Raw genomic sequence first — 128,895 nt, forward strand, 5'->3', positions numbered from 1 at the left:
CGCTAAAACGCATAAAAGAAGTGATACGTGCTTGGTAACTTTGATTTGAACGAGCACATGTAAAATTCAAGGTGTCGGCGTAAAAAGTTGACTTGGTTTTCAGTTTTGGAACTTCCATAGTACATTAGATAAGATAGCAATGACTTAAAACATGTGCCGGCGTTGCACGAGTTCTTTAGTGCTAATTACCGACCATAATTTGTTATTCAGCATGTGCATGGAATTCGCATGTTTGTAAGATTGACATTACGTGACATGCTGTAATGTTGACCATGACGAAAGTATGTCAACCACAACACATTCTCGTTCCGTACTTTTATTGTGCATGGAAGTTGTAGTTGCATTAGCGAAACATGCCAGTTTATTATTGAAAGTTCTTATGAAGATTAACAGCTACAAATTTGGAAATTACTATGCAATTTTGCATGTCAAATGATTGATTAACATATTGTGACGTGTCTCGATTTGAAGTAGTGAAAAGTCAAGAACGCAATTAAAGTGGACGTAATGGAAAGCAAATAAGATAAGTCTTGGCATTGAATTATACGTAAATTGCAAGTTGTAAAATTGTTAGAAGGCTTGTAAAATTGTGCAATATTTAAAAAAACTAGAGTTTGATTATCGCAGGACGGTACTGAATTATTTATAAATTGTCTAAATGGACTTAAATGCAAACAGCGAAGCAGGTTTTTCGCTTTATTGTTATTATATCTGGTTGAATATGAATGATATGGAATTGATGCAATGTTTGTTTTAAACATTTTTCTACGTTGACGTCATCGTTAATGTTATCTGTGCACAAAAAGGTTAGTCACTAGTCAAAGAATATATGAAGTTATTGTTAAAGTTGAATGGTAATATTATAATGCTTGCTTACAATTATGCTAGGTGTGAAATGAATGTAAGGCTGCCTCATTACTTACAGACGTTGTTGAATCTATGAACAAAATAGAAATAAAATAATTGTTGATAGCTGGTTACGCTAAATCCATATCTTATTATTTATCGAAGTACAATTAGGATGTGATGAAATTGAACATAACATGCAATAATTTGAGCAATCGTGGTAGATTGGTAACCTGTGTATTAACTTGTTAATGCAATGATATTTATTTTGCAGGTATTTCATGCTTCGTGGTACAATGAAAACACCAATTGATTTCTTGAGATCTGCATAAAAATGTATTTTGCTTGTTGTGGCCCAGCAACATGAGGTTCCCGCAGGAACTTTGAGGCATCCTGAAAAATAGGGCAAATACGTCACACCCCTTGTGCTTGTACGTTCTACTTGAATCAAGGAAATTAAATCCCTCGGCCTCCGTAAATTAATATTCTCGCTTCACCCCATGTTGAATAATTGAAAATATATAGTACAACGTTACAAGCCTACACCTGCTCATGAAAATGTATGATGAACATGGCTACTTCCTTGACACAGTTATAGTACCTGCGAAAGGAGAGATTTATTTACCTCCCTCGTTTAGCTAAAAGTAAGAATAAATGACATTAAATACATCAACAGAGCATCAAGTGGTGGGTTAATTTATTTATCTCATTACATAAATAGCTATGTAATGGCAATATAATATGTATCAATAATTATATGATTATAGCCTATATATACATAAATTTGTGTATGTAATAATTTAATTATGCAAATATGTAATACACATATTTATGTATGCATACATATGTACTATGTACAATTTCCCCCATATATATATATATATATATATATATATATACAGGGTCTGTAAAAGCCCGTTTTGCCGCCTGAATGCTGGCAACCACACACAACATTTGATTGCATTTGTGACGTAATATCCCGTCGTGAAGCGATGCGTTCCAGGGTTACCAGCAACACTCATATTCTGTGAAAAATGACATAGCTACAATCAGCCACATTATGTACCGTAAAACAAAATGAGAAAACACATTCTGCAACCTAACAGAAAGTAGACAAACGATACGAAAAATGGTAGAAAGAAAATATAATTCAAGTGGAAGTGGTCATATCGAATTTTGTCTCAGCTTACATGTCAAATATTTGCAAATCTAGTTACCAAGTTGGCATCTACAATTTATTCTATCCACTTCGTCCTTCTGATACTAGTTGTCTGTGACACTGAACAAATGACAAAATCGAAATGAAAGAATTCAAAATTCCAAAGGTAAGCAACACATAATATAATGTCTATTCAGGGCATTATGAGGCAAGTGACAAAAAATGGTTGAAAATACAGGGATATATGTAGTATTAATACAAGCTCTCCCACGACTGTGTTTATGCATGAACCGGATACACATGTAATAGTTTGCAACTGTGAACAGGGCAGTATATCCGTTACTGATTCATCATTACGTTGCTACTGTGGTTGTACATGTTTTAGTCGAAATGTAACAACGTGAACCTCGGATGCTTCCGTTATCAGCACAAAAGTACCACAAGGCATCTGGACACAAACCTGTAGATATCAAATTTGCAACTACATTTGCAAATATTTGACATGTAGCTGGGCATAAACAGCCACATGTAAGCTGCAAGGCCAATAAAATTTATTATTGTTGATATTTGACATGTAGGCTGAGATAAAATCCGATATTGACACTTCATTTTGAATACTTTTTAATCATTTCTCATATCGTTGGTTCACTTCCCCCTTCCCCTGAGATGACTGCTCATCATCTAGCTGGTACGCTATGATGTTCGGTCTACTGGACGCGTTTCTCGCTTCGTTTTACAGCTAATAATATGGTTCGTAGTTTGTCATTTTTCACAAAATCTGTGTGTTCCTTGCAACCCTGCCGTGCACCGTTTTGCCGCAGGAAATGACGTCACAGATACGATCAAATGTTGTGTTGGGTTGCCAGCATCCAGGCGGCAAAACGGTCTTTTTTGAACGGCAGTAACGTCGAATCGACGCACCAATGAGAAAAATGTTACTGAGAAAAGTTGTTTGTTATGATGTCCTTCTATATGAATCTGTGGTCCGTGGTCGCCATTAAAATGGCACCCTATATTATATATTATATAAAGTAGTGTAATCAGGTACGTTCAAAGTAATACTTGGTATTGTTCTCCTCAATTATTCAAAGTACCTCACTTTCATATTCAAATACACACAAGTAAAAAAAGTTCATATTACATTTGTAATTTTAAATTGTATTCTTGGGGGTCATGCACACACTTTCTAACATTGTTGTCTGATATTAAAATACGTGAAAAACACACTGCTATGCTTAATAAAAAGAAACATCCATTCATTGCCAGATTGTACAACAGTATAGGTCGAGGTTCATAAGCCTCGTCCATCTCATTCCAGGGACTGCATATTTTGTATACAGTTTATAGTGGTATCACAACACTGGTTATAACTCATTATTAAGTCTGTTAAAAAAATCGTCAGTCCATATGAGAATTCTTGCTGTGAAATTTTTATGCTGTTTAACCTAACAGGATTAGAATGTCCGAGAGATTTGAGGTCCGCCTATGGTACCTGATAGACGACACCTTTGGGTTTCATAGTGATAGTATTTTATTTATATATCATGCGACGTTAGAAAACAAGTTCGCGCCTCAGTAAATGCGATGAGTTGTTTGATAATGATGTCTGTTTCCGCGTTTGACTCATACCAATATATCGTCTCCTTCCTTCCCTTACCTCATGAAGCTGGTCCATCCTATCGGCCAACTTTTTGCCTCCAACCCGAAAAAGAGAATCAGGATTCTGCAAGTTTTTCATGCCGCTTATTTTGCGAAGATTGTCCATAAAAATCATCTCGCACGGTGGACGAAATTCAGGCGCTATTTTGCTTAACTCAACGAGCCTTGCGACATCCTCCCCTCCATCGAATGTGTACGCAAAAATCTTGTGCAGCAGTTCAAGTGGTAAGACGGTTATACAAGTTGTCATTTTCACAAGGTGTTATTTAAATATAAGTTTCTCGGTATTTATATATAAATTTTCTCAGGGAAAAATACAAAACGCACAATCAAGTCAAAATTCAATAAGATTCTATTTACTAAAAAAAAACACTTTTAAACTTACGATAATTGATAGAATGTAACTTAAAAAAAAACAATAGTTATAATTATAATATTTTTTCAGCTCTGGTATTTATATATAAATTTTCTCGGGAAAAAATACAAATTCAATACAAATACAAATTCAATCTGCGTAAAAAAAGACTTGAACCACCTTCAAAATAAAATAATTCTAGCTATTACGATAAAATTTTCAACTATGTTATTTATACAGAATTTCCGGAGACAACACGTAACATCTGATCACATCAAAACTCAATCTGATCGAAATTACTATGAAAAAAAATCACTTGATACACTTTTTTTAAACTTAAAAATAATAAATAGTACGTAGCTTTAAAATAAATTAAATGCTTAACTTTTAACACTGCAACAACACATCCGTACTCTTCAAAACACTCTCACGATACTGACTGATCTGTAATGCGAAAACCCTTTAAGTAACCTAGCACGGATGAAAACATTCGAAACAGTAAGTCAATCAGAAGACACCCATTACATCATAACCAACAACATGCTAGATACGAGTCTGCGTAATAACTTGTTGCGTAAACATTGCACAATAGTTTACCTTACGAGCTATCGCAATGTTGCGTAATTTAACTCAAAAGAAATTATGACACTCGTACCAAGTATGAGGTGAAAAAACACAGATTTGCAATAGTATAAAATCGACAAAAACATCGTCAAAATAGGTTTACCATTGTGCTTAAATTAATAAAAATAATAGGCCTCGTACCAAATATTAATTTGAAGCCCTAAAAATACACTACTTGTACTTATAAAAAACTAGAAAAACCCACAGGAGTCTGTCAAGTAAACCGGAAGTAAATTTGTGTAGGTGTGCGTGGCTGTGGGTGAGTGTAGGTGGGGGTGGGTGTAGGCGTTACGTACTTTAACTCGAAAGAAATTATGACACTCGTACGAAGTATGAGATGAAAAATCACAAATTTGCAATAGTATAAAATCGACAAAAACATCGTCAAAATAGGTTTTCCATTGTGCTTAAATTAATAAAAATAATAGACCTCGTACCAAGTATTACTTTGAACGTACCTGATTACACTACTTTTATATATATATATACATATATACATATATACAGGGTGGCTCAATAAGTCACTTAACACCCTCAGTACAAGGCCACTGCGGCATGGAATTTGAAATTGGCAATGACCAATCATTATCTGGCCAAGGGGGAACCACATTGACACGGTCGGCGGCCATCTTGAATTCAACTTCAGAATTTTAAATGGGAAGGGGGTCGTGCGACATATCAAAATGGGCTAGAATTTCACGAGAAATGCAATGGTGAAGATTTTTTCGACGTATCTTTAACCAGTAAAAAGTTATGACTGAATTCTTGTACCAATTTGCTCCTTTTCAAGGTGTTAGAAAAATGCATCAAATTTTGTTTAGCTCTTCGGTAATGCATCGAGATCAAAGTGACGTCTATGGAGAGACGTTCGCATGCAATTGCACATTATTTTAATCGGATACATCCATGAAGAGTTGTGCATTATGAATGGTTGTCGCGAACAATTTACAGTGTGACGCTTCCATTGAATTAAAAGTCCTTCACAGTGACAAGGCTAATGTTTATGTTCATAAGGAAGTTCATAAACAGAATATTCGATGATTTTTATCTGATAACCCATTTTCGACAGATCAAAGCTGAATGGTTAGTGTTAGTAAGTTAATGGTGTGGCATGCTGTGTGGAACACGATTGGTTAGTCAATTTTCCATCAACGGAACCTTAAATGCTTAGGGCTACTTGGATTTGTTAAATAAACAGTTTTTTTCATCCTTGCTTATGGAAGAAGGTACTTTTTACAGAGTTTTTTCAATAGGGAAGAACACCAGAACACTTATGGGAACGTTATGAACCAGTTTTTGTCCAAAGTTAGTTATCAGATGACAAGGGTCACATACTCTGTTTATAAACTTCCTTATGAACATAAACATTAGCCTTGTCACTGTGAAGGACTTTTAATTCAATGGAAGCGTCACACTGTAAATTGTTCGCGACAACCATTCATAATGCACAGCTCTTCATGGATGTATCCGATTAAAATAATGTGCAATGGCATGCGAACGTCTCTCCATAGACGTCACTTTGATCTCGATGCATTACCGAAGTGCTAAACAAATTTTAAGGCATTTTTCTAACACCTCGAAAAGGAGCAAATTGGTACAAGAATTCAGTCATAACTTTTTACTGGTTAAAGATACGTTGAAAAAACCTTCACCATTGCATTTCTCGTGAAATTCTAGCCCATTTTGATATGTCGCACGACCACCTTCCCATTTAAAATTCTGAAGTTGAATTCAAGATGGCGGACATCAAGATGGCCGCCGACCATGCGGGTGGCGTCAATGTGGTTCCCCCTTGGCCTGATAACGATTGGTCATCACCATTTCCATGTTGCGCGCTGCAGTGGCCTTGTACTGGGGGTGTTAAGTGACTTATATAGGGGGAAGAGAGATTTCTAAAATTGGTTGGTTAATTGGAAAACCTCCCCCCCCATCCCACTCTTGAATAAGTTCTGACGTCCCTACAGATCTGCATCTGTCAACTCGATAAGTTTCATTGTATACTGTTCTTGAAAAGATAGTAAATCAAACTGCATTGGAAGAAAGTTCCATAACCTTTCATTTTTAACTCAAGAAAGGTATAAATCTGACACCAGTGACCAGTCAGGGCCTGTAATCTGTTTACCCTATTAGCTAACTGAAAAACCTGATTTGGGTAATTTAGTTGTGACCAATCCAGGGTCCTAGAGGACCAGTGTAGGTGTGTGTCAGATATCCATTCTATGAGGTGCATGACAACAATTCAAAAGGTTTTTTTCCATGTAATATGAAAATATATTGGAAATAACACTTGGTAAAATGTTGCCCAGAGAAAGTTCATTGACCTGTTGGTAGACAGTGAAAATGAAACACACATCACACCAAATAACTTGGTATAATGTTATATTCAGTACCCACCTATGTAAGCATCATTGATAGAAATTCTTGACTACCATTCGCAAATATCAAAGCTGACAACATGACATGTTTAGGGTGACCAGACACATACATTTAAAAAAGAGGACAGAGCATGGCAAAAAAGGAGGACAAAGTCATAAAAAAGAGGACATCGCAAAAAATGGCTGTACATTTGCCATTACTCATAATTTAATAAATATATAAAAATGAACATTTTGATCACACATACTTTTCAGAAGATCTCTCACCTTTTAGCCAAGAAAGCAATCTCCTAATCTGTTATTTAACAAATGACAAATAATATCTATAATTTGAAGCACAGAATTTTAATTCTTTTCTAATTATTGGACATTAGACTGAAATATCTCCGGCCTGGGCATGAGTGTTCTTTGTGAGTGTCCTTCATCAAAATCATCTGGCAGAAGAGCGAAGTAAGATAAACCAAATCAATCAACCGAAAAGGAACTGCACAGACCACATGTGTTCCAGCAGTCTCAGCGCTTAATACTAATAACTGGGGTCCGGAAATTTGCCTATGTGCCTTTTTTATTCCTTTGTAGTAAAACATAGGCTTTCATGTTTAAACATTAAAGTTCGTTTCATGGAGTTTCTATTCTGAAAACACATTTTTATAGTGCCTATAAATTCCTATTTTGATGGTTAGTGCCTATTTTGCTTAATCGTGGCAAAAAATGTACATTCTGCAATTTTTGCATACTTAAGCTTTTTTATATGCCTTTGGCTTTCCCTTTATTGAAAGATGTAAGGCTTTGTTGATGTTGAACTGACTGAAATCTGGAATTTGCAAGATTTAATGGTCTGAATTGGAACATTGTTTCAAATATATTTTTGTTACAATGGTGCAAATTGTTTTAAATATTTTTTGTGTTACAATGGTGCAAATTGTTTTTTAATCATTTGTTCAAATTCGCACAGTTGTTAGCACAAGCTAATTGTAATTGTGAGAATTACTTTTACTGACGATTTTCCGCAAATGTGAATTTCAATGAAAAGAGTACTATAGTATGTTAATTGTTACGCACTTTTATTTATAAACTAAAGTGTTAATACACCATAACTATGCATTGTAAGAAGAAAATTTAAATAAGTTCACACCCATTGCCTATATTAATGTCTTTTTTTTTAAATTTAGGGTGGCTTTTCTTAGTTTATGGTGCCTTTGTAAGTGCCTATTTTCATCATTTTGGAGCCTATTTCAGGGGGTTTTAGTGCCTTAAATATGCATCCTACTAATGACTCAGTCGGGAAAATGATCGCGTTGATCTCCCAGATGCTTGGTGAGCATTGGTCGAATACTTAACATGTCCCGAGTGAAGCATTCTCTATGCAGCACATTTGCTATGGTCAATGCTATACTCTTTCCGAAAAAGGAGGACATTTACCGATTACTAAAAGATCCGGCTGGACCCCGGACAGACACCTAAAAAGGAGGACATGTCCGGATAAAAGAGGACGTCTGGTCACCCTAGACATGTTGGATCAAAGGATATGATAAGAATGTCTTCCTTTACACTGAACGAATTAAAGATGTTTTATTTAATACAATGCTATACCAGGGGAAACCCAACATACACAGAATGTCCCAGAAAAGTGTTTACAATCTTTGAGCATTAATAATTGGAACATAACAGCAAGTATGAACTTTCTTGCATGTCACATACCTTAAAGTTATGGATGTTCATTGGCAGCAATACCTTGTCTGCAATGCTGTAGAACAGATTGACAAATCAACAAACAACAGGTATGGCAACCGCATGAAGGAAAGTACAGGTGGCGTCAATAGCATGTTTCATGTCATCCAGTGACCATCGATTTGTGGGGTACACATCGTTCTTCAGTCAGACGTAGAAATCTAACGGTGTTAAATTGGGAGATCTGGGTGTTTATGTGACACTTTTTACATTGCTCAAGAGAAAAAATGCTCACCTCTACCACTTTGGGTACACAAATGCCTACTGCCTGGTGGGCTGTGATGGAACTAAAAACAACAGAATGCCTGCACATGCTCACACACACACATCAATGTAGTTAGTGCAGCTTCAAATACAAAAAGTACAGTGAAGTTATCTTTAATAGTTTCTCTGTTGTTAACATTCAAAAAGAGTAAACACTATTTTGGGACACACTGTATATGAGGATCATAAGAGTAGCTACGGGGTGTGCCTAGGCACACCCTAATGGGCTGCTTTATCAAAGAGAATTAAATACAGATATTTCAATAAGAGAAAATAAGTGGCAGTTTGTAAGAAGTTAAAAATGTCATTACTTGGTACAAATGTGTGCACTATAGCTGATGAAACGAGTGTCTATAGTTTTTCGATTTTTTGATGTCATTGGAGAAAGAAGATATTTACTGCATTCTACTCTGTACTGCAGCGCTTTTCTTCTATACCTGTCACAAACTGCACGTGTGAGAGAGAGCTTTCTCCAATCTTACCCAAGTTAAAACTAAATTAAGAGCAACTCAGAAGCAGGATAGATTGGAAGCCCTGCTCTTGCTATTTGTGGAACAGGAAAAAGCTTAGTCTATTGACGTAAATGAAGTTATTGATGAGTTTAAGAACATTGTACCTTTTGACAGAGGTCTCTTGTTATAGATGACGTGTATTTTGATGTATTTTTTGTAACATTTATGAACATTTTGTGTGTGTGTAATTTCTATACAATTTGATTTTTTCTACCACATATATTCAGAAATTTTCAACACTGTCATTTAGTGAATTTATATTCCTTTACAAACATCAATGCAGCTAAAGAGCCAAGTGATTGTGTTGCAAAATATGCTATTAAAAAGGTACAAGACCTCATTTTTTTTCTTTGCGCACACCCAAATATAAAGTTCTAGCTACGCCTATGATGAGGATCAAGTGGGGAAGCATGGCAATATTATTAGAAACAATGAAAAAAAAAAAACAGCTTTTCTGAGCATGTTATCTCCCTTAAACATCACATCACATCATTCAGGATCTCCATGCATTTAATGTCTGGGAGGCATCTTGCATTGCCAAGGATTAAGAAGTTGAATAGAGATGGCAACCTTGACCTCTTATGGCTTACTTTACTATCCATGTTGGAAATTTAACAGCAGACTAGATTACCCCCACCTCCTTGCTGAAATTGGTAAGCAGCAAGAGCTTCCCGGAACTTCTGGTGGAAAAATGGAGGGAATGTTAAGTGTGAAATATCGTTATGCTTTTTATGAAATATGGAGGTGTTCATTATGGAAGTTGTAAGCTGAGATGTTTGATAGTAAATCTATTATTATATGTTAATCGGTGGTCTGTTCATGTTTCAAGTAATGGTATGTGAAAAATGCATGCACATTGGTCTGTGTGCATACAGGATGCTTGCTTGGTCAATTTGAGCTCCAATTATGAATTTAACCTACTCAGTATATTTATGCCTAGACTTCAGTATATTTATGCCTAGACTTTGCATTTAGCTTTGAGAGGATTTTTTCTTCAATCAGCTCTCAGCTGACACTGCAGTCGTTCAAAAATGCTCGTATTGCTCGCTGAATGATGGTCACCCAAAACAACCCTTTATTGCATTGGTGACGTCATTTCCTGTGTAACAAAACAGTGCACAGCAGTGTTGCACGGATCACACATATCTTGTGAAAAATTCCAGAATAATAACCACATTATGAGCTGTAAAACGAAGATAGGAACACGTCCAGTAGACCGAACATCAAGATTAACATGACCTACCAGCCAGGAGACCAGCAGTCATCCCAGGGGAAGGGAAGTTGAACCACCAATACGAAAAATGGTAGATAAAAAACGTCTTCAAAATGAAGTGGTAATATCGGATTTTGTCTCTTAGCCTACAAGTCAATTGTAATCACATACAACAACAAATATTATTGGACTTATCTGGCTTTTTATGCCCAGCTGCATTCCAAATCTCGTTGCAAGGTTGATATCTACAGGTTTGTATATCCACTTGTCCCGATACATGCTTTGTGGTATTGTGGTGCTGATAACGGAAATTCCTAGGTTCATATACATTATGGCTAAAACACGTACAACCTCAGTAACAACATAACCATGAATCAGCAATGAATATACTGCCATATTTGCAGTTGCAAACTATTACATGTGTATCTGGTCCGTGGATAAACATAATACTTATATCACTGTATTTTTAACCATTTTGTTCCTTGTCACATAATGCCGTGAACATACAAATGTACATTACATTATGTGTTTCTTCCTTTGGAATTTTGAGTTCTTTCATTTCTATTTTGTCAATTGTTCAGTGTGTCACAGACAACCACTATCAGAAGGACGAAGTGAATAGACTAAACTGTAGATGTCAACTTAGCAACAAGATTTGCAAATATTTGATAAGTAGGCAGACAAAATTCGAAATTAGCACTTCCTTTTAAATACGTTGTTTTCCCACGGTTTCTTGTATAGCTGGTTTACTTCCAATAGGATTACTGAAAGCATTCCCTCCCTTTGTTTTACAGCACGTAATGTTGCTGGTTGTAGCTATGTTATATTCACTAAGTGTGTGTGATCCTGGCACATATTGCTTCATGACAGGAAATGACGTCTCAAATGCAATCAAATATTGTGTTGGGTTGCCAGCATCCAGGTGGCAAAATGGGCTTTTTTGAAATGACGCACCTACGAGAAAAGAAGTTGCTGAGATAAGTAGTTTGTTTTTATGTCCTTTATTTGTTTCTGTGGTCACCATTAAAATGACACCCTGTGTGTGTGTATATATATATATATTTATATATATATATATATATATATAATTAAATATGCCTAGATAGCATTACTCTTGACTTTCACCTCTTGTAATATCACCCATATTCACTTCATTAAATTATTCAATGTAAATAATGGTATGCTACTGTCACAGAATGAATTGATTTATTATCTACTTGCTAATTTGAGTATTAAGCATTATACATGTAACACAACAGGTCTAATACAGGGTGATCGAAAAGTCCTTGAATCCAAACTTCAATTTTTTTTCGCCAGTCGCTATTATGATAATGTCAAAATTTCTGTGGAAGCTGGTTTGCGAGGGTCTTGGCTGTACACAACACAAGAGATGGTGCTGGGGAGTGGCGGTAGCAGTCGTGGCGAGGAAATGAACTACGAGCAGTGCTGGTAACAAAATAATCAGGTAAACCAAACCAACAGTTAACCTAAACTGTGAAAGCAAGGAACAAGTGGACCTTACCTGCGTGATCGTGTAGATCTTTCTCATTGGATATCTGGGTGGATGTAGGCACATCACAAGAGATGCTGAAAGTGTCCCCCATGCTGCAGCATGCATAAACGTATGCGATGGCACATGTTTCGTGCTACGTGATGCAGAATAGGCACATTAATTGCAGCGGTGGCTCAGTCGGTAACGCGTCTGACTACCATGCTCAAGGTCCCGGGTTCGATCCCCGGCCGGTTCAAATCCGGGAACTTTTCTAACGGTCGAAGCGGCCCCGGCGCCCACCCAGCGTCGAATAACATGGGTACCTGGGGGAAACCCTGGGGGGTAAAGGCGGCCAGGGGCGTGATGCTGATCACATCACCCCCACTCACGACCGGATCAAGAAAGTGTGGGGCGTTACCCCCACACCCCCTATACGCCTTCATGGCGTGGTGCTAAGCACAGGGGAGCACTTTACCTTTTTTTTAATGCACTGGGCAATGTTGGTTTTCAGGGTATCTAAATCATGGGGATTATTTTCGTACACTTTCCCCTTCAAAATAACCCCACAAGAAAAAATCGGGTGAGGTTAATTCAGGTGATCTTGCCGCCCAAAGCCCTGATGAAATCAGGCGGTCATCAAAAAATTCACGCAGAAATGCCATGGTGGCAATGGATGTATGGCATGTTGCCCCGTCTTGTTGTAACCACACATCTCGTTCATCGGCGTCCAAAAGTGCGATAAACTGCTGTATAATGTCCTGGTACACAATAGAGTACACAGTTTTCGAAAAAACCGACAAACTCATCCTTGCAACTGGCGTGATTATTTTGTTACCAGCACTGCTCGTAGTTCATTTCCTCGCCACGACTGCTAGCGTCACTCCCCAGTGCCATCTCTTGTGTCGTGTACAGCCAAGACCCTCACAAACCAGCTTCCACAGAAATTATTACATATCATCATAACGACCGGCGATTTTTTTTTTTTTTTTTTTTTTTTTTTTGAAGTTTGGGTTCGGGGACTTTTCGATTGCACTGTATTACTGTACTAAACTATAGTCAACTACAAATATCGACACTTTGAAAACAAGGGACAAAAGCATTTGTCCCATCTTGTTAAACTTTCTCAACATTAAAAATATATACTGTATATCAATAACAGAGTATAATTGTCTGCACAATTGTTTATAATTTGCATTGAAAAATTTTCAAATAATAATATGTGACACCAAGAAAACCAATCCCATATCATGATATGTATCTCTGACAACATAAATTGTCTGCAAGGTAGAAACATCTCTGATTTTCTTTGTAGCAACAGGCTACACCTGAGAAAATGATCATTACATTTTTGAGTTAAACATTCTAGTATTATTCAGTCCCTTTCCTCAGTACATCACAGAAAAATAAATTCAACATGAGTTCTTTCTGCTCAGATAAACATCTTTTGTGTGAGTGTTTTACGAACATAAATCATACCATGTTGGTGTAATGCAATCTGCTGTGTGAAAGTTTGTCACATAATGAACATCACAGACAATGTTTACATGTGAGATATCAAACTGCCAGATCGTTGGTAGAAGATATGTACAATTCACACATAACATGGATAACCACAATGACTCGTCTGTATAGGCAGGAGATACTGGTGTCGAAGATTCCTTATTTCTTGGTACTTTGGACCAGGAAAATGCATAATAAAAAATGGCTTGCTCTGATGAGAAGCCTGCATCATGTAATGAACGGTTTCTATTGCACAATTATCACCAACAATTTCGCAGAATGTCATTTGATTGCATAGATGAAATCTGTGTCAGATAATAAGACGTCTGCACCAGAGTTGTAGACACCAACAAATGATATGTATAAAGCTGAGACTCGAGCCTATCACAAGTGAGATGTGGACTGATTGAATAGAATTCCAAGTGATTCTATTGGGTCGGTGCATAAGTTCGTAGCGTTTTATAACCTACGTTAACAGGAATACAATAATTAATTAACACAAGTACACAGGTGGCAAGATGAAAAATTGTTATTGTAGTTTAACAATACACAGTCACAACAACACTCACCCAGTCAGTAATGTCACCTCTATTGTCAATGACCATCTGCCAACATTGGGGAGGAGTTCAATTCCTCGCCTGTAAAACTGCTGTGTTTTCAGTATATGGCATTAGCCCCATACACAGCACAAATTGTTTTTGAATTGAAGAAATCAGTTAGCCAAGTTTCAAGACCAGCTTCATCAGGAAACACTTCCTACTGCTGCACTTCAATCCTGGTTAAACTCGAAAGAGCAGAATGTGCCGGAAATGTTCAACTATGTCACTCCATTTTGTTTTGTATGCAAAATAGACAAAATGTACTGAGAATTAGAATACTCTGTGTTTTCACGGAACACAAGACTACAAACTAAGCAATAACGCAAAGCAGTGCTGCCAACACATAACAAAATGCTACGAACTTATGCACCTGCCCTAATATTTAGAGGCAATGACCATGGAAAACTACTATTCCCTATGTACACATAGATCTAACAGTTTCTATTTGGTGTGTACCCTCTTTACATGTTTAGTACGTTCACATTTACAGGTAAAATCTTTGAACCAAATTGTATAATGGTTTTTTCTTTGTATTTACCTTGTATGAATACTGAGGTGATCTTTAGGGAAAAAAATCTTTGTTGCAAATTATACACTTAAATAGTTTATTTTGTATTTACGTTCATATGTTTTTATATTTTTATAAGCTGGATTTTCACTGCAATTTGAGTAATTAAAAGGTTTCTCTTTTGTGTGTACTCTCATGTGCATATTAAGTTTATTATTTTGAGCAAAATCTTTGTCGCAAATTGAACAAGTAAAAGGTTTTGTGTGTACTCTCATATGCTTATTAAGAGAAACTTTATTAGCAAAATTTTTGTTGCAAATTGAACAATTGAAAGGTTTCTCTTTTGTGTGTACTCTCATGTGCATATTAAGTTTATATTTTTGAACAAAATATTTCTCGCAAATTGAACAAGTAAAAGATTTCTCTTCTGTGTGTACTCTCATATGCTTATTAAGGGAACATTTATGAGCAAAATTTTTGTTGCAAATTGAACAATTGAAAGGTTTCTCTTTTGTGTGTACTCTCATGTGCTTATTAAGTTCATATTTTTGAGCAAAATCTTTGTTGCAAATTGAACAAGTAAAAGGTTTCTCTTTTGTGTGTACTCTCATGTGCATATTAAGTTTATATTTTTGAGCAAAATCTTTGTCGCAAATTGAACAAGTAAAAGGTTTCTCTTTTGTGTGTAATCTCATATGCTCATTAAGGCAACATTTATGAGCAAAACCTTTGCTGCAAACTGAACACATATAAGGTTTTTCCCCAGTGTGTACTCTCATATGTGCAACGACATATTTTTTAAATGCAAATTTTTTGTTGCAAATTGAACAATTGAAAGGTTTCTTTTTTGTGTGCACTCTCATCTGTATATTAAGGTAACTTTTAATGGCAAAATCTTTGTTGCCTCCCTTGGTTTTGGAGGGTTTTGGTGAACATTTAACCTCTACTATTCCCTCTCCCCTGAGACATTCTGTATTATATTTTGGCTGCTCTTGTTCACTTGACTTTTCTGCAGATACTATCAAATGTGTAACTGATGTTGGAACATCTTGGACCTGTCCTTCCATGTAGCTCTTGTTAAGGTATCTGAAAAATAGATAACATACAAATGTAAGTGTGGTTCTATAGTAATGACTATTGTGTGCATATCATTGACAAAGGAAAATTATTAGAATACACTGTTAATCATGGCATAATCTTACAGCTTAAACCACACAGTAGCACAACCACAGTGGCCATTGCCCCCCCCCCCCCTTGCAACCTTCAACGGAAGCCAATTCTAAAGGGCATGAGTTTGGCAAATGTTTTTGGCCAAGGACACCTAGAAGGGGGCACAGAGGAGTGATTGCCACAATCGATTTAAAATTTTATTAAAATAAAAAAACATTTCGTAAAATTTTCTTACTCACTTCACTCGCATGACTGCTTTTCTCAGTATTGTCAAGTTCAGAGATGTAGCTGGGGGTGGTGGGACTCGGCCATGGGCACTGAATGATATAAATAAATAAAAAGTTGTGAAAGGGAGAATTCCTTGGCACCCGATGATATTATTTGCACCCTATTAGAGGCAAATAGGGTGGACAGTGGGGCAAACATTGATGCCCAAGGGCACCTACAGGGAAGTCACAGAGGAGCAATTGCCCCCATCGATTTCAAATTGTATGCAAATAAAAATAAATTTCTTAAATTGTTTTGCTTGCTTCGCTTGCAATACCTGCATTTCTCAGTCTCGTAAAGATCAAAGCCATAGATAGGCACCGGTGGGAATCAGCCATGGATCATTCTTAATGAGAAAAAATTGTAAAAGAGAAAATGCTATGGCACCCTGGAAATTAATTTCGCTCTATTAAATAAATATTGTTTTCAGTTGCAAAAATTGGAACTAAAAATTTTCTTCCTCGCTTCGCTCGCAATGTAATTGTTTTCTTTAATGTATTTAAGTAATATGTGTTGTGTGTTGTATATATGTATTGAATAAACTTTGAATATACACAATTCAGTGATAGCATGTTGTATATGTATTTCCTTATCTTATGTTGCTCCTTGTTGCATATGTGTAAAACATATCTTCTGCATGAAAGTTATACATGTTATACGTACAAAAATAATTATCTTCAGAATGTATTTATCATTCATTTTCTGCCATTCAAAAATACAATTTGTGTGCTTGTTTTCCATTTCTTACACTTTTAGAAAGAACATGAGTTCAGCCAATACGCAGCCAGTGGTGTTTCGCTGTTGCCAAAACAAATGATAGCGGAAAGGAAACACATGTTACATATATCAGGCATGGACAGATTAACCCTCGAGTACTCACACGGCATCCCATAACACGGATACTCGCGCGGGTGACAGTTGTCACCCATAAGGTATTTTATTTATTTTGAAAAGACTAATTATAGTATGGTGGATTTTATTGTTTTGTTACATTTACAATCTATTCTAGTGAGACTTAAAGTATTTTATTTTTGTATCAAACAGGTGTTGTAAAGAAAAAAATACCAAATCGTTCTTTAACAAAATTTTGCATGGAAAAAATATCCTAAACTTTAGGCTACCATAACTTTTTTTTAATGCAGGGTAACATTGTAAAACTCCTTGCTCATCTAAAAGACAGCTTTATTGAGAATCCATAAACATATATATTAACATATTTTGGCTTTTATTACAAGGCAAAGAAATCGCTAAAGCGTACCCTGCATTTTACATATGGAAAGAGTATAGTCACAACAATGGTTGTTACTCGTAATATTTTTTTATATATAGAATACTAAGAAGTCAGTAATATTTTACAGTTGCAATGGTTGTATTACCTTAGTCCCATTCCAGGCATTCAGTACAAACAATTGATGAAGGATCACTATGTCCACATTTTTCACAATGTTTTCTGGTTGTATTGTCTCTCGCCCTTCCACACAGATAGCAGCGACCTCTACTGTTACCTTGTCTGCGCTCAGGCTGAAGAGTTTCTTCGATTACAAGAAGGGCCTTTCATCTTGTCTTCAGATGTACAGGGATGAAAGAAAGCTGGATTAGATTCTCAATCAGAGGTTTTATGAGTTCCAACGCCAAACTTTTTAGGAATTGTTGTCTTGCAGGTGGTTTAGCTGCAGCATTGTTGAACTTGTAAATGATTAAGGCATTGACCACAAGTTTTGCCCCACAAGTTCTAGGACTTCTCTGACAGGCGCAAGCCGATCAATTTCTCTTCGCTGCTGACGATCTCTGATGTCATCAAAACGAAGACATCGCATGAGAAAATGAAATTATTCTCACTCATGGCAAGATAACAGACTTCAACATCAGTCCCTGCACCTGCTTAGTTTTTTCCTGTTACTGCCCAAACAGCCGGTTAGTAGCAAAATGCCTATGAAAGCACGAATTTCAACAACATTCATGTGTTTGGTGTCCCTGTCTAGGCTAAAATGCTCCTTTATATGGTCAATATAAATGTTGGTTGATGTAACTATAGTTCCAATAATGTTAAAAAGTACAAAGCAATCAAGTGCACTGCGTGCTTCCCTACCCTGTCAAGTTGGTCCTGGGAGCCGCAAAATAATGTTGTCAGATCTGGTTCATATATTTCTGGCCTGAGGGGATAGTTTTTCCACTTCATTACATTTTTAAACTGGTCTCTTACAATGCATAAATTTGCAAATGGGATGTTCTCTTCATCACTGGATTCTTTTTCCTCATTTGGCGCCAGGTCATTTTCGGCATTTTTCACTTGGTACTTATGTGGCTCATCTGCTTCTTCGGTGTAAAAGAGATCGTCCTGGACATCTAAATGGTCATCTCCACCATCGTCACTATCATTCTCCACAACATCGTCCTCATCGGAACTCTCACCAAGCAATACGTCCAAAATAAGAGAGTTATTACAGAGTCGTGGATGCTTCGGTGCATTCATAACGCCGTAAATCGGGCAGGGGACAAGTGTCACCCAACTGACTTTCAAGCGCAATAAGAAGGCCTGTGTTACTGCAGCCATGAAGCTTCAGGTTTAAGAAGGCTAGAAAGTTAGTTAGTTAGAAAGAGCCCTTCAAGACCTTTCCAACACCTTCTCAATACCTTCTATAGATGCATTCATTGTCAAAATATAGCAATTTAAAGTTAACATGTCAGTAAAAATGGTGAAAATCGCAGTTTGCAACCCTGTAATTTCAGAAATACAAAACATGTGGATCTACAACTTTGCATATTTTTCTACCTCAGGTGACCCTTCTAGTAATATGTCAAATTTCAAATGTATCAAAAATTGTAAAGTTGAAGACCTTGTTGATTTGACATAGAATGACCATTTAGAATGTACTACACATACCTATTTAAGACAGTGTTATGTGTGTTTAAAAAAAATATTTTCTCAAATTGTGTGATAGGGTCACTTCCATTTCCTAGTATCTCATCATCCGTTGCAGTTTCCTGCCTCTGGGTGGGTCGGCATAGAAATAAAGCCTCTTTTTTTCCTGATCTTCCACCACTCCTCTCTTTCCACAGTGTTTCAATCTTGTCCTCTTCTCCTAACACTCTCCGTTATCTGTTCTTTCCACTGACATCTTGGTCTCCTCCCTTGGTCTTGTTTACACTTCTTGTGCATTGTTAAGCTCTTCCAGAGTGAACCAATAGGAAGACAAGAGTCCAAACCCAGCCATGTCATAGTCACATATAAATACACACTGTTCTCCAATTTTACACATTCACCTGAAGATGAGAGCAATGTATGCTCTCGAAACATTGGAAGCCAACTCCAATTTAACCTGGCTGGTAGCCCGAGAACACCTGTTCGATTCACATTGCCAGGAAAGCTACAATTCTTATTTTCGATTCCTTTATGGTGAGGAGAAACTTTGCAGGATTCACCATCTTCAAGACCTTGGGCAGAAGAAGGCTCGCCTACTTACCACTTTAGCCTTCCTACTGAAATACAGAGACCAAGACACAACACCGAACATCACAAAACTCTGCTACCATCTTTATTCTCCAGCCATAAGCAAGATTCTTCAACGTACCAGCCTCTCCTTGGTGAAGGAAAGGATACACTACACCCGGCAGCAGTTGGATCTCATCGATCGTGCTCTACTCTCATTACACCTCGAAATTTCTTTGCAGATTTCACCTTCTAATTGGGAATGGGTTGATCTCAACAGAGACTTGGGACTCCAGCTCAGTCACGCCTGGAACCCACTCCTCCGTAAAAACAAGACACCAGCCAATGAGAACACCAGGATCCAGAGCGAACCAATAGGAAGACAGAGTCCAAACTCTGCCACATCATAGTCATATATATAAACCCACACTGGTCTCCATTTTACACATTCCCTAAAGATGAGAGAAATATATAATATATAATGTTGAAACCTAACTCCAATTTAAACTGGCTGGTAACCTGAGGACACCTGTTCGAATGAACCTTCAGGTTTAAGAAGGTTAGAGAGTTAGTTGTTAGTTTAGTCTTAAAAACCTATTTAAATTACTAAGGTATGTTATTTTGACAATTTAAATTCAACCCATGTTGTACGTAGTCTAAACTCTACATTTATGTTATTCACACTCTACCATTGCTTTTTATCTGCATCTCTGTTATGTTAACTCAAGAGAATCAGATATTTGTCGTTTCCATTTCGACATTCCAGAAAAAAAAATCAGTTTGTGGTCAGGTATGTAAAAAATGGTAACTTTTCTGCCTTCCAGAACTTAGATCAGAACCACACTCTGGCTGCCTTTACCCCCCCCCCCCCCATACCCATTGATTTGAGGCTGGGTTTGAGCTGCAGAGCTGCTTTATGTAGGGACAAGACTGGAGAAATTCTGACATTAGATCATCCACCCTGAGAATCTAACCCGGTTCTCCTGCGGGGTATTCAGGTGTTCTACCGACTAGACCACTGCAGCTTTCAAATATAGTATAGTATTGCAATGCAACCCCGGAAACTAATCACAAATCTATTAACTATTAGACCATCCAGGTGGAGAAGAATCAAATTGTTTGTCAAATATTTTAGATTATGAGGGGAGTTCAAAAAGTTTCCATATTCACCTAGTTCAAAATGTCGGAGAAAGTTGAAACTGGGCAGAAAGATTATGTCCTTTCTACATAGTCACCACCCAATGTTACACATCTTTCCCACCATTGCAAATACTTGCGAATACCATCTGTAAAATGCTGGTGATTGGGCATTTAGCCATGCCTCTGTCGCAGATATGACATCATCGTCATCTTGAAAATGCCTGCCCCGCAAAAACTACTTCATATTAGGGCAGAGGAAGAAATCCGAAGGTGCAATATTCGCAGAATATAGAGGAGAAGGCAAAATATCATAGCCACACTCACGTGTTTTGACAAGAACATGATGATATGCATGGGCAGGTGCATTATCATGCAGGATGAGCACACCTTTATACAGCATTCCTCGCCTGCAAATTTTAATGTTCTCACGGAATTTGGCCAGAAGGTCTGCGTAATAGTTCGCAGTAATTGTGTGGTCTTTCCGAAGGTAATCCGTGAGGATAACACCACGCTCATCCCAAAAAACAGATAACATCACCTTCTTGGCAGACACTGACCTTTGCTTTTTTAGGAGGCATGAATCACAATTCTTCCACTGTTTTGAACTTTCTTTGCTTTCAGCAACAACACTATAGTATGGACAGCAAACATTTCCTCATGGATTTGTTTGGGAGCTTCGCCTTGCACAAAGAGGAATCGGATCATGGCTCTGTATTCCAAGTTGTCCATTGTTGCATCTTCCTTCATTCAAACACCTGGCACGGAAACAGTAATTATTCAACTGCAGTCATATTTGGCACATAACATACAGAAGGCTGTACCTATTCAACTTAAACAAGTTTGTGTTCCTACGTGAATTATTTCTATATGGATATGGAAACATTTTGAACCCCCCCTTCCCTCATATTTAGTTTCATCATTTGTCCTGCAGCATGGCCGTGCGGTCTAATGTCTCATACTTTGGGTTCCGGTTATGGGATGCAAGCAGGTTTGAGTCTTATGGGGAAAGCGTAACAACTTTTCTCCTCAGATTTCAGCCAGCATATGGGACTGGTGGCCACCCACCATGGTGAGAAAATTGGGGATCTACGAATGAGTAGAGTAACCAAGTCATGAAAACCTACAATGACAACTGGGGGTTCGTCGTGCTGACCATACATCACCTGTAACTTGTTGGATGATCTCCCACCTCAGAGTAGAATCAGGTGGATGTGTAGTAGGGTGTATCGAAAAGGTCCCAATTTTTTCTTCTTCAGAAACTCAAAAACATATAGTGTACAAAAGTTGCATAATGGTAGCAAAATATCTCACAATTTTTTTTTAGCCAAATTGAAGAATTTCTAGCCGTGCCTCCCGAGGGGTGTAGTTATTGTGCCCAATGGAAGAAAGTGCAGCTCTTCACTCGATGCAAACTGCAACTTTTATAACGAAATGTAACTATTTAGATTAGTTACAACAAAAACAAATATAGCAATGAAACCAAAATATATTCATGTTCGCACAAGTGTGTGCATGTCTGGTCTAGTGTAGTATAATGCTGCAGGTTGCACCAACCCAGAACTTCCCGTGTGGAGGTGGCTGCCAGCGAGTTTCATCCCACCCTCCCTCCATCAACTTTTCCCTCTCCTAAGCTGTTATTTTAATTTCAGTTTTACTTCTTTGCTCAAAATAATCAGATTTCTTCTCATATGTTGGTAATTGCTTTCTTGCATCAAGTTTGGATCTGATATAAGCATCTCTTTCTCTTTCACCACAAACAGATGCTGAAGCTTCACTCACTATTTTAACCAGTCTCTCAACAGCTTGAGTGTGACACGGGAAGGATGCAATTGTTGTTTCTGCAATATTCTGGTCATCCACCATCTTCTCAATGTCCTCGGAATTCAAATGGGCAATTAAGGAAGGCTCTGTTACAAGGCACACATCCCAGTCTATCATGTTGATGTAGTCCTCTGCCATGAAATTTATTTCTGGCACTTTGAACTTACGTATTGACCCTTCACTGGATGTTTCGTTGCCCGAGCATCTAAAATCCTTCTCACAGATATTTCTCTGACTTCACGCTTATCATCTGTCAGCATACTGCGCAACACATTCTCTGGATGAGCAAAATATGAATTCCTGGTGATCACCTTATTCACTACAGTTTTCAAAGGTTCCTCAAGGTATCTTGATAGCTTTATTGCCAGATACAAGTGCCTAGCACCATCTTTGCATGTCGGGTTTGATTTCACAGAGAACCAAACAGGGGCATAAACATACACAACGAACTTAGGAAGAATCTTCAGTTCTTCTGTTCGGTTTTCTGTGGAAATGTAAAGGCGAAGCAGGTGACAGGCAGTAGTAAGCCATCTAGCATGTAGTGGCGATGCGTGACATTTTTACATAGTCATCGCAAGATTTGTCAAACGTAAGGGTTGATCTTTCAATGAAGGGGGGGGGGGGGCACAATATTCCTCTGCGATAAACGCCAAGGTCAATGCCAATTCAAAGTAAAAGCTCATACCACAGACCTTACGACTACAAAAGACACATATCCATTATCCACTATCCCATACGACGAGAATTATTACGAGGGTGAATCAAATATGAACGAGCATTGTGCGGAAAAACAAAATTTATTGAAGGAAACAGAGACATTGCCACATCCTATTTTTCTACATAGTCTCCGCCCTTAGTGATACATTTTCCACAACGTTGTGGTAAGTTCTTGATGCCGTTCTCGTATAATGAAGCTGGGCAGGTAGCCAACCAGTTGCGCACAAAGGTTTCCACCTGATCGTTGGTCGCAAATCGCTCACCCCCAAGTGCTTCTTTGAGGGGTCTGAACAGGTGAAAATCACATGGTGAAAGGTCTGGGCTGTACAGTGGATGCGGAAGTGGTTCCCAGTGCATTTCCACCAGTTTCTGCCACGTAACACCTCCTGCATGGGGTCTGGCGTTGTCCTGAAGGAACAAGACCTGGTGGATGGGACAGCCTCATCGTTTGCGTCAATACTGCACCTTAACTTGATCCAGGAGGCCGCAGTAGTAGGGTGCGTTGATGGTCCGATGTTCATGTAAGAAATCCACCAGTAGGATCCCCCTCCAGTCCCAAAACAGCATGGTCAACACCTTCCCCGCAGACAACAGAACTTTGGCCTTCACGGGGTTTCCTTCGCCTTTCCTCCTCCACTCCATGCTGGCACGCTTGGATGCTGGGGTGTAATAATGCACCCATGTCTCGTCACAGGTAACGATGCGATGCAAAAATGCTTCCCCTTCCATGTAAAAATGAGTGTGAAGCTGGCAAGCAATGCGAACTCGGTCATCTTTTTGAGCAACATTCAGCAGCTTGGGAACCCACCGAGCTGTGATTTTGCAGAAGCCCAAGCGCTTTGTGATGATTGATTGACACTTCCATAGCTCACACCAAGTTCTGCCGCAATTTGCTTCACAGTGACTTGGCGATCCTGTTCGACAAGCTCACGAACACGAGCCATGTTGTCATTCGTCACACTGGTGCGAGGACGATGGGGCTGCACTTCATTTGCAACACGTTCACGGCCTTGCTTGAATTCCTTACACCACACCTTCACTCTTGCCCACGAGAGGGTACCATTCCCAAACTGGACCTGCAGTCTCCGGTAAATTTCGGCCAGTTTGACTTTTTCCTGGGTGAGGAACTTGATGATTATGCGTTGCGCAACAGACACTGGCACACTCTGCTCACTCATCGTGAGAGCTACTAAACGAAGCATGCGACACGCCGGCTGTTCTGGTTCCTGACTCACGACAGCCTCACCTACCGGCTGCCCATGCCCAATCACACCCTGCTACCCATTCCGACGCTTAGCCAATCAAGGCTCGTTCATATTTGATTCACCCTCGTAAATATGATGGAAACTGAAATGCAAACACCTCAATTGTCACGTTTAAAGGTAAGAAGAACCTTTATGGTTCGCCGTCAATTGTTTTGATAATGAAAATCATATTCATATCGTTCAATGTGTATTTTTCCTCTTAACAAGTGGAAATAGCAGACATTCGAGTGGTGTGCCCAGGATTTTCAAAGCGGGGGGGGGGGGGGGGGGGGGGAAATTATGTGTACTTTTTAGTAATCATTCCTGAAGTCCTTGTTTTGCCATCTTTCCTGCCTTTTCTGTCTTTTTTTTTTTCAAAGAATATTGAGCCTAAGCAGAATTATGATCCTCACCAACCCTCCTTGAGCATGCCATGCCACTGGACACTCGGAAGAATCTTGATGACTCCAGACAAACCCTGAAGTGGCTGTAAACATGGGGATGGGGGCTCAAAAAAGGGCCTGTTATGACCCAGAGCTTTAAGAGTGGGGAAAAATACAGGTCATTGGACCTATCTGCCTGTTCGGAACAGTTTGGCTGTTCTTGGCACCGGCAGAGACCAGAGAGATTCGCACCATTCTGCGATGAGCTGGGCTGACGAACACCATTGCCTTCAATAGGAAACTTGGCAGGAGAGATCGGCGTGAGGGGTAGTACTGGGGCCTCATTTCAATGCGCCAATATTAGTGAATCTCTTACATATTTCAAGCTGTTTCATGCTGTCGCTTGGCTTATTTCGCACATGCGAGTATTCTGACATATTATTTTTACTGCTTCTCTAAAATATATAAATTGCAATATTTTTATTATTTTGCTTGGTCATCACCACATCTCCCGATGACTGGACACCTCGCCTCTGCTAGCATGAGATAATTTTCTAGGCTTCTTGTTTATTGTCTATCACTTTCTGTTGATCTTTGTGTGAAATTATGTTCAAATCTTCTAAAACTGCAGAAGCGATAACAGCGTCTTTTCTTAAAGTTATCCTTTACTTTAGCTAAAGTTGGAAGTGGTGCCCTCATCTGTGTTGAAGATTGTCTTTTTTGCCTCTTTGGTTGGGACACTAGGGGGTAAGACCACTTAAAGTCACTATCACTTACGGTATCCACTTCTGACGAACTGTCAGAATCACATGCTGTCGCTTGCATCCCACTGGTCGATGGTTCTTGCAAATCATCTTCTACAGCAGCACGTTTACTTACTCTCCTTTTAGTTTGCAGTACATCGACGGTACCTATTGCCATTTTTCTGTCTGTTCTCTGATCTATAATAAACTGTCTCTCCTTTACAGGTATTTTCTTAGATTTTTCACATATGCATGAACTGAAATCCACAAATTTGCAATTAGCAATATCAAAAAGTTTTTGGGAATCTTCTTTAAATTTCTCTAGTTTTTTCTGGTTGCTTATTTTTTTCACATTTTTCAAAATAGCCTTGACACTTTTGTGATATTCATCTATCATACTAGTAATCCTATAAAAGGAAACTGTGGGAACTGAGGATCGCAACCACACTTCTCCCAACTTATTTGCCACTTCTTCACAAATGGAACGAATCGCTGGTTCTTTACTCCCCTCCCCTTTCAATTCTATACGAGTAAGTCTATAGCATCTCATCACCTCACTGTATGACTGTAACGTCCTGGAACTGAAAGCACAACGAGTTCCGAATAGAGATTCATAACTCTTACTTATGTTGCTTCTTGTATGAACAGATGATTTAGCGGTAGCCATGGTCACCACAAACACACACACATCCAAATCTTGTTCTCAGCACAAACACTACTGAATTCTGAAACTTCGGTGTCAAAACCACAATGCAGGGCTGAAATTAAGTGTACGTGAAAACGTTTAGCACAACCGTGTGAACCACTTTGCCAGCAACCATTCGCCCCATGCAGTAGCATGTGGTGACCACGGTCTCTGGCCTCTGCTACACCTTCCCCTTCCCATCCCCAACCCTATAGACCCAAATCTATTCACGCTGGTTCATTGTACTGTGTACATAAACACAAAGCTATTTTATTCACATTTTTCCCGTGAATTTAATTACACAATACATTGTAAATCCACCAACTGCAATCAATCTTAATGATATCATTGACGAAGTAAAATTTGAAGCCTGAAGAGGCGCGGCTAGAAATCTTTCAATTTGGCTAATTTTCTTTTTTGTGTGATGTATTGGTACAATAATGCAACTTTTGCGCACTATATGTTTTTGAATTTTGAAAAAAAAATAATTTGATACACCCTAGTGTGGAACGAACAGTCTGTAGGTAGGCCTGGGCCCTCAATGGACTGTTGCACCACGGGTTATGTATGTTTTTTGTTTAATCACTTGAAAGGTGCAAGACCTTCATTAACAATATTCTTAATTATGTTGACAGAAAACATTAAAGAGTTTTCATTCAGCAAACTAAAACAACACATACTGAATGATCCAATACATTACTACCAGAAAAAAAAAAAAGAATTTCATTTTTAAAATATATATACTATTTATAAACATAACCTTAAAAAAACCAATAAACCCAGTTTTGCATGGTTTTTTTCAGGTTTTATCTGAAAATACCCAGAAAAAAGGTGGGTCTTTCTTTTAAAAACCTGGGCAAAATGCCAACCATGGTGCAGAGAGTGGTAAAGGAGTCTCTTCAAACTTTGGGATGGGGTATAGTACCCTCTAAAATCATCAGTCCAGTTTGCACCCTTCCATGCACCATGAATTTATCTGAAAAAATGCAACAATCTGCAGATTAAGGGATTTTTTTTGAGCTACATAGATTTTTTTTTATTTTTTATCAGATGACCTGTCAGGAAAAGTGGCATGGGCACATATTTTATAATTGTCTTTTTTTTTTTTATCATATCTTTAAATTTAAACAGGGTGGCTAATCTAGGACCATGATAAAATTCAAGTATAATTCCCGGTTTTCAAGGTGAACTTTCTAACAATTCAAGGCTACAAGCAGATGATTTTTTTTCTATTTCAACCTTACGTATTACCGTCTCTCAACATCCACACACAAATATCTTAATGATGTAAAGGGTCTATGTGATTCCAACATTCAAAAATTCTGATTCAATTAATCTGATTTCAGATTTAAATTGGGGAATTCCATTTTAAAAAATCACTTATTGAAATCACTTTAAAAAAAATACAGTATAATGTACACAAGAAATGTGTAGATATCAGAATCACTTTTTGTGAAAGTATATTAATCTTGTAATGGTGGTTATTATGATCTAAGAAAGGAAATAAAGGAAACAAAATATATGTATGATGGGGTGAAGCTCATACGAAAGGAAATGTAATATGTCATCTGAAAAAAACAATTAAATTTCTCTTGATTTAAAATTCAATAATTTTCAGAAGCAAAAATAGCAAGCACATTTTTAAAGTAGAATAATATAAAAAATACTAATCATGTTAAACCATAAATAGTGTCATTATCATTAAACTGTAATTAAATATGGCAGTTGGTATTTGGCTATCATTAAAAACACTAAAATTCAGCTACAAAGACTGTAAAAAATATTTTAAATTAAAATTATAAAGTACATCCAGAATATTTTATTTTCACTGTACGAAAAGTTACTGAAATTATAATAGTTTCATTAACACACTCAACAAACATTTTCATATTAGGTTCATTATGTTCCAGAAACAGAGAAATGCATATTTACATGTAATTTGTTATTTGCTTTAATCAAACTGATCGAATATTTTATAGGGGCTTTTACGAGAAAAAAGCCTTTCTATCTATATATATATATATATATATATATATATGTCTATGTGTACGGTGCCAACAAGCATGTTTTAAATGTGTTTTTTTAAAAAATAAAAAAAAACATCGATTTAACACATTGGGGTCTCACGACGGGCTATGTTCGTACTTTGTCTCATGTGCGTGTTCATTCAAGCCGATCTGTTGAAATTCCGACCACTAGGTGACTCATGTGCTATTTTTATCTCGCACCTACGACTGTTTGTTGTTGGGTTGATGTACCTTGAATTGTTTAGAATGGCATCGTTAGATCCAGACTGCACAGCAGAAATTCTGCATGAGGATTCCGCCTCAGAGTTTGAAGTTAGCGATGATTTTGATAATGCAGATGAATTTGAAGATTTGGAAGGTAGGTTATATTCATAATAATTAATTGTTGACAATATAAACAATGTTGCAAACTCTAGTATTTTATAAATGAAATGAGAAGAGGTAATTTTTTTGGGTTTATTCATCTTGTCTCTTGCTTGATTCTCCTACATGCACTGATGTATTTTTAGTTTTTCCATTTATTATTTTGTATAGTGTATGTCAAATAAAAATTTATTTAATTTATTTATTTATTTGTTTAATTTTTACAGATGACGCAGAACCAACTGATACATCGTCTGGTCGTGTCCTGCAGCCACTTTTTCATACAAAAGCTAATAATTTGTAATTATTTTTGTTATTATTTTTTTGTTATGTGCACATAAGAAGTATTCTTATGCAAGATTCAAAAGATGTATTGATAGTTTATGTAGTTAATTATTGAAATTTCCAGATTACAAACTTAAAATATCTCTATATTAACATTTGTTACAATGTTGTACTTTTTTTTTTCACAAAACTTTGCTGAAAAAAATATTCAAAAATGTCTGAAAATGAAAAGAAAATTTAACAAATTTTTGTTCATTGAAAAGAGGAAGTTTTGTAGATTCAAGAAATGTGTGGTAAATAAAAACAAATTAAAAATATCTTTTCTATGATTTTTTGAAAAACAACCAAAGATCGCAGTCCAGAGGTAAAAATGCTGTATTATGAGGCCAGTCCTGAATGTGTTAAAAAATATCAAAAATTATAAATAAAATCATTATTTTTATCCACCCAGCTGTTAAGAGGGGATAGGTAAGTATTTGTACTTTCTTCTCTTAAATACATAAATGTCAAAGAAAGATATGTTGTAATATGTAAAAATTCACAGGTAGAGCATCGATTTGAATAATTAATATAAGTGTAGCCACAACCTGCCATTCTAAGTAATTACATAAATTTCCTGGAAGAATCTGACTGTACTTGAAGAACCAAATTTGTTTCTTGCAAACGCGTAATTTACGATTTTGTTACGCCACTGCGTCAACTATTTAATATTACAAGAACATTATGACGTAACAACAAAACGAGATTCACAATTATTATTATCACCTATAAGTCCCAAAATTCAAAATTAACTGGTACAATTAATGTGCAACGAAGTCAAAATTGCTAATTAAAAAGTTAAATTATGATAGCTGTATCAAATCAATTGATTACACCAAAGATTTCACACTTATGGGGCATATGACTATAGTTTTAAGATTCGTTGATGTTGAAACCGATTGTGTAGAGCTTGTAGGTAGATATTTTGGGCCCCTAGACAGGATTGTGGTTTAGCGCACCCCCTTCCCCTCGCTCTATCAAATACCGACATATTATGTGCGTCCTTCGATATTTCCTCCTTAAGCCACGTTTTGTGACATTTACATCCTACAAATTTTGAAATGAGGAGACAAAGAACGACTCACTAAATAATACATAGGTTATTTTTGTATTTTTGAAGATTCTTAGTTTGTATTTCTGATTTCTTTTAAAAAGTTGAGCATATTTAAGGATATTTTACTTGTGTCTTACTGCCCAAAGAATATCTTAAAAAACGTACTATTACTACTACTTTGGTTAATGAAAATTCCAGCAGCATGTTACTGTAGCTGTGCCAAGTGTAAAATTTCTTTGTCACATACTATGTATTAAATATAATTTGTCAGAAATTTATTATTATTGGGCTATTATATAAATATAATTTGCTGACGTTTTCTTGATGACTGTGTATCGATTTACATTGATATTTCAAACTTAAAGAACGGACGGGACCTTGCATTCTAATCTCGCCCAGGGCCTCACGATATGTTGCTATGCCAAGATTTTGTAACCTCTCAATTAGTTTCATTATTATGTCAAACCAACTACCACATATTTTCCAAATTTGTTTCAAAGGTCTTGAAATAGGCTTGTGTGTCTTGTTCATTTTATGCCACTTTTCTGGTCTTGAAATCGTAAATCTTCTCTGTTTCATTTTTACGTCATTTGTTTGTTGAAATGTGTAAATAGCATTGCCTGCTATTTGAACCCGTATGAAGATACAAGCTAACAATTATATTTTGCATCGTATTACTATCAATGCAGTCTGTACAACTAGATAACTAGCAACAACATGAGAGAACGACAATTTGCTGAAAGAGATGACAATATTCAAAAACATTTTATAATGCAAATTCTGATTTCATGTTCCATTTTATGGACCATCGTGCCTTAGTGTTCGGGGGGATATCTTGAGCAACTAATTCGGATATTGAATTGGCAAAATTAGACCAGAGAGAAAATCTGTTTAATTGATTGATTAATTTATTTGGTCAATTTATGAACAATAAGGCTAATTGGGACTGGACCTACAGTTTAAAGTGAGATCCGAACCACCATGTGCCTCCCCCGGGTATCGAACCTGGAACCCCTTGATTACAAGGCGACAGCAATACCACTGCGCAATAGGGGAGCACCCCCCAAAAAATATTTAATGTAGAACAACCAGCAGTCACACAAAATTCCAAAATATTTATGATGGCACTTTCTGTGAATCTTGGTTCATACTCCTTACAGGTGTCAGGAGTGGTGGCAATTAGGGGCGGGGCCAAGTTTTTGCTTCTTTTGTACCACGCTAACCTTATGTACCAAGGGAAATTAAATTGTGCTTGCCCCCACTTTTGTACCTTGGCCCCCTAGTATGGGAACTCAATCGCCGCCACTGGGTGTAAGTGATACAGATGCTCTCTACCAAGGAATAAATGTCTGCAATTTAAAATTGATAAAAGCGATGAACATTTTAAGTGCTCCTTGACCAGTTTAAAATCTAAAAGTTGGCAACGGTGACTGTTGACTCATGTATCTGGAGACAGTGCAAAACCAGAATGAGCGTTCGCTGAAGATAAGCGAGCTTTGTCATACAAGGCCTTCCAGTTACCCGCTGGAGAGATCGAAGGTGGCGACAAGAGTCGGCAGGCAAATTTGGCAACTTGATTCTATAGAGTGCAGATTCTCTGGCTGGCTTTGGTTAATGTTCCTCCGTAGTCCAGACTGCTTCCCTCGCTTCGTTCCACAATTAGCAGCAAATTGATCAACGAAATGACGACAGCCAGTTGAGAGGTAGCGACTTTACGAGGTGGCAACAAGCGAGAAACCCAAGAAGCAGTCCGGACTGCGGAGGAACATTAGCCAAAGCCAGCCGGAGAATCTGCACTCCATAGAATGAAGTTGCCGAATTTGCCTGCTGCCTCTTATCGCCACCTTGATCTCTCCAGCGGGCACCTGTCACCATACAACCGTCCCTGATGCCAGAAGCAGAGGGCCAGACCTACAGCAAGGGGTGAGTAAAATTCAACATCACAGGCTCCCAACGATCCTTCATCAGCTTCCTTAAGGGTAGAGGTGGTTAGCTAAATCAAACTTAAAGACTTATCTCATTTATCTGAGCTACGCCCTGGTGTGACTCGATCCTGTGCCATACCCGACGTCACGCTACATGCCAGGTGGGCCTAGTAAGCGAATCTGGCCGATGTGCAGCACTCTGATCTACATCGTCCTTGCTTTAACTACATGCATAGGGGTATAATAACACGTCCATGGAAACGCACGTTCCTAGGGAACTTAAAGAAAGTTTATTTTCCCCTCGAAAACTACTGTAAGGGAATTATGCTAGACTTTTCGAATTTCAAAATATGAGCATCAGAATTTATTACAGAGGAGCGGTAGGAATTTGAGGGGAATGTCGGAAAACAATTATTTTTCAATTACGTTTAAAAATGTAAATTTGACAAGAGACGTAAAATATTGCTTTGTGATTTAGTGTCGCTATTGAATTACTTTATATATAACATCCAACTACTTGAAACGGTTATTACTTACCTAGTTTATTATTTAGAAAATATACAATATATGTGGCTGCGGTGGCTCAGTCGGTAACGCGTCTGACTACCATGCTAAAGGTCCCGGGTTCGATCCCCAGCCGGCTCAAATCCGGGAACTTTTCTAACGTTGGAAGCAGCCCCGGCACCCACCCAGCGTCGAATAACATGGGTACCTGGGGGAAGCCTTGGGGGATAAAGGCGGTCAGGGGCATGGTGTTGATCACATCACCCCCACTCACGACCGGATCAAGAAAGTGTGGGGCGTTATCCCCCCACCCCCTATACACCTTCATGGTGTGGTGCTTAAGCACAGGGAAACACTTTACCTTTTATTTTTTTTACAATATATGTACCATATGTACCGTATGAGGATGATGTACTTATATTGGTGGATGCCAACAACAGATTAGATCTGGAAAGGAAAGCTACTCAGGCACTGAGCATTGTGAGAAATTGGGCTCAAGAGTCGAAAATGGAGATTGCTAGGAATAACGTCCATATACTACTGAAGGGTAAACTTCTAAGGAACCCAATTGTGAAATCCAACAACTCAAATATTAGAACCTCAATGAAGATTAAGTATCTAGGTGTAGAAATAGATACAGGAATGAAGTTCAGAACACATATTATGGGTGTGGCAGCAAAGGCTAAAACCGCATTACATAACGTGCTCAGCATGGGAAACGATGCTATGAAGATCCCATTCAAGGTTTCAATCTTATACTATCAAGCTATTTTCATCTCAAAAATATGTTATGCAGCGTCCGTATGGGCTGATATCGTGTGACAAGTCCAGATCAGGAACCAGCTGAGAACTGCACAAAGGAACGTATCATTACGAATGCTAGGTGCATTTAAAATAACCTCGACTAATGCACTGATAGTACTTGCAGGAGTACTACCTTTGGACTTAGAAGTAATCCAATCCTCAGCCAGATACTGGCTGAAGAAAAGGAGACTTGATCGAGTACAAGAAGTGCTGGGACTAATGGTAAACACTAAAGAGGGAATTGATAAATACGTATGGAACAGGTGGCAGGAACCACAGCTCGTGCTAAGGAATACTTACCAAATGTTAATTGGAGAGTCAAATGGAAATGCTTTCAGCCTACGAGTGGACTTGTGCATTACATTACTGGACATGATCCGTATGGAATGCATCTTAAGAGGTTTAATCTGTGAAGACGTGGACACGTGTGAGATGTGTGGAATAAGTGATACACCGGAACACACACTCATTGAATTGTAAGCAGCACACGAGTGAGAATATTGTCAAACTTCGGAAAATACTACAAAACGCCGTGTGGCAGGAAAACATGGGAGATTTAAGAGTCTTTGAAACCGTCAATAGACTTGCTGAATTAATCTCCAAGAGTGAGTATGAACTCTATAGTTCCAACCCGAGGACTCTTACTCCACCAGAGGCCTCAACACCAGACTTGGAGGATACCTGTGTTAGGCGAAGCTCGAGACCAAAACCAACAAGATGTAGTGAAGTGATTGGTGGTGGGAGTGATGTAAAAGAGAAAGAAGAGGAACTGAAGTTTTATGAAGAAGGTCCAACGTCCATAAACAGAAGATGGTATTATATTACATTACTAAGGGATCGTGGGAGACCCTCATGATCCTATCTCCCTGGCTTTGGAGGACAAATAAAACTTGTCAGAAACCTGTGATAGTGCAAAATGAGATGTAATCCTATCTGAACTTAAAAGGATACATCACACAAAGGATACAGTGTTGAGTGAGTTTATTTGGTGAAAGAAGAAGAAGCCATAAGAAGATATTGAGTAGGACTGAATACCCATTGAATGTCGAGAGTGACCAAGGATCTTACCCAAGATGAGAAGAAAGTAAATGGGATCACCTCATCTCTGATACAAAACAAGGAAGAGGATGCCAGGTTGCAGCTCCAGTTCCAATTCTGCGGTAAGAAGAAGGAACTAAGGAACATCCATTTTTCGGATGTCCTGCTCTTAAAAAGATTCCACTTTTATTTTGGGAACAACTGGTCTAAGGACAGTTTCACTAAAATAATCTCGCTTCATCTAAAAGCGATTCTCACATAAATACTTCTTACTCAATGTACATTGTGAAATTCATATCTCCATCCATAATTGTATTGTACACAAGTTAACCTGCTGGTTTCAGAAAATTCATGGTCTAAGGACCTTAAAACATATAAGTATATTCTCTCCTTCTTTCTTCTTTTACTCTATTATATTATATCTTATTCTTACTTTTATGATTTTTCTTTTATGTTATTCTTGTATTTTATAATTTTAAATTCTATGTCATGTATATCATTTATTATTATCAAGGATATCTCCTCAAGTTCTCATGTCTGAATAGAAACACACCTTGGGTTTAATATTAGGAACCAAGATTACTGAACCTCTCATCAATCCTCAGTACACCCTTTTCTTCTCGAGGGGCACAACAATCAAGGGGTCCTGGGTTCGATACCCGGTGGAGGCACATAGTGGTTCGGATCCCACTTTAAACTGTAGGTCCAGTCCTGATTAGCCTTACTGTGCATAAAGTGGACTTAAAACATCAAATCAATCAATCAATCGAGGGACACGACTGCTCCCAGCTAAAACTCCAAACAAGAACTGCAGGCTACGGGAACTACGCTGGGAGAGAAGGTGTATTTGAGTGCGAGGTGAGAGGTGGTTGGAGGACCTCGTCCCCTGTGCCCCCCCTTATCCAATATATACACTATATTAGAGCCAATGCACACGTAACATTACGTTGAAAACTTTCCAAATAAGCGAACCACGTTGGCGAGAGCACAAGATGCTCACTTAGCCTTTTTCAAGTGGTCAAAATGTCCTTTTCATGCTCCCTAGCAACGTCTGTTTCCGTCCATGATCTAGAAATCCACCATTTTTCTCTCATAGCTTTTACAACTTCTACATACAATAATTACATTTGAAATTGACTTATATTCTTCAAATATTTTTCTAATTGCAAACGAAATTCGAAAATAGTTAATCTTGATATCCAAAATGAAAACAAATCTCCTCCATATGTTTCGATCTTTGTGAATTGCAATGATTAATGTACGTACAGATTTTGCAATGCTACATTAAAAATGTACACGGTCATATTCGACTGAGGCGACACATGGTGCCCAAGAAAATAATAACAATTAAAATAAATTGCGCTTTGTATCTTTCGGTGCTTAGTTGAGAGATTTTAGTGCCTTCGAACATTTTTATTATCCTCGAAATAATCACCATCGCATATGATTAAATTCCTAGTTAGAAAACATGCATCAGTCAAGAGTGACATCTACATAAGAAGATTTAGGTCAGAGATAACATAAACAATCATGTATAACTTACTTAAATAGCTAAATCATGGCTATTTTAATTAAATGTTTTAGACTGTCGTGTTAGCCATGCCTGTAATTGAACTTGGAAACAGACATTGAAAATGGTACCTTAATGTCATATTTTTCAAGTAGTGACGTCATGTAAAATATGACTCATATCAACTGTCCATATCTTATGGAAAATACATTTTGTGAGGGGAGTTGACTACCAGAAGAAAACTAAGAGTGTGGCTCATGTTGTTTAAAAATGATTGGCTGAATCTGTCAAGTGAACATAAAAAAAAAAAAGTAAAGTGCTCCCCTGTGCTTTTGCACCTAGGGGGTGTGGAGTTAGGGCCCCACACTTTCTTGATCTCGGCCGAACTGGGATGATGTGATCAGCACCATGCCCCCAGCTGCCTTTCCCCCCAAGAGTTTCCTCCAGGTATCCACTTTATATGATGCTGGGTGGGCACCGGATCCATTTGAACAGGTTGAAAAGTCCCGGACCTCCCCAGCCAGGGATCGAATCAGGGTCTCTCGCATGGTACTCGGATGCCCTAACGACTGAGCTACCGCAGCTGTAACATGTACTTCCTTAATTTTCTTGTTGAAAAAAAAATGAACATTGATGGATAGTGTGCTAGATATAACTAGAATTACCTTCACCGTAAGTTAGGTTTCAAGCTTTGTGCAGCATATATTTAATGTGTTATCTTAAAAATGGATACTAGGGAACTTAAAGAAAGTTTATTTTCACTCCGGAAACTACTGTAAGTGAATTATGCTACACCTTTCGAATTTCAAAATATGAGCATCAGAATTTATTACAGAGGAGAGGTAGGAATTTGAGGGGAATGACGGGAAACAATTATTTTTCAATTTCCTTTAAAAATGTGAAAATGACAAGATGTAAATATTGCATTTCCATTTTAGTGTTGCCTTTGAATTCGTTTGTACATAACATCCAAGTAGCTATCTTGAAATGGTTATTGCTTACTCACTTTATTAAGACAATAGACAATAACATTTTGAATATTTGAACAATACTGAGCGTGTTTTGAGAGAAACGCTAGCCTCACAACTTTGAAAGTCTCATTTTGGCTTTAAACTGAACGCAGAAAAATGCGAGAAGTTGTAGGGGTCATTTTTCCAGGGTGTAGTGTTTAAAATTGCTGTAAAAAAAATTGAGTGGAAATGTTCAATGGATCTGCAGTCACGCTGAACTCTGATTTTGTGTTGTATAAAAGTTGAACTGAGATTAAGTCCCAGCGATTTGTGGTCAAAGTTAACCCATGAATTTTCTCCAATCAGCGGACATGGATTGTAGTTCAGCAGTTGTAACATGGCTGTGCTAACGAATATTTGCTTGTAAAATGTGTTGCAATGCAAGTGAAAGTATGCGGCAAGACGGGAGAATCAATTCATAAATCCTGTTTCCATAATAATAATAATAAAGAAGCATGCACAACGAGGTGAACAATGATAAATATTTTTTCATTTTTCCTTCTTTCCATATATCGTGTCATTGTTATTTACTGTTTAAAATAACGTATATTTTTCCTTGAAATTTGTCTGAAATGACTGCAAAAGCATATTGTTTAATTTCACGATCAGAGTAAAGTAACTTGAGAGCAATCAAGTGTTGATACAAACAGAAAATATGGCCCGCTTACGTTTTCTTTTCTTGATATAATTGCGAAACTTGCGTTGGGATGAAGAGGAACTTTAAAAATTTTACCATTTTGCTTTACTGCATCCAGCCAAGTCCCATTGCAATTCAATTTTGTCTGCAGAATGGTACAGAGCATGCATACAAGTGCAACAAACCCAAGTGCAAGACCTGCCTCATACTCATCACCTCCTCCACCCTCCAGATCCCGACCCCAGATGGTGAATTCACCCTTCACCCTTCACTCCAACCTAATATACACCCTCATCTGTGTCATGATGTGGTTACTTCTACTTGAGTGAAACCTCTACCCCCCTGAAATAACCACAGTGCCTCCACCCAAAACTCCGACTTCACCATCGCCACCCACACCAACAGCCACAACACCACCTTCAACAACTGTTTCCATGTAGCCATAATACATTTATTAAACCAGCACACTGACACCTCCACCCGCAGGCGATGGGAAAGGGCCTACATTTCAGGAATGCACGCCACCATACCCCCTGGACTCAACCTATCCACCCAATAAGTATTTTCCCATTCCCTCCCTAACCACAATCCACCCACCAGTAAACACTGGTGAAAGGATCTTCTTGTATAACCCATTCTATCACTGGTTTCTGGAACCACTGTGCAGACAGACGCTGTCATCAGTATTCTGTGCCTCTACACTTTTGTTTAACTCCTTACTTTCTACCTACATGTGACAATGAGGCCATAACTTCGAAATACCAAACTTTTCTTCAATCATGGAACGTGCTTACTGTCTCATGTGCAGGGTGTTTCAGAGCGACCCAGACACTACCTTTTTCTCGAGAACGGGAGATCGTATCAAGTTGAAACAAAAAAATACACCACTAAGTTGGGCCCAAAGAATCCGTAGAAAGTATTTGCAACAGCCCAAAGGCCACCCTTTGTGGTTTTAGTGCGGGCACATGCCCCGTTCGTGCAATTTTCAAATGGGAAGGGCATGATTGGAATGAAGATTCGGAAAGGCGGGGAAAAAATATGATTGCCATGTGAAACATTTGTCTGTACCACCTACCGTTTTCCGTGTAGAAAATGGTTTTGCAAAAAAAGAAAGGTGAGCCAAATTGAGTATACCGAGCTTAACAATTAAGATAAGTGCAGCACCATAACAGTTTCGGAAAGTGCAGGACACAAGCTTATAACAATATGCCACATGATGACTGCGGGACTAAAAAAGGATGAAACTTCGTGACCCAAAAAAGGGGGTCTAAAGTTAGGGAAGAACTCGAAAATTTCAAATGACAAGGGGGGTCGAGTAATACCTCGTTTTAAAGGTCACAGAAAACGTGAAAAGGATGCAAATATGATTTTGTAATCCATTGACTGATTTCAAAATGGCGACCAAAACAATTCCGACCCCTGAAGTTGGTGTTCCAAAGTGAGGAATTACGTACATAATTAGCAAAAACACAAACACTGGACAGAGTACATAAGATCCTGTACAAAGAATGCCAGCGGAACAGCTGTTTATTCGTGACAAGGTTTCTAAATGGTTACTGGTTCACTACCATTGTCAGATCATGCCACCCCATGGTGGAATGACATACAGGTGGATGCACGCGCATGGCTCTCAGCCATACCTCAGAGCTCTGAAGTCAACATAGTGGCCACAGCCAGATGAGGGGGGTGCTTTTCAGAGGGTGAAATGTGGAGTTTCCGGTTTTGTTCTTTTCTGTAGGGGTCATTCCATGTCAAATCATCCAGAATTTTGTGAAAATGTCACCCACCATCTCCGATTTTGATAAAATTCAGTATACTAATAAAACTTTTCATGCTGATTACAAAAATGACAACTTTTTTTTAGATTGGTCAAGGGGTTCAGAAATTACGCGATTTTAAAAATCTCCCTGTACGCCACATGCGGCTCCACTTTGAATGACACGCATTAGGTTATAAATTATAGTATCTTCTCTCAGGTTTGCCGTAGAAACTTCAAGTTTGATTTCTTTTGCTCAGGATAGTGTAAACTTTCATTTAAATAAAATTTCTGATCAGTGTATCAATAATCATGTATTTTATGTATAGTTTCATGTATTTTTTTAGAAAAATAAATGACTAACTTCAAGAGCGAATTTCGTGCAATGCCCCCCCTTCAATTTCACCCAAATTTTATATACAGGTAGCTGAGAGTGGGTACTAATGCTTGATGGAAAAATTGGGATGGGCGGTTCAGAGACAGGGTGATAAAAAAATCATTTGCATTAAAAGATAATCTTATTAAAAATACTTATGTATTTAGCACAAAGTCTGAAGTACAATATGTTTTGAGGTTTAATATTCAAAATTTCTGTTCACTATGTGTGAAGGTAAGCGTAGGCGTAACCTGGGGGGGGAAAGGGAAAACGGTAGGTGGTACAGACAAATGTTTCATATGACAATCGTATTTTTCCCCTGCATTTCCGAATCTGCATTCCAATCATGCCCTTCCCATTTGAAAATTGCACGAACGGGGCATGTGCCCGCACTAAAACCACAAAGGGTGGCTTTCGGGCTGTTGCAAATACTTTCTACGGATTCTTTGGCCCCAACTTAGTGGTGTATTTTTTTTGTTTCAACTTGATACGATCTCCCATTCTCGAGAAAAAGGTAGTGTCTGGGTCACTCTGAAACACCCTGTATATATATATATATATATAAGCAAGGAGGGTTCAAAGGGCTAAATAAAAAGAAAAGAAGGAGAAAGGAAACACCTGTACCAGACACTCACCCCACGGAGTCAGAAGTTCTGTCTTTCTCCTAAGACTGATGATGCAGCGATAGAGTCTGCAAAAATTCGATTTTTTTCACTGTCTGGTGAGTATTTCCTTTCTCCTTCTTTGCTCTTTATACACACACACACACACACACACACACACACATCACACAAATGATGAAGGAGACAGTATACACTTAACACACGAAAATAAATCGTTGATATTTTGCGGTACTTACAGCATTATCATCATAGAAGAAAAAGTATCAATTTGTCATGTAGTACAGGGGCACAGAATATATGGAAAATTTAACAACTATAGGGTTTCTCTTTTGCGTGTGTCCTCATATCTTAACAGGCAAAATCTCTTGTCACCAATGGAAATGCCTCTCTTTGCTGTGAAGACTCACATGTTTATTAAGGTTACTTTTAAGGGTAAACACTTGGTAACAATTTGAACAATGAAAAGGTTTCTCTTTGCTGTATTCGGAATGCAGTTCTGTTTAAAAATCTCTGCTCAAATCGAACTCTTAAAGGCTTCTCTTCAGAGTGAATTCTCAAATGAACACTAAGATCTCATTTAAGAGGAAAATCATTGTTGTGAATTGAACACTTAAAAAGGTTTCCCTTTGCAGTGAAGCCTCACATGCTCAGTAAGATGTCCACTTTGAGTAAAATCTTTGTTGCAAATTGCACACTTAAAAGGTTTCTCTTTGGTGTGAATCCTCACATGCACATGAAGAGATCCTTTCTGGGCAAAATCTTTATTGCAAATTGAACACTTAAAAGGCCTCTCTTTGGTGTGAACTCTCATGTGTATATTAAGGTAATATTTACGAGGAAAAGGTTTTTCACAAATTGAACAATTGAAAGGTTTCTCTTTGGTGTGAACTTTCAAATGATTATTAAAATTATCTTTCCGGGCAAAATCTTTGTTGCAAATCAAACACTCAAAAGGCCTCTCTTTGGTGTGAAGTCTCATATGTATATTAAGGTGATATTTACGAGAAAATTGCTTGTCACAAATTGAACACTTAAAAGGCTTCTCTCTGGTGTGAGCCCTCACATGAACAATAAGATCTTGTTTTTGAGCAAAATGTTTGTCACATATTGCACACTTAAAAGGTTTCTCTTCAGTGTGAATCCTCACATGCACATGAAGAGCTTTTTTCTGGGCAAAATCTTTATTGCAAATTGAACATTTGAAAGGCCTCTCTTTGGTGTGAACTCTCATGTGCATGTTAAGGTGATATTTACGAGGAAAATGTTTTTTACAAATTGAACAATTGAAAGGTTTCTCTTTGGTGTGAACCTTCATATGAATATTAAAGTTATCTTTTCGGACAAAATCTTTGCTGCAAATCGAACACTTAAAAGGCCTCTCCTTGGTGTGAACTCTCGTGTGCATATTAAGGTGATACTTATTAGTAAAATGTTTGCCACAAATTGAACAACTGAAGGGTTTCTCTTTGGTGTGAGTCCTCATGTGAATATTCAACTTATCTTTCCGGGTAAAATCTTTGTAACAAATTGAACACTGGAAAGGTTTCTCTTTGGTGTGAGTCCTCATGTGAATATTAAAGTTATCTTTCCGGGCGAAATCTTTGTTGCAAATTGAACACTTGAAAGGTTTCTCTTTAGTGTGAAACCTTTTATGCATATTAACGTTATCTTCATTAATCAATTTTTTCTTGGAAACTGAGCGATTACAAAGTTTCTTTGTGTGGAGAATTCCTTTATCAGAAATAACTTTCTTGCACATGGAACAAAAACATTGACTTCTGCTGTTATCACACTTTGAATCCTCAATATCCAACTTGGTTTTGGAATATTTTGGTGAAGGTTCAGATTCAAAATTGCTTTCTCTATTGACACATTCTGTATTATCTTGTGGCTGCTCATCTTCACTTAATTTTTGTGAGGGTACTAGGAAATTGGGAACTGACCTTGGGACATCTTGGCTCTGTCTATCCACATAATTCTTCTTCTGATATCTGAAAAAAGAAGAATAGTATAAAAACGTAGTTTTGCTTCCTAATTACAGAGATGTGGAGATCATTGAAAAGAAAGGATAGTAGCCTAGAATGTCAGTGAATACATATTTTAAAAAATGTAAATATGTAATCGGTTGAACAAAATTTTCTTTCAACTTCGGCAAACATATTCGGGTCGACATTTTGAGAAAGAAGTGTGGATGTCTTCAAATCAATAGGTGTTTCTGGAAGTATTTTGAATGCTGTTCTCAAAAATAACGTTATTTTTTTTTCCATCACGTCCGAGTTTTTCACAATCAAAATTCTCATATTCAGAATTACATTATATTTATTACATAACACATCAAAAGGGAAATGTAAGTTGTTTTCAAATCAATAAGTGATTGTGAAATTATTTTTGAAGTTGATCACAAAAATTACATCCATTTTTTTCTTGCATCAGGACAAGATTTTTCACAATTTCACAATTAAAATTCTCAAATCTCCATTACATAACATTTATTACATAATGCAACAAAATAAATTCATACTACGGAAATTTCAGATGTTTGCAAACTAATAGGTGATTCTAGTAGTATTTTGAATGCTGATCACACAAATGACATCCATTTTATCCCATCACGTCAGGACTTTTCACAATTTCACAATCAAAATTCTGGTATTTGACATTCGATTACACCTATTACAGAAAGCACCAAAAGAAATTTCTACAAGGGAAATTTTGGTTGCTTAAAAACCAATAACTGATTATGGAAGTATTTTGAATGGTGATCATGCACATGACATTCATTTCTCTTCCTGTGATGTCAAGACAAATTCACAACTTTGCCATTCCATTACACCTATTACAGAAAGCACCAAAAGAAATTTACACAAGGGAAATTTCAGTTGTTTACAAACCAATAGGTGCTTCTAGTAGTATTTTGAATGCTGATCACACAAACGGCATCCATTTTATCCCATCACGTCAGGACATTTCACATTTCACAATCAAAATTCTCATTTTTGCCATTCGATAACACCTATTACAGAAAGCACCAAAATAAATTTCTACAAGGGAAATTGTGGTTGCTTACAAACAAATAACTGATTATGGAAATATTTTGAATGGTGATCACGCACATAACATTCAATTCTTCTCCCATCATGTAAGGACAAATTCTCATATTCAACGTTCCATTACACCTATTACAGAATGCAACAAAATACATTTATACAATGGAAATTTTGGTTGGTTGCAAATCATTAACTGATTATGGAAGGAATATGAATGATGATGATGATGGAAATTACATAAATTTATTCCCATCATGTCAGGTTTTCAGGATTTTTCTCCACATGACCGAGTTCAATCAACCCACCATATCATAACATTGTATATTGGACATTTTGTGAAGGAAATTTTCATGAGGGATTAAAAAAAATAAAACTATGTAATCAAAGTCCATACAATTTTCATGCCTCTGTGTCATGTGAAAGTGGAAGATAGATTAAATACATACAATTCTATGTACATTTATAGTTCAAAATTGGATTTGTATTGTAGAAAATCAGTATTTTACCACAATCTGAAACATCTATTGGGAAAATAATGAAACTATACATTTTATTGTCAAATGAATGCAGTTAATATATTGCTGTTTTCTGAGAAAACTAGATGTGATGGGTTACAAAAAATCTACAATAATGATGTCCGATGTAGAGTGCACCACCAACCGCATGAAGCCTTCCATGAGGACTGTTTTCAAGGTACAAGCAGGTGGTGGGTCGGTGATGTTCTAGGTTGCTTCACATACATATAATTCTGGTTGAAGTCACTATCCACTTAAACCAGCACAGCTAAACCATTAGACTTCTGGACAATAAGGTGTTGCCATTTGTCCAACGTAATAAACCAACTGTAGACATGCCAATTTTTCAGGATGACAACTATCATGTGCATAAGGCCAAAACTGTCATTGCATGGTACGACGCACATGCAGAGGAGATCTCCCATCTTCCCTGACCAGCAAATTAGCCAGATCTCAATCCTATTGAGAATCTGTGGGAACAACTGAGTGGCTTGCACTCAATGTGACCCACATTCACAGACTTAAGAGAGTTCATGCCATGGTGAATTGCTAGTGATTCGCTCAGTCAACTATTAGGTACAATATTCTTGCAGGGTCTAATTTTTTGTCCGGTGTGCTTATCTCTTACTGCATTAGCCAATGCATGAAGTGAAAGTTCCTGGCTGGGGGATGCTTCATCTAGTTTCAGGATATGCATTAATGGATTGGCATCAACTATTAAATGGTGCTGCTTAAAAACATAATTTATAACACATACAGTACATGTATGGAAGCATGGGTGAAATTAAGAGGGAGGGGGGTTGTGGGGCTTGGCCCACTGTGGGTCATCATATTACACAGAAAATTATTGTTTTCCACATTTTTATAATGGAAATTTTCTCATCCTTGTATCAGTTTTAATAAGCGGATTTATTGTTTGGAATGGCACTGCAGCAGATATTAATTGTTGCAACCTATTGTAGGAATCACCAAATGCATCCATCTTGATTTGTGCGGTTCTATAATTGAACCCAAACAAAAAAAAAAAAGAGTAGAATCTCAAGTTTCTTTACATGATATCTCATTAATTAAATAACTATCTCCTACCGTAAATTTTGGGTGTGTATATAAAGGGTGTTTTTTTAAGAGTGATAGAACTTTCAATAGGGATAGCTGTCATTTGTTTTGTTTTGATGACATGTTGTTTTGTGATTTCATATCAGTGAGCATTGGCAAATGATCATGGAAAGACTGACGCTGCAACAATGTTTACAAATTGTGGAAATATATTTCCAAAATCAATGTTCTGTTCGCCAAACGTATAGAGCACTTCGGAAATATCGGTGCTGTCAGTGAATTGGACTCACAAGATCATGGGACCTAACGCCACTGGATTATTTTCTTTGGGATATCTAGTCTCTGGTTTATGCTGATAAACCAGCAACAATTGACGCTTTGGAAGCCAACATAACTCGTGTTATTAACGACATACGTCCCCAATTACTTGAAAAAGTGGTTCAGAATTGGACTGATCGAATCCGGTTCATCACAGCTAGTCGTGGTGGACATATGTCGGAAATTATTTTCAAAAAGTAAATGTCAGAAAGTTATCTTTAAAATGAAAACACAATTGGCTTCAAACTTATTTTTTTATGTGTTTTATTTCAATTCAAAGTTCTATCACTCTAAAAAAACACCCTATATATGTATATGCATGACTGTGTATGAGATAGGACACAGTAAACACTTACCAAAAATTAGAAGTTATAATGATATTTTGTAGTTTGGCAGCATGTTCACAAAGCAGAAACACAGACTATTGAAGAAGCATCCATCCATACATCAGTGTATCCAGAAAGAAGAGATAGATAATGGGTGTTGATTTGAAGGTGCTTTTTGCCCTTTGTTATTAACAGTGTTTACTGCATGTTAGGTGGTGGGTGGAGTTCAGGCGGGGCAGGGAAAGGGTGGCAGGCATTTATTGTGGCTAGGTTGAGTCTGGGGTATAATGGCATGCATGCCTGATATGTATGCTATTTCCCATCACCAGCGGTAACAGGGTAATAAGTGGATAATGGCCACACAGAAAGGTGTTAAAGGTGGTGTTTTGGCTATTGGTGTGGGTGGCAACAGTGAGGTCACAGTTTTGGGTTCAAGAATGGTGGTTATTTATTCTGAGGGTCAAGGGGGTATAGGCTTCACCAAGGTGCAAGTTCTCACAGATATGGCAGGTGCCCTTCAGGTGAAGGGTTGTAAAAGGCTTGTGCAGCTCACCACTAAGGACATGATCCCTGCTGGAAGCGAAGTGAGGTAGCGACAGGCGACTCCACTATTAGGGTTGAGGAAGTGCACACTGGGTAAGAAACATGCATTGGTCTCGATGAAAGGTGTTAGTTTCTTGTCATAGTAAACAGATTTTTTTGGTATTGTAATGTGGAAGGTGGGTGATGTAAATATAGCAAAGGAGGAAGGTGACCCAGAGGATAGTGATTGAATTAACAACCCAACCAACCAAGGTTACTAAGCTGTGCACAGTATTTGAAGTATGAGTACATTCAGAATTTTCATATACATAAATAAATCCAGGATTAGGTAAAAAAAAGGTATTGGGATATAGAATGTAAAATTACATGATGTTAAAACTGCCATATAGGCTAGGAGATAATTAAAAAAGAAGTGTACCCATACTACCATGCAGAATGAATGACTACTGTAGCGTACGAGTGCTACATCCCTTCCAATGTGAACTCCACAGATTCTGAAGCAGCGTGAGTGACTTCCGGCATGACAAGGAATTTAACAGACTCTTCACTGTTTTTTCCCCATCGTTTAAACATTTTGATCCATGTTTCATCCAAGTTGCCGTCATCCCTATTTAGTTTATTATATATAGAGGAGTATTTCACAGAATACAAAAAGGATGGAAAGGGGCAAAAAGAGGTCAGACATGAGAAGGGCATGTATAGGATAACTTGTTCCTGTAGTAAAGCATATAATGGACAAACCGGAAGAAGCATGGGAACTCGCTGGGATGAGCATGACAAGGATATAAAGGAACAATCACTGAAGATTGGGCTTTCAGAGCATATTCTGGAATTGAAACATAACATTAGAAAAAGGGAAGTGGTAAAAAGAGTTCATAAACAACCCGATACGAATGTTCACGAGGCTGCAAATATTTGTGTTGATAGGGGGGAAAAAACTAAATAGGGATGACGGCAACTTGGATGAAACATGGATCAAAATGTTTAAACGATGGGGAAAATACAGTGAAGGGTTTGTTAAATTCCTTGTCACGCTGGAAGTGACTCACGCTCCTTCGGAATCTGTGGAGTTCACATTGGAAGTGATGTAGCACTCGTACGCTACAGTAGTCATTTATTCTGTATGGTAGTATGGGTACACCGTTCTTTTAAAATTATCTCCTAGCCTATATGGCACTTCTAACGTCATGTAATTTTACATTCTATATCCTAATACCCTATTTTACCTAATCCTGGATTTATTTATATATATATGATGAAGTATTTTATTTACTGATAAGAAAACCTGAAGAAGCGAAGCATATCTTCGCGAAACGTCGTTTGCAAGGATTGTCACGACTATTGTCACTCACGTAAGTTTTATACTTTTTATACTTTTATAATGTGAATTGAAGCATGCGAAATGTGGTAACGAATCACTTCAGTCTCATTGTCGAGATCCAGCAACCAATCATTTACATGTGGCCGAAAGAATACTATAATATTCCACCAGGAGTGCACAAAATTACAAGCAATCAAATATTAATATTAATTTTGCCGTTGCTTCCCAAGATGCGTCACACCCTATTCTTTTAGTCAAAGCAGAAATACGTTCGTTAAGCTACTTTGTAAGGTGCTAATTTCAATCAATAAGAAATATCCCCCCCGAGATTATCTTTTATACAATAAGCCATTCGCAAGTACAATAGATTGTTCAGGTTAATTAATGTACAATAAATTAACGTTTTGTGTTGGTTTATTTCGACAGACGGCGCAACAAAGATTGACTGCCGATAACAATAACAAAGTACATCATTCCCAATTGTACGTAACTAACGTCCAGCATTAACAAAAACTCAAATACAACATTTAAAGTTTCACAAATAATGAGCCATCAATTACGATCCTCTTTCATCCTAAATATTCACAATAACATTCAAAACAGTTTTTGAACTACGTTTTTTGACAGTCATTCGATTTACTTGGATCCCTTTTAAATATAGCAATCACAAGAATTAAATTGCCAATCGTTGTCCTTTTGATGCTCTCAAATATGATCCCCTTTCTACCAGTCTGCCCTCACTTCCGCAATATTACGTTTCAAGACATTAATCGATGAACAGAAACTTTAATCACGCCTTCCTCAAACGTCAGAAGTCATTGTCGGACTAGGTACTTCCTTCTGGAATTGCATCAAAGAACAGGAATGGGTTCCGACATCTAATGAAACTTAGAAGAACCGCTCACATTCCTAGTAACCTCTTCCCAATAGTTACGTGCTTGACTCGTAGATTCTCTTCTTTGGTCTTTGGAACATCTAGTCTCGTTAGAACGTCAATGCTTCTGGTCGTGTCTGTAACCTCTTCTGATATAGTTACATGCTTGACTCGTGGATTCTCTTCTCCGTCGAAACTGTCTGCTGACAAAATGTTCAATTAAACCACCAGAACGAGTATAATGAGGCACTCGTACAATGTTTCTTAGCGACACGTAATAGTCACCATTCGACACTTCCTCGTGACATGAACCAAACTGCCACTCACTTGCAATCAGTAAATTACAATAAGTAAAAGTCCTGGTGCCAAACGAAGAAACACAATTAAGCTCTATTCTGCTTGCGTAATCGCAATCATACAATAGTCGTCACGTTAGAATTTGTTCTTTTCAAATGCTGTTCTTGCTCCGTCGGTATATTACTATTTTTATACGAAGAATAAAAGTTTTAAATCAGGCGAGTAAAACTTAACCCAATATTCCCCCCCCATAGCTAATCATGCCAACCGCGATGCTTCTCGCACGTAACTTGCACAATGCACGCGCCGGTTGAACTGTGCTCACATTCTTGCAGTAGGGAGAAAACTATGAAGTGCGAGCGTAAGGTCCTCTACCGGCAACTTCTCACAGACAAATGAAGGACGCACGGCGTACCAGCTCTTCAGAGTTGTGCAAAGCAGGTGAAGTGTTTTATGCATGCAAGATTTATATTAAATAGTTTGAATTTGCACTCCCCCCCCCCCCAAAAAAAAAAAAAACGTCACAGTATAAAGAGCATGCCGATTGTACTGACTACAACATTTAAGAGATTTTCAACGATGAAATGGGCTGTTACAGCACTGGCATTAGAAGAAAATGACAAAGAAGAAAAATAATTGTGAAAGCAGAGACCGTTTATTTGCACTTACAATGTACAAAAATTCAAATTCCAACAATGGTAAACACTATTTGGTCGGTCTAGCTTTGGCATGAAAATTTCCGGGCTCATTGTTTTGTATCGACATTGTTGATCATTTCTTTCAATCGAAAGTTTCTGAAACAACACGTGACAAATATACTTCAGGTTGTAAGCCTAGTTTCAAGGACCCAATTCTTTTGCACATCATGTGAAAAGTCCTATCCTTCGACTTAAAAAAAAGGGGGGGGGGGAATAATTTTGCAAAGGAAGAACAATATTATTGTTAATCTTGATTCAGGCTGTATAACAAGAATGATATTTTCCCATGGCAGATTTTTGACTCTCTCTTTGCAGACACACACACAAAAAACCATTTGGCTGTCTGCAAAAATATGACTCTCAATAAGTTAGTTTCTTTACTTAAGGATTTTAATTGATGCAACAGCTTAGAAAAGGTAGTAACAACTAGTACTTACGGTGACTGAAATTTTTTCATTGACTGTAGTTGCAATTCTGTTGTTTTCCAAATTTCTTTGATTGTCGACTCCGACAAAACTGTTGCTGCAGATGCACACTTGGTACTCTGTGTAACTGGTATCAAAAATTGCTTTTCTTCAGATTCACGATCGCAGAAATCAATTACTTTGCCGACAATTTCACGCACTTCACTATGCACAGTAGAACCTTTTCTCCTTACACCTGCCAAAACACAATTCAACACCCACACACACACGCACTTGCACAAGGACACTGATGGACTGGAAAACTTCCTACCAGCTCCAAAATCTGGAGAATGGTCGTCCCCTGACCCCCTGCATCCCTTCCCCCCTCCTCTGGGAATCTTCTCATGAACTGACTGATGTAGACGGCACTGTCCAATCAGCGTCAACTACATTAGTGTTATTTTTTCCTCATTCTTACTAATCCTTTGCAGTCTGTCTTTGGGCAGTACGTGCCACACTCCTCAGTCACACTTTGTTATTTGTAAGTCCAGGAGGAAATAGCTATATCTGTAACTGTTTGAGAGGGAAAAAGAAGGGCACGAAATAATGTTTTCAGGAGGGAGCACCGGAATGTTGCCTGCTGGGCTAGTCCGGACTCTGTCAGTTAATCGATGTATGCATTCTTGTTACATATATGCAATCAGGGTTCAAATTGAATGGGGATTGAGGAGAAGCCAGGAAATTGTCCACTCCATACATTATTCCAACTTCTACATCCAACCAGGAAATTAATTTTTGTCCTTTGTAAATTTTCTATCAGACGTATAATTTTTAATTTTTAAGTTAATTTCACGTTAATATGTCAGTTGAAATTGCTGATTTTTATACTAAATATTATAGTGAATTCATTGTCTGCAAAGAAATGTAGAATAATTTCCTTGCACCACACCACGTTTCTACTTGAAAGCATTTTTGATTTCCTAAAACCACAGGTAAAATTTTTGCTCAGATGAATGCAGAAGACACTGAATTCTAAAGGGTGTTCCAAATTTTAATAGTGTGCTATTGTTTTGTTTCGAGGTTGGCAGACCTGTTCTTACAGGGTTTCGATGAGATATAATGTAGTTTCTCTAGTGAAAAAGTCTCTCTTCTCCTGTAGAGTGATCTGATTATTGTTAGTGCTTTCGTGCACTGTGCTGAGATATGCGCTAACCAGGAAAAAAAATGGATCGAAAGTAAGGTATAGATTTTTAAACGTTGATGCATAAATTATATTTTGGTTTCTAATTTTGATGTTGATTGTGTCATAATTTACTTTTCAAGATAATAGTTAGAGCCTAAAATTGTGTATACGCATTTATTCTGATTAATTGCGAGCCCATTTGCAGTGAGCCACTTGTTAAGGGCATGTAAATCATTGTTTACATTATCTATCTTGTTTAACAAATCCGATGGTGATGATGATATCATCAACTGCGTGTCATCCACGTAACAATGTATATTACAATGGCTGATGGTCTTTGATATATCAGCGACGTATACGGTGTATAAAAGGGGCGCCAGAATGGAACCTTGCAGGGACTCCTCCATTTAATGTTGTCGGTGATGATCCGGTGTCGGCAGGGTATAAAACTCTTTGTTTTCTTTCATGTAGATATGATTGAAACCAGTTTATTACAGACTTCGAAAAACTGTAGTATTTCATCTTTGCTAGGAGAAGGTTATGATGGACAAGATCAAATCTTTAGAAAGGTCTAATAATACTAGTATAGTTAGTTTTTATCATTAATCGAATGTAAAATATTGTCCGTGACAGATAATAATGCTGTGGTTGTACAATGAGAAGCACGCAAACCTGATTGAGAATCAGGCAAGATTTTATATTTTGCAATGTAATCTTTTAATTGTATACATACTAACTTTTCTGTGACTTCTGAAAATATTGATAGAACGCTGATTGGTCTTAAATCACTTACAGAGGTTAACGTCTGCTTTTTGGGGAGCGGACACTCGAGCTTCTTTCTATACAATTGGAAATTGGCCGGTTTTCAGAGAAAAGTTTATAATATGTGTGAGTGCCGGAAGTATGAAGGGAAGGGCCAGTTTAAGCATTTTGCACGTAATGTTGTCCACTCCTGCAGCATTTGCATGCTGTACACTGCCATTTCAACCTCACAATCTTGAACCTGGCAAAAGGATAATTCTTTTGCATCGTTTCGAAAGCAGTTCTCCAAGAAATACTTGCACTCCATTGCAACAATAGCATTGTCACGAGGAACACAGTCGTAGACATTTGCAAAATGTTGATTAATTTCAGAGGGACTGCTCAATGCAAAATGTTTTCAGGCTATTCCACATATTCTTTGAATTTCTCTTATTGTTATATACAATAAAAGAAAAATAAGCTTTTTTCTCTTGCTTCATAACAGAGGTGGTAAAATTTCTTAATCTTTTATATTCGTCCCAATGTAAAATTAATTTGCTTCACTTGTCTTTACGCAGCGCACCATCCCTCAGTTTCATTAGCAGCGTAAGATTATCCGTTAGCCATCGTCACCCTAACCGTTCACAACGGGGCATGAACATTAAACAGGTCGAGGAGATTTTTCTATTTTATTCGATTTAATTCTATTTTAGAATCGATGTTTCCAAGTTTAAACATTTCATTCCAATTGATGTTTGCAGCATCTAGACAGAAATTTTCATGTTCAAATTTCTTAAAATCTCTGTACTTGGCTATATCCCTGGGTTTTGCGTAATGCAGTGACACGCTCATCAAGCAGTGGTCTGAAGTTCCGATTGGGCTCGCAATTTCGAAAGAAGATACAATGTTGGGGTTGTCAAACAATTATTAAATCTAACAATGTTTCGGAAGATTCGGTTATTCTAGTGCATTTATTAATCAATTGTGTTAAACTATACGATTTAATAATATCTTTAAGAAACAGGGTCTCCGCTTTTTATGTGCTGAGCATGTCGTAATTAAAATCGCCTAGCATAAGGAAAGTGTCTACACTGGCACAGTTATCTGTAATAATTTCTTCCATGATGGCGAGATTTGTATTGGCTACATTCGGTGGATGGTAAAATGCGCAAATACCAAGTTTTAAGTCACTTACACTAACTATCATGTTAATTCATAATTGGGAAAAGAGAGACGTGGTAGTATATAAATATAGAGAAAGAGCAACAGTACAGCAAGTTCCAACGAGGATCGTGGCAGTAGCCACTGAAATTAATCGAAAATGGAAAAACAGCTTCGCGGATAAAAGTGAGTATTAGTTTCTCCGTATTTATCATGTTAATATATTCAATGTCATTGGCTTCGGATGGTCAGAAGTCTACGAATTTTACTGCCAGCACCGAACGGGTATATATAGCAATGCTCGCACCTTCTTTCTTGTTTCTGTCATTACGGATGACCGAGTAACCGAGGATGTTGATTTGGTTGGTCCCGTCTGCGCTACAGAGCCACGTTTCCATTATTATTACGATGTCGTAAGCACGTTGGCATACCACGAACCTAAGTTTGTCTATCTTCGGGAATAAAGAACGAACATTCGCATGTGTTATGTTGAGGTTGGATAAATTTGGCATTCTCTGCTTCCGGAGCAGAGTGTCGTGAGTCCTTGACCGAATAATGGGGGTTGAAACTGTTTGATAGTCAGGCAAGTAGGGGTGGCTCTCTCTCATGAAGTTTTCACCCTTTCTTGAAAGAAAAAGGTGCTTATGTTTCTCCTTCCTCCCATATCTCTCTGCGGCTGATCAGAATACGTAGCTGTGGGGACATTCTTTGATCGAAAAGGTGAACAATATATCAAAGCAAGCACTTTCACGAAAATTTCTAAGACACACATCTAGGTTATTTCTTCTCTTCATCGGGTGGAGACGAGTACACAAACAACGACACACAATCACACACACATTTACACACACTATTGCTTGAGACGAAGAGACAAACACATAATATTTTAATGGCAAAATAGAATTAAAGATATTTACATTATTTGTTTTCACGGTTCTTGTAGAATACACTTCCTACGAGCGACATACGAGGCACTTGCTGCTGTCCCAGAGTTTTTCTTTTCTTTTTTCGCATATTAGGCTTGCTTGTATTACAGGTTTGATAGTAGTCTACACGATGTGACATAGTGTTTCGTGTTACCTTTCCTGACCACTATTTTCCCATCTTCCGTGTACACCTGTTTAAGACCGAACTTCTCGATGGCCTTCCTGAGAAGCCGTGCACTGCAAAGATCTTCTCTTATGGAGATTCCAGAGTTTCTTAGTTTTCATTTGTTCCTGAAAATAAACAACCTTGCCCTGTAATTTGTATAATGATGATGCCTCTGTGCGAACCGGGAGACTTCGGTCCTATCCTGTGTGTGTGGCACAAATCACCGTTGCTTACGTGAACCCCTAAATGCTCCTCAAAAAGAGACAGGGCGATGTTGTCGGTGCTTTCCCCTTTGGTCTCTGGAATTCCGAAGACACGTATGGTATTTCTTCTCTGGTATTGTTCCAGATCCTGTTTTTTCTTGCAAATTTCGGATATTTTCATCTGTTCCGCGCGAAGAGAGTTGACTTCCTCCAAATTGAACTGCATTGACTTTGTTTAACGATCCACCACAGCTTTTGTGATCGATTCAATTATGGAATCTGTGATCAGTTTTAGCACTTCTGGGGTTTGCACTGCTGATTTCAATTGCTCGCAGATCTGTCTGACGAAGGCTGCTGTGTCCTGCAAGGGTGACTGACCTCCAGCTGCTGCTGATGCTCCGCATTTTCTGAGCACCATGGCTGCTGCTTTATTAGTGTTCACAAGTGAGAGAAACTATTCAATATTTTGATAGAGTGACTGGGGTGGAAAAGTATATCTATAAAAAAATAGTTCACACTGTCACTTACGAAACAGTTTCTATGAAACAACACCTCTTATCCCCTTTAAACCTGCCCTTGTATAATGAAATTCTGGGAACTCAAATTACACACATTCACTTGGCCATGCACTTCACAAGCCTCTGTAAGCCCTTCACAAGCCACCTTGGGGAGAATCAACCCTGCCTTGGGAATAAGGAGCACTTGCATTCATGAAGTTTGCACAAATAACTTCCTGCAGCATGGAGAGAAGGTTCTCCATGGACACTTCTGGATTGCAATGATAATATTGAAAGTTAATGAAATTGTTAAAGCATATGGTGGCACAGTGCTTACATTGGACAAATGGTATATTCTTATAATCAAAGAATAGTATTCATTCCACTAAAAATAGTTGTTTTTGCACACAAATTGCACCTAAAACCAGTTACTTTATTAAATTATTATTAATTAATAATTATACCCATTAATTTATTATATGTACCTACAATTTCTAAAATGGAGTTTATAAAGTCCTAAATCCTTCATATCTAGCATCTAAAAATCCATTCCCTAGTTATAAAAGTAGAATTTAACATTCTTTCATTTCACATCTTGACTGTGAACTGGCTTTCATTAAGCAGATTTCCTCGACTGAATATGTGGTAAGTCATGGTGATGAATGAATGTTGGTTTGAAGTTGTATGTCATGCCACTTTATGCCCACAGGAGAAGACCTACAGTTTAAAGTGCTATCTGAACTATTATGTGCCTCCACTGGGTATCAAACTCAGAACCTCTTGATTACAAGGCAACGATGTTATCGCTATGCCATCAGGGATGCCTGGGATGAAAAAATGTTAGATAATTCAGAGCTAGAGATGTGACGAAAATGAAAATTTACCGTAGTCCCCACTTATTTCAGGCTGGCACCGTCACTGGTGACTGTAGCACAGACTTGATTTTGGTAAACTTCCATGGTCACTACTAAAGTACAAATATGCACAATATTGGGGTCAAATATCATGCTTGTTTTTCTACAAAAAATCTAACTTCAGTACACTATATTTCAGTAAACTAGGAGCTAACACGTAGCCAAGTGGTTAGCACTCTCGCTTTTGGTGCAAATTGGGTTAGATTCCCAATGGGGGCCCCCAAAAGTTTCACCATTTACCCAGCATCATGAGGACAATTGGAAAGTTACTTGAAAAGAAGAAGTAGCGGCCTCCAGTCATAAAAGCCAGAAAAACAGCGGTGATGGGATCTGACACACTGACCACATGTCACCCAATGAGAAGCCGTCCTGACCTTTGGAGGGCTGTTGCACCATGGAGTTTAGTGAGTTATAATATTCCAAAAACTATAAATATGGATATTGTTTGAAAATAAGGAAACTTTCTCAGGATTAAGAACTATGCATCAATAGCCTGTTACAAAATTTGTATGATTCACAAACAGGATGTTTACAATTCTGTAAAAAAAAAAAAAAAAACCTGAATTTTCCAGGTTTTCATGACCAACAACCAAAAATTTCCAGAACCAAGTCGTCATGGTAATTCATGTATTTACACATTTGTGTGAGGACAGTACATTCTAGAGTCGTTTTCACGTTCAGAAGAGACAACGGCGCTTATGGAGAAACCGCACAGTGTTGCCAATACAGCGCTAGCTCATGTCGCCGGGAAATGATGACCTTCCTTCACAATGAAGGTGTTACATATTTTGTATATATAATGATAATTATATGTAATTATTAATATTAATATTATACTGTGAACGTTACAGTTACCCTTTTTACTATGATCCATGGCGATCACTACACACGCGAGTGTAATGCACGAATATGACACTTCAGAAATCACTTAAAAAAGTAAAAATCACTGAGAGCTCACACAACTGAAAACACTTTTTCGGGTGAGGGAAAAAGTCTAAACAGACCAAAGCAGATCTCTCACTCAAGTAAGGGGACCCTGGCACATGGGTTAGATTCAAGTTGCAACCCAAACAAACAAATGAGTTATGGCCCACGTGAACTGATAAGACGCGAATGACTCAAGCAAGGCATGTCATATTTCTATCTTGAAGCCCCATATTTTGTCACGTGTTGGAAAGCCTTTCAAAGGTTAATATGGTGTCTATGAATTTATGTGTACGTTGGAAACTGAAAGGTGATCTTCATTTCAGCATTAATGTCGACAGTAATGTAAACGAAAACAACGTGTATTTGCGACAGCACTAATGTTGCTCACAACAGCAGCATTGGAAATAATTGTCAATTATTAAATTTAAGTAATTTCAATTCTATTATAACAAACTGCATGAAGTTCATATTTTTACTGAATGGAAATAAAATAACAACTGGAAAACTTTGTGATGATAGCCGGAATGCTGCGGTGAGTCGGCTCAAGATGGCCAGACAACGTCTCCTTACTTCGCGCGCGGTTCGGGTTAAAAAGAAACTCCAAATGCATGGAAGTAATATTTCTGGGAACCTTTGAGTGGTTATAAAAAATAATTTCATTATTTTCTCCACAACTTTGTCGCTGGAAGTTTTTACTTGGAATTACAGAACAAAAAATGGCCAGCGACGACATTTTCTACTGCACGAATATAAAAAATCTCCACATACTTTATTTGAATATTTTTTAATGTAAATATGGTTTAAAGTATTGATAAATTCTGAGTACCACCGTCACCTATGACAATTAAAAAACAGTGTCAATTTTTTTCATAATGAAAGCTTCAATTTTACGGCATGTTTCAATGTTAGGAATGAAAACAATGTAAAAATTGTGTTTTCACAGAAAATTTGCATTTTTAATTTATCTAAAATTATGTAAGCAAGTTACCAGTTTTTGTGTTCACCATCGTATTCTCTACAAAATTTCCTGCAAAACTGCAGGTACCGGTTTTACTTAAGCTAAATTTGTAAATCCAGAAATTTGACAACAGCGCGCTCGTATTTCCCATAAGAAAAGCATTGCCCATAAGAGCCCATTGTGTCTTCTGAACGTGAAAACGACTCTAGTGAACCACCACACTTTATTAACCTACTGAATGAAGTTAAAAGTAATATAGAGATGGAAAACTGAACAGAATTTGACTGCTGGATAGGATCATCATCAGAGGTGAGCTCTTACATAATACTTGCCATTTATTGACTAATGATAAACAAAAATTTTTAACAAAATCTTTACAATAGTAGCAGAAAAAAAAAAATATATTTATAATAAAATTTTAGTAATTTAAAAAATTAAGGGAATGCCAATAACAGTTTTCTGCAGTAGATTTGTATACTCATTTCTAGTGCACTTCCACGAAGATATTGCTTTTTTCCAGAAATATAGTAATTTCCCTGACATTTCCAGAAAAAGTAAAGTTCCTTGACTTTTCCAGGATTTCCAGATCTTCCAGACACCCTGACAAGTGTATAAAATGTCGCATTATCCTTTTCCAAGTAATCACTGTGTGAAACCAAGAAAACCTACTTACTTTCATGATTTGTTTCTGTTACAACAAAAAATGTCTACAAGCACTGCTAATTTTGTGGATCAGTACAAGGTACTGAGAAAATAATCAAAATGATTCAATATTCAGTCATTTTTGTCAGTGCATTAACTGATCTATTGACAAAAACATCTTTACGGAAGTCTCATGTTGCATCTAAGGTATCAAACTGGCAGCATGTACAGTCTTTAATCACAACGAACTGTCTACACAATCTAGGTTGACTGACGTGGCTGTTTCCTTCTCAGGCTCAGGAAAGGCATAAAAAAATCACTTGATTGATTGATTGATTGATTTAGTTTATTTTACTTCGCGTTTTGTGCCTCTTGGCTAATTTGCAAAGATGGGGATGAGTGATGAAATTCTGAAATTGATGAATGGACATTCACAAACAACCAAGCCCGACCGGGATTCGAACCCGGGACCAAAAATCACTTGCATCCAAATAACGACTTCTATTTTACAACTATTGCTACTTTACAAAGTGCCATTTGAAAGAATAAGTGAGATCTCTGCAGAATAAAAAAAATATATATATAAAATATATAGATCGACTTGTAGATGGCAACAACTGATTTTTATAACACATAGATCAGCATCCTACTGCAAGTGAGATGCAAACAAACTTAAAGACATTTCAATGTAATTTACATTTAGGAACACTACAATGAGATATTTAAATCCTTCGCAGTATGAAAAATCAATCTCTACCTTGATAGAATACCCTAACTGGTTTCTCTTTAAGGTGTACTCTCCTTACATGAAGAGCGAGTTTACCTTTATGGACAAAACCTTTGTTGCAGATTGAACACTTAAAAGGATTCTCCTTGGTGTGAATCCTCACATGCACTCGAAGAGCTACTTTCTGGGCAAATTCTTTGTTGCAAATTGAATGGTTTCACTTGGTGTGAAGTGTCATATGTTTATTAAGAGATCCTTTCTGGGAAAAACCTTTATTGCAAATTGAACACTTAAAAGGCCTCTCTTTGGTGTGAACTCTCACATGCACAGTAAGATATTGTTTCTGGGCAAAATCTTTGTTACAAATTGAACACCTAAAAGGCCTCTCATTGGTGTGATACCTCACATGCACATTAAGGTCTCCTTTACGGGCAAAACCTTTGTTGCAAATTGAACACTTAAAAGGCCTCTCCTTGCTGTGAACAAACACATGACGATTATAAGTTCCTCTACAGGTAAAACAATTGCCACAGATTGAACACTTAAAAGGTTTATCTTCAGTGTGATGCCTCATATGCAGATTAAGGCTAGATTTCTGGGAAAAATCTTTGTTGCAAATTGAACAATTAAAAGGTTTCTCTTTGGTGTGAACCCTAATATGAATATTAAGGCTTGATATCTGGGTAAAATCTTTGTTGCAAATTGAACAATTAAAAGCTTTCTCTTTGGTGTGAATCCTCATATGAATATTAAGGCTCGATTTCCAGAAAAAATCCTTTTTGCAAACTGAACACTTAAAAGGCCTCTCTTTGGTGTGAACTCTCACATGCACAGTAAGATGTTGTTTCTGGGCAAAATCTTTGTTACAAATTGAACACCTAAAAGGCCTCTCATTGGTGTGATACCTCACATGCACATTAAGGTCTCCTTTACGGGCAAAATCTTTGTTGCAAATTGAACACTTAAAAGCTTTCTCTTTAGTGTGAATCCTCATATGAATATTAAGGCACGATTTCCAGGAAAAATCCTTTTTGCAAATTGAACAATTGAAAGGTTTCTCTTTGGTGTGAACCCTCATATGAAGTTTAAGATGAGATTTCTGGGTAAAATCTTTTTTGCAAATTGAACACTTAAAAGGTTTCTGTTCAGTGTGATGCCTCATATGCAGAATAAGGCTCGATTTCAGGGTAAAACCTTTGTTGCAAATTGAACAATTAAAAGGTTTCTCTTTACTGTGAACCCTAATATGAATATTAAGGCTTGATATCTGGGTAAAATCTTTGTTGCAAATTGAACAATTAAAAGGTTTCTCTTTGGTGTGAATCTTCATATGAATATTAAGGCTCGATTTCCAGAAAAAATCTTTTTTGCAAATTGAACAATTGAAGGGTTTCTCTTTGGTGTGAACCCTCATATGAAGTTTAACATGAGATTTCCAGAGAAAATCTTTGTTGCAAATTGAACAATTAAAAGGTTTCCCTTCAGTGTGAACTCTCGTATGAAGATTAAGATAAGATTTCTGGGTAAAATCTTTGTTGCAAATTGAACAATTAAAAGGTTTTTCTTCAGTGTGATGCCTCATATGCAGAATAAGGCTAGATTTCTGGGTAAAACCTTTGTTGCAAATTGAACAATTAAAAGGTTTCTCTTTGGTGTGAATCCTCATATGAATATTAAGGCTAGATTTCCAGAAAAAATCTTTTTTACAAATTGAACAATTGAAAGGTTTCTCTTTGGTGTGAACCCTCATATGAGTAATAAAGATATCTTTCTGGGCAAAATTTTTGTTGCAAATTGAACACTTCAAAGGTTTCTCTTTAGTGTGAAACCTTTTATCCATATTAATGTTATCTTCATTAATCAATTTTTTCTTGGGAACTGAGCGATTATAAAGTTTCTTCTTTGTATGGAGATTTCCTTTGTCAGATATAACTTTCTTGCACATGGAACAAAAACATTGACTTCTGCTGTTATCGCACTTTGAATCCTCAATATCAGACTTGGTTTTGGAGTATTTTGGTGAAGGTTCAGGTTCAGGTTCAAAATTTCCTTCTCTATTGACACGTTCTGTATTATCTTGTGGCTGCTCTTCTTCTTCACTTAATTTTTGTGAGGGTACTAGGTAATTGGGAACTGACCCTGGGACATCTTTGCTCTGTCTATCCACATAATTCTTGTTCTGATATCTGAAAAAAAGAAGAAGAAGAAGAATAGTATATAAACGTAGTTTTGCTTCCTAATCACAGAGATGTGGAGAGCATTGAAAAGAAAGGATAACAGATTAGAATGTCAGTAAGGACATATTTTGTAAAATGTAAATATGTAATCGGTTGAACAAAATTCTTCTCCCAACTTCAGCCAAACATATTAGGGCAGTCACTAATTACACTGGTCAACTTTTTGAGAAAGAATTGTGGATGTATTCAAATTTATAGGTGTTTCTGGAAGTATTTTGAATGCTGTTCACAAAAATAACATTCATTTTTTCCCATCACATCCGAGTTTTTCACAATTTCACAATCGAAATTCTCATATTCATAACAGTGGCATATGCTGGTTTCAACTAGTGGATAATCTCCGACCTTGATTCATCCACCCACTCCTGAAGTCTCCTTGTAAATTTATTTCAGAATCCACAATGGATTTATGAATATTATGTGGAAAATTTTATCTTATTTTTGCGACCACTATCAATTAATTATTCTATTAATTGAAGTGTCAAATTCAAGTACCCAGAGTATTGAGCATTCCATAATTTGTTTTGTTAAGTTAAAGACCTGTGGATCAAGAGATGGTACTGGCTTACCTGCATTAGCAATTTGCAACTTCTCCAGAAAAGATGTCGTTTCAAATATTTTCACATCATCTATTATATCCATTGCCTTTAACTTCAGTAAATACAGCACTAGCACGACTACTAAACCACTAACACCTTAACAAATATTAAATTTTCAAATCACCAATAGGAACGAACACCTAGCACAACATAAGCCACCTCTTCTGCGTGGCTCAGAATGAAATTCCCTATGGATGCTAACAAATTCACTCTCCCAACTTGAAATTCCTTGCAATGGCCGAGGTGCTATAGGTCAGAATCATTATGCTTGTCCTCTATTCACTTCTCATCATTCATTTTCATCATCCCCAATCATCTAATGGATGTGAAGCAACGTAAATGAACTAATGTATATAAAATTTATTACTGATACTTTTTACTTTAAAAAAATATTCAATTCCATGAAAGAAGTACTCACACTGCTTTTCAAGGCTACAGAGAGAAATAATCATGCATTTTTAAATACAAAACTGAAAAAAAGTCAGCATATAAATAGTTTAATTACTTGATTGATTGATTGGTTGAATTAGGTTATTTTACTTCGCTTATCTTCCACTTTTGGCTAATCGGGATGATGAGGATGAGTGGTGATGTGATGAAATTGATGAAGGGATAGTCACAAACAACACCCATGCACAGGCCTTATCCCGGGACTTCTGGCATCGTAGGAAGTTGTGCTAAGCAAACTGCCACGGAGGTCAGCTTAAATTACTTGAGCATTAAATTTTAATTTATTTAATTATCATCATCTTCCATGTTAAACATTTTTCCCTTTGACAAATTTCTGTTCAAACAGCAGAAATCAGGAAAACAGAAACAAATGTAAAATGAAAATCAGCATAGAACTGGTTTTCCCATTTGGTTCAGATTTCCCTGTTTCTCGCACACTTTCAGATGCATTTTTCCTACTTCCCTTTTCAGTACATAATTTGTGAACCCAGAATTCCCATTCCTAAGAAATTTCCGTCATAAACAACACAGCTTCTATGATACAAAGGCCAGTCGAGGAAACGGCAAAGGCTCTGGGGTGGAGAGTGCGACCGGTGGACTCTCTCCAGAAGGAGGTTACCCTGGCCATGGAATCACCGTGCCTGAAAAGCAGTGTTTCCTCCACCTCTCCCCTCCCCTCATCAGGGGATTTAAAGGGAGCCAGTGGAATCTCACCCTACCCAGATTCCTCCAACTGGATAAAGCATTTTGGACATTCAGCGGCAAACAGTTGGGAACATTCACGTGCTGGAAGCAAAGAAATGTATGAATCGAAGATTGGTTTGAAAGAATATTGCGAAGAAATAATAATCAACTATTTTTAAAATTATAGCTGGGTCATCTCCGATTACCTAGATGATCCAGAGTATACACTGTTGATTCATAATTACATTACATTTATTACATAACACAAGTTACTTTACTTACTTACTTATTCCGATCCTCTTCTACCGATTGGTGTCCGGGTTTTGCAGAGAGCTCGCCATCTGTCACGATCTTCTGCCAACTTCCTTCCTTCACTCCACGAGATGTTCCTCCTGCTCATGATATCTTTCATTCCCTCATTCAATTTCCTACGTGGTCTTCCTTTCGGTCTCTTTGCACCCAATCCTCCCATTCTTGCTTCACATACCTGTTTAGGTATTCGATGTTCAGGCATTCTGCTGAGGTGGTCAAACCATCTGAGTTGTGCTTGCTCAACATCCTGATATATTGGTTTTATGTTTAATGTTATTCTGATTGTTTGATTTCTGATTTTGTCCCTTCTGGTCTTTCCCACGGTTCTCCTCAAATATTTCGTTTCTACTATTTGTAAGTTTTGTTTTTGTTTTTTATTAATTATCCAGGATTCACTTCCATATATCAATGTTGGTACATAACTTGATTTGTACACAATCATTTTTGTTTTTTGGCTTATTTCCTTTTCCTAAAAATCCTTTGTTTATGGCATAATATAATCTGTTTGCATTCTTTATTCGAGTGTTTAATTCTTCATCTATTTTTCCATTACTATTGATTGTAACACCTAGATACTTAAAACTTTGTACTTATTTTAGGTCTGAATCTTCAAGGCTTATTATGCAGGGTTTTTCTATTCTCCCTATCCTTAACACAGTTGTTTTATCTTTATTTTCATATATTTCTTTGACATATTACCATTTATTATTTCTAAATTTCTTTGTAGGTTGCTTGTGAATTTGCAAACAATACAATATCATCTGCATATAAAAGTTCAGGCAGAGGTACAGTTTTCAGTTTCCTACTTTGAATTTTCTCATCTTTGGTTTTATTTCTTTCAGAACATCATCCATCAGAATGATAAACAACATGGGGATAAAATATCACCTTGTCTTACTCCTGTTGTTGTTATGAATTCCTCTGATCTCTTATTGCCAGTTCTGACATAGCATCTATTTGTTTTGTAGAAACTTTGTATTAATTCTACTAATTTTTTGTTTACATTGTTTTTCTTTAGGGTTTTCCATAGCTCTTGCCATGGTACCACATGGAAAGGCTTTTCGAAGTCTATAAAACATACATATAATTCTCTATTGTATTCTATAACTTTCTCTATTATTTGCCTATTGTAAATATGTAATCTTGGACATCTCTACCTGGTCTGAATCCACTTTGTCTCTCCTCTAATTTATCCTCTATTTCTTGTCTTAGTCTAGTTTCCAATATTCCTGAATAGACTTTGCCAGGCACACTGAGTAGTGAAATACCTCTGTGATTTCCACATTCCCTGTTATCTCCTTTCTTATATAATGGTATTAGTATTGATATTTCCCAATCCTTCACTAGCTACTTTTCCTTCCATGTCACATTTATTATTCTGAGCAACAGATCTTCTCCTTCCTTTCCCATATACTTGATCATGTCTGGTGCAATGCCATCATGACCAGCTGCCTTTCCTAGTTTCATTCTACTAATAGCTTTCTTTAACTCTTCCCGTGTGATTACTTCTTGTTCTACATCTAGGATATCTGGTTCTTCAGGCCTTCTCTCCTCCTCCTCTTCATTTTGTACGTTTCTTCTTTCATTTTCACTTAATAATTTTTGGAAGTAGTTTTTCCATCATTTCATTATTTCTTCAGAATTTGTTAATATTTTCTTATTTTCATCATATATAAATTTTAAAGGGCAATCTTTTTGTTTCCTCATGTTCTTCAAAACTTTGTAAAAAATGTTTTTGATTTTCTTTACAATTTTGATCCATATTTCTTCCAAATTGTTCCCACATTTCTTTCTTTGCCTCTTGAACCACTTTCTTCACTTTATCTCTCTGCTTTCTATATTCTTCAAGTGCCTCCAAAGTATCCACTGACAGGTATTTCTTCCATTTTTCTTTCTTTTCAATCTGCTTTCTATTTTTTTGATTCCACCAATTTGTTATCTTCTTCTTGTTTCCTACTCTAGATGTTCCACACACTTGTTCAGCTGCAGATATTATTGCCCCTTTGCATTTACTCCAGAGTTTTTCAAAGTCCTCTTCTCTTTCTTCTATTTGCTCATTCACTAGTTCTTCTTTCACTTTCTTTCTAAATTCTTCTTGAACATTTTTTCTCTTTCAACTTGTATACCTTTATCTTCTCTCTTATGTTGAAATTTATAGTTTTCTTTCTTCTATTCATCCTTGATGTCTTACTTTTAACCTCTATTGTCATATCTACAACCTTGGTGACAATGAAGTTCGACCAGAAAGGAATACGTGATTAAATGCCCGGTGGAATGGGTGACCGCAGAAGTGACGCTTGTGTGTAAGAGGAGGCGTGTGAGCAGGCAAGAATCGTGATCGCAGCATGTTCCACCCAAGGTCACGTAAAGAACGAAAACGGGGAACTATACGCGTGACATTGAACTTCGACCAGGCACCATACCCATACGGAAAATTCCAGATAGTGGCACATTCGACGGAAGCATGACGTCACGGACATGATAAGGGAGTCTGCCATATACAAGCGCGTGCTGTGCACCGAGGAACCGCAGTGCATCATCACCATGGCCAGGGGCAAACCTATTGACAACACCGTGAGGAGAAGAGTGGTGGAGTTGCAACGGGATGGGAAATAGGGTGCCAACTGAACTTACCCAAGTCAACCGTCCACTGCATCATCAAACACCACCAAAATACGGGTACTACAGAGCCAGGTAAGGCCCCCGGTCGAAAACGCCTGCTGAGCGTGCATGACCTACGGATATTTAGGCGCTATATCCAGACCAACAATCATGTTTCTGTGGCCGAATTACGACTGTGGACTCGAGAACGCTTTCACATTGTTCGCCGTTACCTACAACGATGCAGTTACTGAGTGTACAAGGCGAAACGTAAACCCTTCCTTTCCATGTTGAACAAAGGCAATCGACTACGGTGGGCACGAATGTACCGGGGATGGACATTTCGGCAGTGGAACAGGGTTTTGTGGACGGACGAATCCATTTTCAATGTTGTGTATGGGAAAATACGGAAAACAGTCATTTGTTGGAAGGAGGAACAGAATGAGGCAAAATGTTATGCACGTCGGGTACAGAAACCTGCGTCAGTGATGGTATGGGGATGCATGACGGCATCTGGGGTTGGCCCACTACACGTCTGTGAGGGCATTGTGAATGCACACGCCTATACACGCATACTGGAGCGGCATCTTCCCACAGTGCGAAGGCACCTGTTCCACAGGCGGCATCTCATCTTTCAACACAACAATGCAAGGCCTCATACAGCGTGGCTGACAAGAGAATGGTTGACTCACAATCACGTGCGAACTCTGCCATGGCCACTATCGAGTCCCGACCTCTCGCCCATTGAAAATGTGTGGCGTGTTCTTAAACGACGTGTGCAACAGAGGGGACCCACGACAGTGGCTGCTCTTATCGCCTACCTGCAGGAGGAATGGCACAGCATCGATGTGGAATACCTTGAACGACTCATCCGCAGCATGTCCCGACGCATTGCCACAGTTATTTGCCGACGGGGCGGCGGCACACCATGGTAAACAGGATCCCCTCTAACAGTTGTCGAACTTCAATGTCACGTGTAGATGGACGAAAATGTTTTATTTTGTGTGGACACCATACATTGCTGCGTTGCAGCGGAAATTTATGTTTTCCTTTGTTCCATGTAGCCTGCTGAATAAAATATGTTCAGCATATGCATGTGTTCTTCTTTCACAACGCACTCCTTTATTTGTTATATTTGTGACTGGTCGAACTTCATTGTCACTAAGGTTGTAATATGAGAAGTTTATGATCAGTGTTTACTTCTGGCCCTCTTTTAACTCTTGCATCTCTTATGAACTTTTTCATCTCCCTCCGCACAATGATGTAATCTATTATAGATTTTTCATTTCTACTTGGTTCTTCTCTAGTATATTTGTATATATCTTTATGTATATACATAGTGTTCGTTGGCGATGTGCGGTTCTATAATTGAACCAAAAAAAAAAAAAGAGTAGAATCTCAAGTTTCTTTACATGATATCTCATTAATTAAATAACTAACTCCTACCGTAAATTTTGTGTGTATATATATATATACGAGGTTTGGCTAGAAAAAAACCGGACTGATGCTATGAAATCTTTTATACGGCATTTTGTACAACAGGAACTTTTATCTCCTTCAAAGTACTCCCCTGCACAATCTGTACACCGCTCCATACGAATTTTCCATTGCTGGAAGCAGTGTTGCCAGTCATTTTCGGAGATCATGTTCATTACATCCGTCGCTTTTCTTTGCACAGCTTCTACTGTCTCAAATCTGGTTCCTTTTAGGGCGGACTTCACTCTGGGGAATAAAAAGAAGTCACAGGGAACAAGGTCCGGCGAATATGGTGGATGTTATAACTCTGGGATGCCATATTTAGCCAAAAATGTCTTCACTGACAGGACCGTATGGACAGGAGCATTGTCTTGGTGCAGAATCCATGACTTCCGTTGTTCAGGTCGTCGTCTTCTTACTCGCTCACGAAGGGTTTTCAGCACATTAATGTAATGATGTTGGTTTACAGTTTGACCCTCGGGTACCCAATGAAAGTACACAATGCCTCGAATGTCGAAAAAGACAATCATCATGGCTTTGAATTTGGACTTGCTCATGCGAGCTTTCTTGTGACGTGGCGAACTCGGGGTCTTCCAATGCATTGATTGGCGCTTTGTGGCAGGGTTGTACGTGAAAAACCACGATTCATCACAGGTTATCACTCTCTCTAAGAATGTAGGGTCTGTTTCAATGTTCTTCAAAGTGTCCGTACAAATGTTCACTCGAGCTTCCTTCAGTTCCAATGTCAGGTTCCTTGGCACGAGTTTCGAACACACTTTACTCATGTTCAAATTCTCGTGTAAAATTTGTCGAACACTTTCTTTGTCTATTCCTGTGATTTCAGCAACTGCTCTAATGTTCAATCGACGATCTTTTCGAATCCCATCACTTACTTTTTTAATGTTTGTTTCCGTTTTCGACGTGCATGGTCGTCCTGAACGTGGGTTGTCTTGGATCATTTCCTGTCCTTCTTTAAACCGTTTAAACCACTCAAACACTTGTGTGCGTGATAAACACTCATCCCCGTACACAGATTTTAACATGTCGTACGCTTCTGTTGCGGATTTCCCCAGTTTGTAAAGGAACTTCATATTGACACGCTGTTCCATTTTAATACTCAGCATTTTTCCGACGGAGCACAGACGCACGTTCCGCTTTGTCCAAGTGCCACAGCGAAACTGAGAGGCCTGCCTGCACCCAGGTCAATTAGTCATTCTGTAGGCAGGGTATGGTAGTATAGAATCATGCATTGCTCAACCTTTGCGCATTCGTTGTTTGCCAATAGCAACATCAATCCGGTTTTTTTCTAGCCAAACCTCGTGTATATATATATATATATATACGTGTGTGACTGTGTGTGAGATAGGACACAGTAAACACTTACCAAAAATTAGAAGTTATAATGATATTTTGTAGTTTGGCAGCATGTTCACAAAGCAGAAACACAGACTATTGAAGACACATCCATCCATACATCAGTGTATCCAGAAAGAAGAGATAGATAATGGGTGTTGATTTGAAGGTGCTTTTTGCCCTTCGTGTTATTGCCAGTATTTACTGCATGTTAGGTGGTGGGCAGGCAGGGCAGGAAAGGGTGGCAGGCATTTATTTTGTGACTAGGTTGAGTCTCGGGGTATAATGGCATGCATGCCTGATATGTATGCTATTTCCCATCACTAGCAGTAAGAGGGTAATAAATGGATAATGACCACACAGAAAGGTGTGAAAGGTGGTGTTTTGGCTATTGGTGTGGGTGGCAACAGTGAGGTCACAGTTTTTGGTTCAAGAATGGTGGTTTATCAATTCTGAGGTTCAATGGGGTATAGGTTTCCCCAAGGTGCAAATTCTCACAGATATGGCAGGTGATGGTGTATGTAGGGTTGAAAGAGTGGCAGGTGCCCTTGAGGTGAAGAGTTGTAAAAGGCTTGTGCAGCTCACCACTCAGGACATGATCCCTGCCGGAAGCGAAGTGAGGTAGCGACAGGCGACTCCACTATTAGGGTTGAGGAAATGCACACTTGGTCAGAAACATGCACTGGTCTCGATGCAAGGTGTTGGTTTCTTGTCACAGCACACCGATTTTTTTTTTCATATAAAGAGCCTGCCGATTGTACTAACAACAATATTTAAGAGATTTTCAATGACGGAATGGGCTGTTACAGCACTCGCATTAGAAGAAAATGACAAAGAAGAAAAATAATTGTGAAAGCAGAGACGATTTATTTGCACTTACAATGTACAAAAATTCAAATTTCAACAATGGTAAACATTACTTGGTCGGTCTAGCTTTGGCATGAAAATTTTCAGGCTCATTGTTTTGTATCGACATTGAATTGAAAGTTTCTGAAACAACACGTGACAAATATACTTCAGGTTGTAAGCCTAGTTTCAAGGACCCAATTCTTGCGCACATTGTCTGAAAAGTCCCATCCTTCGACTTAAAAAAAGGGGGGGAATTAATTTTGCAAAGGAAGAACAAGATTATTGTTAACCTTGATTCGGGCTGTATAACATGAATGATATTTTCCCATGTCAGATTGTTGATTCTCTCTTTGCAGACACACAAACAAATTACTATTTGGCTGTCTGCAAAAATATGACCCATAATAAGTTTAGCTTCTTCCTTACTTAAGGATTTTAATTGATGCAACAGCTTAGAAAAGGTAGTAACAACTAGTACTTACGGTGACTGAAATTTTTTCATTGACTGTAGTTGCAATTCTGTTGTTTTCCAAATTTCTTTGATTGTCGACTCCGACAAAACTGTTGCTGCAGATGCACACTTGGTACTCTGTGTAACTGGTATCAAAAATTGCTTTTCTTCAGATTCACGATCGCAGAAATCAATTACTTTGCCGACAATTTCACGCACTTCACTATGCACAGTAGAACCTTTTCTCCTTACACCTGCCAAAACACAATTCAACACCCACACACACACGCACTTGCACAAGGACACTGATGGACTGGAAAACTTCCTACCAGCTCCAAAATCTGGACAATGGTTGTTCCCTGACCCCCTGCATCCCTTCCCCCCTCCTCTGGGAATCTTCTCATGAACTGACTGATGTAGACGGCGCTGTCCAATCAGCGTCAACTACATTAGTGTTATTTTTTCCTCATTCTTACTAATCCTTTGCAGTCTGTCTTTGGGCAGTAGGTGCCACACTGCTCAGTCACACTTTGTTATTTGTAAGTCCAGGAGGAAATAGCTATATCTGTGACTGATTGATCTTTACTTTAAGAGTGTAATTAAATGTAAAATCCATAGAGAAGTTCATAATTTAAATAATTAATGTTTAAATTTTTATTAATTTCATAATTTGTACATGATACATGTTTAAATTTTAATTATCAGAATTTGGTCGCTGTTTGTTAGCTATGCGAAGTTGTATATAAAAATATGTGATTGCAAAAATCAATAAAATGTTCCAAATAAAGAGACATATAATAGGAATAAAGATTCTATGAAATAGAACGTCGTGAAGGAGAATTTTCCTAATTGTAAATAGAATAAACTGCTTTAAAACCAATTTCATACCTATCCATTCGGAAAATTATGTTAAATAGGTTCATAGAAATACTAAAAGCAACTGTACTCCTATAATCTGAATTTGTTAGTCTACAGACAATCGTGTATGTATTACTTCTTCGTTAAAATTAATTGACCGAAGTTATTGTAATATACAAAAATGGATTGACTTTCAGAAATTTTATGAACATTTTGTGTATGTAAATAAAATTCCTAAGTGAATTTAGCACTAAAATATGGTAAGACAACTTGTTTGTTATTATATAAATATTGGCTACTAAATATTAGATAAATATTGGCTGTAAAAAAAATCTTTGTGCGAGTGGTAAATTCAATGCATAGATTAATTCATAAGTTTAATTTGAAGAATTATTATGCTAAAATTTTCTCAACGTGAACTTTATTTTTATATGCCTAAAAATTCTTTCTCGTCCTGGCTACGTTAAATTGTAAGAGTCTTCAGTGTGTTTTTGTGACACAGATGTAGCAAGCAAAAGAATTTCCTGACATTGCACTCTCGGAACTACAGTGATGCCAGTTGCTTTGTGTACCATTTGGCAACGTTGAGTCACAATCTTCTGTGATGTCTCGAGAGAAATTGTTTTTCTGAGTGACGAGCTGCTGTGGAAATCGGATAGGTATAAAGGTTGTTTGCCCAGAAAAAGGTGCACAGGTGCGCTTGAAGGAAAAGGGAAAAACGTGCGAGTGGACTTTGAGCTCTGCACATAGTGAGAAACTCTTGCCCTGTGAAAAACAACAGAAGCCACACGCTTGAGAGCAAGGGGGGGGGGGGTGCGGGAGGGGGGAATTTTCATGCTGCAAGCAGGTATTTTCCTGCCGCGTGCAATACGATTGCAGCTGCGGAGGAAAGCTCTCTCGCGGGGAGAGGAAAGGCAAGGGGTAAAGACGGTGTGTGTGCAAGAAGTTTAAACATGCTCTAAAGATTCTGAAGTCAGGAGTGGAAGTTTAAACTGAAGCGTTCGCAGATCTGATTTCCACGCGGCGAGCAACGTGGACTCTGTTCCGTCACCCTTTAGATTACCAAGCCGATAGACAATAATTAAGGAAATGATTTTAACGGAATCTTTTAATCAGACCGATTAACATAACACATATGATTAGTAAAGCTTATTTTTATCTCTTTGAGGTTGAAGTTACCATCACTTTCATCTCTTTCATCCATGTTGACAGCCATATCCTCGTAATGATTGCCATTCTCTGATGATGGAACTTCATTACCAACGGTGTTTAGTGGAAAACTATCCTGAATTTCACTATTATTAGTATTATCATTATTATTAGCGGTTTTCATACGTTTACAGTAAAATACCATATTAAATCACTAGTAACAGACATATGAAAATTAAACTTGTAATTATTACATGAAGGTAAAAAAAATAATTCTCGTAGCGTATCTATAAATGAGTTCACTTTAACTTTTATGAAAAAAGAAATTAAAATTATCAGGACTTTTAATACTTGCATTATTATTATTATTATTAAAGTAAATAGGATCTTGAGTTAACTACTTGATATATTGCTTATTTATTTTGTAATTTTACTATTTCCAGTATATTAATGACTTATTAATTAAGTCAAAATATTTAAATATTCTTTTTCCTCTTTTTTCACGTTTGTTGTGCAGGAGTAAGATAATAAAACTTAAGCTCAGTCCCAATTTCTCTGAAACAACATAAATGTATCAATTTAATGTGAAATATTTTGCCTAACTTGTACCTAACAGTACTAAAATTCCTTGCGGAGAATTTAATTCTCACTTTTTGTTTACAATTAATGTGCTTCTACATTTCTAAAGCTTATTGTAGCCTACTCGATTTAGTGCTGTCGATAACAGTACTTGAATTGGTTTTCGAATCTCGTGCACAGAGAAGAAAATTTCTTTGCATGAAGGTAAGAAAATTTCATTGCATGGCCATGAATCTTCCTCTTCTTCATTGTGTCTTCTTTTATTGCTTCTTCTTCATTGTTTGATGCTATATCTTGACTTTCTTGCGGCATTATCTTTAATTCTTAGTAGCTTCTTGGCTTCTTCGTTGCTTCTTATTCTTCTTCTTCATGAACGCCTCTTCTTTTCTCTTCTTCTCCGTTGTTTGGATTTCTTCTTTGTCTCTTCTTTACTTTTAGGAATTTTAGTGTGTGTGTGGGGCATACACTTACGTATCCCCGTGTTAGGCAAGATTTTATCACATAGAAATGGGTTTTACTTTACGATTTAGCGGTTATCCGCTTACTTCATGTATAAATGGAAACTTTATGACTTTCGGCTCTTCTTATTGTTCTGTTCCAGTTTCAGGTTCCTGTTGCTCCTCCTGCTCAACATTGTACTCATTAACACTGTCATCGTCGGAAGGGAAGCATTTCTTGAGTATGCTGACTGTAATCGAATCTACAACGGTCTTTTTTCATGTGTTCTGGAATTGAACCTTCTATTTATTGGGGTTTTCTTGTTGAATAATCGTACCTGGGCCTTTAAAGATACCACTGAAACATTTAGCCATATTTATCTTCTGTTTGGGGCCAAAAATAAAGACCAAATCGGCAGATTTAAATTGAACTGATTGATGTCACCGGTCGTAGTACTTTTTTACTTCATATTGCTTTTCCAGTTTTCAGCAGCAGCCAACCATGCCTTTTCCAATACCTGGAATCTGGTTGCGTTGTTTACATCTTTACAGGGTGAAAGATGTAGTTGGCTCTCCCATGAAAGCCTTGGTTCATATCCATGAGGTAAAAAGAAAGGTGAATACCTTAAATTCTAGTTTTTATTTATATTATACGACCCACTGCAGGCTGAAGAAAGCGATGCCAGTTGGTATGTGAACTGCAAACGAACTTCTTCATGATCATCTGTAAGATCCCATGCAGTTTCTCAGAAAGACCGATGGAATTATGGTCCTGGGCTGGTGCAAACTTTAATTTTATTCCAATACGATCATTCAGTTTCTGAAATAAACGGTATTTGAAAGAAGCTGCTTGATCTGTATAGATTTGCGTCAGAACACCATGGCGTAAGATTACTTGTTCGTATAGAAAATCTGTTGCTGTGGCTGCCGTAGTATCTCCTATAGTTTGCGCTATCAAATATCTTGTGGAAAAATCACTGGCGGCAATTATGTACCGATGTTCGCAGACTTCCACTGGCTGGATACGGACCTGAAAAATCCAGTGCTATGCATTCGAATGGTTTCTTGGATTCATGAGTCAACAGTTCTCCTTGTGGCAAACCTCTCACTTTTTTATGCTGTTGACATACAAGGCATTCCCTGACCTTCTTTTGAATGAAATTCTTCATGTAAGGAAAATAAATTCTGTTTAAGGCATTATTGTATGTCTTCGTGAATCCAAAATGAGCACCTCCTGTTGGAAGACTGTGCAAGGATTCGATCACTGTGGTGCGTAATGATTTTGGGATACACAACAATTTCTTGCTCCCAGCGGCCATTTTATGTTGTTTGTACAACAAACCATTATCAATGACATAATAACAGGCTTGTCGTTGAAGGGAGAGGTTGGGCAGGTCGTTGCTGCCCTCTTCATCCTTTCCTTCCAAGACATTAATGATCTGGCCGAAAAATGAGTCTTCCCTCTGGTGTGTCGAGTAGCAACGTCCGAGGTTCTGGCAACTCCAAGTCTTCCTTTTCAGGGCTATTCGTCATTTCCCTTGGGATCGCGTCAGCGATATTCTGTGTTGTTTTACAATGAATAGGCGTAAAACTGTATTCTTCGAGCGATGACATCCAACGAAAAAGCTTCAACGATAACCGCTTAGCTGCCTTCATGAAGGTGATCGATCGGTGTACACATTGAAATGACGCCCGAGGACATAGAATCGGAAGGATTTCAGAGTGTATAAAATCGCAAGTAGCTCCTACTCGATGGTGAACAGTCATTTCTCTGCATCTGTTAATACTTGGGAGCAATAGGACACTGGTAACAATTCACCAATTGCATTGGGTTGGAGCAACACGCCTCCGATAGCCTTATTGCTGGCATCTGTATAAACTCTTGCCTCTTTCTGAGGATTGTACGGTTGCAAAAACGGAGCGGTAATAAGAGCTTGTTTCAATTTTTCGAAAAGCTGCTTGCTGCTCTTCCTTCCAGACGAACTTCTTGCCTTTGCAAATGAGTTGTAATGGCATAGCTATGTCTGAGTATAATTTTATGTACCGATGAACATACGAAGTTAAACCCAAAAAAGACCTAATTTGCTTGATAGTGGTGGGAATCCTGTAATTTTTGATAGAAGATATAATCCTGTCACTCAAATGGTATCCGAAATGGCCCACATGGTGACCTAGGGCTAATACCTCGAAATAACCTCACTTGCACTTCTCCGGAGCAAGCTTGAGCCATGAGTGTTGTAAACATGGCAACATACGTTCCATAGTTGTCAGCATTTCTTCAAAAGTGTTGCCAAAACAGAATAAATCATTGATGTAATGGCCAAAGTGGTTACTGTCTAAGCCAGAGCAAGCCATCTGTATACAACGGGTCATCGCTGCTTGTGACATCACTAGTCCCATTGGGGTGACCTCCATCTGATACTGTCCTAACCATGTTATGTAGTATTTCATTGATATTACTCAGACTGAAAACGTCGAACACAGTCCGTGAATTAAGTACCCTGTAATTTTGGACTAGTCTATAACTACTGCTTTTCTTCTTTACAAGAATAATTGGGGAGTTAAATGGAGAGTTGGCATGACTAATTACTCCTTGACACAATACAGTGTCAATTTGATCCCTCCCGGGTTCGAATCCCGGTCGGGCTTGATTGTTTGTGAATGTCCATTCATCAATTTCATCATTTCATCACTCATCCCCATCTTCGCAAATTAGCCAAGAGGCACAAAACGTGAAGTAAAATAAACTAAATCAATCAATCAATCAATCAATTTGATCCCTAATTTCTGTCTGTAAGTGGACCGGAATAGGATAAGCTGGTAAATGAAATTCAGTCGTCTTTTAGCCTAATCTTATGGTCGTAGTTCGTGGCTCTGCCTATGTCATCTTTAGACCAAGCAAAAACATGTGAATATTTAGTCAAAACTGCTAATAACTGTTCCGTTTCATGAGCCTCTAATTGAGATTTTATGTCAAATTTATTTGTGTCTGGGATTGCGTTCTCGGATACTTCTGTGGTGAAAACGTGTGCATTTTGGGTATGTTCACCATTACATTCTCTCTTATTTTCATCCTTGTTTAAACTTTTCCATGATTCAGCCCATCCAATACGAGTTCCCTTTTTTATGATGACATTGTAATTTAGAGGGTTGGTAATCCAAATGAGGTTCAAATCTGGGTTCAAAATAGCTTGTGGAATCATTAATCCCGTTCTTTGTTCTGAAATTGTGAGTCCGGCTCCAAAAGATTCATAGACTTATCTGAAGTGTTGACTAATTTTACTGGAATGCATAAGTGACATCTACTTTTAACTCTTATTTTCTTGGGAGCAATAAATTCAGGCTCTAACATGTTCTTAATCAAATTAACTACTTTGAACATTGAAAGTTTTCTTATGTTCAGTTTTAATGTGGTTCCGCGGAGGAGTTCCAAATCTATGTAAAGTGAGACGACTAGCCTCGAAATCTAATTTTGCCTTTTGACTTTTAAGAAAGTCGTTGCCAAGGATCGTTTAGTGAGAAAAATTTGGAATAACACGAAACAGATGTTTAAACATATGGCCGTTAATAGAAAATGTCAATAAAACAATTTATTTTATGACAAGTTGATTGTCAGACAGGCCCCTGATTACTGCGTTGATTTTAAATCTCTTGGCACTAGGTGGTATTCCCTGGTGTCCGGTTACAGACACTTGAGAACCTGAATCTACAAGGAACTTTTGATGTTTTCATCTATTTTCACATTAATAAAAATAAGTTCTTCATTCGGAAAAGTGGAGACCTTTATCTGTTTGCTAGGCACATCTACACATACGTCTCAGTTATGTGTAGCTAACACTCGTTTAAATCCTGTCTATTCGTATGGCAATCACAAGAATCGTGATTGGGAAAATTACAAATCTCACAGTTTACGCTAGGGCGTCTGTCTCTCTGCTTAGGTCTACTAACTCTTAAAGAGGAGGGGGAAGAAAGATAAGATTGGCCCCTGTAATTTCAACCATGCCATTGACCTCTATGAGAATTATTAAACTGCCTGTTATTACCCTGAAAATTTTGTCTAAAGTTTCTTCCTCTATGTGACTGTCCTCTAAAGTTATTATATGAACTTCTACAAAAATTTCCTCTATAATTATTATTTCTTGGAGCAGAGAGTGATGGGTTGGTGTGTGAACCTTGCTTTTGGTGTTCTAACACCTCATTAACTTTGAGTGCTAACTCTGAAAATTTTTATCAAGCCCTGTCTCTTGTGGCTGAGGTTTCGGGTTCGAAACTTAGGTGTTATTGGCAACTAACTGATCGAGACGATCCTGCATAGCCTTGAATCGTAACTCACAATCTACATTAGATTGGGTGAGTGCTGACTCGCTGGTCCCAGCAGCCTTGTTTTGTAACAAGACCAGGTGCTGACCTTGCAAATTCCCTTCACTCGAAAAAGAGAACAATGCCTCCTTCCGAGCCTCGCCTACCAATGCTTGATATTTGCATTTACGCACTAGGTATTGCAATTTTTCAAACTTTTTCAAATCCTGTAAAAGTTCAGGCAGAGACCCATACTCTCGGTTATATATTTCCTTAATATATTCTGGGAGTAAACCTTGTGAAATGTTTTTAAGTTGTTTTTGCACTGACATGTTTGGGTCTAATTTAAGTAGCAAAAGTTGTTTGACACTTACATACGTGGACACGGGTTCGGTCTCTCAGTGAAACCAATAACGATTCTGATCTTCAAGTTGAATTTTATCTAGAGAGCCCATGAATTCATCCATTAGCCCTTTCCGTAGTGTTGCGTAATTAGCCTCTCTGTTTTCGGGGTTCTGAGTCCACGATTCATGCCATTTGAGGGCCGGGCCAAGAAGCAACGCCGGAAGAACTTGTTTTTTCTTGGCCTCATCCCAATCGTTCAAAATGGACAGACTGTCGAACTTATCTAAAAATTTTGAAACATCCTCACCAGCTATTCCCTGAAATTGCATACCGTCAAGCACAGCAAAGCTAAACTTTTCCATTTTGCGGGTTGGTTGTAGATTAGCCTTCACTGCAATTTCTTTTAAATGGTGGCGAGTTAAAATCTGACTACAAAGTGCCGTTGAAACTGCAATGGGTTCATTATCATTGAAATTCACAGTCCTTTCCGCTAAATTGATAAGCTGATCAAGAGTTTCGTCTAATTCGTCAAAATAAACTCTCGAAATTTATCATGGCAAATTTTCCCGTTAGCTTGTTTAAAACCTGAATTTCGCGTGTCAACGCTATGGATTCTATAATTTAAACTTTTGCAAAACATGAATACCTAATAATGACAAAAGTAAGCAAACAAAAAAAAAAAAAAATGTGAAAGTGCCAAGGGGGGGTTAATGAAATCCACTATGTATAAAACCAATTTTCTCATCACATTTTCGAAAAATGGATGAGAAGCCCACGTAATCCACCACGTATCGTTCCCTTAGGAATGCGGGGATCTTAACCCGGGACCATTAGATGTCCCCCCAGTAGCGATAGCATCATGCATCACAGGCACTCGCTTGGCGAATAACTCTTATGCAAGAGGTTGTACTCAAATAGCAGTGAATGGCAATGAACACTCAATACACACAATATTGGATATTAGGTCACACTACATTGATTGATTGATTGATTGAATTGGTGTTTTAAGTCCACTTTATGCACAGTAAGGCTAATCGGGAATGGACCTACAGTTTAAAGTGGGATCCGAACCACTTGCACCTCCACCGGGTATCGAACCCAGGACCCCTTGATTACAAGGCGACGACGCTACCACTGTGCCATCGGCGAGGGCTAGGTCACACTACGATTGTATCAGCATGATGTTAGGAAAATACCTGTATTCAACCAGAATCTGTAGATCTCCGATGTTTCGCAGTAACGTGGAAGAACGTAGGCTTGTCCTTTGAGTCGAGATATAGGTAGAGAGTAATAACTTCTCTACTCCTGGTGACGGACCATCATCGGCCCTATAGCTTGATGTACCAAGACTGATTTCTCCCTTTCGTAGTACGTATCTTGTTTCTGACCTCATCTGATCCCATCTATCAGAATACACCCCATTTTATTTTCCAAGGATTGCTGTCGTAAATACCAGGTTCATGCGCTTCTTTATTTCCTGAAAGTTGTTTGTTACCTGGTGGCCTACTAAGATTGAGGTAACGCCTTTACTCAGCAATACTTGGAGTTCCTAGCGACTGCTTTCTGGCTGTGATTCTGATAATTGAGAATCGAGAGTAATTACCTTTGTTCTTAATAAAGTATATGGTATCATAGAGAAATTATACGTTATGTCAACCAGGAAACCTGTTACATGCTGGACTATTTGTTATGGATTGACCCCCCATTGGTTTATCACTAGCAGGGGTGCCCGCCCACAGGGGAGGGGGGTGATGGTGCAGGCTGCGTCATCGAGATTTTTTGGGGGGATTCTTTCAGTGGCGTAGCGTGATTCTATGAAAGGTGTAAGGCTTCCTTAGATAAACCTGATCTGAATATTGGATAAAGAAAACCCAAAGATATCTTAACTAAATAGAATCTATTTGAATGTAAGTCATGCATGGGCATACTCAATTTCAAACATAAAATGCACACACTCTATGTTAACAATAAATGCATATGTATGTATTACTTAATGAAAATTCTCATTTATACTGTAACTCGATCCTACGATCCTTTAGTCTGAACACCTCAATCACGTCGTCGTAGAATCGGGAGTTTCTGGTCAATGTCTTTAGCAGCTCCTTTTCAATGGATATCAGTCCCAAGTCAGATTTCCTTGCCTGAGTCTGTGTGCTGCGTTGAAATGTGTGAATCCTCTTCAGTGCAGAAAACTACTTTTCCACCGACGAGCTTGAGGCAGGAACAGTGAGGAAGAATTCTGTTAGTTTGTACACTTGTTCAACAGCTTCATTCAAATGGGTAGTACGCAGGTACTCATGAAGTTCAAACACACTCTTTACTCGATATTCGGCTTCAGAATAAATTACCTATAGCTCAACTTTCAACTGGTAGCAATTGACAAATTTCGCATACAGCTTAGTTAAGCACACAAACTCTTCTTCTGGAAAGGCCATGTCATATTTTTATTCTTGTTATTCTTTTTCTTTCACTAAAAAACCATTTGTGGGAAAGATACAATTTGCAAATGCAAATGCATTCGAAAATATTACTCATTATCATGGTTACGATATTTGCGCACATTTTGAAAAGCATATCAAGCAACTTAGACAAAGGAAAAGGTAAAAAAAAATCTGTAAATCATAATGCTAAGTATTACGTGCATGCTTTTAACGTGACGGGCAACTGGGATGCACACCACTAACTTTGCGGGCGCTGCCGGATCTAGAATTGCCAGACATTCCTCTTTTATCTTTAACTTCGCTGCTTCTAATGAAGGTAATATCCAACATTAAACCATCTCTTTGTGAACTTAATAGTTAGTTTACACATTTAAAATTACACCCGTTTTGTTAGCTACACCGCCCGTCAAGCATTGTTGAAACAACACGGGAGTAGATTTTCTTGGTTCTCTTCTGATATGTCCAGTCAGTAGGAAGAGAGGTCTGGGAGCACCCAGGAGACTTGGGCTTGGGTCGCCACGACCTAAGGGTAGCACACCAAGCTCTTATGGGGCAGACCAGGTAGGTAGGTAATCTGCTTTTCTTATTCTCCTCCTTCCTTCTCAAGAATTAGCTATTGGATCCCGGTAGGGAAAACATCCAGACTAGATCTGGGAACCAGGTCTTTCCCAGCCGGCATCTGGCAGTCAACTGAGCTCCGGGCCCTCGCTGCATTGTTTATATACTGTTTGGTGGCAGCACTGAGGTGGGTGGAGAAGATTGGAACTAAGCCGGCTGCAGCGTTGCAAACTCCCTTCAATTCACGAGATGCAACTCATGAGTTATAAATTATCAAGTGTTGCATTGTAAAAACCACTAGCATGTGGCGATATAAACTTAACATTTGTGTATTAAACTAAAAACGTTACATTAAAGAATTTACAAGACAAAGAGATTCGACAATGCAAGTTACATATTAAACAATAATTACTGCACAAAAGATAACTGAATGCGTAAGCAACGCAGGGCATTTAGCATGCTTTCTTTAACCAAAAACTTGTGTGCCACAACAATATGTGTTTCATGCTTAACAACAATGCACTCAAAATTAGATAAAAGATAAATCAAAAGCTTAGGCCTCTCAGGGCATTTCGCAAGCATTAATAATTATATATTAAAGAATATGACTATCACGCAGGATCGCTAAATGTGATGACCACGCAGGGTTGTTACATCCTAATTATTACGTATTCATCCAAACTATTTTTGGGGGATTATGATGAACAATTTTAGGGGCAGTCTTGAGTGACGGGCACTCCTGTTTAGGAAGGAGGGGCAGATCAAGTACAGTGTTCAGTAAAGCTAAGAAAAAGTTACTTTTGGTAGACACGCTGTAGTAATGGACATTTCCACTATGACATGAAAAACGTTTTTAATATATTCATTTTACTAATAATGTGCAAAATATCTCGACGATATTTGTTTTGGTTCTTAAGATACATGCCTTCAAACACTGCTGAAATTCACCTAATACGTCACAGATTTGAAAACGTCCTCTGCACAGACTAGACAGGCCTGACGTCATCCTTTAGAAATGTGTGCTGGCAGGGCTTCTGCTCGTCCTGTAAACTAGCATGGGCCGTGCAAGCGACAGTCATTTCTTACTGCGTAAAACAAACAAGTATCTAATTATAACTTCCAGTGCAAAAATAATGTGTGCTCCATTTGTTGGATATGAATTATAATAACAGTATAGCAGTATTTACTATAATTTAGCCACACCTGAGAGGGTTTTCATTAGGCTGACAAAGCAATACTGGTAAGGTAACAGTCAATGGCTGAACATGTGAACAGCCTTGTTTATTGCCAATACATAGGTTCTGACTGGCAAGAAATTATTGTTACAAAAATGTCTTTTCTGGAATTACAATTATTTTCATCATATTTTCTTCCCAATTTTTAAAATAACAATACGTTTAGACAGGGTGCGAAATCACTGCAGATTTGTGGGGGAAGCAGCAGACAGTCACACACACACACTATATACCTATATATATATATATATATATATATATATATATATATATATATATATATATATATATACACACACACACACACACATATAATGTCATTAAATAAGTGTCAATTACTAAATAATGAAATTAAATTATACAATATATTATATCGACAGTCCTGCATTCAAAATGTAATTGCAAATTGAAGATTTTGTAGCTACTACTGATGCTATGAACAATGATTTGCCTAAGGAGGGGGGACAAAAATTAAGAGACATTAAGAGAAGATAATACTTTCCTGTATAAAATACACATATAAATGCTAATACGTGTTTTATTAATATATTTATATACTTCACGGTTGCTAACGAAAGCCCATGAAAAATGGAGAAGAAATAACACGTCGGTCTTATTTCTGTGTTCTGGGTATAGCTGTGTTCAGTGTCTTTAGAGATGAGGCTCTTTGATGTCCGTTCCTTTTGTATGTTTTTGATATTATTCCAGTCAAATATATTCGAATCCCAAATTAATTGTTTATGTTTCTTGTTAGAACAAAAACTCTCCTCCCCGGAAGAGATTGGTGGGGGGAAATCTAAGATAATGATAGAATTGAAGTATAATTCCTGATTTTCAAGGCGAAGTTTCCAAAATTTAAAGGTACAAGCACATCATGTTTTCTCCATTTCAGCCTTATGTATTACCACTTTTCACCACCCACCCAAATACACCCAACACAAATATGTTAAGAACATAAAGAGTCTGTTCGATTCTAACGTGTCCAAAATTTCTAATTCAATTCAATTGAACGGTATATACGTATATATATAAGGTGAGTAGTTTACATTTGCCATATTTGCCATATTTTGCATATTCAGACTAGAAATGCATCTACAAAAACAATTCACAAATGTTACGGGATATTGTAATTTACAAAAAAAGCTGTCATTAGGGCATCTGACTACAGTGTGAGAGACCAGGGTTCGGTACCAGGAGGAAACTCTGGGGGGTAAAAGTGGCCAGGGGTATGGTGCTGATCACATCACGTCCACCATCGGCTGTGATCAAGAAAATGTGGTGCCCTAACTTCACACCCCCTATATGCCTTCATGGGGTGGTGCAAAGCACAGGGGAGCACTTTACTTTTTTACGAAAAATTCTTATTTGTATAACAATTTCACATGTTTTGTTGTTATTTTTCTTTTTTGTTGTTGCTACAGTTTCAGTATAAAATGGTCTTGCAGTACTGAAACTTTAAGTAAATAAATACATTTAAGCCCCTATCACACGGAACTGGATTTCTAGTAGGAACGCTCTAGTTGATGCTGGACTGGCTACCCATTTGCTAGTTTTCGCCTCACACGGTACTTGTTACACCATACTTGTCGATAGTCTTTCGTTCCCATAATGGCGGCCGCGCAAGATGTAAACAACGTATCACTTCACACTTTTAAAATACGATAACTATTCAACCGAGAGGAATATCGCTTCGTATTAAATGGTTTTAGGTAGAGAAGAACGGCGCTGATAAAATACATACTTTACAACGTTTACTATACACGTATGGAAGAATATTTTAGCTTTTTCAATTGTAAACATGCCTTTCGTGTTGTATGCACTCGGAAGCCACAGACAAAAAAAGGCTACTTTACAAACTCACAGATTATCTTCACATGGCCATACATTGCTCTGATTGGCTGTTCCACAGAATCTAGTCGAAGAAGTTAGTAGCAATTAGAACATGTCCTATTCCTCAAAACCAGTCAAGCAGTCAGCCAGGCGGCCATAATTTCTACCTAGAAAGTCAGTTCATCGCCAACTAGGGCATTCCAACTAGAAATCCAGTTCCGTGTGATAGGGGCTTTACATAATGAACTTCAACATACTGTATCTTGCAATATATTTGGTATGTCAGATAGATTGTTCTGCAAAGGACATTAACAAAGTGAATGGATTGAGATAATTCTGTTTTATTTTCTATGCAGCTTTCTATTCTTCTCCTTCCCCGATAAAAATAAAAGCTATACTGTGAAAAACTTGCCTCAGAGCATTAATAAATATGTACAAATTCAATGATAGTTGGATTATTAACCTTTACTTGGCCAATGGGTCACAAGTGACCCATAGAAAATATAGGCGTAGTCAGCATATGGGTCACTGGTGATTAAAAAGTTCATGTGCTTTTAGCACCTTCATACTTGTATGTGAGGTTGTAAATGCTGACATATTTTCAGATAAGATTTTGAAATGTCCTGTCGAAGAAAACCCACTTACCCATGATCCCCTCCCCTCCCCTTCCTTTCCCGTCACGTTTTCGATGCAAGGTTTGACAGCTGGGAAATAAATGCAATTAAATATATGAGATTTTCATGCTTGTTTTCTGCAGCCCAGCTTGGGAAACCCGAGCTATCTTTTGTCAACATGTTGGGTTGTGTGTTCCAATGCTGAAGTTGGTGACGAGAGTCTAAAAATAGAACAAGGGAAGCCAAAATGCACTATCATGCCTGACTGGAACAAAAGGAAATATGTTGGTCACAGCATGCTGCGAAGGAAATGTGGCACCTCTGCTGTCTTTTTTTATGCAATTCTGCCTGCCTCCCCCCCCCCTCCCGTGTAACCAATAGCATACCCAATAGCATCTTTGTGAGTCTCTGAGTAATAATAATTTATTCTCCAATATGCAAATTAGCTATTTTTTGCCAAAATGCAGAATTGTACATATTGCATCATATTTCAGCCTGTATGAGGACTACGGACTTGAAACAAGTTTCACTTTGTTGCAAAAGATCTATTCTTGTAAAACAATGCAAAAGTTTGCACCCTTTTCCCAAAATAGTGGAAGAGGAGGGGGCAAATGCAAGATTTATTTTTTTCATTGAAATTTGGGGACTTATCCCCCTAACCCCCTTTTGCTCACTTGGGCATTCTCAATTGTATACGGTCGCGTGCTCTGATGTTTTTGCTTCCAAACAAAAGTTAGCCGAAGTAGATTGCTCAAATAGTCTCCGAGTAATAAAATTTATTCTCTAATATGCAAAGTAGTTATTTTTTGCCAAAATGCAGATTGTACATATTGCATCATATTTCAGCCTGTATGAGAACTACGGACATGAAACAAGTTTCACTTTGTTGCTAAAGGTTTATTCTTTTAAAACAATGCAAAAGTTTGCGTCCTTTTCCCAAAATAGCAGGATTTTATTTTTTTTTCCATTGAAATTTAGGGACTTAGTCCTCCCCAACCCCATTTTTCTCACTTGGGCACTCTGAATTGTATACGGTCGTGTGCTCCAATGTTTTTTCTTCCAAACAAAAGTTAGCCGAAGTAGATTGCTCAAATAGTCTCAAGAGATATAACGTTTTTCTGAAATAGGTGTAAAAATTTAAAAATCGCATGCAAGAGCCACGGCCAGAGAGGGGTTACTTTCAAAAACCCGCTCGGTGGTGTAAAGGTTAAAAGTTGCAATTTTTCATGTCTACGGAGAAAAATTCAAGCAGAATTCACCCATAATTCCTGGAACCAATATTTCACGCATAATTCCTGGAATTCAAGGAATTCCCGGTGAGTAGCCACCCTGTAAACAAAAGTGGCATTCATGTTTCATTTGCATAATAAATATATAAAATCTATGTTTGTTTGAGAATTGAATAATTAAATCAAAATGAAGTGCGAAAATTGTGAGTCCTATAGTTAAGGTGGTTTGAATTATCTGATGGTTTCTTGGAGGGTTATTATTGAATACCTTGGACTTGAGGTAACCCCAAAGAAAAAGTCAGGAGCCGACAAGTCAGGTGAATGGGCAGGCCACAGAATATCACCGAATCAGCTGATGAGACAACCAGGAAATACAAGTCTACGCAGATCCATAGACACTCTGGCAGTATGGCTTATTGCACCATCTTGCTGGAAGAGTGTTTCTTCATCTGGGTTATAATCATCGAGGGCAGGCAGGAAAAAAGTTACCAACATGTCAGCATAATGGCCAGCGCTTACCCTCAAAATGTTACCATGTTCATTTCGAAAAAGTAGGGGCCGATGATTCCACGAGATGATAAAGCACACCTGCCAGCCATTCCTGAAATATTCTCTTTTGACTACCTCTCGCAACGCCATGGGCGGATTTACTCTGACTCCGACAATGTGCGCAAAACCAAGGATGCCATCTTACTGACACCATATTAAAAAAATGAACATTTTTCAGGTACTCTAGTACTTTCCACTCATGTACAGTACATTCATGTTAAAAAAATAACTAATATTTGCTCTCTCTATTTTATGTGATTTTTTAAAATCTTCCTGTTTGACTGCCTCACCCTGTATTTACACATGCTGTGTAACTTCAAGGAGGGAGGGAGGGAGGGGACGTTGACAGGGGTCATTACCCAAATTTTGGCCCAGCATTCCTAAAAAAAAAAATCAAAGGCAGGAAAAGATGACAAAATGAGGGCTTAATACCAAAATAGTATACATGCCCCTCCCCCCTTTTCAAAAATCCTGGACACGCAACTCTATACATGACTTGATCCCCTCCCCCCCAAAAAAACATCAAATGGTCCAGGAAATTTCGAAGGACTATAAATTCCAAATTAGAGTTGATATTCCAAAAGCACAAAAAAAAAAATATATATATATGGGTTCTTATATTTCTCCAAGGATATCATGTAACAAATTTCATCCTAACCTGACTTGGTGGGGTGGATACTCCTGGACAACCTTGTATGGAATGACCAGTAACCCTGCAGCACTGGTGGCACAATATAGTAAATTATAAGCATGATAACCTGCAAGAAATAAGGTCGAATTTTGAACCTTAGTACTACCATGGGGTCATTCCATGCCAAATCAACAAAGTTCACAACCCGACCATCTCAGAATTTTATGAAACTCTACTATTTGGTAGTCTTCATGAAGATATGAAATCCTGAGAAATTGTAGCTTCCTGCGTGGCGTAGTTATGGAGTTTTGGGGGCTCTAAAATATAAAAAATTGTCGATTTTTAGTCTGCGCTCGAGACTTTCATGGATAATTGCTCTTACCCTAATTGATGTAGAGAGCTGGTTGTAGTCTTGTTTGAAAGGACATGAAATAAGCTTTCCAACGGTGTATCACATTACTATATTTAGAATAAAATCTTTTCAAGGTCATCCACTTTGACCTTTGGACCTTGAACTTTTGAAGATTCATATCTGCGATTTCCTTGGAACTGAAATATATTGTTAACACAAGGTTATACTATAACATACCCAAATTTGAAGTTGGGACGATTATGGGATAATTAAAGAAAAACAATTTAATTAGTATAAGTGTATTTTTTCAGCTGGTCATTTCTAGTGGGAGTTTGCAACACTGTTGTTATTTACTTTTAAGAATAATATGATTATCTACAGTAGTGAAAAATGGACAAGAATTTTTGTTTCCTGAGAAATAACATACATGCACCATAGTTCACAGGCTGTTCTTCAGTATTCAATCATTCATTCAGTCTTTGCATGGCAAGCTGGCTTTCGTCTCTGTTGTTAAAGTGTACATTCTTCTTGTAGCAGTGGAAGGATCCACTTTTGTTAGAACATTGCACGTTGGGACCCAACAAATGTCCAGTTGAACCAAATAGGGACATAAAAATGATCCTGATGGTTCATGAGGTTGAAAAAAGTTAATTTGTAAATCACCGGTGTCTTCAGACACTTTATGAACACACACTAGCCACCAGTTGTTATCATATACACAAGTAAAATATCCAGTAATATCTGTGAATTCTAACGCATTTTAACATATTATGAAATGATGTTCTATAAATTCATCACATGCAGAAAAACATTTCATATGTATGACATCTTTTGTAAAAGGAAGTACTGCATGAACCTTTTTGATTTCTGGAATGGAATTATCTTTAGCAAATCGGTCACACAACATAGAAAAATCATCCTCATGGTAGGCAACATTGATGAAGTTTTTGCAGTTTTTGTAGTGTGCTGCTGCTCCATCAGAAAAGTAAAATATCTTGACCAGGTTGTCAGAACCAAATTTATCCTTCAAAAAATGTAATAAGTACTTTCTGGAGTAAGTGAACTAATGCTTTATCATGCTATCTGATATGACAACCAAATTTTCAGTTATGATTGTCGACGTATTGGGATTTCCATAATAAATAGTGAATGGATATATTGTTGTTGTTGCTTGACCATTGTTCCAATGAAAACCTTGCGAGGCATCTTGCAACACACAGGAGTAATTTTCTGCAAAATCACAAAGTACAATGTAGTGCCTATCAAGAACTGTTTCTTTTAAATGCTTGAGAAATTAAACTTGTTGGCATGAAAGAATTTCCGATCAGGTGCACAATTTTTCGACTAGAATTTCTATGAATTCTGCAGACTTCTTTGATGTTTCAAGTGTTGATGTGTCTGTGGATATCTACTGTTTGTTCCTGCTTTGGTGTTAATTTGCAGGTGATACTTATTAATTTCAAAATGTGGACTGTTCCATGGATCTCAAAATCTTCAAGGCTTTCTAATCTGGATGATGCCACCTCAAATTAGAACTGTCACACTAAACACACTATCTATTCAACATTCTACCACACTTGTTTCAAACAACACTGCTGCACACATTCTTCACTTTCTAGTTGCAGAAGTATTGCAGATTAGCAAGTCTGCAATGTAAGAGTGCAGTGTTGCAAACTCCCACTAGAAATGATCGGCTGAAAAAATACACTTATACTAATTAAATTGTTTTTCTTTAATTATCCCATAATCATCCCAACTTCAAATTTGGTTATGTTATAGTGTAACCTTGTGTCAACAATATATTTCAGTTCCAAGGAAATCGCAGATATGAATCTTCAAAAGTTCAAGGTCCAAAGGTCAAAGTGGATGACCTTGAAAAGATTTTATTCTAAATATAGTGATGTGATACACCGTTGGAAAAGCGTATTTCATGTCCTTTCAAACAAGACTACAACCAGCTCTCTATGTCAGTTAGGGTAAGAGCAATTATCCATGAAAGTCTCGAGCGCAATTTTTTGTATTTTAGAGCCCCCAAAACTCCATAACTACGCCACGCAGGAAGCTACAATTTCTCAGGATTTCATTACTTCATGAAGACTACCAAATAGTATAGTTTCAGAAAAATCCGAGATGGTCGGGTCAGATTTTTTTTTTGGCGTGGAATGAACCCATGCTCACTTTCAATCCTTGTACTAAAATTTCCTTCACCTACCTTTCTCCAGAATCTACCACTTCACCTTCCACCTCATCAGGATTCTCTACAGTATACTTCATGTCTTTATCTTCACTTAAAATTAATTCACCATTGTCACTGTCTTCAGCTGGCATTTTTTCATCAAATTGTCCATGATAACATGGATAAAATCCTTCACTTTTAGGAACATTTTGCCCAATAGGAACTTCCGGAGTTTTGCCTTCAAAGTGCATCCAACTATCACCACTCACACTTTCCACTTTAGAAACTGACATTTCTTTCATGTACTCACTAGATAGTTTGCTGTCAAGAGAAGCATCCTGTATGCGCTGGTTAGATGGTTTGATGTCAACAGAGATATCAACATTGAGAGACTCCTCGAATAATTCTGTTTCAGTCTTCACACATGACTCATCCGGAAACCACACATTCTCCAGAGATGTCTGTTCACAAACTAATGGATCAGCACTTTCTGTTTCAGACTTTATGAGCAATTCCACAGGAGAGAAACCTGTGTCACACACTGGAGCAGCCAAATTTTCTTCACTATCATCAGACCAGGATGCAGAAGCCTTCTGAAATACAAGTACTGTGGATTAAAATCACGATTTTTTATTATTCTATATATAAATCACAGTTCATGATTTAAAAAACATCACACAAACTTCTGCATACTTCATGCCTTAACTTTCTAAAAAAAAAAAAAAAAAAGGATGAGAGGTTTGATACACCCTAGTGGATACAGAGAGAAGACAATTGGCTATTTTAACTGCAGAGTCAAGAATAGGGACCGAGTCAAGAATAGGGACCAGATGTAGCACCTCTTTTGTATGTCAATTGTGACATGCCTATGATAAAAGTTCCCTCTGCATATTGCACTGTGCCATTAAGGAACATTTAGGAGATGTAGGGGGTAGGGCACCACACATTCTCGATCTTGGCCACTTTTAGACATGATGTGATCAGCAACCATTCTCCAGTCACCTTTAGCAGGTACCTATTTATTTGAGGCTTGGTGAACCTCAGAGGTGCTCTGTGCATGGACAAGACCAGAAAAATTCTGACCTCAGATCACCCATCCTAGGAATCAAACCTGTATCTCCCTCATGGCAGTCAGATGTCCTACCTACTAGATCACTACAGCACCACTATGGTTTCTATAAAAAAATTGGATTGGACAGGACATAAAAAGATAGGCAGAATAATTGAAATAATAACACAGAAAATGGTCAGCATGTTCCAAGAGAGCAATCTAACAGTGATAAATAATTTTTTGGTTCATTTTGTCCATGCTGTATCTGATAATTTCATGGTGCTCCAAGTCAGAAAATGCATTGCAGTCATTGCACTTACAGTGTAACATGGAATAAATATTCCTCAGAGGACAGTAGCTAAAGAGCTTAACATGGTGGGTAAAAAAACAAAATTGAGGAACGTAAAAGTATGGTTCCATTCTGTGTGATCCGATTTTCTTACGTAAAATATGCAATATAGTTATGGAAGACCTACTGGGACTAGATATTAAAAGATAAAATGCAGTGTTCTGATCTTCTAAACAAAGGTTTTCATCAGGAAGGTTGTAAAAAAAGAGGATTGTCTTACAAATTAGCCTTTTAACCATCTCATTTTACAGAGTTCTTGATGAACACTCATGTTAGAAGACTGAAAAATGGAATGTGGTGTTTTTTATTACCCAATATTTTATTATGATGAGTGCATTAACACAGAAATTTATCAACAATGTATGGTAAAATATAATGAAACACATGCAACTCTTGCACATTATGTAACTTAATTGAATTTTAAATATTTTTTTAAACATGGCAATATCTTGTTCTGGTTACATATATTCCATTCCTCATGTATGGGTAATTCTATGTCAAATGAACCAGTGCATCAATCTTTGATGTCATGGATTTGACTAAATTTTGGTATACGTGTTTATATCATCTGAGATATAAAAAATATTTTTTTTATTATTTTTAATTTATTGAAATTCGAAAATTAACAAAATTGTCCAAAAACCGCTCATCACTGAAACTTTAAATACAATTTGCAAGAGACCTGTTTCAACTACATGGCTGGGCATGGTCTTATTTTAAATCTTATGAAGAAGGATTTCATTTGACATACAACATGCTTGGTTTTTTACGAAAAACAAATTTGGAAAGGGTTTCAAAATTTTATTTTACAATTTCCAAAAACACGAATTTTCAAAAATTTTACACATATTGGTACACATCTACTGAAGGTTCAGTCAAAATTTCAAGGTGGTATCTCTTTGGTATTGTGAGTGAGAGACAGTTAAAGCTCAAACGTGAGTCATCCTTTACCTGCAGTGACTTGTTTATTCTGCTCCCCTATGCTTCTTTGTCCAACTGGATCATTGTGGTGTAGCTGTCAGAGTGTGTACATCTCAGTTAACTTCTGTGCTGTGAATTGTTTGAAACTTGCTTTATTAGTGTCTTCATTTCAGACTGCTTGATTCACAACACAGTTCTTGTCCATGTTTTCCAAAGAAAGCTTTTAGGTTTCTTGAAAATTGATTGTCTACCAAACTTAGAGAAATTATATTACTTCTCTGATGGTTCAGCAGTGCAATATAAGAACCGCAAAAACTTTGCAAATTTGTGCAACCATCATAGAGATTTTGATGGCATTGCGGCTGAATGGCATTTTTATGCAACAGCACATGGTAACGGAGTGTGTGATGGTGTTGGAGGGACAGTAAACAGGCTGGCAGTCAAAGCTAGTCTCCAGAATCCTCTTTCAAACCAACTATGACACCACTCCAGCTATTTGAGTGGGGAAAGGAGAACATTCCATCTATAACTTTCTTTCATGTGACAAAAGACGAATATTTGGAAGAAGAGTCACTTTTACAGACATGGTTTGGTGAAGCTGTAACTGTAACAGGGACTCAGAGGTTTCATGCATTCATACCAGTAAGCACAGAAAAAGTTGAAGCAAGCCTTTTACTTCAACTTCAACGAAGCATCCTAGTATTCACTTTTCGAAATTGCAATTATGATTTTGATAAATTCAATGAAACTCGGACGTCACTATTTTAAAATGTCCATATATTTTATCACTTATTGATCTACTACTTTCTTTTGTTTTTCGTTGCTATGCTCAAAATATGTATAGAAATTTATACATCGTAATTTCACATTATCAATAATTAATTATACATCTTATTAATTCTACAACGTTTTGGAACATAACAAAATAATAATTGATAACAACATAAATATCATAATGCATGTTAAACACAAAATTAAACAATAAATAATAAATGAAATAAATGAACATCTTTGGGTCAGTCACAATACGCACCCCTTCCGGGTGAAAATTTTCGACTTATTTATGTTCTGTAAATATCGAAAATTTTACATTTAGTTACAAACTTGTAAATATTGCATTTTTAAATTACAACATAATTTTTTTTTCAAACAATATTAATTCAGTTCACAATGATCTCCGTGAATCAAACTTGACTGACATATTCTTCATTTTGTTTTAGTTGCATGAATTCAGTACATTAAATGAATAAACAATATTATTGACTATGCAAATATCCAACATTTTTCATTGTAGAAGTGTCCGTAGTTACCTTAACCTAACTACATTCAAGAATTATTTAGGCAAATTTAAGCAACTCTGTTTTCCTGTCGGCTGAACAATTAAACTTCTTTATATTAGACAAATTTTGCTTATTTACAGATTTCTTCCCATCTAGAGATATAAGTTCCACATAATTGTTCTTAACATTTTTAACTAAATAAGGACCTAACCATAAATCCAGAAATTTGTGAATTTTCTTATTAAGCAAGCTGCTCTTCTCGTGGTTTTTAACAAGAACAATATCGTTGACTGCGATTGTGATACTCCTTCCATCCCCTTTCTTCGTTTTGGTTATAGCCCTTTTCTTCATTCTTGTTTTTGCCATTAGACATTTATTCTGCCATGTCACGTTCTCCAGTTCAGATGGCCAATTAATTTGATGAAATACTGTATTCTTGACATTATCATGAAGAAACAATTCATTCGGCGTAAATCCTGTAACCTCAGATACCGAACTGTTTAAAAGTCCAATAATTACACTTAAGTGTTTAAACCACTGCTGATGATTATCCTTTGTGTATAGTCTTAGTAGCCTGATTATTTCCTTATTGTATCGCTCAATTGGGTTGGCGAAAGGTGAATACACTGATGTTGTAACATGTTTTATTCCACTCGATTCTACAAAACTCTTCCACTCAGCTGATCGAAATTGAGATCCATTGTCAGACAATATTACTTTAGAAAGTGGATAGTGATAAAAATATTGCAGTTGGAACTTATTTATAATTTCCTTGGTTGTAGCTTTTCTCAAAGGGTAGGCCATTATAAATTTCGACATAACGTCCACTATTGTTATAATAAAGCTATAACCTTGTGATTTTGGTAAAGGTCCAATAAGGTCTATAGAAAGCATACTGTGAGGGGTTGTTGTATGTACATGCAAAATTTCTTTATCAATTTTTAAGACTGCCTGCTTAGTCTTTGCACATGTTAAGCAGTTTCTAAGATATTCCTTAATAGTATCTTTCATTTTTGGCCAATAAAAACAATCTTTGCATTTATTATGAACCTTAAAATATCCAAAATGTCCTTGCTTATCGTGAAGTCGATGTAAAATTTTAGGTACCAACTCCCTTGGAACTACCAGTTTCCATTTATCGTCTGGAAAGTGCTTCAGAAACAGAAGACCGTCATGTAATGTGTAAATCTCTTTGGATTCTTTTGGAGTATTGCCTTCCTTTAAATGCCATATAATTTCAGAACAGCATTGATCCAGTCTTTGACTCTCCTTCCAAAAGTCAACTGTGTCTTCATCAACAATATCTAAATTCAAATAATTAATATATAATTCATTGATGAGAGGAACGCCTGTAGATAAATCAGGATACCTACTAAGAGTATCGGCAGCTTGGTTAGAAGTTCCAGGTATATGATGCACGGAATAATCAAATCTTTGTAGTTTTAAGGACCATCTGTTTAGTCTCTGATTTAATGACTTTGCAGACTCCAGCCATGATAATGATTTGTGATCAGTATACAAATGAACTTTGGTTCCAGCAACATATATATAAAATTTTTCAAAAGCAAAAAGAATTGCCAAACATTCGATCTCGTGCGTACTGTAAGTCACCTCATTACCGCGAAGAACTCTGCTTGCATATTGTATAATCTTGAGATCCTCTCCTGAAGTGTCGCCATTTTGCCATAAAACCGCACCGATCCCCTTTTTCGAGCCATCTACATTTATGTTGAAAGGTTTTGAAAAATCAGGTTGTGCTAAACCCTCGGGAGATATAACTAACTCACGTAACTTCTCAAATGCCTGTGAATGCAATTCCTTCCACATCCAAGGAACATCAGATTTCAGAAGTTCGTAAAGTGGCTGAGCTGTTTCTGCAAATTTATTTATAAATTTTCGTCTCCAATTGACCAAGCCAAGGAATTTACGAAGAGCTCTTTTGTTATTAGGTGTCGGAAAATTTATTATTGCAGAATTCTTGCTTGAATCAACTTTAATTTGGCTTCCAGAAACTATATGGCCAAGAAAAGAAATTTCCTTACATGAAAATTTGCACTTCGAAAACTTAATTGACATATTAGCCTCCTTGAGTTTCTGAATAACAGCTTCTATATGCCGTAAATGTTCCTGCCAAGTTTTACTGAAGATCAAGAGGTCATCCAAGTAGCAAACAACATAATCATTAAATTCCCTTGTGAATATCTTATTCATTCTGTCTTGGAAAACAGAAACTGCAGACTTTATACCAAAAGGAAGATATCGAAAAAGATACTGTCTTCCACGATATGAAAAAGCAGTATAAATATATGAATCTGGACTTAACGGGATCTGAAAATATCCACAAGATAAGTCAATAGAAGAAAAATACTGCGCTCCTAAAAAGCGTTGCAACATTTCATTGATTGGTTCCACTCTAACTTGCGGACTAATAACATGCTTATTTAAATTCCTAAAATCCACAACTGGCCTCCACAGACCCCCTTGTTTCGGGACTATGTGCAAAGGATTTAAATATGGCGAAGATTCTTGGTAAATTATGCCCCAACTTTCCCATTTGGCAAGTTCTTCTTCCAAAGGTTTTCTTCTAGAAATCGGAATGGGATATGGTGCAGTAGATACAGGTATTTCTGTGTCCAATTGTATCTTATATACCTCTACATTTGCATGTCTTGGTCTATCGGAAAATTGGTTATGATACTTCCATAAAAGTGAAAGTAAATCTTGTTTTTGTACTTCATTTATGTCGTTAATTTCAAAAACTTTATTGTAAATATCGTTCTTAGAAGGCATGTATTCAATATCTGATACAGGCACATAATTTAACAATCCACAAGACTTCAATTTATTTGCTTTGGATTGAGGTTCATTCTTAATCGTAGAGCTACAATATTCATCACATTTAGAGTGTAACAAATTAGAATCTTCACTGTTTAATGTCGCACAAATTTCCTTACCTGAAGAGCTTACTAAACTTATGTGCTGTGTCCTGAGATCTACTATAGCCTTATACTTTCGTAAAAATGGAACTCCCAAAATAACATCAGCGTTAAGTTCCTTTAGAATAAAGAATTCCATAGGAAAATATTCATCATCAATTTGAAGGCTTATCGTTTTGCAACCAGCAATCTTGCACCTTTTACTTCCAACAAATCCAGACAATCTAATATCTTCAACCTTGTCTAATCTAAGATTACCAATCAATGATGTTATTTTGCACCAAACTTCGTAGTTTAAAACATTTGCTTGACTTCCAGAGTCTATTATACAAGTAATAGGTAATTTACATATGAGTCCATGTATGATTGGAACTTCCGTTACAGGAATAGGAACACCACCCTCATTAAAAGTCCAGTCGGGTTCATCGTCGAACCATTCTAACAGAAAGTTTATTTCAAACGTTTTGAAAGATGAACTCGCATTATTTACAACATTATTATGACCTTCTTCACTAACACTATCATCAATTGAACGTTGCCTCTTAACAGGACAGCAGAGGGACTGAGGCACTTCCTTCTGCGCAACTAATTTAAAGATGCAGAGTTAGGAATTTGTTGCTGTATCGATCCTTGTACTTGATCTATTCGCGAAGAATTTTGTTCACGATTTGCCATTCTTGTAGAATCAGAATTAGTTTGTGATACCAAACCTGCTGATTCAGGTTGAGGATTTAATGAATTTGAATTTGCAGGAAAACACTGATAGGGCATTGTATTATTATCAGCACTGCGATTTTCATTCCTGTAATAGAATCGCGATTGATTGAGCAAATTTTCATCATTAAATTGTCCTGTAGGTGAACGATAATTATTTTGCCTGTAATTATTTCGGAATTGTCCTCCGTTTCTAGATCTTAAACCATTATAATTGTTTCGAGCAATAAAATTTCCATGATATCCATAATTATTAGAGGTTCGCCTAAAATTGTTGAAATATCGGCCTCGAAGATTGTTTCCCTGCCGATTTTCGTAACCTTGATTGATAACAGTATTGGCATCTACCTCACTACTAGTTGGAGTCTGAGTACAAACACTAGTGGTCTTCGAACGTCGAACATTAACTTGCCGCACATTTAACTTGCCTCTATTTTGTTCCGAATTCTTAAAAACCTTTGGAATATTTTCACGTTCGTTGTCTTCATTAGGAAGAACAACAAGCCCCTTTCTACTAAATTTTATTACATCTATTCTTCTTAACATGCTAGTTAGTTGATCTACTGAACGAATTTCGTGACAAGTAATGTGATTAGCAATATTATCAGGTAATTGGCTAAGTATTAACTGCACAACATCTATATCTTGAGGATTTTCAACCAAATTGCAATAACTAGAGTGAGTTTTTAAAGCAAAAGTCTCTAAACTGCCATGTACACTGGGATCGTATTTGCGATTCCTCAATACGGAGAGTTGTGATTGGACAACTTCCGAAGAAGCAAACTGATTAATGAATTCTTGTACAAACTGATCATAAGAATTAAAGTAATATTTATGAGTCCGAAACCAATAACCAGCTCTCCCAATGAAGCATTGTTGGATACTTTGCAATTTCATTTCTGTTGGCACTCCTACAACATTTAATATGTTATCCAGCTGCTCAATATATTCTCTCGCTGATTGTTGCTCTATCTTTCCCGAGAACTTAGGCAATTGAGATAATTCACTTAATTTTAAACGTCCACTTCTTGCATTTCCTTCTCCATTGCATGTATTTCTAGTTATAGGATGATCACTTCTTCCTCTCGAACTATACGGTTGATTATAACAAATATGATTTGCTCCGTTTAACCCTGTGTTACTATAATCATGCAATCTAGAACCATTTACAGACGACTGATGATCATCGTGATTGTTCGAAACTGAACATGGTACACTTGCATCACGATAAATATTACTAACACAATCATTTTGTGGGTTAGGTTCTGATATTTGTGGGTTAAAATCACACCACATACAAGGAGAATTAACGCTTTGATTCAGATGACAATGTGGATTATTGTGTACATTACTAACATTGTCATTACTCTTAGCAAACACAGAACTAGAAGTAGGATGTGCATTTGTACCAAACAGTTGATAGCAAGCATCAGTGTACTTATATTTCTCAGCACCTAACTCTAGTTTTGGGAATGGACCTTCTGCGTCGTTACTTCGGAATTTCTTTACGGAAGTTTCGTCAGAGCTAGATCTTACAGATTTATTATTCTTGTGCTTCCAACGGACATGTTTACGAGTACGAGTATTAGTAACATTCTTGTTACCGGAAACTTTCTTAGAAGAATCATCTGATACATCACTAGACGAAGTACTGAATCCAATATCACACTGGGTTCTTCCATTCCGACATGTATTAGATTCTGTATTATCTACAACATTTGATTTTGTTCTCCTATTACTATTACTATTTGTAACAACAGAATTACTAGCAGAGGAATTAACTTTGGCTGTTAAATATTTCCCATCAGATTGCAGGTTTTTGCTACCTTGTTCCATACATTCAATTCGGGAATTAAACTGTTCGAACTTTTCTATACAATCAGAAATATGCTTATGTACACCAACATTAACATTGCTTTTACTTTCTAAAATGGTGACTCTAGACATAAGATCAACAATGTTAGAATTATAATTTGATTTGATATTATCTAAACTTTGATCATAATCATTAAACTTGTTATTAACATCCTTTAGACGTTCGTCACAATCAACAACGTGTTCTTTCAATAATCCTGGTACATTTTCAAATTCAGATAGTTTGTCATCAACATTACTACATTTATTATCTAATACAGATTCAAGACGTGTAGTTGATTGTAAACACGCCATACTTACCGTATCTATTTTGTCCTTAAATTCAGACATTAAAATATTGAGTCGATTGTTAACATGACTAATATCATGATTAACAGCTTCAAATTTAACATCAAGCTGTGAAGATAACTGTGTATGTGCACTAGATAATTCAGCTTGTTTTAAAGATATAACGTTGAGTTTAACCTGAATATTTTCATTCGACAGGTTTAATTCTGATCTAAGTGCTTGGTTAGACTGTTCAAACTGAGTCCTAAGTTCTTGATTAGACTGCTTAAGTTCTTGGTTAGACTGCTCAAACTGAGTCCTAAGTTCTTGATTAGACTGCTCAAACTGAGTCCTAAGTTCTTGATTAGACTGCTTAAGCTCTTGGTTAGACTGCTCAAACTGAGTCCTAAGTTCTTGATTAGACTGCTTAAGCTCTTGGTTAGACTGCTCAAACTGAGTCCTAAGTTCTTGATTAGACTGCTTAAGCTCTTGGTTAGACTGCTCAAACTGAGTCCTAAGTTCTTGATTAGACTGCTTAAGCTCTTGGTTAGACTGCTCAAACTGAGTCCTAAGTTCTTGATTAGAATTTACAACAGCTAATTGTATGCTTCTAATGCTCTTTAGTATATCATTTAAATTAGGATTTAAGCTTTCCAAATAAGCTGGCAATTGATAAGGATCGTAACTGGGATCACATTTGTTGCAACAGTATCTTTCCTTCGTGGTAGAATAAATTATCCAATGTGTAACGGAAAGCTTCAAACAAGATACATGATACCACGAATGACAATCAAAACATTGCACATGCCTCAGGTCATTATCGATTTTATCACAACAAGCCACTCCTTCAATCTTACCTGACTGTACATCACAAATATCACCATCGTGAGAATTACTACTATTTAAGTAGGTTCCTTCATATGCAACATTAGACTTTAGCCTACGTGAATGTCTAGACTTAGTTTCTTTAGTTTTATCTGCCATGACTGCACAGGACAATAATAAACATAAATAAAATATTTAGGGTCGCCAATTTTGCCTTCGCAACATGTTAAACAAATTGCATCTCGAAGACAAAATAAAATTTTAAAAGTCTATAACTACCATTGCGCAAACTTCTCACCACGCATCAGAAAATTGTCCTTTTTTTTTCAATCCTGGCTGTAGGCGCCAAATTATTGAAGCAAGCCTTTTACTTCAACTTCAACGAAGCATCCTAGTATTCACTTTTCGAAATTGCAATTATGATTTTGATAAATTCAATGAAACTCGGACGTCACTATTTTAAAATGTCCATATATTTTATCACTTATTGATCTACTACTTTCTTTTGTTTTTCGTTGCTATGCTCAAAATATGTATAGAAATTTATACATCGTAATTTCACATTATCAATAATTAATTATACATCTTATTAATTCTACAACGTTTTGGAACATAACAAAATAATAATTGATAACAACATAAATATCATAATGCATGTTAAACACAAAATTAAACAATAAATAATAAATGAAATAAATGAACATCTTTGGGTCAGTCACAAAGTGGAGACCAAAGTGTTTTCTGCATCTGAAGAAACTTTGGTACATTATGTTCAAGTTAATGCAGATGTTGAAATTGTATCTTTTGAACACATCACAGGTTTTGTAGCATGTGCGTATGATGCAATTGATGGGTGCAAGGGTTTATCCAGGATTTTTCCCTTGGGGGGGTGGGGGGGGGGTGGAAACTTTTGGGGGTGTAAGTTTTGGGGAAGTTAAGTGCATATTTTGGATTGTTTTAAAAATGTTCGCCCTAATTCAATTTGTTCATAGATGTTTCCAGATGTTACCCCCCCCCTCCAAGATACAAGAGATGACATAAAAAAAAGTTTTAACATATTATTACCAGGAATCATTTCATGCAATTCTTAAGCTAGTCATAAAGAAATTAGGAACATTTGCGCAATATTTTTTTAACTGTATTTGTATCGTTCTTGCCGTAGGTGTAACCCGGAGTTCATCTTGGGGGTGTCCAATTGAAATATCAGCAAGAATGCATTGCATGGGTGTGTGTGCACTTGCTTGTCTGAAGTAGTAGTAATAAACACAAATCCACAGAATGCGAGCAAAGCGAGCAAGAAATTCTTTTAGAGCTGTTTCTTTGCAAACTGATAATGCATATTATTAATTAAATATAGCAACAGTATCCCACGATGTTTAGTCTTTACAATCTTGCTTTGCTCGTTCGACATCCTCTTTACCTCAGCACATGCCCTCTGCCCCTCCTGTTCTAGCTTCAGTTAGAAAATATACACATATATATATATATATATATATAATTTTAATAGTTCTATGTTGCGAGTGAGTTCCAAATTATGCTGGTGTTTTCGAATCTCTGTTTAAACAAAATGATTCACAAACTGAAATAAAGTAATGAAACTCCTATATTTAGAGCATGGCAATGAAGACTTTAAAATATAATGGGATGTTGGGTAGCAAGTTTGGTAGATACTTGGTATTGCTTTTGAACGAAATCGGTCAAGGAATTTCATATTGAAGTCTTATACCATTACAAAACATTGAAAAATACACTTGGTGCTGTTGAGAGTTTATCGTTCAAATACTAAATGAGAGACTTTACAGAATTAGGAGTCATGTGCCTCTTTGTCTTAAAAGAAAAAGAAATAAAATGAGCACATAAATGCATGTTAGCTGCAAAGGCAAGGAATTTTGACTTCTAAATTGAAGTAATGCTTTATTTTAAATTATTTAAAAATTGAATAGCATTTATTTCACTTTCCAACACAAAGAGCACAATGAACCAAACATTTTTTTTTTCTCCACACTTTCCAGCAGGCAGTGGCATGCGCCGTCGAGCCCCCACTGGTGCCCCTATGGTCAGATATAAATTTGGGACTTAATGTAAATTAAATTTCTTTGATGTTTAATTCCTTACACTTCCTTTGCTTCCTCTGAAAAGTTGGATAAAATTAAACATGTCATTATGTCAGGGAACCGACTAGATAAAAAGAGGAAGACAATTTTTACTAAATCTATATCTTTCCAAACTGACAATAACTTTAATTTATTAGGGTGCCAGTAATTTCACAGGGCACCACAACGTTAACGCTTTTCTATTTTTATCTATTTTGCTTGTTTTGCACCCAATTTGTCCTTAGCGCCCAGGCAAGCACCCCACGTGGATCCTCCCTCTTTTCCAACTCTCTTTTTAATATATGATTTATTTTACAAAGGTAAGAACTCTTGGAGTCACAACGGATTCGATACCCGGTGGAGGCAGATAGTGGTTCGGATCCCACTTTAAACTGTAGGTCCAGACCCAAATAGCCTTACTGTGCATAAAGTGGACTTAAAACAACATATCAATCAATCTTAGAGCCACAAAAATGGTCACATACATCAACTATAGACGTGAATGAATCACTTAGGTTCTTCATGAAATACTTGCCATTTTATTTCGAATACTCTGTCAGTAAATTTTATATTGGTACTTTATGAACATCGGTTAGAATAAATTATACCTACATATAGTGCCACTGCTTTTCTACTCACCACTTTCGGTTTCTTTCTGTCTGGTTTCATTTTCTCTACTTTCTTCAGCCAGTTTTGCAGTAAAGTTTCAGACATTGTTACACTAAACAGAACGACAACGCATGAACTGAGACTGACCTAAGGCCTAAAACATTTGACTGTTCTCTTTTCTACCACTCCAAAATCATTTTCATCTCGCCCAAGTTACAGAAAATAGTGTTGCTAACCATAGTAACACAATTCACTACAAGGAGTCAAAAATGTATCTTTGAATTTCTTCCCTTACTTTAATCGTACATTTTTTACATGAAAGAAAGGAAACGAAAATGCATCAAAATGTAAATTTCATTGACTCAGGGATTGAATAATTGAATTTAAAAATCTGTAACTTATTTAAGAAATATATATTTAGGTATTCAAATGCTGAACTGTGAACACTGTGTGCGGAATGTGCTCCCTGGAAGAAGAGCGAGAGGTCAGTTTGACATTTTCCAGATGGCAGTGTCCCTTCCCCAGAGCTGACCAAAGCCTTGTCAAGGGAGCTGGTGTTTCCAGGAAATGATGCACATTCCACCCTTCTTCCTTGTCAATTTGGTTTCAGTTGATTGAAAGATCCATTGGACTACGCTTCTTGAGTTACAAATGGTTCCTTTCTGTTAATGTTGAAGTATAGTCATTCTATTGTTGATATAAAAATCCATATTTACACACACACACACCCTACCCACTTTTCTGCTTGGGGGAGGGGGAAGTTGTCAAAATTTGGGAGGGTGTTGGGCGGGTGTTAGGGGTGTGTGAATAAATCACCGAGTGGGTGGGATGTGTACTTTTGAAAGATGATGTAGAACATGAAGTTCAGGTGTCTTTCTTGCATTCTTGTGGTCCAGCATAGTCATTTAGTTATCCAAGGTAACCAGATGTTCTTAAAATCCCAAGACAAGCAGTCCTTTGCAAAGTGGACCCTGTAAAAGCCACTGGTAGAACATACCAGCTGAAGCAACAGATGACACAAGAATCATTACATTTTATCAAACAAAGACTTTCTGTATCATTAAGCAGTTTCTTGGTATGTATGCTTCTGTATTTATAATGTGGTTAGGTATGTAAAATATGTTAACTTAAATCATCACATGGTCTTGAAAGGAATTCACTTTTCATATGATACCAGAGACATACCACCTTGAAATTTTGACTGAACCTTCAGTAGATGTGTACTAATATGTGTAAATTTTTTTACACTTTCATTTTTTGGAAATTGTAGAAGAAAATTTCGAAAAACTTTCAAAATTTGTTTTTCGCAAAACAAAAAAAAAATTAGCATGTTGTATATCAAATGGAAACCCTCTTCATGAGCTTTAAATTGAGAACATGACCAGCCGTGTAGTTGAAACAGGTCTCTTGCAAATTGTATTTGAAGTTTCAGCAATGAGCTGTTTTTGGACAATTTTGTCAATTTTCAAAATTCAATAACTCAAAAATCGGCAACATGAAAAAATAAAAAATAAAAATATTTTCTATATTTCACATGATAAGAAAAATAATACTTTCTATTCCTTAGAAATGCATCTATTACCACATCAAGAGCAAATAAGATTTGACTATTTCTTAGTATTACAACATATCCAAGTAAAAAAAAAAATAACTTTACCTCAAAGCCCATCTCCCCTATCTGCTGCTCTTCTGCAGATGAGGGGCATTCATTGAGAAGGTTTTCCGAGACAGAAGACATGTTAAGGAAGTCCTGCAAGATTCTCTGGTTTGTCTATCCACAGATAGCACACAAACTTTGGCAAACTGTCATCCTCTGAAACCTAGAATGAAGAAAACTGAAGTCATAAGTAGGGTAGGGTTGCGACATGGGTAGTTAAATAAAATTGGGGTAGTCTTCCACCAAGAGGTGCCGTAGCACAGTTCGTAGAGCATCTGGGTATCACTCGAAAGATCTAGGCTCATCTCACGGCAAGTGATCTGCACAAGGAAATTTTCCAGTCATTTCCCTGTTTCTGCATGGCTCTGAGGTTCACCCACCCTCATATAAATGGGTACCTGGGGGCAATGCTGGAGAGTAAAGGCAGCCAGGCAGGATGCTGATCACCATCACAACTATGGCCACAATCAAGAATATGTAGAGCTCTATACCTCCACACCACCCCATATGCCTTCACAGCATGTGTGCACAACACACAGGGATATCTTTGCCTTTCTTTCTTTCTTTTTCTTTTTGTTATTTACCTCAAAAGTAGATATTTATTACAAATTAAATGTTTCCCCTTTGCATTTTGTCTTGAAACAAAAATATAAACATTCCTCTTTGCAACTGTTACAGTTCAACATCTGGATTCCCTACCAAAATTTATTGTAAACTGTATTTTTCAATTACACAAATCTTTGTATATTTCTATTCCTTTTATATTTTGGTCCTTCCAGTATTACGTATTGCATGTTCTCACTTTTCCAGCTACATTCACATCTCTTATTCAGGTTGGCCACTCTCTCCTGGATCATGATATAATTCAAGTATAATTCCTGGTTTAAGGCGAACTTTCCAAAAATTCAAGGGTATAAGATGTTTTCTCTTTTCAACCTTACATATCACCACCTCTTATACCCCACACAAATATATTAACAATATAAAGGGTCTGTGTGATTACAATGTATCCACAAAATACAGTACTACATAATTCAATTGAATGGCATACGTACACACACACTCTCCTCACAAAAAGTTTGTAATATTGTTATATTAGACAATAGATGATAGACACAGTCTTGAAATGCACAAATACATGGTATCTGTCTGGTGGATGTTCTCGTCCTTTCACCGACATATGCCAACATGGTTATCACCTATTGCCAAGCAATAATATTCCAAACTTTCTGTGAGGGGGGAGGGAGGGAGGGAGAGAGGGAGAGAGAGAGAGAGAGTGTGTGTATAAAAGAAAGGAGGGCAAAAAGGCTAGGCTAGTAAAAATCAAAGAAGGAGAAAGGAAACACTCACCAGACCGTGGAAAAAATTTGAATTTTTTCCACAGTCTGGCGAGTGTTTCCTTTCTCCTTATATGTATAAAACACAGGAATAAGATGAGAAAAGGTGCCAGAAGGGTGGATAAACACTAATAATGAAGGAGACAGTAAACACTTACCACACAAAAAGAAATAGATTGATATTTTGTGGGGTTACTGCATATTCTTCTCAACTGACAATGCGGTAACCCTGAGAAATATCAAACTATTTATTTTCGTGTGGTAAGTGTTTACTGTCTCCTTCATTATTAGTGTGTGTGTGTGTATATATATATATATATATAGGATAAAAGCAAGGAGGGCCAAAAGGACTAAATATAAATAAAAGAAGGAGAAAGGAAACACGGATTTTTTTTTGTCTCTTTCTTCTTACACTGAAGATGCAACGATAAAGTTTTTTGAAAATTCAATTCTTTTCCACTGTCTGGTGAGTGTTCCCTTTCTCCTTCTTTGATTTATATATATACTATATTTATATTTCTACATATATATTATTTAATTTCAAGTGCGGAGTAGTTTACATTTGCCGTTCACTTGCTCATGCTCAAAATACATACATCTACAAACACAACTCACAAATGTTAAGGAATACATTAACCTACAAAAAAAAATTGTTAATTTTTAAGAATTTCAAATTCAAATTTTGATTTTTTGAAATTAATTTGTTGTACTTCCAGTGGTACCAGAGGTGCTCACAGGGGAGATTCATGATGCACCTGCATTATGGGAATTTTTTTGGGGGGGGGGAATTCTATAGTTTAGCTGCAACTTCAAATGGGCAAATTGTCTCCCCCACTTTTTCCCCTGCACTATGCTTAACCTAATGTACCCCCCCTCAGTTTAGGCACTTTGCTTCCCTAGTTTTGGAACCGAATCACTGCTACTGTTCGCTTGTTGTGTTCCTGTGCTACGACTGACTGGATAATTGTATAATACTGTCAGTTTTAGTTGTCTAAAGCTTAATTTTATTGACTATGTAAATTGAAATGGGAACATTCATTCCAAAGAGTCTTACAAAACAGTTCAAATACATGTGTCTGGAGTACACGTGTAATACAATGGCGGGGAGGTGTGGACAAACCGCATCGAGGGCAGACATGGAAAAGCTGATTATGCACTGGGCAAGGTAGAACAACTGCACCGGAAAGTCCCTAGACTAAGTGTGAGTTTGCTGGAGCAAATTTATGAAGCAATGGTGAAAGCAACCCTATTTTATGGCACGGAACTATGGCATGGGGGAGGGGGCGAGTAGCAAATCAGATACAAGCGCGGTTCTTAAAACAAATATAGGGAACCGGAACACGTGCAAGCACATGCGGCATCCTTAGGGAGGATGTGGAAGCCAAGGTAAGATGCTTCAAGTACTGGGTGCAGCTGCAACAAATGACTGAAGAGTCACTGAAAGAACAGTGTCTGTGAGTCCAGATTTAGGAAGAGTTCACACGCCACTAGGCCACTAGGCAAGAGGGATTAGAGACAACCTGTACAGAATGGGTCTGGGGGAACTGTTGGAAAGAAGTGAGGGGCATGAGGTGCGAAACTGGTTGCAAATTGGAGAGGTTGGTGGACAGCAGCAGGCAAGACATCACGGCAGAATGTAGGGTGAAGGTAATGCTTGCTGCCGCACAATCACCAGGGGTGTGGGTGGAATGGGGAGGAAATGATACATTGATATGTGTACGTACCAGCAAAGCAGTGGATTCACCTGGTTCCTGCTAGGGGGGTGGAGCCAACAGAAACTCATGGGGCTGGAAGGTCATGCCATCTGCACGTTATGTGGAGAAGAGAAGACAAAGGCTCACATCCTGCATGAGTGTGTTTGGTCGGTGCCCCTCAGACAACGTAAATGGGGGGACAGCATTCAACATACAATCCAGACTGTATCTAGGGAGGAGAGGAGTGATATAACGGATACAAATATCAAAGCCCTGGGAGGGAGTGCAGAAAAATGCTGCAAGGGGTCAGTGAAAGTGAAGGGTATGGAATAGTGGCTCAAGAATAGGCCAAGCATGTAGTGCAGTGAAGGTAGTGATAATGAACAATCTCAAATATTAGAAGAGGGCCATATTGCCTTTTATACATGAACATATATATTTTTATTTCTAAATGTTTCTGTTTATAAATGTATGATCAATGGGGTGTTTAAGGCGGAGTGTTTATATAACAATATTGTAGGATACGCACAGCTCAAGGGCTTGTACGAGGGCTGCTGGAAAAGTTTGGAAAAGTTTTTGCAAATTACCACCAACAGTGGTGCTAGTGTTCGCTATTATAAAAATTGGAAGAATAGACCTCTTTTATGTTTAAATTATCTTTGATTGTTTGTTTAAGCCTATTCGTTTATTTTTCACAACAGTTTGTAGTAGTAGTTTTGTGTGAGAAATGGAAATTTCTCTTGAACACTTTCGGGCAATGATTTTTTATGATTTCAAATGTAGTTTAAAACCGAAACAATGCATCGAGCGACTTTATTTGGCTTTTGGGAATGAAGCACCATCCAATAGGACTGTGTACAATTGGTTTTCCGAATTCCAGCATGGTCGCACAGTTCTCAGTGATGAATTTTGTGAAGGTCGTCCATCCATGTTGCCAGTAATGTTGATGCTGTGCGTGAAATGATTGAGAGAGATCGGCATGTGACATACCGTGAGATTCAGACATCCCTGAACATTGACATGAAAGCAATACATACGATTTTGCATGGTCATCTGAACGTACGGAAACTTTCAAGCCATTGGATCCCACACAACTTGACCAAAGCTCAAAAACACGCTCGTGTAAATTGGTGTAAACAAATGCTCAAAAAATTAAATCGAGGCAAGTTAAATTTGGTGTACTACATCATTACAGGGGACGAAACTTGGATCTATTCATATGAACCCGAAACTAAACAGCAATCCACTGTTTGGGTGTTTCAAAGTGAGCTGAAACCAACAAAAGTTGTTCGTTCGAGGAGTGCTGCCAAGCAAATGATTGCTTGTTTCTTCGGTTATACCGGACATGTGGCAATAATAGCTTTAGAAGATCGAAGGACTGTAAATGCTGAGTGGTATACAACAATTTGTTTGACAGAGGTCATCAGTGAATTGCGTAAAAACAAAACCAAATCGTCGCATTATTATTCAACACGACAACGCCAGTTCTCACTCAGCACAACAAACTGTTTATTTTTTGTCCAGTAAAAATTTCGAATTAATGACTCATTGTCCGTAATCTCCTGATTTAACACCTAATGACTTCTTTTTGTTCCCACGCATGAAAAATAAGATGCGTGGTGACGATTTGTGTCGCCTGAAGCGGCTCTTGACTCATTATGAACAGCAGTTTCTGAGGTATCAGCTTCAGAGTGGAAAAATTATTTCAGAATTTGTTTGAGCGTATGCAAAAGTGTATCGATCTTAAGGGTGAATACTTTGAAAAACAATAAAGCCATTTCCAGAATTTCACATGTCTTTTTTCATATTGATTGGAGAAACTTTTCTAGAAGCCCTCGTATCAATATCAATAAATATCATATCATATCATACCATTCATCGCCAGGATAAGTGGATAAAACGCTATGAACGTAAACATAAATAATCTTCCCATAAAGTACATCTATAAAAAGTGGTTATGCGAACCTTTAAGAATAACAAAGTTCAAAACTGTGGAAGTGGGCCTTGGCAACTTTAGACCAAAGATGAAAATGCTTCAGGTTCAGGACCAGGTTAACAAAATCAGCCTAATGAGATGACAGGTAATTAGTATTTTAAATTTTTTTTTATGCTATTCTTCGTGTTCACATGGTTTGATTGTAAAGTGTTTCTGAAGCTTTGCAATGGAAAACATAATTAATATTGAGTTATTTAACATAGCTTTTTTACCCTGTGGTTAATCGCGATGGGGAAGATGGGATTGAGAAAGTTCGAAAGTTCAGGTACAACATGACGGGTTCTGAATAAGTTATGGATCTACAGAAATGGGGTAAGAATGGATTTCTTAAACCATGCCATGTTGTTGTCCAGCTTTCGACCTCTCCAAATTTGCAGGTATTACATAAAATAAGTTGACAAATTGCTCTGCTGAATGCACAATGAGTGTAATTAAAGCCATTAAAAACAGACTACGTTCGTGTAAGGCTAATGAGTGGTTAATGTCTACCTTAATTCCATCCTGTGAGTCCGATATTTTAAAAGTGGAGCCAATTGAGGAAATTATCAATAAGCTTGCTGCAACAACATCAGAAATTATCATCATCATTTGTGTAAAACGTTATTTCAATCAGTGTCAAGTAATATAAAATATACACGTAATTGTCTGCACAATACCTAAAGTAAACACATATTGATTAAATATGTCTGCGTTACATTGTTCCTCAAATTTTGTCTGAAGAAAATAATTCAGCATAAAGGGTGGTACTCCAAAAGTTAGTAGTATGTGCAGCAGGCCAATATTTTAAAATATTGTTAATTGACACTTTATTAAATTGTAAGTGAGTGTGGAGTGCACCCATGACTGATCGCAGGTTAATATACAATATTATACTCTTGAGAAACAAAAGATGAAGCATTTTCAAGCCGATGAAATTTCAAGCAAAGAGGAAGCATTTTTATCATGTGATCAAATGTATCAGTGACATAATTGACATGTTTAAAACTCTTGGACCAATGGAACGAAGACTGTGTGATAGAACAGGGGTTCCCAAACTTTTTCATTTCACGGTGCCCTTAGTGTTTCAAGATTTTCTGTGGTGCCCAAGTCAGAATGTAAGCCTATCTAGCACTTGCAATGCTCAGTTAGTGTAGTTAGGTTGCTTGCCTAAATAAACACATGTTTCAAATTCAGAAACATTTTACACGTACAAAGAACTAAATAAGCACATATTTGGAAGTGTAATTTCAGTGAAAATATTGGAAAATTTCGTGGCACCCCTGTAAGCTAGCCACGGTGCCCCATTCCAATGCCGTGCACACTTGGGTAACCACTGTGATAAAATGTTTTTGAAGGGCTACACAAATTCATTCTTATGTGTACCCACAGTGTTTCATATGCTATCCAATTTTTGTACATATTCGTGCAGTCAATTTGCAATCATCTAAGTAGTGATACTTTTAGTTTTGTTTTGTTTACATGGTTATAATAAGGGTTCCATTTCTGCATCAGAGGTATGAAATGTACACTATATAATTACATGTAAAATTACACTATGAGATTTTTGGGAGTCATCCTAGCTACGACCAATACAGAATTTCTGAAATAGTAAGATGGAATGTAGTTTTTCATTCCCCCTGCAGACTATCATGCGAGGCTCGAAGCAAGTGTTGTGCTCAAGGCCAGATCAAGATATGATCAGGTGTTTAAAGCATTTTAGGGGCATTATTGTAGTGCTAGGAGACCTAAAGGTGACCCACCTAATCTAACAATGAAAGGATTTCAGAATATCTTATTAATACCAAGAGCCCTAAACCTGACCTGATTAACTTAATAACAAGAACATTTAGGAGTGAAATAATACTCCTTCACATCCCACGCATGTGAAATAACATGGTAGCAACAGTCTGTATCTAAGACAACAGTAAACAATCAGATAGAAGTGCATGGAAGAAAAAAAAATGGTCTCCAGAATATGTGCAGTAAGTAGTCACGAAACCTCTGAAGTATGTGTTAACAGCCATAATTAGAAATCAAACCACATAAAATACCACAGCGGCATAGTTGGTAAGGACCAGCGCCCGTGATGGGAGTGATTAATTAGCACATCGTGCTATGATGCCAGGGGTCCCATCTTTGAATCCAGGCTTGGGCATGAATGTTTACGAGTGTCCATTCATAAATTTCATCATATAGTCACTCATCCTCATCTTCGGAAATCACTCACACTCCAGTCAGTAGGGAATTTGACTGCCACGTGGGAGACCAGGGTTTGATTCCTGGGGTGGGTGATCTAAGGTCAGAATTTTTCTGGCCTTGTCCCTGCATAAAGTGGTTCTGGGGTTTGTCCAGCCTCAAATCAATGGGGGGTACCTGGGGATAACCTTGGGGGATAAAGGCAGACAGAGCATAGTGTTGGTCACATCACCTCCAAAAGAGCGAAGATCGAAAATGTGTGGGGCCCTACCCCCCCCCTCCCCTAAATGCACCTTCATGGCATGGTGCTATGCAAAGGGGACTTTACCTTTTTACCCTACTATGTAAAAAAATGCAGGACCATGGAAAAATTGGAATTAAACAATTGGCGCTTGCACAGGCGGATGCAGTTGAAATTCAGTTGCTGGTGCCGAAAACAATTATATTATTCTTATCAGGTTACAGATGTTGGTTTAATACTGTTAGATATTTGAGGTGTTTTTCGGCGGCAACACTGTTGATTTTCTGCTGCTCTTTGCTAATCATCATTATGAGAATGAGTGATGATTAGATGACATCGATAAATGACTTTTAGTTACAGACCAAGATTGGAACCTGAAAATCTTGGAGATGGGATTAAAAGCCAACCAATTGATATGCTTGTCATGAGGATGCTGATATGTTCAGGAATATCGTTCAGCATATTGTTGCCACATACCCTGTAGGCCTCTACATGGCTGTGCTTGTAGTTCATACATGATCCATGCGCATTTGACACAAGGCACAACTGCAAACACATTCTTGAAATTTGCATATTTTTGCATTTACACATGATTCTACACATTTTGTATGTGCATGCAACTGGTTCAGACACATAAAAATTGTGGATGTATTTCATGATAGAAGTACGTGGGCCACATGCCAGGACTAAATACATCAGATATTTGTGATTCTGCACTGTGAACAAATTTTATGTTATGTAAAACATGAAAATACATTAATGGCAAAAAAAACATAAATTTAGAGGGGTACATTTGGTCACCAGCCCTACAATGGGTAACGGTTTCGAATCTTAAATGATTTTTTTTTCAATGTTGCATAGGAGAAAGACAGAGTATTGTAGAAATGATTGTTATAGTAAACTTGAACCTTGGTGAAAGTAATCACCACTTTCTGGAGTTCCGAAAAGTGCAATTTATTAGTGAAAAAAGACGTAAAAAGTACCTTATACAAAGCCTCTGTGCTTCCCATCGACAAAGCATTTCATTCACATAAGAAAGAGAAGAGCAAAATAGTGGAAATGATTGAGAGTAAATTTTGAGCTTTCTGAAAGTTAGAACAGTTTGCATTTCCGAAAAGGCATATTTCCCGTCCACAGATTATTGCCGACAACAGGCTCGAAGGAGTGTTATGCTTGTGACCAGCACCAAGATGAAGAGATGCTGAATGCTAGGAGACCTAAAACTGGCCTACCTAACCACAAAAGCATTTAGATATGTTATTTGAATACTAGGAGCCTTAAATCTGACTTGCCTAACCTAACTACAAAACCCATTGGCACCAAACATGTGACCTAGATGGCAGATGCAGTCCGTAATCAAGATGACAGTGGATGAATGGCTGGTTTGAAGAGAAGAATCATGTAGGAGAATACAGAAGTGAAAAACTTTTCTCAAGCAAACATAGTAATGGCTACAACTCCAAAGTAAATCTTAACAGACATAAACAGAAATTGGGCCCTAAAAAAGCTCTCGGTAACGGTTCCGATTGTTTTATGATTTCTCCTAGCACAAAGACTAATTATTGTAGAATTTCGGAAATGATTGTCACACAAAATTTGAACCTTCCTTAAAGTAACGAGCACTGTTTGGACTGGAAAAAAAGTTATTGATGTTGAAAATAAAAACTTGAAAATTACCTTATGGCACTTCTCATGGACAAGATATTCTCCTTCAACAAGAGACAGTAAATATCATAGAAGCATGGGAATGAATGTAGAAGTAAATGGGAACCTTAGTATAATGCATTTAGGGACTTTATGTTAATGCTAAGGGAACCTAACCTAACCACGAAAGCATATATTGAACAAAATCTTAAGTAATCGCTAAAACTCTGCAGCACATGTTAACAGACATACATCGAAATCGAACCATGTACAAATTGCATTCATAGCAATGAAATCGCAATAAAACAAAAGGAACATGGGCCAAGCTCTCCTGAAAGTGGAGTGAGCATAAAAACTAAGAAAGCACAGGGTTGTCAGTACACAAAAAGAACGTATTCTTCACTTTTGACATTAAAGTCTTCTCTCTGCATCTCCTGGTAATCCTGTGATCACCTAGTTTTAGGCAAAAGGTATGGTGCAGTTGAATCACCATACTCCCTTGAGAATTAAATTGAATTATTTATTAATTGACAGATTTTGATTATTTATGAACTATAAAATAGGTTCCAAAATGCGGACAACACAAATAACGGATATATTCAATCCCACAACATGAACCACGTAAGCAAAAACCCAAAAACCTGCCATTTCGAAGTTCTTTGTCATCCTTTATTAGTAAAAACTGTTTGTATGCACACTCAAATATCAAAGAACACGTCAAATCAACAATAACCTAACTACGGGAAAATATAACTGCTGTTGTGGAATGTCGTTCAGGGTGCTACATGCACATGTGCGAAACCTTTGGGCTTTTCTGCCTCATGGTAAAGCAACACTCTAAGATAAGATACTTTACTTCACAATAACATATTTCCGCAAAGGTAAACTCAAATGGAAACATTCATAAACAACAAAATGGTACCAGTTCAGATTGTTTTATGATTTTGTTTTTCAAATTCTACTAGCAGAAAGACTAATTATCGTAAAATTTTCAAAATCATTGTCACCCAAATTTTGAGCCTTCCTTAAAGTAATGAGCACTGTTTTGATTCGAAAGAAAAAAAAAGTTATTTATGTTGAAGAAAACAACTTATAAGTTTCCTTACGCAAGCATGCGCACTTCCCATGGACAAGGTATTCTCCATTGGCAAGCGACAGTAAGTATCGTAGACTAGTGGGCTATACCCGAGACAGATTTCTTCAAATTTACAGGAGGAAGTACTTATGCAAATCATTTTCTGTAGCGTTGTTGATGTTCGGGAATGTAGTTTTGATCCATTTTAATGCGAATGCATGTGGTTTTCTACGTAAATCTATTTCCGGCACGCTACTGCTGCTGCCGCCATTTGCTTTCTACATGAGAGCACAAAGTTCCATGTGTTTGATGACGTAAACACCGTAGTCAGTGTTTCAACCCATGCCGTCTTTTCGCTATAATATGATGTGCCATGTCCGTATATGAGAAATTTACCCTAAATTGAATGAAGGGAGTGCTAATGGAACCTAACCCAACAGGCTTAACCTAACCTAGTAGGCATACCTCGTCCCTGTGATGGTTTGTGGGGCTATCGTGAATTTTTGGGCTAACGTCAATGGTTTTTGGGGCTAACGTCAATGGTTTAATAATTACTCTTTATGTCGAAAATTGAACTTTTTTCGTGAAAAAATATCGTGAGGTGTTTTTAATTTTTTTTTAAATTTAGGTATTTTTCGGTGAACAAGGATACAACACTGCATGTGCACTCCAAATCGACAAAACACTGGCACAACGCGCGATGAACAGGTAAGCTATCGCAATATTGTATGGAAATAAGGAAGAACAGTAAGTACTCGTAAATGTAAGAAATATGCATTATTTTCGTTAGAAATTCATTATTTCACCTAAATAAATGTTCCCGAATGCAGAATAGTACGTCAGCAATGTAAAAAAGTGTGAAATAAATCATTGACAGGTGTCTCAGGTATAGTAAAGTAGTACCCAATCAATCTCACATTGCTAATTATTATCATTTTCAAATCACAATATTTTTGTCTCGTCTTGTTGAAGCCACAGTCCATATGCAGCACTGTTTTCCATGCGCTAAAGTGTGTGTAGCACCGCTCCCATTGCTACCTCAAGTGTCGAGATCACCGCACGTCAGTGATGTTAACAAATGTAAATCGCAATCGAATCATGTAAAAATTGCATTCGTAGCATGATGAAATCGCAATAAAACAAAAGGAACTTGGGCCACTTTGGTTTTAGGCTCCGCTCACTTCCAGCTTGAATTCAATGCTAATTTCACACCTCTAAAGAACACATACAGGTGAAAAATTTTGCAAAAATCCTTACGCAGTGGATAAACCCAAAGTATATACCACTGAAGGAACTATAACATATTAATTTTCTTACACGGGAACAACGTAATCCAGCCTGACACAACTCCATGTGATGGAGATAAACAAGAAACAAAACAATAACCAAAGCGACATAATGACTGTAGTGTTGCCATATCAAAATTAGAAAAGTCGTCCCCTACCGATATGACGTTACACGATTGAAGCTGTGTGTGTGTGGCCGTTCCTTACCAAAAAAAATCTGTCCCGCACACTCCTAGGTAATGACAAAATATTTATGATGAACGGATTGCGATATAGACCGTGTTAAAAATGTAAACATAAACATTGGTGAGGTCGTGACCGGTCCTCCGAAACTTCCGGTTTAGGCCAGTCCCCGTTGTTGCCAGTGCAGATTCGGTAGTGATTGCTGCCACACCAGTTTTAAGCCATCCGATTGGTTGACGCGAACTCGTTGTTTATTAGTGGACACATTAATGACGTGCTGCCTTGCATTAATGACGTACTGCCTCTTGCTGGAAGCGTGAATGAATCTTTGAACTTCACTTGTGTTTTGTTTGAGGCAGGGCTGTTTCAGTCTTATGGGAGATTGGTTGACCGTAGTTAGTATTCTGTGTTTCTACTGTTCCTCGCGAACCGGCTGAAGTCAAATTCGTGTCCATATTCACGAACCTTTTCTTCTACTAAATTTTATTGCAAGAATGAGAGTAGAATACGTGTAATATTTAAAAATAGTACCAGGAATGTACGTATTCTACAACTCTTTCATTTACACAATATTTAGTTTCTAATTTGGATAAGTAGCTTCATCCGGCCGACCAGTCTGTTTACATTTTGAAATTGTGTCGTCTGATTCTTGTCATTAGAATATTATTTTGGGGATGCGGCAAGTGTTGCCTAATGTAGTTAATGAAATCGTTATTTAACATTGTATGAAATCACTGCGTAATACGTATCAAAGCTTTTTTCAAAAAGTGATAAAGAAGTATCGCCAAACGCGAACCAAATTCCGTTCATTTAATCTCTGTGGTACAGGCTTGCATTCAGTATCGAAATCGAACTTTCTGATTGTAATTGTGTATCATTTGTTGTTTAAAATAAAAACTCAGGAATTTTAATGAAATGGTAATAATATTATATACTGTTCTGTAAGGGCCAAGTTCCACGTGTATAACTTATTCTGTGATGTTATGCTTCTACAATAACTTATTTTTTAATTCCTCTCGTATTTTCTTGCTTGAATGGTTTAGGTGGACCAGGTTTGGTTCTCTTACTTTTATAATTATACACACGCGCGGAAATAATCAGATAATTAAACCTAATGATCCTATCCTACTTATGTTATGATTCTGGTAATTATTTGAAAATAGTCGCAGCCTTTTCTATTTGTATGTAGCTAATGCTTAAGGATCATTTGAGGTAAATGCAACTTTGTATTGAAAGCAACATATTTTCAGTTACTATTTTCACCAAGTGATCAACCTCGTTTTTGTGCAATTTTCACCTAAACTCATGATTCCTCACAATGTGGGAATTATTTTATAAAACATTCACGTTCTCTTGTAAGATTTTGTTTTGCATTGCTGGTTAGGTTCTATGTCTCAAAAAATAATCATCTATACCATGTGATATCACTGCTCTCTCTAAAAAGTGGTAATAATAATCAATAATCATCATTTTTAATTTGTGTTAAGCTCTGTGGTTAGTTGAGTGATTTAACTTGCAAAAATTGACAATGTGTGAAATACAATAGCATCTGTACTTAATAATAAAGGTACCAGTTTCATAGATCCGAGACACATTAAAATCAGATATTTTGTGTTTTGCATGGTTCGTACTTACCAATTGTGGGCTAGAATTTACAATATAGAGAAAGTCTCCAATTTCGTTAATTTTCGGTATACTAACTAATTTTGGCCTCCTAATCACGAATCTGTTGTAAAAAACCGGAGGTCACATCTGGAAATTGTACATTTTGATGAAAAATTGTTTGTTAGCGCCAAAAACCATCCACGGGTAGCCCCACAAACCATTGACGTTAGCCCCAAAAACCATCCATGGGTAGCCCCACAAACCATTGACGTTAGCCCCAAAAACCATCCACGGGTAGCCCCACGAACCATTCACACGAGGTTAGGTTAGGCCTGTTAGGTTAGGTTCCATTAGCACTCATTTCACCCCTAAATTCAACGAAAAAATAGGGATCGTACTAGAATTGAACATCATAAATCATTTTCTTGTAAAACAACGGCGTGGTTGGACACAAAGACAGGAGATAACATTTTTGTTCGTAAAACTACGCATATACACCTATATATATAAAAAATTCAATCGGCTTTTTTTCAAATTTTCAGACGTGACCCCCTGTTTTTTTCAACAGATTCGTGATTAGGAGGTCAAAATTAGTTAGTATACCGAAAATTAACAAAATTGGAGACTTTCTCTATATTGTAAATTCGCTCCCAATTGTGTATTGTGGAACATAGTTCAAGGTGCCAATATGCTTTTTACACAAAAAAAAAAAAACACTTTTTCTACTAATTTATCTAAGTGCTACTGAACGCACGTAACGGTGCTATATCGCTTCTTTTGTTTTCGAATATCGGTGTTTTCCAACCTTCACCGAAAAATACCTACTATTGTGTTCGTCACGTGTGCAAATTGTACATTATGCACTGGTAGCTGAGGGACAGACCCACGAACCATTCCGATAAGGTTAGGTTTGGTTAGGTTAGGCAAGAATAGTTAAAAAAAGGGTGGGTTGGAAACACTGACATGATTTCCCGGTCAAATAGATACCACGATGAAAGAAAATACCTCTACTAACGTTGGAAACCTTAGAGAAACTCATTTCCGTAAGTAGTTTCTTCTGTAAAAATGAAGAAATGTGTCTCCGATGTATGAAACTGTTACCATAATAAAAAAAATGGTGAAAATAACTTGTTCTGCTAGTCTCAACACCTCATGAATGTAGTTGCACATTTGTTTTTATTTTGAGAATAATTACTGAAAATCATGGTTCCCATTGTGTGATTTTTTTTATTTTTTAGAAGCTATAGAAGAGAATGAAAAGGTGCTTTCAGTACTGCATACAACTGTGGGAATAACTTTGCAGTTCGGAGAAACCTTTCTGTGGGAAAAACACAACACTTCAGAGTGTGATCATTTCCACAATTTATCTATTTTGATGAACATTTTTGTGTTCAGTAACATGCATGTATCATGATACACACAGTACAGTAGTTACTGATATAACAGATTAATCAAGTCCAGTGAGATGTATGAAAGTAAGTAGTCTCTGCTGCACACTGTTTATGCTGTACTTCATTAAATACTAGTTGCTCATGTTATAAAACTATGCGTAATAACTACAGAAAGGAGGTATGGAGTAGCAAGGTCCAATATGAATTTTTCATTTTTGTAATGGTGCTCGTATGTCCTTAGGAAAAAGCAGCCAAAGTTGATAATGAAGTCATGCATTTCTTAAAGTGAGTACATTATTTTTGTTTGTTTGCCGGAGCGTCGGTCAACTTTATTTATTCAAAGTGTACTCTCATTTATGTGGTGAGCATTCTAGCATGTTGGCTACTGAAATGTTAGTGTCACCAGGGAAACTATGTTACCCATTGGGCAATTCCCAGTACATAGTATTTGAAGATGAAAATGCAAGAAAATGAATCCTATTGTACGGCACTGTAGAGCATTAATTTCTAGGAATTATCCACCTGTGTGCGTGTTTTATGCACACATCAAGATAGAAGAGATACAAATGCAAAGTCCGGTATGGGACTTGGACGTGGGAAGTGTAATAAATATGGCACTTCTCTGTTTAAGTCTCGTATCAGCTGGCACAAAGTTCATCGTGGAGGGAAATAAATCAACATTTCTTCATTCATGTTCAGCTATTTAGTAAATGATGAGTATTTGGTTTTTAAATAAGCTGTTTTATGTAAGTGGTATTGTAGATATCATTTTATATATATATATGTGTGTGTAGATATAATTTTTGTTAATATTTTCTGTTTTTTTTAAAGTAGAAATATTAATTTTCAATATTAGGGGTTTTCATTCTTTCAATTGCTTTAAATGCTGAAAGAAGTCTTCAAGGAACAACTATTAATTTTCCAAAGTATATTTTCATACTTTTCTTTCAGTGTAAAAAGCATATATGTATAGTAGGTGCTGCTACACTTGCTACAATAAGGTATGAAATTTCACTTCAACTTAATGGTCAGTGTCATGACAGTAAATTTGTTAAAAGGCTGAACCTTTTCGTAGCATTCAACCTGGTACTTTTTGATGTTTGAGAAAACTTCCGAGCATTCTCTTGGTAATTATTATATTGTTTCTGTGCAGACTAACCTATTTCTAATCAGTGCCATAAGCATGGGCGTCCACAGGATTTTTTCCAGGGAGGGGCAAGTAAGGCAATTTTTTTTCCAGGGGGCAAAGGAGGCATATTTTCCCCCATAATAGTGATGTCCCTTCAAAAAACACTGCTTCAGTCTGAAATTATCATGTTCTTCAACGCCCTTATAATAATTAACATAAATTACTGACTGAAATGAAATTATGTGTGAAATATATACTTTTTGTCAGACATTCATTATCCAGGGGGAAGGGCGTGCCCCTCCCCCCTTTCGGACGTCCATGGCCATAAGGTATGTGAACTGATCCCTGACAGTATTGACATTTTTATTATCGAATGGAGCGTAGTTGCTGTAGGCAGTCATTTTTTTCGTTTTAATATGTGGTAAACAAAATGTTTTTTATTGATCGGTGTAATATCTTGCAATACAATCCTGTATAGCCGAAGGATCAGTCAGGATTTTTTTTTTTTTTTTTTTTTTTTTTGGCAAATATGGATTAGCATGACATAAATCATTCTGAATTATTGTATACTTATTTCAATCCATTTCTCCACCCAAGAAAAAAAAGTCACCTATTTTAAGACTGTCATTTTCGTATGATGAAGAAAGTTTTTAAAAAGGCCTTTAGAGGAAATTATATATTTCCGCTTAAAGTAAGAGTGCAATTTCAGGAAGTTTTGGTAATAGAACGTTTTCCATACAATTTTCGTAAGTAGGGCCAGTTGGCCGGTTGACAATCCTCTTTTGGAGCTCGAATCATCATGTGGAGCTCGCCGTAACCTACCCTAACCTACTCTAATCTACCCTAACCTAACCTACCCTACCCTAACCTACTCTAATCTACCCTAACCTACCCTAACCCAACCTAACCTACTCTAATCTAACCTAACCTACCCTAACTAACCTAACCTAACCAACCTAACCTACTCTAATCTAACCTAACCTAACCTACCCTAACTTAACCCAACCTAACCTAACCAACCTAACCTAACCTATCAAAGGGCCTGAGGGGTCCATGTATTTTTTATGTCTGGCAACACTGCTGGGGGCCTAGTGTTGGCAATACTGTGGGCCCTTACTGTAGCCTTTTATGAGGGGACTTATTGTCCCCTTTTTTACATTTGGCAACTCTATTGGATGTTCCTCCTTTGAGGCTTGGGTTTTGCCAACCCATCCGAAGAAAATTCTACTATATGATCTTTCACAGGCTAAGCTAACCTACAAATAGGAATTGGCAGCACTGACGAGGCTCGAAGCTTTGTTTTACCAATGCTGAAATTGGCTTGCTCGAAATCGAATCGCTAAATATAAAATAAAATAACAATGCCTATGAACTTGTTTGGCTTCAGGAAGCAGGCTATGGAGGCATCTGCCCAAAGTGCACTGTTGCCACCTGCAAGCTGGGACCTGTTACTCTCCCTATTATCTAAACTCAACGGTTTGTTGATTATACACTTGAATAGCATCCTGACCTAGTATGACGAGGATGTGGGCAAGATTTTCTACATATTCAACAATAACTTGAATTATTGCTTCACAAACCTCTTGTTTTTTAAACATATGATATTTCACAAGCGAGGCTAACCTACAAGTTACAAGTTGACGGCGTAATCTTCTATAAGATGATAAGTATGCAATAAAATGAAGAAGATACTAACTGGCAATAGCGGTGTCAATGTTTCCAACTCTCTACCTCTCTCTCACTGAGCCTCCTCCCCTATGGTGCAGTGGTAGCCTTGTATTCAAGGGTTTGATATTTACACAAGTGGTTTTTGAAACTGTAGGTCTAGCCCTGATTAGTCTTACTTACAGGGGGGCTCTTGTAAACACCACGGGGGCGAAAAAAAAAAACATGCATACTTCTGTTTTTCCATATGTATGTATGTATGTAATGCAATTTGTGTGGGGGGGCCAAAATTTTGAATTTACGGCTTAATTAATCTGCATGAATACTTAATGTTTGATTTTTTTATTTCTAGTTCGACATGAGATACACACAATTTTTATTTTTTAAAGTACAGTTAATATTACCTAGTTTGGGTTAAGCTGTAACATACAACTAGCGATCGACATGACCACCTGACACACAGACAGAGAGAGTGTGAGCAAATTCAAAGTGTGATCTATCGTGAACTAAACTAACCTCACTCACCCACCCACATATAGTTTTACAGGTAACTCAAAAAGCAGAAAGTAGTATATAGCATGGCAGGTTGTTCTATTGTAAACTAAACTAACCTCACTCGCCCACCCACATATAGCCTTACAGGTGACTCAAAGGCAGAAAGGCGGCTATATCACTTGTAAGGGCCAACACACAAGATCTATTGCAAACTAAATTAACCTACGACATAAGCCATGGACACATCTTCCAGATAGGGTATAAGCAACTCATCTCTTGCAATTGTATAACGAGGAAAATTAACCTACAGCTGGCAACACTGTTTAAGTTGCTTTCGACGAGCCAAACTTATATTTTACAAATAGGCTAAAGCTAATCTTCTACAGCTAGAAGCTTGAAACATATACCCTCGCAAAGTATGCCAACTTACCTCATGTAAAAATATTACCTAGTACGGTTAAGCTGTGATATACAACTAACGATCGACACGACCACTTGACACACATACGGAGAGAGTGAGACAGCTTATACGCAATATATTCCTACACATGTACTGGGTTTAAAAGGTAACTTGCATCAACTATTTCACTCACTCCCTATCAAAATCTTCTAACCACATGTTTTTGATACTTGCAGCCAGAACATGGTGGTTTTAGACTGTAAATTCAACCCGATTATTCTATTTGTGCATGATGCCTGCATTTGGAATATTTAATTTTTGGCATACGGTATTTTGCGTGCTCCAGTAACCTTGTGCTCGATTCACGGAAGCTATGACGTGTATTTCCTGTTTTGCGAACATGCGAGAATTTTTCACAATAGATAATATATTGCAAGGGTGAGTTGTTTGTGTATATAAATTTAGTTTTGGAAATGGACATGAATATAATGTCAAAAATTATTGCATAACTTAAAAATATTGATATTTATTGCACTAGCAAAGGTAAATGTGGAATGCCCTACCCCCTCAGCTGTTAGGTTAAATAGCATAAATATTTTATTACTGATAGCAAGCATTCTCATATTGACAAAACAGATCTAGTAATGAGCTGTCTTGCAAGTCTCCCGAGTGAAGGAATATGATGCCACTATAAACTGCAAACAAGATATGCAGTCCCTCGCATGAGATGTATGAGGCTTATGAACCTCGACCTATAGAGTTGTACAATGGATGTTTTTTTTAAGCATAGCGGTGTGTTTTTTGCTTATTTCAATGTCATCGAGCGTGCGTGTAAAGAAGGGGAGAGAAAAAAAAAGAGGAGGAGGGGTTATAACGGATAATTCATATTTCGATTTCAATACTTTTGCTAGTCACGATTCACCTGCTATCTAGAAGGACACTGGACGATGGCTAAAAGCGAGTGAAGGAGAGAAATGTTATTTTTTTTATTTTTTTTGATTGTGTGTGATGAAATAGTTTTAGATAATAATAGTAGGCTAATAGAATTGTAGAAAACGGGTGTATCGTGATGCGAGGCTGAAAGCAATTTCGAAAGCAGTCTCAGGCATCTTCGCGTTCAGCCAACAAGGAAAATGCACATGGAGGGCGCAACGGTATTGTCCATGGATGGTTTTTCTGAATAAACATACATATCAGTTTTTGCAGTCTCCAGATGGGATCGGAGCTTTTGTTTTGGTTGGACAAGGGGTTCAGATAAATGCATGGACATCAAAATAAAAGAAAAAAAATTTACTCCACTGCTCACATGTATTGAGTCTTCCAATAACACACCTCGCGGGGCGTACCTTCATGTATGCAAAATATAGTTAATGTCTTATTTCTCGAACCTGTGGTCTGTAGATTTGCTTTTGTTGGCAACAGAAACAGAAAAAATGACACCATGTTATTGTATACTGATATGGGTGTACTGCAATCATAACAATTTTCTAGTTAAAAATCTATGTCGAAAAGCAATGTTGGGTGACTTGTCTGTGTTGGGTCTTATTAACAACTTCACAGCTGTACCTGCACAACTCATCGACTACAAGGCAACAATGTTAGGAAATGTGTGCATGGCTCCGAGAATACAATTTAAAATCACTAATGTGGTATGAACCCCCTCTTCACTTGTGTGTATTTGAATATGCGAAAATTAGACACTTTGAATAATCGATGAGAACAATCACAAAAGCAGCTTGCACCTGTATGACGTGTTCAAACTTCAGATGATTTTTGTTAATCTACAAAAGCCAATTGCGAACGGAGATTACTACGAAAATTGTGGAAAAAAAAAAGAAGCGAGGCTATTTTGGCTAATGGTAACGATGAGGATGAATAATGGTTGTTTTGATAAAATTGACGAAGTGGGGCATGTTGAATATACCTAGCCTAAAATAAAATTCAACAATTAATGTTAAACATTTGCCACTCTGAAATGGCGACGGCTATCATCATAACATCACTTGTTTCTAATCTGTCCATATTGGCCCTCTCTCTCTACCCCTCCATAAATTTGATTCGAAAGGTACAATCATTCCAGTTTTTTTTTGAATAAGACTCGTATATGCCCTCAGAAAAAAAAAAGAAATAAATAAATCAAATCATGTATATTCTAAATCCCCGAATTTTTTTTTTCACAACACCACACGAAGCCTCGAGTTTCGGATATGTTGTTGTGCGACAGGATATGATAGATGAACCGTATGTTTACCGAGGACCAGACGTAATCAAATATTTTTTTTGAAAAGATGGTTGAAGAGGTTGAGACTATTGGCAGCCTCTTATGCGAATCGAAACCAAATGCTTCTATTATCCAGCGATGAACTTCAATCTCACAATAACATTGAAACGTGTCCGGTGTGCGATCAAAGGTTTCCACCGACGAGAACCGGAAAGTTATTTCATCATAATCACTTCACCGGAAACTACATCGGTGGAATCTGTAACATAATGTATTCATGTATGTGTTTGACAATTATATATCACTTATTAGAACAATTTTCATATTGTTTTCACTATGTGAGATGATATTTTATTTACATTTACGATAAAATAGAGGTTTGGGTGTAATAACAATTTTTATTAATTAATTTAGAGATGCATTTTTTTTATTTGTTGAGTTAATGATTAGGTTAATTTGTTATTTCTCGCGAAAAGAGGGAACCACAGCTGAAAGAAAATACACAACTTGTATTATTGAGGTCAAGAGTTTGTTTTAATATTACTTTTGCACACATAGGCTAATCAGGACTCGGGATACGTTTAAAATGGAATCTGAAATATTATGCGACCTGACTGGAACTCGGAATAGGACACACTGATTACAAGACGTCGATACATTACTACTTGGTTGGTTCGTATTTTATTTTAAACTGTAGGCCCACGCTCTATTAGCCTATCTGTGTATAATGTGGATTTAGAATTCAGTAGAGTCCTCCTCCGTAGTCGAGCGGGTTAAGGCGTTCACTCGTCTTGAGATCGTTCGCTGCGGGACGGCGTAGGTTCGAATCTGGCTCTGGTCGGAATTTATTCGGCCTACGTATAGGGCCGGTGGCAACGTAGCGTTGAAACGTTTCAACGTTGTTTTCACGTAGCGTTGAAACGTTTCGGTAAACATTCTTATACGTTCTTAAACGTTTCAACGTTTATATAAGAACGATAAAAACGTACTGTGATACTCATCTTCACGATTAGTCAAACGTAGTATTCATTCACTGTACATATTTTCCGTTCTTAAATTCTAATAGTAACAAAAACCTTCCATCTCTTATTTTTTTTATATCTAATTCTGTGCAAATCACATGCCTGGAAGCTTGCGCGTATCACCCTCACTGTTTATTCAGATTTTGATCTTAACTATTGATCATGCATTTTTTTATTGCATATTTCCTATGTCAACACAAAATATATATTTTCTCTTGGATTAATTTTAACTATGATGATGAAAATTAGAGAAAAAAATAGAAAGAGAGAAAGAAAAAGAAAAAAAATCCTCCTCCGTAGCTGAGCGAGTTACGGCGTTCACTCGTCTTGAGAATGTTCGCCGCGAGACGGCATAGGTTCGAATCCGGCTCTGGTCGGAATTTATTCGGGCTACGTATAAGGCCGGTAGCAACCCGCCATCAAAAAAAAAATTGGGGGAGCTACAAGTGACTGGTGTAAGCTGGTTTCAGATATCTTCTATAACAGCTGAGGGTTCGTCGTGCTGACCAAACGTCACCTCGTTGCTAGTTAAAAATAACTAGGTAGGATTGTGGAAAAAAGGAATCGGGAGATAGCCCATAACCCTTCGAGGTTTTAAAATATGAAAACTATTCATTCCACAAATCTAATTTTTCGTCATTGTCACGTGAGATTTCTTTTCAATATAACTTCTGTAATACTAATTAGTTCCTAAGTAGAATAATAAAATAGACAGAGAGATATTAAAATATGAGTTCACTGTTTAAAAAAAATAAGCATTAACACAATTTTTATATTCACATACCTCTTTACAAAAATTCCTGAGCACGTCACTACAAATAAACAAATCTAGTGCACACTAGAGCCTTGGCTTATCAATACCTATGGGGTATCCTACAATTACAGTCAAACCACAACCTCAATTCTCGAAGATGTCGCCTCTCCATGTAAAACAATTGCGACATAAATATAGTAGATTTTGCTTAAATATCTTGTGACATTCATACCACCTTTATTTCATTTGCTACAAAGAAGCATTTGGGTGCGTTGTTTATAAAAAAGCGAGTGGGGGATTATATTTCTAATGCATATTGAACAAATTGGTCTTAACTCATAATCATGTCATAAGAAGAAACAAACTCGTGGGCTAGTGGTTATCGCACTGGGTTGTCACTCTAATGGTCGTAGGTTCAAATTCTCACAGTGGCAAAAACTTTTCGTAAGCTTTATTCGTTCCCGTTGTTACTATTTGAATTAGTCTTCTTTGAAATTAACAACAAAATATTATACAATTAATTCTCTCTTTCAAAATAGTAATATGAGGAAAAATTTTTTATTATAAGAATTGGTAATTTTAGTGGTCTCAACGCATCTAAAATCCAAAAAAAAAATGCTAGATCGACGTTATTTTCTACTGAATTCTAATAACCCACAGCTCTACAGCACCTTGAAGGGCCTTGACTTACCTACCGACTGCTGGTCTCCCTCCCACACTGTTCCGCCGTCACCTTGTTGGAGCGTGGAGTTCTTAGACCAGTAAAGAGGGACGGGTGATCAGCCCGACGAACCCCCAGCCGTTTACTGTAGGTCTTCTCGACCGGGTTACGCTCACTCACTCGGAGCTTCCCAATTTCCTCACGATGGTGGGTTGCCACCGGCCCTATACGTAGGCCGAATAAATTCCGACCAGAGCCAGATTCGAACCTACGCCGTCCCGCAGCGAACGATCTCAAGACGAGTGAACGCCTTAACCCGCTCGACTACGGAGGAGGACTCTACTGAATTCTAAATCCACATTATACACAGATAGGCTAATAGAGCGTGGGCCTACAGTTTAAAATAAAATACGAACCAACCAAGTGGTAATGTATCGACGTCTTGTAATCAGTGTGTCCTATTCCGAGTTCCAGTCAGGTCGCATAATATTTCAGATTCCATTTTAAACGTATCCCGAGTCCTGATTAGCCTATGTGTGCAAAAGTAATATTAAAACAAACTCTTGACCTCAATAATACAAGTTGTGTATTTTCTTTCAGCTGTGGTTCCCTCTTTTCGCGAGAAATAACAAATTAACCTAATCATTAACTCAACAAATAAAAAAAATGCATCTCTAAATTAATTAATAAAAATTGTTATTACACCCAAACCTCTATTTTATCGTAAATGTAAATAAAATATCATCTCACATAGTGAAAACAATATGAAAATTGTTCTAATAAGTGATATATAATTGTCAAACACATACATGAATACATTATGTTACAGATTCCACCGATGTAGTTTCCGGTGAAGTGATTATGATGAAATAACTTTCCGGTTCTCGTCGGTGGAAACCTTTGATCGCACACCGGACACGTTTCAATGTTATTGTGAGATTGAAGTTCATCGCTGGATAATAGAAGCATTTGGTTTCGATTCGCATAAGAGGCTGCCAATAGTCTCAACCTCTTCAACCATCTTTTCAAAAAAAATATTTGATTACGTCTGGTCCTCGGTAAACATACGGTTCATCTATCATATCCTGTCGCACAACAACATATCCGAAACTCGAGGCTTCGTGTGGTGTTGTGAAAAAAAAAATTCGGGGATTTAGAATATACATGATTTGATTTATTTATTTCTTTTTTTTTTTCTGAGGGCATATACGAGTCTTATTCAAAAAAAAACTGGAATGATTGTACCTTTCGAATCAAATTTATGGAGGGGTAGAGAGAGAGGGCCAATATGGACAGATTAGAAACAAGTGATGTTATGATGATAGCCGTCGCCATTTCAGAGTGGCAAATGTTTAACATTAATTGTTGAATTTTATTTTAGGCTAGGTATATTCAACATGCCCCACTTCGTCAATTTTATCAAAACAACCATTATTCATCCTCATCGTTACCATTAGTCAAAATAGCCTCGCTTCTTTTTTTTTTCCACAATTTTCGTAGTAATCTCCGTTCGCAATTGGCTTTTGTAGATTAACAAAAATCATCTGAAGTTTGAACACGTCATACAGGTGCAAGCTGCTTTTGTGATTGTTCTCATCGATTATTCAAAGTGTCTAATTTTCGCATATTCAAATACACACAAGTGAAGAGGGGGTTCATACCACATTAGTGATTTTAAATTGTATTCTCGGAGCCATGCACACATTTCCTAACATTGTTGCCTTGTAGTCGATGAGTTGTGCAGGTACAGCTGTGAAGTTGTTAATAAGACCCAACACAGACAAGTCACCCAACATTGCTTTTCGACATAGATTTTTAACTAGAAAATTGTTATGATTGCAGTACACCCATATCAGTATACAATAACATGGTGTCATTTTTTCTGTTTCTGTTGCCAACAAAAGCAAATCTACAGACCACAGGTTCGAGAAATAAGACATTAACTATATTTTGCATACATGAAGGTACGCCCCGCGAGGTGTGTTATTGGAAGACTCAATACATGTGAGCAGTGGAGTAAATTTTTTTTTCTTTTATTTTGATGTCCATGCATTTATCTGAACCCCTTGTCCAACCAAAACAAAAGCTCCGATCCCATCTGGAGACTGCAAAAACTGATATGTATGTTTATTCAGAAAAACCATCCATGGACAATACCGTTGCGCCCTCCATGTGCATTTTCCTTGTTGGCTGAACGCGAAGATGCCTGAGACTGCTT

At 37.3% G+C, this 128,895-nt stretch overlaps 2 protein-coding genes across 7 annotated transcripts; both read right to left on the minus strand.

Moving 5' to 3' along the window:
* Window positions 1–13,225: 13,225 nt before the first annotated feature.
* On the minus strand, window positions 13,226–115,227 carry LOC145999678 (uncharacterized). Of its 6 annotated transcripts, XM_083136881.1 has the most exons (5): window positions 115,183–115,227; window positions 103,704–103,866; window positions 89,163–89,719; window positions 42,332–42,379; window positions 13,226–15,923 (listed from the first exon to the last, which is right to left on the minus strand). In XM_083136881.1, exons 2-5 carry the CDS (start codon window positions 103,782–103,784, stop codon window positions 14,918–14,920), a joined length of 1,692 nt encoding a protein of 563 aa, XP_082993007.1. In that variant the 5' UTR covers window positions 103,785–103,866; window positions 115,183–115,227; the 3' UTR covers window positions 13,226–14,917. The 6 variants fall into 6 exon arrangements, with proteins under 6 accessions (XP_082993007.1, XP_082993008.1, XP_082993006.1 ...); XM_083136882.1 differs by lacking the exon at window positions 42,332–42,379; XM_083136880.1 differs by lacking the exons at window positions 13,226–15,923; window positions 42,332–42,379 and adding an exon at window positions 58,707–61,018 and having other exon boundaries at window positions 89,163–89,716.
* LOC145999720 (uncharacterized) lies at window positions 34,538–42,315 on the minus strand. The gene is made up of 2 exons (XM_083137001.1): window positions 41,223–42,315; window positions 34,538–34,593 (listed from the first exon to the last, which is right to left on the minus strand). The coding sequence occupies exons 1-2, from the start codon at window positions 42,145–42,147 to the stop codon at window positions 34,538–34,540; spliced, it is 981 nt and encodes a 326-aa protein (XP_082993127.1). The 5' UTR covers window positions 42,148–42,315.
* Window positions 115,228–128,895: the final 13,668 nt, after the last annotated feature.

Source organism: Lepisma saccharinum, chromosome 15 (assembly GCF_977018435.1).
Source record: "Lepisma saccharinum chromosome 15, izLepSacc3.1, whole genome shotgun sequence".
Lineage (NCBI taxonomy): Eukaryota > Metazoa > Arthropoda > Insecta > Zygentoma > Lepismatidae > Lepisma > Lepisma saccharinum.

What these genes read in the sequence shown, in the direction of transcription:
- LOC145999720 (XM_083137001.1), bottom strand. Translation starts at nt 42,147, where the DNA reads ATGTGCAAGAAAGTTATTTCTGATAAAGGAATTCTCCACACAAAGAAA. An exon ending in TTGTGAAAAACCTTTTCCTC is followed by an intron (nt 34,594 to 41,222) that starts GTAAATATTACC and finishes TTCTTACCGCAG; the next exon opens with AATTGGAACTGGAGCTGCAA.
- LOC145999678 (XM_083136877.1), bottom strand. Translation starts at nt 103,784, where the DNA reads ATGTCTTCTGTCTCGGAAAACCTTCTCAATGAATGCCCCTCATCTGCA. An exon ending in TAGGGGAGATGGGCTTTGAG is followed by an intron (nt 89,720 to 103,703) that starts GTAAAGTTATTT and finishes CTTGTATTTCAG; the next exon opens with AAGGCTTCTGCATCCTGGTC. An exon ending in GTGGTAGATTCTGGAGAAAG is followed by an intron (nt 61,019 to 89,162) that starts GTAGGTGAAGGA and finishes TCTTTTTTTCAG; the next exon opens with ATATCAGAACAAGAATTATG.